Genomic DNA, 133,581 nt, shown 5'->3' on the forward strand with positions numbered 1-133,581 from the left:
GTGATTGCATGCTGCGTGAAAGCTAAGAGAGAGAAACGCTCTGAATTTAAATTGGATTTTTGCGCACATTAAAAATGCATTTAAATGGTGTTAGTTATGAATGCATATGAGAAAATACACACCCCTAGATATCAGCGCCTTAAAGAGCCAACAAAACTAGCCAGACCCGTTGCCGAACTACACTAAATGTTTATGTTTCCCGAGCGTTCAGCAAACATTTAGCAAATATTTATACAATACGGAAATAATTGCCTGGCATACCAGCAGTGAATGGAGCCATAAAAACAGGCACTGCCTAGGTCAGCTGACGTGACGACTGGCAACACAACGTACCATACAAAATACCCAAAAAACAATAACAAAAAAATATATGTAACGAAACACTCGTTATGTGGCCATAACATAGAACATGGCTAATTCTTGCATGACAATTTCACATTCATAACCCTTTTGTTTGGGATGTCCGTTTTGCCGGCTGCCAGTGTTCCGACTCATAATTATGCATTCTTCAAGAGTGGGCATAACGAACGTATTAAAAGTTTCTTAACTGGACAATACCCTTTAATACTCCATTACCATGCTCACACATCAATCACGTTTAGAGTTAGCAAAGCTGCTTTAAAGAGGAAAGTCACTAATCACAAAACTTAAACTATTCCACATTTGCTAAATATTTATTGAGATTTAATTGGGGTTAGAGAGTAGATCTGTGTACAAGGTATTTAAAAGTCGAGCACTTACCTCTAAGTTATTCCTACATTTTTTTATATATTTGTTTCACGGCATTTTTGTAAGCCGCGATTTGCGATTGTACATTTCAAGCGCTCTGTTAATTGTTAATTTTTATGGTCTGGCAATTGTTGAAACAACAACAGCAACAATGAAAGCAGCGACAACAATCAGATAAAACCGGCAGCGAGACAGTGTAAACGAAAATGAAGAAATTAAAGTGCCAAGTGCCTGCGCCTATAAAAACAATTTAGCCAGCAATAAAATTCCGAAAATAGCTTCAAATTGAATTTCCAAGATGCGTGCAACGTTTTTATTGATACTAGCTGAATAGACCGGGAGATGGGGCAAGTCATTCTATCTCCACTTGAGCACATGCATATATAGTGGGAACTGGGTCCTTTAGCAATTGGCTGCCAACACCCACAGCTCGGCAAAACATCAAAGCCCAGAGCCAAGTCAGTGAGACCATTAAAGGCGATTCGTTTTTTTTTTTTATATTTTATTATTTCAACCCTTTCACGCACTTACGCAGCTTGAGCAAATATTGAGAGAGAGGGAGAAAGAGAGAAAGAGTGAGGGTTGTGGTACAGAGTGTTTCAATTTTAAAGTAAATATTTGCCTCCAGGGTGCTTTTGATATTTATTACCTTTTTTCAGATAGTGTGTGGAGAGGAGCTCGCATCGATAACACTGGTCAGCAATGGGCATTAGCGTTAAGTGTGTGGCCGAAAGCAATTTCAGGTCAGTCACTAATGGGCTGGTCTATAAATTTTGGGATTTTCAAGTGGTGTTGGTGGTGGTTTCAAGCGACTGTCAATTGGCGACTTTGCAGCTAAATTCAAACAAATTACAATTATGCTGGGAATGCCACAAAAGCCCAAACTGCAAAAATAGACAGCTGACAAATGATGGCAGAAGCTGGGGCGACATTAAGCGATTAACTCGTTGACGATGCGATGGGGGATTGGGAGGGAGAACTTGGGACAAACTTAACATATTGTTAACGTGGGCAAACGGCATGTTAGGCACCGATGTCTTAAGGGGATTTCAATGTCCTTGCCTGATGATGCGTTGACTGTTAACTGTTGACTGTTTGGTTGCTTGCTTGTTTGGCTGGCCAATGACATGCAAATGTATGCAGATCTGCGCTTTTGTCATGTCAACGCAGGCAAATCGAGAGGTAACCGAACATTTTTCTAACCAACTCAACTTGTCGCTGGGATTTTTTTGGGTTTTCGTCGGTATTTTGGTATGCCAGGTTCGATTTTTTTTTTTTATTTTGTATAAATTGTACTCCTTTTTGGATATTTGCTTAAATCTGCGCGCATGTTTTGTGTGGCATATATAAAAAATGCAAAATAAATGCGTAAATCTCGGTAACTGAATGAAAGGGGCCAAAAAGCAGCAGCAGCAGCAGCTGCGGAACTGCTTTTCGGAATGCGGTGCGGGGAGGGGGACTGTGAAGGCAAATGGTAAATGTGTCTGCAAAGTTTTTTTGCAGGTGCCATGTCTTTGTGTGTCTGGCCGATTTCAGTTTCAATGCAGACGAGCAACAACAACAACACCAACAAGCAGGACAACAACGAGCAGAGACAGTTCATCAACTTGACTTGTGATTTCCGGTTTTCTTTCTTCGGGTTTTTTTTTCTTTTTTGTTCCTCGTTACTTACTTTAAAAGCGGATTAGGCAGAGAGACAACGCCCACGGTGGCATGAGACAGGAAAAGGCTTAACGTGCATGTCTGATAGTTGAGTTGGGTATGCAAAATACAGAAAGCTAAGAACTAACTGCAAATGCCAAGGCAGACTAGAGCAAATGAAGTGAGAAGCGCAGAGAGAGGCTTAAGGTAAGTAGCTGAATATCTTAAGAAGCAAAATGGAAAAGCTGTGTTAGTAAAAATCATAAGAAAAATCGTAAGAAGCAACTTATTTTCTCAATAATTACCGTTAAGACTCTTCAATATTTACAGAAAGTCTACTTAGGAATCTAAGCAGACTATATAAAATGAAGTGATATTGGAAGAAATAAGCTTAAGTTAAAATGGAAAAGCTGAGGCAGTAAATAGTTTGCTACAACATTTTATATAAATAGGGAAACTTAACTTTTATTCTATGATCTACCATTTATTATATTAATCTGTTCGCTTATTTAATTTTCAAATAAAAAATCTACTTTAAAAAAGTAGAAGCACTCTTATGCATAGCTCAACAGCTGCCACAACGTGTTTGCAATTCTCACATCGGGAAACATGTTTAGAAACCATCAAAACTCCCACCATTCTCACTCGGAAAGGTGTGTGCCACAAATCCCACCACTCTAGACCACATACATTTATATACATATATATATATATATACATATAGCTGCTATAGCTGCTATATTCGCGGCACACAGCCAGGCAGCAAAAACAAAATTTCGAGCGTAGAAAAAATAAAGCGAAAATGTTTTAACGCATCGCCGCATAATGACAACAAACAAATCGCTTCATTTAACAAATAAAAGCTGCCGGCAGCAATGCCAAAGAACAAACAACAACAATAACAACAGCAACAAAATCGAGTACGACGCCAATAAAAACAATTTACGGCACAAAGAATTTTCAACTGAAAAAATAATCGCTTATTGAACACGTCGCCAACGCTGAGGTAAACAAAGACACACGGTAAATGTGCCACGCCCATTCCACACTCTCAGGCCAAGTGGAACGGAACGAAAGCCAAGTGCGGCACTTGTCTTCGATGCAAGATTGGACCACGGATTGTGCCACAGATCACACAAGCGTGCATATTTGGCAATTAGAAATGGATGCCATAGCTCAAACCGGGGCCGGGCCCAACAGGTGTGTGTGTGTTGATATATGTGTGTGCGTGTGCCCATTAATTATGCCATGTCGTAATTGCCACAGCAGTGGGCGTGAATCGGGTGCAGGCAACGCATGAGCATTTTGCTGCAACTACTATCTTAGCTAGACGTTAATTAACAACAAGCCGGCCTACAATAGCCAAACTGTAATTATCAAGATAATAACCACAATACATTTATGAGCAATGGCCTCCGAGCACGCAGCAACCATTTAGCGAGTATGTGGATAAATATATATTCTCTATAAATATATATATATAACAGTTGGCACAGCTGAAGTCGAGTTGGCTGAACCCAATTATCCATTTGTTTTGAGAGAGATAACAGACGCATAACATATATATACATCTGCATAGTAATAACTACTCATAAATTTATTTACGAGTGCTTTAATGACGTCTGAAATAAACTACAAGTAGTCATTTCATTCACAATGGTTTGCTATTGAGCCTTCGGCAAAGTTCTTCGACTATATGCAGTCATTCTAAAGGCATTCTAGGGCAGAAATTTGTTTTGTGGTTGCTCATATAATATTATTGTATATACGGCAACTTAATTATGCAGCGACCCAGAATTTCAGGGGGTTTGACTCGAAAACTTGAATTGCGAGCAGAGAGTTCCAACTGTGACTACAAACCAATGCAATTGCCTTAGTTATTCAATGAGCCATATACTATTGGAATAGTAAACCCCAGCGATAACGTCTACTAATCAGCAAACATGAGCGATCGCTCATCCAAAGGCAGTCAGCAAATAGTCGTCCGATCGAGAGGTATGCATTTAAAAATTGTGCTGCTTTTAGCCTGTCTTGGCCTGGCCAAAGGAGTGGAACAGGTGCGATATGACAACTACAGGCTATACAAAGTGCGCATCGATGATGAGCAGCATTATGAGTTGCTCAATGCAAATGAGAAAACTCTAAAGGTAAACTAAATTCTGTTATAGAATCCTTTTGAAAACCGCATCCTCCCTTTAGTTTAACAACTGGCAAGAGGCGCGTCATCCTGGCGAATCCTCGGACATAATGCTGCCACCTGAAAGTCAGAAGGCTTTCGAAAATCTGCTGAAGAGCAACAATTTCAACTATAGCATCAAGATTAACAACGTTCAACGCCTGATCGATGGACAGCGTCCAAAACTGCGGACAGGACACATGGAATGGACGCAGTACCACACGCTGGCAGAGATCTATGCCTGGCTGGATGAGCTTGAAGCGCGTTATCCACATATTATCACACCTTTCACCATTGGCAAGTCGTATGAAGGTCGCATCATACGTGGCATCAAGATATCCCATAAGCCGGGCAACGGTGCCGTCTTTATCGAGTCCAATATTCATGCTCGAGAATGGATTACCTCGGCCAGCATCACTTACTTCATAGATGAGCTGCTCGTGCCTCGCAATCCGGCTGTAAGAGATATTGCCCAGAACGTGGACTGGTACATAATTCCGGTGCTGAATGTGGACGGTTTTTCCTATTCACATGAAGTGGTTAGTGATCATAAATTACTAGGTGGCATGATATTTGTGTACTACTTGGTTGTAAAAAGATAAGATATTGTATCCAAACAATATAGGTGGCGACACGATAACGGAGCCTAATCAACTTCTATGTAATTTAAAAAGCCATAAATTGCTATAATTAATTTAACAATTGGTTTATTAGGAACGTCTCTGGCGCAAATCGCGTTTACCCTCGGATCCCACTGGCGAATGCATTGGAACAGATTTGAATAGAAACTTTGACTATCGCTGGATGGGTGAGTAGCCAAAGATATACAACTTTTCAAATGAATGTCATTCATTATCTTTATCAAAATTCTCTAGTGATTGGCGCTTCAGATGATCCATGCTCACAGACCTATGCAGGCCCCTTTGCTGAGTCCGATCCGGAGATAAGCCAATTGACCAGTTACATTAATAACCACATACCAGATGGTACTATTAAAATCTATATATCCCTACATTCCTATGGCCAATATTTGCTATCGCCTTGGGGTCACACCGCTGAAGAGTTTCCCGCGCACTATCCCCAAATGATGGGCGTTGCCAAGGGATTTGCCGATGCTCTGATCAGACGTTATGGAACCGTATTTACCTATGGATCAAGTGCCACAACTCTCTGTAAGTGCCACCTAAAACTTCTATAAACTCAAGAATCATTTATGTTGAACTATTTTAGATCCGGTTTCGGGTTCGGGCAAGGAATGGGCCTATGGTGTCATGAACATAACCATACCGTATACAATCGAGCTGCGTGATAAGGGCGATTTTGGCTTCCTACTGCCGCCAGAGGACATTATACCTGTGGGTCGTGAGGTCACCGAGGGATTTGTGGGCATGATAGCTGCTGCCCGGGGAATTGGTGTCTTTGATAGCCTCGATTTAAAATAAAAGAAAATATGAACAAACATGAAGAAAAAACGACTAGAAATTCTTGGTCATAATTCATACTTATAGCCCAAAACCTTGACATCCTCCCAACATAACTTTGGTTCACTGCATATGTGAAGGCTGTCCGGAATGTTCCAACAAGCAAATTGAACTTGAGGTAAACATGCAACTTCCTTCCTAGCTGGGCTTTCCTTGGCTTATCCTTGCGGACACATTTTGTGGCATGGCATGCAAAGTTGCCATTTCATACAGTTGTGTGGTGCACCTTAGACATTTTAAGGCTAATTAAATCCACAACATGTGACTATGGAAAAAAAAAGAAAAACTGTGAAACAGGGCAAATGCTAAACACTTTCCGGCATTGACATTTTTTCCCAGTTGCGCATACGCCACGTCCGTCAGACAGGTTAGCCAAGTTAAGTTTAGATTTATGTAATGTCAATGGTTTTTTTCTTCTTTCGTTTGTTTTCCACAATTAACGAAAGCACTGCGAAAAATGCACTCCAGGAAACGGCTGTCCGTGATATTTATGACATTTTAAAGGCTGCCATCCGGCTGGTAGCTAACAAGCCGAAGGAGTCGCTGTCTTAAAGGCACTTCTGGAGAGTATCCTTGCCACCGCAGGACCAATTAAAAATGCGGTGCTTGCTTATCGCACGCGCACCCACGACTTTTCTTTGCCTTCAAAGTTTTACTGAATTCGCACGCATCTCCCCTCAGGCCCCCTAAACCGCAAAAGGTGTTGAAAGTTTTTGGCTCAACTTTACGCCAGAGGTGCGGCGTGGAACGGGCCGGAACGGGCTTTAATCCGGCTTGCTAGCTTTATTGCGCTGATAAGAAATTAATGTCCATGAATTTATTGGTGCGAGTCGCTGCCTGCCGGCAATTAGCGCTCTAATCAAATAAGCCCCAACTAATTGTTGTTAGCTGTTGCGACTTCAGCCTGAGTTCGAGCTAAGTTAAGTATTTTTTGTCTAAGAGCACCAGACTCCATTTAATCAACAGCATTAAAAAGAACTACATTGTAATGATTTGAGTTATTCATCTAAACAAAGTGTTGAAGCCATCTTATCGTAACAGACTATCTATATATGATTTTCAGAAGAAAATCACAAAATGCTGCAAGTAATCAAAAAACAACTTATCTAAAAATTTGATTTCATTTGGCAGTACCAAAATCATTACCAACATTTAAGTTAAGATTTAGTTGCATTGTTAACAGCTAAGATATAAAAATAGCTTTTTGAATTTATCGTAGGAAAAGAAATGAAAACCAAGTACTTAGTTTCTACCCCTACGCACTTCACTTCGCTTGAGTGCCACACATTTCATTTTGATGCGACTTTTCTGGTTTCAAGTTGCCACATCTAAAATGAAAACCTCACACCCCGCAAAAGTGTTAATAAAAAGCACACGTTGACGCACCTCATGCGGTGACAACGACAGAAGACAGGACAAACTACAACGCCAGGAAGGAGCTCTCACTAATACCCGCGCAAAAAATATGACCAAGGAGCAAGCAAAAGTCCTTTAAGCACTCGCCACAGGACAGGACAACGCCAAGCATTCAACCAAAAAGAAAAGAAGAAAAAGGCCTAAACAAAATTTCGCACTAATGCCGGGCGACAAGTCAAACAAGGCTGAAGGCTCTGAAATCTTCGCCAGCGGGCGCTGAATTTATGTGCTCCGGGGCGGTAACTTCATTATGCAGTGACCTACAATGAAATGGGCTGCCGTTGCACAAAATTTATGTGCAAAGTTGAGAGACAGCCTAAGTACCAAGGGGCTTGCCCAGACAACTTGAAGTTGCCTTTGCTCCACGCGGACAACCAGCACAGCAAAACAACCAGTTGGAAAAAGTGCCCAACTGTGTTAAAAAACAAAATCAAATTGCTTTCAATACTCAATGAGCCATACAGATGATATAGACGATTAATGATAACGTCTGATAATCAGCAAACACCAACACAATGACTGACCCCAAAAAGCAGTTCTTAATCTAGTGGTTTGCAGTTGTGCAAAATTGTGTTGCTTTTGGCCTGTGTGGGACATGCTAAAGGATTGGAGCAAGTGCACTTCGATGATAAGCAGCATTATGAGCTGCTCCATGCAAATGAGAAAAGCTTAAGGGAAAGCTATGTTCTGTCAGAGAAACCTTTTGAAAACCGCCTGCCTTTTTCAGTTTAACAGCTGGCAGGAGGCACGACATTCTGGCTACCACCTGAAAGTCAGAAGGCTTTTGAAGATCAGCTACACAGCTTCACACATTGTCACATCCATAAAGATATTCCATAGGCCATCTTCAGTGAGTCAAAAATTCACGGAAACGAATGGATCACATCAGCTACGATCACAGCCCAGAATAAGGACAGGTGCTAAACGTCGACGGTTTTGTCTACTTGCATGAAATGGTAAGTTCTGGTGAATTATTTGCTTGCGACATATAATAAACTGCTTGGACTAATGCTTATAATAGTAATCAAATCGATATACTAATATAGATTAGATTATATCAAGCCAATGATTTTATAAAACTCTATTTAGCTTTCTCAACTTAAATAACTACTGATTATGGTCAGTAATATGATGATGAACCTTTAAGGTACGTCTAGATTGGTGAGTAACTCCTATGATGATTTGAATTGCATTTCCCCAATGTTCACTAACAAATACAATGCATAATTTTACTAAGTATTATGTTATTGAATTTTCAACATTATTTATATTTTAATTGATTCTTTCAGATATAAGGTCACCCATGCTGATATTATTCTCAATCCAATCTGACGATAAAACAATTCGCGACCAGAAAGTAGCATTAAAATCATGTATAATTTCTATATATATATTCTTATAGATCCAGTGCCACTACACTCTGAAAACCCATATATTTTTATAGCTGCCGTATTGGCATACAATCGAGGTGCGTGACAGAGGTGAAAATGGTTTTGTTTTGCTTCCAGACTATAACTTACCTGTGGGACGAGGGGTCATCGAGGGATTTGTGGGTCTTTTAGCAGCTGTCCGGGGAATTGGTGTCTTGTGAGCAACTTAGCACTCAATAAAAAAGCAAAAAAGCCCCCGTTTAAAAGTTATACACAAAGCAGCCCCCACTGACAGTTGCCCAGTTGACAGACGGCGCCACTGTGTTCGCTGAGCTTTTGCTCCGCCCCAAAAACGAGCAGCGCGCCGAGGCTTCCAATCAGCGACGAGGAAAACGAATTGTGCCGAGCTCTGCCCGTTGATAAGGAAGAGCAGCTAACAGCTAACGGTTGCATTTCTTTTAGCTGGTTTTTTTCCCCCCCTTTTGCTCACTGACAGCTTTTGTTCTGCTTTTGGTTTGTGTGTGTGTGTTTTTTTTTTATGCTTTGGCTTGAAGTGTGAAAGGCGCCGTTGGTTGGCAAGTCTCCGCCTATTTTCAACGCGCGCGCAGCATCCTTGTTGGATGGCAGAACTCATCATGCATGCGAGGCGAGGGCACACACACACACACACACTACTGTGTGTAACTGAAGTGTGTAACTCAGTGTGTGTGTGTGTGTGTGTGTGGCGTTTGGGGCTCCTACTCGTATGCGCGTCAGCAAACAAAAATAAACGCAACGAATGGGAAACGACCAACGAAAATCTTCAGTTGGCGACAATATGGCGTCTATCTCGCCTTATATACCAATATGTACAAGTATATAGATATATATGTATATAGACTGGTCACATAACGGGCATCGTCATGTCTATTATTATTGTTGTTGCTTGCACTTATTTTTTTTCAATTTGTCTAATGAAATTGCTTTTCCACTTGCACTGCAAAAGAGCCACGCCAAAAAAAAAAAAAATAAAGGTATAAAAAGAAAATCTTGGAAAAATTCGAGAAAATATCACGTTGACACTTTGCGGTGCTCCTTGGATGCATATACGTATTTATAAGATATACATATGTATATGGATGTGTGTGTGTGTGTGTGTGAGTGCCTGTGTGTGTGTGTGCCTTTTTTACTCACTGCTCATTCTGCATATAAATTGAAATTTACGAGAGTCGCTTTTCTCGTTGCTGCTGCTGTCAGTTGCACCTTTATGACAATTTTCCTTGCTGCCACTTTTCTATTTTACTTTATTTTCCCTGCTTTTTTTCAACATTTCTCTTGTAAAGGTGTTGCGCATATTGCACTGATGAATTTTTCTCTTTGAGTTATTCAAGGATCTGGCTGCAGGAAAAGCGGAAGAGGTGTCGCCTGCTGGGACAGCGACAATAAAAACTTACTTAGCCAAATTGCAGCAAAGCAAATGAAGATTATATGAAATTTGCCTAATAAAATTGTCCAAAGCAAATCAGTTATGGCCAAAAGGGAATTAACTAGTCCAAATGGATCTTAAGTTAGGAATGTCGAAAGCATTACAATTTTTAGCCAACTTAGTTAACTACCATGTGGAAGGAATAAGTCAAAATTATATCGAACTATAAAGATATGCCACGAAAGATAGATATATTTATATATCGTTGAAATCAATCAACTGCCATATATCCAGCTTAGGCATTGCTTACTTTTCCAAAAGTTGTTCTTATCGATATTTTATGTTTTTAACAAATGTTTAAGCACATTCTTCAATAAATAGCCCTGAAAGGTTGATACTATCTGCTCCTTCTGTGGTTAAACAACCTATATACCTTTTTGTTATACAGTTAATGGATGCAGGTTATGGTCAGGCAATATGACATTGTTTGACAGGCTGATTCTCATTCATTAGAAGTTCGTTCCGGCTGCGAACCAATTATGAAACGCAGTCACAAAGTCGACCACTCTAATTTGATAATTCAATTCTGCAATCAATGTGGCTGCTGAATGCTGACAGCCAATCAAAAATCAAATCAAATGTTCAAATCGTTGGCTTTACACATGGCCAAGCCCAAAGCCCCCAAAGAGACAGCCCCAAGACCGAAAACGCTTTAATTGCTGCCAAGGCAATAAACTTCAACGGCAATTGACGCTTGACACTTGAGCGCTGAGAACTGAGAATTGAGAATTGCGTATTGCGTATGGAGCTGGAGACAGCTGGTTAACGCTGGATATGGCTCAGACTCGGTTGTCTCCAGCGAAAGTATGACGATGACAATAAAGAAACTCTGCCTGATATATTCCCAGCGCGCGTCATGAAGCTGCGGCGTCTGTGCCTTTTTTGGCAATGAGAATGACCAAGAGAAAGAAGAGTCTTAGGCGGGCGCATAGTGCACCATGGACTAACCGAGACTGAGACTGAGACACAGACTGAGACACAGACTGAGACTGAGACTAAGACTCAGACTGAGACTGAGACACAGACTGAGACTGAGACGAGATTGTGGTACGCCTACCAAAGAGTTATGACAGGCCACAGAGCCGGTGTCCTTAAATGGCAAAAAGGTGCGTCCGTTTATGGACTGACGGCGACGATGGCGTGTTGACAATGATGTGCATGATTGGTGTTTTCTGCCTGCTTTCGTAAGAAGCAAGGCTAACAGTTGTCCGCCACCCCCCTCCCCCCATCCCACACCCCGCACCAACCATTCCCCACAACAACCCGTTTCCTGTGAATCGCAGATCGCAGTCGCATATAGAAGTGCGTCGTCGCCTCGTTGCCATATATGTGAGCCGAGGAGACATTCGTCTAGACAGGCTGCAAAAAATCACAGCAGAATCATTCAGCAATGCCAAGTTTGGAGGCAGCTACTCAATGATTGCCATGAATGAAAACCCAAGACGAACCAAAGCTAGCCAGCAAGCAATTAGTATGCGCAGATTGTGATCAGTCGGAAGTGATGCTAATTTCTGTTACGAGCCCTAAACTTGCCCTTAGCCTTTCACTTGGTCAGCTGCTGAGCGAACTACTTTATTTATTTATTTTTTTGTTTGTTTCTAAGGTTTTGCCCTAAAATGGTCGGATGCTGCGACGGGGTCCCAGAGAGATGTCATTAACATTAGCGAACAGGTGAATGAATGCAGCTGACAGCTGAGAGCTGAGAGCTCAGTCAGAGACAGAGGCAACTCCATTATGCAGTCTTGTCTAAGCATTAGTATCCTGGTCGCAACACCTGACGTACTACAAAAACAGCAACAACAACAAGAACAACAGGAGGTCAACTTTCATACAAAGGCATGCAAATGCGATTTGTGTGGAAGTTGGAGGTTGGAGGTTGTAAGATGGAGGAGTTCTTGTCTTGTAAGAAAACAACTTTTACGCTAAGCAGATGAACAACATTTGCATAGAAAGCCCCGGCTGTGTCCGTGTCCTGTGCCGAGAACTTGCTACACTTTTTGACGGAAGCGAAATCAAAAGCTTTTTAAAGGATATTTCATATAATTTCACGCTAAAGAGACAGCGTACGTCCGGACAAGTTGCGAGTTGTTTGCTTAGTGACCAAGGAAATTGGAAAAAACGCCGGAAAAGCTGGTGAAAAGAAGAGGGAGCAACTCAAGAGCAGCCGTTACTTTACCCACGTGCCACGGGCGCCAAGCTGCTTAAGTAAAAAATACGACAGGACTTCTGCTCGTCCTTCATCCTTACTTAACTTTCTGTTGTTGTTGTTGTTGCTGTTGTTGCGTGGAAAATTTGCATGCGCCTTTTAAATCAATTATTGTTAAATATTTATTTCTTGACAGAGTCCGTTTTAGAGGGGGTTCGTCTGTTTGACTGTTTGGCCGGGCATATTATCCTAACATAAATTACATGATTGATTTCATTCGAGCGCAACAATAGCATTGGGCTGGCTACCATATAGGAGAGGAGGAGCACAAGGAGCAGAGGCACAGAGCACACAGCGCGTAAGCACAAGAGAAAACAATGGGAAAAAGTAAACAAAATGCAAATGCGTTTCTTTCTTTTGGCTTTGGCTTAGGGCCTTGATTAAAAAGCTTCCAAATTAGCATATCATTTAGTGCAATGCGTGTATTCATATTGCTAGTCATGGTCGTATCTATAAATACACAGGACTATATGTGATTGGTAGGGCAGTGGCGTGGGTTTTGAGAATGTGGCATGCACAAGAGGGAGCAGTTTTGATGGGTTTCTTAAATGTTAGACTAGTCCCTTATCACATTTGTATACTCTTTCTTAAGCTGCTTAAATATTTCTTTAAATATTTAACTAACTTAATTTTGGCTTGAGCATTTATTTTTTCACATGGACAACTATATCTTTTTATATTGATATATCTTGCCAACAAGTAAGGAAGGGTCATTTTTAATAAATTTATTAAATGATAATATTATATTTATATATATTTTAATCTCAAAACCTATAAGCTTTAAACTTGCTTTATATATGTTTAAGCATTCAATTTTCTCCATTTACAATAATATTTCTTAAGTTGATATATCTTCTTTACTAACTTGTTGTTTCTTAGGCATTATTTTATTATGTATGGCTTGTCTGCTGGCTCTCTATTAGAAGAGAGACAGAGAGAGAGAAAGAGGGAGAGAGAGAGAGAGCAATTCGGTAGAGTCATGTGTTTTGTGCAGTGGCGCGTTGACATCGCCATCAAAATGCTTTGACGTGGTTTTTGATTGACAGGAAACTCATAAATAATTCATGTCATTAAATCATGTTACATTTTTTTTATGCCAGCTTTCTGCTTCATCTTCTTCTGCAGCAGCAGCCTCAACATCTTTAGCTCCCTACTGGAGGCTGGATGCCTGCTACGGGTTTGAGTTGAGGGGACTGAGGCGGAGCAGTTGAGCAGTGTCCGGGAAACGAGTTTCTTCAAGTGGAGCGTAGAATGACTGCAAGTGCTGGACATTTCAGTCAGCAACTCTTGCAGCTCTATGAACGAAAGACCTAGCAATTAAATGCCAAAATCATTTTTCTTCCCCTCTCCCCCTCCGCCCCTAGCTCCACCCGCTCTTTGCCTATGCATGTGTAACTGTAACTCAATTCACTGGCCGAGAGTTGAATCTTTTTTTTATTAATATTTCTTCGCTGCAAACTTGAAGGAAATAAGTTTTCAATGAATATAATTATGCAAAGCAGGCCGGGCAGGAAGGAAGGAAGGACGCACAGAGTCCTTGGACTCACGCAGTGGGTGGGCCCTCAACCCAGCTCGGACCCTTTGTGGAGGCGCTAAAAAACGCATTAAAATTACCAGAGAAATGACAAAAAAACAAAAAAGAATATGCCAAAAAAAAAAAAAAATAGAAAGAAAATGATGATATGAAAGCAGCTTGGGCATATTTAAATAATTCAGCACAGCCCCCGTCATAATATTTTCATATTATTGCTTGTTTTAATTCCTTGTTTCACGATTTCATATTTTTTTTTAGCCTGCCATTTTCTTGGCATTTGCTGTCAATTGTCCTTCAGCGTGTCTGACGTCAAAAGTTTTTAATTTTTATCAAAGATTTTCGGCGCAGTTTTTAATGAAATTTCTGTCGGTGCTGGTCTGCACTGCCAAAGGATTCTTCTGCTTGCCGCGCATAATTTGCATAAATTCCAATTTTTTCTTCTTTTATATTCTCTGCTCGGCAGCAGCAACAGCGGCAGCCATTTTTAATTTGTGATTTTGTAGTGAGTGTCCTTAAGGAAGTTTTTCCGATTTTTTTCTTCTTTTTTTTTTGCCAACTTTTGCGTGCGGTTTTAATTAAAGTAATTTATGAGCTTGTACAGATCGTTGATGCTGCCGATTTTGCTGCTGTTTACTTTAAGGCTGGCCAAATCATTTTAATTGCTTTGCAATTTTTGTGCAGCATCAGTGCCACGCCCCCAACACGACACCATTTGGGCGCCTTGTTTCGATGGTGTGCGGCGATAATAATTACACGTCACGCTGCCACGCAATCAAAACATTATTTGTGCAAAATCACGGAACTGAACTGAAGCGGAAGTGATGAAGGACCTCAGGACTTCAGGACTTATTGGCCGCACGCGTCCTCGTTGACGACAACGCCATAAACCAAAAAAAAAAAAAAAGTTTAAACAATTTTTGTTGTGCCTCAATCGCACCCCATTTGCATTGCACTCCACTCCCGCTCCCTTCACTCTCTCTCAGAGCACCGAAACCAGGGCCAGATCCTGCCGCCGCCTGAGTCCCTGGGGCCGCCACTTCGCGCGTGTAAAATTCAACGCAACGCGTGCGGTCACGTGGCGGGCGGGCGGGCATACGTACACCCGACCACGCCCACATTCATGATAGTCGCAATCGTTTTTCGCTGAGATTTTTAACAAAACAGCACATCGAAAATCAGAGATTTGGCTGGCCAGCGCCAATCAACAACAACAACCAACGGAAAGCGGTTGGGGAAGGGGTAGAGAAAGAGTAAGAGGACAACGACTAACAACGGAAAATCGCTGGAAATTATGTAAATTGTTTTCAGCCAGCAAAAGGAGTGCGAAAATTTGCCTAAATGCTTCATTGCCAAACTGGGAGACATGACATGGCAGGCAGCAGTCGTGTCTTTTGCTCGGGGACATCGCCAAACTCCAAACTGTTGCACGCCACAAACAATGTGACAGAAACATATGTTGCCGCAATCAACATCAACATCGGCAACATCCCGTTCTCTCCGTGACATGTAAATGGATGCAACCCTTTCAACAGGCCTACAATATTCACAACGGATTGATAATGTCAAATCAGAGATTTTTTGATTTGATTTGCTTTGCATTGACGGATTTCGCTACTCAGATATCTGATTGAACTAAAATACTAGAAATAAATGCAACTTATGCGAATTATTAGTAAGAATTATCCTGTAGGAAATTGTAATCCGAAGCTCCAAGTATGATTAATTGGTCAAAACTCAACCGATTTTCAAAAGTAAGAGTTCTTTGATCATGGTTTGGCTTTAGATCAATTTTTCATTTAAATTTGAAAGCTTTGACTTTGTCTAATTTTGATACAAGGTAGCTGTAATATATTAGCCTTAAGCACATATATAGAATTGATGCTTTTTTCTTGTTATCGATTGAATAAGAGGGTAAATGCTTTTCTAATGCTAGTTCCAGATCAATATTATGATATTGTTTCGCATTTGTTGTTTATTGCTTCCTGGTCGCAGCTATCCATATCATATTTTTTTCCCACCAGCCAGGACACATCCAGGACACAAAATGTCCACCCCGGCTGGCAGGATGGGCGGCACACGTCCGCGGCAATAAAAGAGCAAACGTTTCAATTCCGTTGCGCCTGACAAATGCACATGAATTGCCAACGATTCAGCCCCAAAAATATTATAATGATAAAAAAAAGAAGGAAAACTCCGCAGATAAACTTTATCTCGATGCGGAGTCGAGTGTTTTGATTTGTAACGTTTCTCACTTCATTATTATGCAATAAATTCACATGGCAAAACACGCATAATGCCATCCACTAACGTCGTATCTCATCCTTTGGGGGGGGCAAGGGCGAATAGTTTTAGGGGTTGCTCTTGTGGTTGGTGTTGTTGGTGTTGCTGCCATTGAGCGGAAACAGAGCGTCGCGCTGGACGCTGCAATTGTGGAAACTAATGAGGCTGAACATGACAGAGCATAAATATCTTAAACACACAAAAAACTACAAAGATTTATTTGCCTGGACTCTGCTAAAAGCTTAAAATGTTGGGTTGGAAAATAAACTTTGAACTTTGGCGTGTTGCCAACCACCTAAATAAAGTTGCAGCGGCAAGCTTTCAAAATTAAGCTCACGCAAGCTTTAAGTTTGCAAACAACAGAATTCATACCCCCATTTAAATACAATATATGTATCTGTCTGCAGCTTTCCAGCCAAAAGCATGCCCTACAGCGTTAAGAAAGCTTGCGCAAAAACCAACACCCCCAGCCAAAAACACTCCACTCCAGAAAAAACCCACCCTTTGAGCACGGCGAGAGAGAGACAGAGAGCGAGAGTGCAAGCAGTCTTGAGCATAAAAGCTCTGGCGAATGCTTTCGCATGTGTTGGCATGTAAGCTGCGCTCCGCTCCGCTCTGCTCTCAGTTGTCGGTGCTCGACGCTCTTGCGTTCGCGTCGCGAGAAAAGCACAAAAGTGTGCTGTGTGTGACACAAAGAGGAGTGTCAAGCAGCATAAATTTCAGCATACAAAATTCCACACACAAGCGACGCGTCGCAGCCAAAAAAAAAATAAGAAAACGAAAACTTTTTCGGCGAGTTTTCCGCAGAAAATCCATAAAAAATACAATACAACAAAATGAAACAAGTGTAAATAATGTTAAGTGAAAAACTCAATGCGCAAATAGTTCCTTTAGTCTTAAAATCAGAAATGGTGTAAATAAAAGTAAGCGGTAAATATTGCTGCACGGGGTGGCCAAATGTGCCGCACAACAAATGTTGCCCCCCATAGCAAAAATATTCGATTCGGATTCTGTGTGTCTGTGTGTGTTTTTTGGGGGTAGAGGTGGAAACGCCGCGCGGAGTCGCCGAGACCCCCAATTGTGTGTGTGCCCAAAGTGGCGCTGCGTAAAAATCAAACAAGTTTCTTTCTACGAAAAAATGTGCACAGGAGGAAAACGTTAAGATTAAATAAAAAATGCCAATTGGGAAACGCGAATCGTAAATAAAACATAAATTATGCTTTTGGCAGAAGCAGCTAAAAAAATAATATTCAATATAAAAAATCAACAAAAAAAAAACGCCGCGCAACTAACGAAAATACAGATATATTTTGATTTTTTTTTTATAAATAGAAAAATCAATTTCGCACGCAGCGCGCACTCAAATACACAAACACACACACACACACAGAAACATACAGGAGCAAGCAGCAGCAGAAAAGAGAGCGGCGGCGCTGGAGCTTACTCTCAGACATACTTACTCTCTCTCTCTCTCTCTCAGTACCTTTCTCTGTTTGGCGCCTCGCTGCCTGCCCCATTCGCCTGCTTGCACATGTATGTTAGTGTGCGTGTGTGTGTATGTGTGCGTGTGTTTGTGTGTCTATTATAAGCAATGCTGTGAGCGAGAGCAAGAGGCTGACGCTCTGCTTTGGTCAGCGCTGCTCTGCTCTGCTCTGCTGTGCTCTGCTCTGCTGTGCTATATGTGAGAATAATTGAATATAATTCAAGTGTTTTTGTTGCATTATTTGTTGTGCTTATTATTGTTATTTGTTTAAATTAGCAACAACAACAACAACGCACGCGACGACGTGTTGAAAGCTGTAAAACGGCGCGCTTCTCAATATCCAAAAACAAAAGAAACTTAAACAGCAGCAGCAGCAGCAACGCAGCAATAACAGCAACAACAGCATTTTTATATTGCAGCCCTGGGCCAAACCCTTTTATCTGTTTTCTGTTTTCTGTCCTGTGCATGTTTACAAATTGACGGTTACAAATTGAATTTATGTGTAGCTGTGCAAAACAAGTGGTTGTGGGTCAGACTGCTAACTGGGTGGCTCAGAGTCGGACCATTCGTGTTGTTCCCGTTGTGGCTGCCTCCGTCCAAAGGCAAAAAGTTAATTTCCGCCACATTTCAAAAGTTGCTTTATTTTCTTCTTTTTTTTTTTGTTTGGTTTAAACTGGAAGTGGGGTGGGTCGTTGGGTGGGCGTTTTACGCACAAGCGCCGACAGCGGCGTCGACGACGGCGACAACGACGACGACGACGACGTCGACGTTGTCCACAAATGAAATTCTTGAACAAGTGTCTAACGTGGAATGTTCCATTCTCTCTGCTATGTTTTATTGTTGTTTTTGTTGATGTTGTCGCATTAAAAACAACAACAAAAAACTCATTTCGAAACGTTAAACAACAAGAAATTAAATAAATTAAATTCACACACATAGTTAAATTAGTGAAAATTGAATAAAAACACAGGCACACAAACAAAAAGAGACGTGTGACAAAAACATAAATAAAATAGAGGCAAAAAGAAAGAGAGAGAGCGAAAAGGTGCGATAGAGAGAGAAAGTGTATCTTGGATACACAGGTCGTCAGCAGCAGACGCACGCAGAACGCGTCGAGCAACAAATTAATAAATAACAACAACAAAAAAACGGCAGAAATAAAAGAAAATCAAAAACAACTCACCGCAACGTCAACGTTAAAGTAAACGCCAACGTCAGCCGCAGCAGCAGCCGCAGCAGCAGCAGCAGCAGCAACGCAAGCAGCAGAAGCAGCACAGTCAGAAAATGGGCTGTGGACAGAGCAAAATACATTTATATCCCAGGAAATCGAAGAGTAAAGCAAATGGCAAGAAAGGAGGACATGGTAAGCAACAGCAACAGCAACAACAGCAGCAGCAAAGTTCAAAGGAGTCGCGAGAGTGTCTGTGTGTGTGTGTGTTTGTATGTGTGCCTTGCACCATGGTTGACTAAAGTTTATTTTTAAAGTTGTTAGCGTTAGCAAACTTTAATCACTCACTTTGTATACGCTCGTGGATAACAAAGGCCACGCCTACATCTCTAAATCTTTATTGTTGACCTACAATTGAAAATATGCTTAATTAGAACGCGTAAGCCGTGAGTTATTCATTTATTGCAGAAAGGGGGTCGTGTGGCCCACAGTGCCTTAGGCTACAAATATATGTATATATTTATATATATATATATATATATACGTGTATGTACACATTTAACAAAAGCTTACACGCATGACGACATCAATTTGCCTGCAGCGTTGTATGCGTAAATATAGTAACTGTGTATGGCTGTGTGTGTGTGTGCGTGTGTGTCTGTGTGTGTGTGTGTGCGTGTGTGTGTGTGCGTGTGTCTGTGTGTGTATAAGCCACCTGTTTTCACAATGAGGACATCATTGATTAATATGTCAGCAGCATGAGTTCAGGCTGTGCATTCAGCCTAGGCTTCAAATCTGCAGCACACAGGCAAGGGCATAAATATATAAACACACACAAACACACACACACACACACACATTGTGTATAATAGAGCACTAAATAATATGCATATGTATATATATATATATGTGTATACATGTGTATATACACACTGTGTTGCCCTAGCCCACATTCTATAAAAGTTTCGGCGCTGCTGCTGCTTCTTCTTCTTCTGGCTGCCTTTCTCTCACATGCGTGTGTGTGTGTGCGTGTTTGTGTGTCTAATTAACTACTAAAAGACAACTTGTTGTTGCAGTGGGCGCACGAGTTCAGTGGGCGTGGCCCCTTTGGGTGCTCTTGTCTTAATATATTCGGTATGTGCATGTGTGTGTGTGTGTGTGTGTGTGTGTGTGTGTGTGTGTGTGGGTGTGCTGATAACGGGTTAACAAAAGTGTAGCATACACAAAGGCGCCATTGTGCCATAAAATACCCAAATCCTGATGGCCTTAGCTGTTTCTGCTTCTTCTTCTTTAGTGAGCCTCTCTGTCTTTCGACTTATTTGAACTGGTTAGATTAATTATAAAGTTTTCCATTCATATCCCATTTTTTTCCTCTTCTTGCTGCTACCGAAGATTTGCATTAAAATGCATAACTCGTCTTGTAATTAAATTTCCAAGGGACGAAACGGTTTAGAGAACTTCAAAAGGAAGAGAAAATGTAGTAAAAACCTTACAAAAGAAACCCGGCAATTGAACGAAGTCCTTCGAGCGATGAGCCAAACGAGTTTTTAGTGTGTATGTGTGCGAAAAACAGCTTAAAAATTTATAGATAATCTCTTCGACGAAGGACAACTAATGTTAATGTATATTATTTAAAATTGAAGACTTTGTGTCTCGCAATTGACCACAGTAAAGGTTTCTAACAATAAATAAATAATAAACTAAAATAAGGAATAAACTTCAAGATTTAATAGTCCCAACTTTTCACAAATTCATAAATTTGCTTGTGCCACTTTTCGACAAACTTTGCAAAATGCGCTGCGCGCACTTTCAATGACATTCTCCTGCAACACTTGCAAAAATTTGATTACATTAGTTTTCCACTTGCCACAGCCAAGTTTCTGTATATGGATTTTATGTTACAGCCGATTCAGATGCGGAGACGGACGAGGATGAAGGCCACATTGAGGATGCGGAGAAGACACAGCAACGTGAGCGCGAGAAGCATGACGAGACCGAGGAGCTAAGCAATAAGGACATACAGGACACCGAGGAGGATGTGGCTGTGTCGCTGCTACGTGCCAAAAATCTATCGCTGCTGCAAAGCCAGTAAGTACCAAAATAACTGTGAATATGCCCGTCCCCACACCCCCTCTAAACTCTAACCAACTAAAACTGCCTGCACCTTGCAGAGAAATATCATCAAGCCAACAGAACTTCTTTCGCATGCTGGACAAGAAGATCGACGAGGTAAACAGAAGAAACTATAATCCAAAGCTTGGGAAACTTGCTAAGCAATTACAAATATTCCATAGGGTCCCGACTACGACTCAGCGAGCGAGACGGAAATTGCCTTGGAGGAGGCGCGACTGAATGCACTGGTGCAGCATTGGGAATCCGCCAGCCTGACCGCATCCATTTGCTCCTCGGCAAGTCGATCGCTGCAGACGACGCCCATACGTCAGCTGGTGCAGCAGCAGCAGCAACAGCAACAGCAGCAGCAGCAGCAGGTGCAGATGCCACTCAAGACGAGAACATCCACGAGTCATCTGTTGCAGACCACAACAACGGCTTGCAGCAGCCCGCTCTCCACGACCGAGTATCTACCTCAACACGTCCTGGCGGGCAGACAACAACAACAACAACAACAGCAGCAGCAACAACAGCAGCAACATCAAGTGGCAAGCCTCTATCAGCAGCAGCAGCTAATGCTGCAGCAACAGTTGCTGCCACAGCTCGATTCCAATCTTGTCAATACGTCCAATGCCAATGCAGCTGCCGCTGCGCAACTTAGTCAGTTGCAACAGCAGCAGCAACAACAGCTGATACTCTACCAGCAACACCAGCAACATCAGCAACAGCAGCAACAACAACAACAACAATTGGCTGCCTATGGCGGTCATATGCTGTCGCTGCCGGCAGGCACCAAACCTCAAAGTGTCAGCCCCCGGCATCTGTTGTACACTGGCCCTGGAGCAGGAGCAGGAGCAGGAGGAGCCGCAGGCAGCTCACCACCAGTTGGCTCTGTTCCTGTTTCTGTTCCTATGCCAGTCAATGTTCCAGTTCAGTATATTGCGGCGAATTCGCCGCTGATGCAGGCCGGCGTGACGGGCTTCCTAAATGGCGCTGGCGCAACAGCCGGACGCGCTCCGTTGCAGCTCTCCTACTACGGCGTACTGCCGAGCACTGCCCCACAGAGTGCCGCTCAAGCGGCCTCCACCTCAGTTCCCATCGCCTCCGAATCGTATGAACCACAAACCGCTCCACACAGCCAAAGTCAGCAGCAGCAGCAGCAACAGCAGCCGCAGCAGCAACCGTTGCAGCCACAAACCTCACAGTTGCAACATGCCGCACCTGCAGCCGGCGCCTACTACGGCGAGGTCATGCACAACGTGCAGGTGAGAAGATACTTTTTAAAACTAGTCCTTCCGTTTTAAAGCTATATTGATAAAACTCAGCCGGATCGAATGCCTATATAAGTATCATATTTGGGACACCATATTCTGCCTCCGAATCGAGAAACTATCTTTATTCTACTGTTGATATCAGACGATGAGTGTGTCTATAGATATGCCCATTTGTCTGTTGTTTTGTAAATAAGAATATTTCGAAATATAAATGCATTCAAAAGACCACTGACTACTTCGAATTGGATTATCCTTGCAACCAAAAGCAAATCGTGCTATAAGCTTAGGTTTTCTGGCTTATATTGGCTATAATCACTAAGCAGTCAATACTACAATACAATAATGTATTGGCTGTTTAGTGCTATAATTCTGCAACTGTCAAAAGCTTTTACTAATAGCTCAATCCGTTTAGGGTTCTCTGATCTATTGTTCCCCTCATTTGTATAAGCTATGATTTCTGATAAGATCATAAGCAAGCCTTATATATTTAAGGAACTCTCGTACCTTTACATAACACTGCAAAATGCTTTACAATTGTGTTTAACCTGTTCCACAGCCCGCGCCACCCACGGAATATAAATTTCCGCCGGCCATAAGCGTGCAGAGATTGGCGCCGCAGGTGCAGCGGCAGTTGCGCGAGACGCAGGAACTTATAAAAGACTCGTGCCCGCAGCTGTATGCGGCGGGCTATGGCAGCCCCGGACCACCGATACGCAATCCCAACCGGAATCCAACTAGAACTAGACCCACCCTGGAGACGCAGTTCTCGCAGGAACTCTCGTGATATCTATATATGTAAAGCAGCAAGCAGCAAACCGTAGCAAACCAAAACAAATATAACAAAAAATAAAAATAAAAAGAAATAACAAAAACAACACACTGAATTAGTCAACTGCGCCAAAGAAGAAAATTAAGCAAAATTAACAAACAAATTATATTAAATTAAATTAAACATTATAAAAAAGACAAAAAAAAAAAACGAAAAAAAAATCGACAAAAAATTGTAAAAGTGCACTCAATGTTTCAGTCCTCCCCCTAGGGGCAGATACGCCCCAACCACATATGACAACAACAACAACAACTAATGAAAGCTATGCGGCTCAAGAATGAATTGCATTATAACTAAAAAAATATATATAAAGTCAAGTCAAGTCAACAAGTCAAGTAATCAACAGGTAGCCAAAGAGCGAAGATTAAAGATGATTAGTTTGCGCCAGACAAATAGTTTAAGGATCGAGTGGAACATAATTATGCTATGTATGTAAACAAAACAAACTAAACAACAACAACAACAGCAAGAAACCCCGTTAGCAATGTTACAAACACAAAACACAAAAATAAACTAAAATGACTTCTACATTCTCACAATTTTGTTAGTCATAATCATATTCATCGTGTAATTTTTAAAATAAATTCTGTAAAATGTGTGAGCTAAACAAATTTTGAAAACAAAACCAAAATACAAAAGAAATGGTCATACGAGGTAACATTGAAGCTAGAAAGTTATATGTATTGATCGATGGTTGGATTGATGGATAGACGGATGGATGATAGCCACTAATGATCATTTAAATTGATGATGACGATGGTCTGTCTAGTAATATTTGTATACTTTAGTTCTATTTATTATTATGAATAATTTTGGATGTATAATAGTTTTTTCTTATATAAAATATATATATATATTTAAAAATGAAAATAAAAGCAAATCAATTAAGTTTAGCAAATCGATAATTAATACTAAAAACAGTTGGGGGAAATATTTACTTGTCGGTTCCCTAAAATCCCTTTGAACATTTTGAATGCATTAACACGGCAAGTATTTGATTAGATGTTTATGTGAATGTGTGTGAATGTGAAATGAATCGAAAATCAGAACACAAAAATAGGCACTCACCGGCAGAACCAAGAACATAATATTCATCTTTATAGACGGTCTAAAACAATAGACAAATTTCGTTCAGTTCACACTAGACTTCTCTTAACAAAACGGCAAAACAGGCATTCTCATTCGCTATTTTGAATTTATTTATTTGCCTTTATCTACTTTACACAACACAACAATAAAAGAACAGCAAATCTTATAAAGAGTATATTTTATTTTATATGCACACCTTGCGCTTTCATTTGCGCAGAAAACACTTTTAAAGCAATTAATCGACGATTTTATGATATTGCACTCAAATGCGAGTATTTCCCGTGAATTACATTAACACAAATTAAGTTTTATTATTGCCCTGCGGATTATAAGCTTTTATCGAGACAAAGGCGCAATGTTTTATAACTATTTGGCATCTCTACAATAATCTCGCCAACGCTCTCCTCAATGATCTCTTATGAATGGTTGCCGACAATGAAATTTATAACTTGTATCGGCAGCAGTAACACCAAAGTTTTAATTTTTTTTGCCATTTTTCAGTTTGCAATTTTCCAGTCGAGTCTGCAATTAAAGCTGATCAAGAATTTATATAGTTCATGGTTATTTTTTAATAGTAAATACAAAAAAAAAGAGCTGTTGTCTAATTAACTCCTTTATTCATAATTTGTAAATCAATTCAGTAGTTTACATTAAATGGAATTATACATTTATTTAATTCAATGTTTTTAGTGTTTTTTTTTTTTCTTATATTGTTTTTAGTGAAAATTGTCGTGTGGGTTCCAGCTAAACCATTTAGACTAGTCACATAATATGGTTTAAGTTTATAATACGCATTTGATTCTAAGAAATTAAAATAATTAGGCTTTGTTTCAGTGTCGATTGTTGCTTGGAGCATTGCAAATTATTGCAAAATATTTTGCATTGATATTTAAGATAGAATACTCTATATTCGAGAATAGTTATAGAAATCAAATACGCTAGATTAGGCGCTGGAAAGATAAATCCAATGCCTAATATAGTACATTTCGAATTTTTATTATTATTATTATTATTATTAAAGAAGCGAAGGAAATAATATTAATTAAATTAGCTAGCGTATTTGATTCCGGTTTAAACCATATTATATTGCTAACATGTGGGCGGAGGAGATCTACACAAGTCTCTGACGTTAGAGATTGTCTCTCTAATAATGTTAACATACTCAATTTTCTGATATCTGAGTGAATATGTGTGTTTTGTCGTATTGTTTTGTGTTTTTGTTTGTTATGAGTAGGAAAGGAAATTACATTAGAGCTAAAAATAGCTAGACCAACTAACTCATAAGGGTCCAGTTCTAGATTAAGCTCGTACAATTTGGCTGTATACTGTTTAGTTTTGTACGGGTAATGGTGGTGGCGGCATCACATATGGCATCGCATACGGCGACCGGTAGGCGTTGGCCGGTAAACTGGGTGCGCCTCCATTTAGGGACACCGTCGCCATGCTGCTGGACATGCTGTTATACTGTCCGTATGCCTGTTGTGGCAGAGAAGCGGCACCACCAGCCGCCAACTGCTGTGGCTGCGATGGCTGTGGCTGTGGATGCTGTTGTTGCGGCTGCTGTTGCTGCTGGTGCTGCTGATGCTGTTGTTGCTGTTGCAGTGGAATCGGTGGCGGCGGCATATTAAAGTTCAAGGCAAAGCGAGAGCGTTTCTGATCAATGCCATAACCATAGCCAGCGGCAGCTGCTGCGGCTGCTGCTGCCTGAGCCGCAGCCAAATGCTGAGGCTGATGTTGCTGCTGCGATGGCATTCCCGGTGCCGGGGTCTTTGGCTCAAAGCAAGCGGCATTAGGATTAAAGCGCGAGAATTGCACGCCATTCTGCTGCTGATGTTGCGATTGCTGCTGCTGCTGCTGCTGTTGCTGCTGCTGCTGTTGATATGGCGGACGATAGCCTGTGCCTGAGACTGGTGGCGATGAGCGCTGCTGCGGCTTCTGATCGTAACGTGGCTGACCGCCGCCTGGATTGTAGCCGCCAGTGTTGGGGTTACTATTTCGATGCATATTGTTGTTCTGATTTTGGTTGCGATAGTTGTTGTTGCCACCCATTTGCTGGTTGCGTCCCTGATAGCCACCACTATTGCCACGATAGCCACCCATGCCGCCGCGCTTCTGATAGCCACCGCTGGCGGCCATGTTCAGCAACTTGGGATTAATGGTCTGCAGGTTGAAAGAATCAGAAGAATAATTATAATCATCATTTACATTCTATATTGCAAATTGGCATTTGAATGTCTCTCACCTGATTAGCCTCGCGCAGCACCTGGATCAAATCATTTGCCTTGTTGGCATTGGAGTGCGTAAACAAGGTGTAGGCCGTGCCCGTATTATTGGAGCGTCCGGTACGTCCGATTCGGTGAACGTAATCCTCCGAGTTCGAAGGATAATCATAATTGATAACAAACTTGACATCGTCAACGTCTGTTTCGTATTATCGTGATTTGAAAATTGAAGAAGTGATCAATATGTTAAACACATTTTACAAATTATATATTTTCTCAAAATATACATACTCAAAGAACTATAAACAAAAACAGAAACTTATGTGTGTGGTTTTTTGTGGATATTTTTGATTTTTTTTTCTTTTGCTAAACTTAAATAAGCAATTGAACAATTTTGATTATTTTGTAAGTTTTTTTTTATCTATATTATTAATATATAATTCTTTTCTTTTTTTTTTTTGATTTGGTTTGTACTTTGAACAAAAATTTCGCCATCAATACTATTTAGCGTATATTAATAACTATACATCTTTGGCAAACAGATATATGTTTTTTTCTATACTGCAGAAATGTGGACCTCGACCTTTGTGTTCTCATTCTTCTTTCTTTTTTTTTGAAATACACAAATCTTTATTTAATATAATTATATATATATATATAAGTATATACTTCGTTTTTTTTTAAGCTTAATGCATACAAGAGACGGCTTGATTAAACTTAAGATGTAGGTTATATAATAATAATAATGTAATGAGAGGGTGCTTAGATTCAGTTAGTATCTGGCTGGGGATAAAGCTGGGATCGGTGTAGACTTGGTCGGGGTGGCGACGTATAACAGTAAGTTTTGATTGATAGATACGAAGAAAGAGTGGTAGGTAAGTGAGAGAGACAGAGAGAGAGCGAGAGAGAGAGAGAGAGAGAGAGAGCGAGGTTCATAATTAGCCTAGTACTTACCCCGTGTGCGTTCTATGATTATATTAGATAGGGCTTACGTAAAAAATGTTGTTACGGCTCTGTTGTTGTTTCGGTAGTTGTTGTTGTAGATGTAGCCTGGGCACGGAGCTTAAGTGATGAGAGTTCCGCGTTGCTAAAAACTTAAGAATTCAACCCTCAACTTGTATATAAAGCTTAACTTTTTTTCTTTTTTTTTTTTGATCTGTTTTGTGTATACAACTTTTAAACATTTAACTTTATCTATTGTTTGTTTTTTTTTCTTTTTTTGTTTTTTTTTTTTTTGTTTACTTTTGCCATTAAAAAAATCGAAGTCCATTTCAAAAAGTGCTGATGATATTTTTGTTCACACACAAATTTAGGTTTTATACATATAGGAGCGACGTAATATACAATATACATAATACTTTTATGGTAAAATACAAATAATCTACGAAAATAAGCATCAGTCAAAAATTTCTTGGCCGCAAAATGGATTTAAGTGTTTTTTTTTTTTTTGTTGTTAATCTTAAACCGAATTATAATTATATACAACAAAAAAAAATGTAAAAAAAAAGATTACATTAAGTTAAGAACCCTTCAAAGGCGCAAGCCCTTCCAGAAAGTTCCAGCAGCTGGCAAAATCCTTTTAAAGAGCGTTTTTTTGAACACAACTATCAAACGAGCGTCAAATATTAGTTTTTACTTTTTTCTTTTATTGTTTTGCTTTTTACTCGTATTTTGCTAGGCCATTGAGTCCTTGACTGACAACAAATTGCATTTATGGTACGTTAGGTTACTCAAATGTAACTTGACGAAGCACAACTAAAAGACTATATCGAAACGAGGGCAACAAAAACTAAAAATACAATAGTAGATACGATACATAGTGTGTATGCATATATACAACCAAAAACGAAAGAACTTCATATAACCAGCAAAATGCATGGAGAACACATTCCCCTCATTATTTTCGACCACACCATTTCTCGATTGTTTTGTTTTATTTTTCTTTTCAAATAGCGAACGAAATAAATGAAAACAATACTGAAATCCGGAAAACCAAAAAGAATTGGGATACTCCGAATGCTTCCACGAACGGAAGCTGCAGGAGAATGGGGATGTGGTTGGGGATATGGATGTGGATGTAAGGGTAGGTTGGTGGGAGAGTAATAGATAAGTTCGACATGCAATGCACAATTGAACCTGTAGTAAAAAATGAATGCACAAATCGGTGGACTTTTTGATCTCACGCGAACGTTGCGAGAGAAGCGATTAAGTCAACGATAAATACAAAGATAGAGAATGTGAGAGAGATTTAGAGAGTGAAAGCGAAGGAAATAGTTGGAGTAAGAGGCTGGTCGGTGTTGGCCATCGGATTCATCGCAGACGCGATCGCTGCCAGGCGACGACGACGACGACGAATCTCAAATAATGAAACAAAAACCAATTTGTATTTTTGCATATTGGTTTTTTTCGTTTTTTCTTTTCATTTTTTTTTTTTTTTGATTTTTTTTTTTGGGCATGTTGTTAATCCACAGCAACAGTTGCTCGGTTATTGGTTATGGAGCGCATCGAAAAAAGGACAACAGAGGCGCGACAAAACAGCTGGCTAAACACAACACAGCAGCTGTTCTTAGCCAGCTGGCGGCGCAAAAGCTACGAAAAACTCACCCAATCCGCGTGCGGCCACATCGGTGGCCACCAATATCGAATGGCGTCCATTGCGGAAACTGGACAGCACAAAGTCGCGCTCCTGCTGCGACTTATCGCCATGGATGGCGCATGCGCGCCAACCCTGACGTGATATATTGCGCGTTATTTCATCCACACGCTTCTTGGTCTCCACAAAGATGATGGTCTTGGTCTCGTTCTCGCCAGAGATCTGTGTCAGTAGCTGTACCAGTTTGGCAATCTTCTCCGACTCATCGCACACATCGACAATCTGGAGTATATTGTGATTGGCACTCAGCGACAGAGAACCAATATTGACCTGTATGTAATTGTTCAGGAATTCCTCGGCTAGTTGGCGTACCTCCTTGGGCCAGGTGGCGGACCACATCAATACCTGGCGATCCGGGCGTATCTGTTGCATAATCTTGCGGATCTGCGGCTCGAAGCCCATGTCTAGCATTCGATCGGCCTCATCGAGCACCAGGTAGGTGCAGCGTTTCAGTGAGGTGGTGCCGCGTTCTAGGAAATCAATAAGTCGTCCCGGTGTCGCTATCACAATCTCCACACCACGCTCCAAATCACGCGCCTGCTGTCCCTTGGGGGCGCCACCGAAAATGCAAGTATTCCGCACCTGCGTATTCGAGCCAAACTCACTGGCCACCGCCTGAATTTGTTGGGCCAATTCGCGTGTGGGCGCCAACACGAGAGCGATGGGTCCGTCTCCGCGCTCCAAACGCGGCTGATTATTAATATGCACAACGGCGGGCAGCACATAGGCCAGTGTTTTGCCGGAACCGGTCTGGGCCACAGCAACCAGATCGCGTCCACTCAACGCGATGGGCATGCCCTGTGCCTGAATGGCTGTCGGCTTCGTGAAGCCCTGTTTGCGTATCTCATTCATTACGTAGTCGGGAAAGCCGCCCTCCTCAAACTCAATGCTGGGCGTCGGCACTTCTTGGCCTTTGATCGTAATCTCATTGGTGCTCAAGAAACTGTCCGTTTCGCCCTTGGTGCGTGCCAGAACGGAATCGCACGGTTTGTAAAAGTTCTTACGGAACGGAGTCAGCGAGACCTCGGCCCAAACGATGGCCGGCAAGTGGGCGCCATGAGTGGATGTGCGATTGCTGTTCTGCCCACCGTAATCATTGCGTATACTGCCTTGTCCGCCCATATTCATGCGACCACTATTGAATCCACCAACGCCGCCTGCGCCAGCGCCGGCGCCGGGTCCGCCACGAATGTATGGGGCGGAACGATTGCGCTGGAACATTCCAGCACCGCCGCCGCCAGCGCCCATGCGATTGTTTGGCATGCCACCGGCTGATGCGCCACCCATATAACCACTATTTACCTGTCCGTTATACCTGGAACGAGCGTAATGTGCCATTAGTTATAATTTTGAATCACTCAATCAAAAGCAGTTCCAAACTTCACATTAACTTTTCGATTTAATTTTCATAAGCTACTTTCTACCAGCCATTTTGAATTATCGATTTTTAACCAAAATGTTTTAAGACAATTTTCTCTAGGTCGTTCGTACCCTCCACCACCACCAGCAATCCCTCTCTCTAAACATCAGCACATGTCGCTAAAACTCATTGTTACGTGCCCCAATTGAGCTCGATTATTTACTTACATGTTCATATTTATCAGCACTTAAATTGTCAAATTAATTGCCAAATGGTTTATCTTTTTTTTGTGTTTTTTTTTTGCAATTTTCACTTCACCTTAAAATTTTCCAGGTTTTGCACCTACGTCAGTATTTAGTGATGAAAGAAACCGAAGATTGACTCAACAGCAACACTGCTATTTATCAATAATTTTTCGATACATTTAAGACAAAGCAACTCTGTTGAGGCAACTCTGTAAATAGTGGAATGACACTATATTTGTTTTAAAATGCAATCAAATATTAATGATGTACTTTGAAATGTATTAAAAATTTAACACATATGACAAACAAATAATAATTGAACACAAATTTAATAAAAACAATAGTTCCACTTTGACATATTCAGTGTTATTGAAAATGCTTAGTGTCATGCCGGCATAGATGCGAAGTAATTTCTTGCGAATATCGTATTAAATATGCGCACCAGTTATAAAAAGAATCGTCCGTTTGATTTTAAGCTAATTGACCATGTCGAACCAAATACCGTGCTGTATAAACGCCAGACGGGACTTTCGAATTACGACGTTATGAAGGTCAAAACGGAAATCTGGTCCAAAATAGCAGAAATTATGGAGTGCGATGGTAATGAAAAAGTTCCGCCTCTGACAAATGTAAACACTAACAATTCCCAACTTTGCAGTGAAATTCTGCCTGATGCGTTGGAACAATCTGCACTACCAGTTTCGCAAAGAATCTCGTCGACCTGGTGGTTCCACATGGCCATATTTTGAGCGACTCCGTTTTCTGAAGGAAGTGCAAACTCGACAGAAAACCAGGCTGAAGGCAGAAAACCAGACAGCTGACGAGGTGCCGAAGGAATCGTTTGTGGATCAGGATGAGTTGCAGTCTTTCAATGATTGTGTCGTGATGCACGTCACCGATGAAATGGAACAGCATGCGGACAGCACACTCATAATTGAGGAAATCATTGAACAGACAAATGATCAAATTTTACACGAAGAAATCATTTACGAGGAAGATGCTGAAGTGGATGAAGTGGAGCATGATGAAGAGGAACATCTGCCAGTTACCATAGAACCCACTGCGAAAGAAAGGGTGGCGCCTCCTCACTCTGAATTGAGTAAACTGCTCGCGTCGCCTGCCAGTGATTATCAGAAAATGGGCAAAATCCTCGGTCAACTGAAGGGACAACAAAAAGAATTAGCGGAGCGTCGCATCCTGGCCTTTGTGCTCAAGTGTCAGCTGCGAGCGTTGGTCGATGAACCCATCGATGATCTAGTTATTTAAAACTGATTAGACATAGGAATTGTATATAGATTGACTTTAATAACACCAACTAAACAAGAAACATTCTCTATGCATCCACTTTGCACTTGTCCAGATCGAGCCAGGCCACATTTGGTTTCGTTATAAACTGATCGCGTGTTAAATTATCCAGCATGATGGTCTGCTGGCGCACATATTTGACAAGTCTTTCGATGTGGACATAATCCTCGCAGTCCATCTCAAAGAATCGACGCCACAGGGCACAAGCTAGCACACGATCATCCGACATGATGCCCTCGTCGTACGCAATCAACGCCGCCTGAAACTGTTCGGAGAGCGTCTCAATTTGTTGTCTGGTTCGCGATGGGTTATTGGCCTGCAAAATGGGATTGGCTTAGGCAATACACTCAGATGGGAGACGATTACTTACACCCAGTTTTTTGGCTCGTGTGTTAACATCTCCCCACATGGCCTCCACAATGCAGTTGCGCAGAAAGCGTCCATCCTCGCCGGTCTCGGCGCCTTCGGCCATGGAGCGCATCAGCAATAGCCACACATGCAGCTCGGTGACCAGAAACCAGGAGTTGAACGTATTGGGCAGATTAAAATCGCGAAAGAAGGCCACATAGTTGATCTTGTCCGCCACACTCTCGTACAGCAGGTGACTGGTTACCTTAAGGCGCTGTAATCGAGTTTCAGATAAATTTTCGAATTATCAGTAATAGTATGCATTTCTTACGGCTTTTGTGTTGGGCGCAAAGCCCACTTTGGTCAGAACACGTTTTAATATGCTGCCATCCTCTGTGGTTTGTTTTGTTGCCTTGTTGGGACTGTCCACGACGCCAGTTGAGCAGAAACTGCATTGCTCTGTGAATCTGGCGGTCAGAGCCGCCACTCCATGTTGTTTATATGTTTGTTGCGCTCGCTGTGGCATGAAAACAAGAGTCGTTGTGGTTTATATAAGAGTGATGCAGGTGCAGTACTAAATGTATCAGAACAGCCATTTCATTTATTGTCACAATGTATTCCCTTACCAGCGTTGTTGTTAAGCCACTGACCAGCCTTGCAGCTGAGCGTGTGCACCACATGCTTCTTTTTAAACCGTATTCTAATTGTTTAAAACAAAAACCTAATGTTACAATATCAGACGGCGCTGCCAACTTGTGCGAAAACAAAACCGGTGCTGCAAGTGCACAGCTGATTTAACAGAGCTGCTCAGTGTTAACAGAATTACCGAACGGTGAACATAATTGTATATTTGTTTTTCTTGTTACCGGAAAAATAAAAAAAAACCGTTAATTATGCTGCGTTTAAGTGCCCAAATGTGCAAACAATCCTTTGCACTGCTACGCCTGCCCCACAGCACCAACAAGATGCCCCGGCTGCAACTCGTGACTAGAAAGATGACACAACAGCATCAAAAAGTAGACTGGACAACAAGCATTCCAACTGGGGCTAAGGATAAGGAGAAGATCACAGCGCTGGGTTGGTTTCTGCTTGTGAGTTGCATAACATATAAAATCACATAGAACAATTACTGAATGTCTCCCAACTTGTAGCTCATACCCGCCACAACATTTGGTCTGGGTGTTTGGCAGGTGAAGCGTAAGATCTGGAAGGAGCAGCTAATTAAGGACTTAGCTGAGCAACTGCACATGGCGCCAACGGAACTGCCCGATGAGTATGCCAACTCCAAGTTGTTCTGCTCTATGCATTTGTCAATAATTTGATCTCATGCAGCTTAAGTCATTTGTCGCACATGGAATACCGTTTGGTCAAGTTGCGAGGACGTTTTCTGCACGACAAGGAAATGTTGATGGGACCACGCTCCCTCATCCGACCAGATGGCGTCGAGACGCAAGGTGGTCTCTTCTCGCAGCGCGATACCGGCAATGGCTTTCTCGTCGTCACACCATTCCAGCTGTCGGACAGGGAGTGAGTTGTGATGCATTCCAGACACGTTCTCTTAATTGCCAACTCTTGTTCCAACTTTGAACTAGTGACATTGTGCTCGTAAATCGAGGCTGGATATCGCGCAAGCACATGGACAAGGAGACACGCGCAATGGGTCAATCTCCAAAGGAAGTGGAGCTGACAGCAGTTGTACGGAAAGGCGAGAGTCGTCCCCAGTTTACGCCCGATCACAAAGAGGGCAAAGTTTATCTTTATCGGGATTTGCCCAAGATGTGTGCGAGCAGTGGAGCAGCTGCCGTCTTCCTAGATGCCGTCTACGATCCCAAAGCAGTCGCCGACAATAGTCCTGTAGGCGGACAGACGCGTGTCACACTGCGCAACGATCACATGTCGTATTTGGTTACCTGGTTTAGCTTATCGGCAGCCACCTCATTTCTTTGGTATCGACAGATTGTTAAACGAATACCATTTTGATAGAAATACATTGTTCATATTATGAGTTATAAATGTTTATTTTATAAAATTTACATGCTTGAGTAAATGCATTTTTTGTTTTGTTTTCGTTAATGATCAAATGGTACAGAATTGAATATCCTGTAAGTAGTTGTGGTACCACTTGGGTTTTGTCCGTTTGCAACGGTAAAGTTAATATTTATATTGCATCTGGAATCGACATTTGGTTGTAGGAATTGTAGAAATAGGAATACTTAGCAGTATCTAGGTGAATACTTGAACTATTTATATAAAAAATAATCAAACATAAAAGCATTATTTACACAGTTAGTCTTTGTAAATACTGCAAAATGTTTCGACAGCTTTAAGTCTTAAATGCCACGCCCCACTTGGCCCTACAGCTGCGGCACAATGCCCCACGAGCGCAACAATCCAGCCCTCTGATACTTTTTACCAATCGTCTGCACATGGAAGCCAATCTGCAGCAATCGTTCGTGATCGAGTATCTTACGTCCGTCAAAGATGTATGCCGGCTTCATCATCGACTGATAGATGCGCTGATAGTCCAGGTCCACAAACTCATCCCATTCCGTGCAGAGGACCAAAGCGTGCGTGGCACGCACAGCGCTGTACGGATCGCTGTGTATTTGCACGGCCTTCTTCACATTTTCGGGAGATTCCGTCACGCTGGGATGCGTTAGGTCGTCGATAATCTGCTCCGGCTCCACTTTCGGATCATAAATGTCCAACTTGGCGCCCTCCTCCAACAGCGTCTGGCAGACGGTAATCGCCGCCGTTTCGCGTGTATCGCCCGTATTCTTCTTGAAGGCGAATCCTAGGATGGCAATGCGCTTGTCCGACACCGTATTGAAGAGACTCTCGATGATCTTCTGGGAGAAGCGACGCTTCTGGTAGTCGTTCATGTCGATGACCTGCTGCCAATACGCAGCCACTTCAGGCAAATTGAGGTTTTCGCATATGTAGATCAAATTCAGTATGTCCTTCTGGAAGCAGCTACCGCCAAAGCCCACCGACGCCTGCAGAAACTTGGAGCCAATGCGCGAGTCCAGGCCGACAGCACGTGCCACCTCGGAGACATCGGCGCCGGTTGCTTCGCACACCGCCGACAAGGAGTTGATGCTTGAGATGCGCTGCGCTAAGAATGCATTGGCTGCCAGCTTGGAGAGCTCGCTGCTCCACGTGTTGGTTGTGAGTATGTGCTTCTTTGGTATCCAGTGCTCGTAGATCCACGATAGCTTCTCCACGGCCTGATGGCCCTCGGGCGTCTCCTCGCCCCCAATTAAAACACGATCTGCATTCAGCAAATCGTTGATGGCGGTGCCCTCGGCCAAGAATTCGGGATTCGACAGGATATCGTAGTGGATGCCAGGCTTCTGATTTGCACGCAATATGTGCATTATGCTCTCTGCAGCCCGAACCGGCACCGTGCTCTTCTCGACCACAATTTTATTGGACTGCGCGATCTCAGCAATCATCCGCGCCGCACTCTCCACATACTTCAGATCCGCAGCTCGACCTTGAATACAATGTTGTTTAATATGTTGATCATTTTGGTGGCATATTCAGGACTTACCCTTGCCACTGCCACAGGTTTTCGTTGGCGTATTCACCGATATAAAGATCAGATCAGCCTCCTTAATGGCAGTTGTTATGTCCGTGGAGAAGAACAGGTTCACATTGCGACACTTCTTCACCACCTCATCCAGACCGGGCTGCAAAGCATTAAGAGACACGTTTCTTAACAAAATTATGCAGATAATTATATATTGAGATACTTATATATTAAGCTTGAATCACGTTGTTGAAAGATAAGATTGCTGACGCTCCATTGTATTGAGGAAGCGTGTAGAAACCGTATCTAGCCGCCAGCTGTCACCTACTTTATCTTGCTTTCTTAGCTAAACTTTTTATGGTAAAAACAAAGCGCAGATTTTAAAAATAATATAAAAATGTATTTATAACTGTTTACTTGTTAATGTATTCAATTCTTAAAATAAACAGCAGATAACAATGAAATAAATGCATGAAATTCATATGATACTTTATACTTTATTTGAAGAATAATGCACCAAAATAAGGTTGATTTATATTGCTGCAAAATTCCAATTCGATGCAATTTCATCGTTTTTGTTTTTTTTTAATTATTTCAATGATTGTAATGTATAATATAAAATACAAATAATTTCCCTAGAGCAATATGATAAGTCGAATTGAAATTAAATAAAGCCGAGTGACAATTATATCCGGATAACTGCCTTCTATGCGAGCGATTACTGTACTAGCATAAACGCCGACATCACAGAGGAAGTCAACTCATAGTAATTTATGCAGAAACAGCATTTTGCAGTCAGTTAGACCGAGTAGGAATGCAATTGGTAAATACAATTATATTCAAGCGAAGACTCGTCTCTGCTGATAAACAAAACACGAAAAGCAATTACAAAATTTACAACTTAGATGAACACAAAAAAAAAAACAGCAACAAAAGTGGCACCTGGGTAAAGAAACTGCAGTCGATGTCAATGTCAGCATTATATCTATTCTCCTTGTTGTTGTTGTTCAGTTTTAAAATTATTGCATTATGATGAAGTCTCAACGAAGCGGCAATACAAGATAATCATGTATGGCTCCTTGGCCTAATGACCAGATAATAATTCTCGGAATGTTGTATATATATATATAATAAGTGATTACTTGTGATATTTAACGTGTACGCAACCCGTTCTAATAGTTGAAAAAAATTCCACTATATATGTATAAATATATAAATTTGACATTATCCAGCGTTGGACTGACTGATAGCAGGCCTAGCATATTGCTGCTGCTGCTAGCTGCTTATCTGCCTCACAAGACATTATGTGGCCAGCGCTGATAAGGATTTTATTAGTTAAGTGAAATGCGAGCGGAAACCAAAGTGGAGAATATCATAAAAAGAAGGAAATGCGACAACTAATAAAGAATAGAGAATGGAGAATGGAGAAATAATGTGTAAAGTGTAAGTTTTAGCGGCCAATTAGGTCAAAAGCGAATTGCCAAGTTAATCTTGTTAGCTAGTGTAAATGCAAACAATTGTTTTTTATTATGAATGAGTAATGAGTTTTTTTGTGTTTGTTTTATTGGGTTTCACCTCTGCGCTGACAAACCACTGACCAATCACCTTGTTAAATCCCAAAAATTGCGACGAGCACCTACAATTTGTGACTGCATTCACCATTTGTGAAGATCATGTGCTCTCTCGCTCTCTCTCTTCTCGCCCATTCTCTTCTCTCCATTCATGCCTCCTTCCCTGTTAGCTACGATTACGCTTAACACGCACTCTGCTGTTTGTTTGGGCGCAACAACAACAATAACAACACCAAAAAAGGGTGCGCTTTGTATACAAATCAGTTTGAATCAGTCAGCAGCAGTCGATGGGGAACTGGTTTCAAGATATTCGTGTATTTAACGATTGAGAGACGGGCTACTTGAAACATGGGCAATAAGAGGAGTTCATCGACGTATTTTTTTGGTATTCGTATCTGTACTTCTGATTGCTTAGGATTATTCGCGTCTTTTCTATTTCTATTTAGCACACAGCGCGTGAAATCTCAAGCCCAACATACGCAGGCAGAGTCGCACACGCATAGGCATTATTTAAATGCATACACACACGCATCACACACACACATGCACGGGTCGTGCAATATATTTTGCTCAACACACTCTCTGTTGAAACACGATCCGACCATCCGCCCAGCAACTATTTGACTACAACAAACCTCATAAATGGGCAATTTCTCCGAATTCCATTGGGCGATTCTTTCGGCACTTTTATCGACCAGTGTTATGGTAATATCTGGACACTTGAGCGCCATTACGGCACACGTTGGGCCGCCAACATAACCAGCGCCAATGCAACAGACCTTCATTGTTGTTTTCGATCGATCGATTTACACACGGACACACACACACAATTTATTATTATTAAATAACGTCCGAGTTTGCACACAGCTACCTCCGTCGAATAGCGCTCAACTACTTTTTCAAACAACAAACATATGCACTTAAATGTTTAATGCTTCCACCACGGCGTCCGAATAACATCTGTTAACAAAACTGTCCAATCAGACTGTTAAACACAATTGTGAACGGACGTGATGATAGCTTTCAATATACCCTTTACTCATTTAATTTTAACTGACTGTGACATTTGATACATATATGTTCATGCTTCCTTTTTATTTATATTAAGTATGTTCAAACAGTTTAATTAGAAAGATATGACTTATTCAAGAGCTAATAAGCTGTAGAATTTTCTTGAATGAGGCTATGTAAATACTAACTTAAATAAAATACCTAAGCGTTGCCTTTGCCTACCAAAAATTTCACAATTGATTTGATATACCTTATTTCGCTATCGGGTCTAGGGTATTGAATTAATATTTTTATAGTAAAATGTGCTGTTAAAATTCGTACATGTTATTCCTACATAAATATGTTAACAAGCTACTTACTGAAATATGTAAACAACAGCAGCTATGTCTGTTAACTAGCAGCCGTCGCTTACAGTTTATCAAGAATAAGAATAATGTTAGCGGCCTGAGGCACAGTACGCAGATCGATTCTGTTAGCTGTGTTCTGTTCAGAAAAGATTTGGCGGGAAATTTGAAAAATAAATGGAAAAAAAACTCAAATGCAGAATATATAATGAATTGAAATGAATTGAGTACAACCTCTACATGGACATACGAATTAAAATAAAATTATAATAAATGTTAGAGCACAAGCTACCTATACCTACTTTCGAAACAACCTTTGTGAAAACCGTCTGGGGTTCTTTAGTTTTTATTTCAATTCTGTAAGCTTTGGTTACCAGGACTTATTTTCAAAATTTGGTCTGCTCAAAATTATCGTCGCTAAAGCCATGCTTCAATTATTAAATTACTCAAAATGCACACAGCTGCCGTATCAATTATTTCCATCAATATTCAGTGGGAGCTTTCGGTTTATGTGTGATAAAACCAAGAATCCGTGCAGTTCAAGTACAATATATTTACAACCATTTAAAAGAAAAATTAAATCTATTTACGCCTACAGCTGAAAACACAAAACCCGCTTGCAAAAACCAGCCTAAAACTGATGCAAAAAATGAGAATCAATGCAAAAAGCAGGAAACACCTGAAGTAAATAAGGCTGCATCTGAATGCAAGAAGAACCTCGAAGTAAAGGCTGCACCAGAATGCAAAAAGAAGGAGGCGCCTGAAGAAAAGACTCCTGACTGTAAAAAGAAGGAGGCACCTGAAGAAAAGAAGGCGCCACCTCAATGCAAGATGGCACTCGAAGTAAAGGCTGCACCTGACTGCAAAAAGAAGGAGGCAGCTGAAGGAACGAAGGCAAAACCTGACTGTAAGAAGAAGGAGGCACCTGAAAGCAAGCAGAACGATGAAATGGTGATCAGAGGTGGCTCCCAATGTAAGAAACCAACCCCACCCAAACCTCCGCTGCAAGACGCGCAAAAGGCGCTCTGCGAAAAACTGATTCTCAAGCGCGAAGAATTGAACAAATCAAAAGGTTGCCAAAAAGGAAACAAGGAATCCGGTGGCGGTTCAAAGGATCCGTGTACCCCTTGTCCTCGACCAGGTAAGGCAATAATTTAAATTGTGTAAAAATGATATCAATAATAATACATTATTAACCACACAGCACCCTCGTTCAAGGATTCAAAGAAGTGGAAGAATATCACGTTGATGGGTGTGCTGCCAATTGTGGCCATTCTAACGATTCTCGTCTTTACCACACGTGGCGAGGGAGAGAGGCCCGAGTTTAAGGCCTATCCGCACATGTACCAGCGTACGAAACCATTTTTCTGGGGCGATGGCAACCATAGTAGATTCCATAATAGTTATTGGAATGCCCTTCCCCCAGATGGCTATGAGGATGAAATCGACGTGGAAGCCGCTGGCAAGACACCCGAAACGGCCAAGGAACAGGAGCAGCGTCTAAAGGAATTCAGCACTGTACACAAGGAATGGAAAAAAATGAATGATAAACGAGTGGCTGAAGCCAAGAAAGCGGCGGCAGCAGCTGAGAAAGAGGCCAAGAAGCAGCAGGCACAGGCCGAGAAGGAACAGAAAAGGCAGCAGGCCGAAGCTGAGAAAGAGGCTAAGAAGCAACAGGCCGAGGCTGAAAAGGAGATTAAAAAGCAACAGGCCGAGGTTGACAAAGAGGCAAAGAGGCTGGCGGCCGAGGCTAAGAAGCAACAGGCTGAGGCCGAGAAAGAGGAAAAAAGGATACGCGCCGAGTCCGAAAAGGAGCTCAAGCGTCAAGAGGAAGAGGCTAAAAAGGCTGCGCGAGCAAAAGGCTAAAAATGTAGACAAATTATTGAAAACGGCAACGTCTCGTATTAAAATTGTGTGAAAGATAATTTGAAAATAAATCTCGAAATTAGCTGGCAATTTTTGTACTTTTTTTGAGAAAAACACCTTTTATTTGTAGAACAAATTCTTTATTGCTTGAATCAAGTTTCTTAACGTAAATTGAGAAAATGGATATCTAACACTTGGTTATATCCGGGACAATCTTACACTCAGCGAAAATATCGCCGCCCTTGGTTTCCTTCTTGCCGCACGGCGGACACTCGACACAGCAGATGTCGTCCTTTGGCGTTGCCTTCAGCAGATCGTTGACATTTTCACCCGGACTGGGCTTGAGACGTGTGCCGGAGTCGACACGCGACTGAACAACCTTGCCCTTGGGCTGAGCCTTGGGCAAGGTGTAGGTTGGTCTATCACCAGTATTCTGCGAGCCCCAATAATCCTCGGGCACATCCCAAATAATCAGTGAGCCATCCGTGCTGCCAGTGACAAACATCTTACCACATGGACTATACGCAGCACTAATCACGGACGATGCATGCTCGGATCCAATACCAACTACATCGCCGCTGTTGTAATCCCACAGCTTCACGTGCAGATCGCTGCCAACGCTAACAAAATAGTCACCGGTGGCATTCATGGACAAACAATTTACTGAGGACTTCTTCGAGGCGATCAGTTCGCGTAATAATGCACCATTGTACACCATCCAGTAGATGATTCTGCCATCGGAGCCACAGGTTAAGATCTGGACTCCTGTTGGGAAATACAGGACAGACATGAACTGTGTATTGGCAGTGACGACCTGCTTGCGGGTCATCCGATTGATATCCCAAATGACACAGGAGCCATCTGTGCAAGCGGATATCACTTCGGTGTCCAGATTATTGATGCACAGCGATGTTATGGGCCCCGAATGATCCTTGAGCACACCGACCAGATCCTGGCGATACGGTTCTATTTTCCAAACACGCACTTGACCCTCAATGCCGCCAGTGACGATGAAGCGTCCAGTTGATGCCACTGCCAAGGCACTGCAGCCTGAAATTGAGATTCAAGATGGATTAACAACAACAAAGAAGATTCGTCGAAGGTATAAAATCCTTTGCAGTACATATTAAAGAGTATCCTTAAAGGTTGCAAGTCTTACCCTTATTATGAGCATTGGGAATGGCGTAGATGAGACGCCCGGTGATGGGCGTAAAGGCGCGTATGATGCCATCGTTCCACACCGAGACAATGCTGGTGCCATCCTGTGAGAAGCGAACCGCAGCACAGTTAAAATTGTAGACCATGATGCGCAACAGCTCCTGCTTGCGTGACGAGGACCAGATGCGAATGCTCTCGTGTCCAGCAGTGGCAAAGACAGCCGCATAATTCCTGAAAACCAATGACAGAGTGCAAGTGAAAGGATGGGGGAATGAGACAAGATCACAATCTTGACCTACTTGGGGAATGTAATAAAGTAGACTGCTTTGGCGTGACAAGTGCGCAACAGCTTCAGCACCCAGCTATGTATATTAAGCGTATAAATCTCATTGGTGTCCGTGCAGATGTAAAACTTCTCCGGCGTGGAGCGCACAAAGGACGAAATGCGACCCGAAACTCGAGTGCTCTTTACCTGAACAAGGTAGGGGAAGGGACTGTAAGGAGTCTGTATGAGAAGTACAATTGAGAAATACAAATTACCGTGCGCAAGTAGGGCCAGGTGGGTCCCGGGTAATCTCGAAAGCTAATCAGTGGCACATCGGTGCGTTCCTCCACAAGCTGCACCTCGCCATCGCCGGCGCCAATTAAGAGACGACCCTCCTCCAGCACATACAAAGCACGCACTCCATTCACATAGCGGTTGCAGTCGCGACCCATTGGCTTCCTCGGATTGTGGGTGCCAAATGCGCCCAGGATGCCACTCGACGAGCCCGGATGTGTAACATTATCCTTGTCACAGCAGTTAAGCGTGATCTTAATAATGTCGCCGGTGCCGGTGCCAAGGTAGGCGAACTCATCCTTCTTGTCGATGCGGGCGCAGTAGAACAGCCTCGATTTGCTGGCCAGCTGAACGTCCTGGACATACAGTTTCTTCTGCTCGCGCAGGATGCTCCACAACCGCAGATGACGATCCCCAGCTGTGACAAAGAAGAATGGATTATTGTGCAGTGGACGCACAGTGAGTGCATTTCCCGAGATGGCACGCGAGGCGGGCTGGCGACAAATGGGCGAGCTGCAAACAGGAGATTAGCAATTGATTCGGATTGGATTTCGGTTCATATTTACAATGTTTGCATATCGAGCACAATCACGGAGCCGTCGTCCTTGCCACCAATGCTGATGACAAAGCGGTCCTCGGCCGTAAAGCAAATGGCCTGCACCTTCACCTTGTGCAGATCATGACGACCGATCTCCTTGCGTGTCTCATAGTCCCAGACAATGACATAGCCACGGAATCCCATATGATTGATCTGACCGGAGGCGATATATTTGCCGCTCTTGCTCACGTCCAGGCAGGAGATACTGTTTGTGTGCCCGGCCACAAATTCTTGTGTGTTCTTCTTCAAATCGGCAATGGCAATCTTATTGCCCAGTGGAAAGATTGCTGCTCCGGTAATGGGATGTTGGCGTACTCCGTTCTCCACCTTGCCATTGATGCCGAAAATTGCGCGTGGTTGCAGCTGTTTGCATTCCTTGATCGGATTCTCCATTGTAAAATATATATATAATAAATGTTTTAATGTGTTTTTTTTGTACGATTCACCGGCCAAGCTGACAATGCGAAAAGCAACTGCCTATTTGATTGTTTGAAAATTAAGCAACCGTTGCCTGGAAGCCGTTTCCAAACAAGTTGGCAGTGCCGCATCGCTCATATTTTGGAAAGAGAGTGCAACTCTCTCAATATTTGTAACTGGGTGGCAACGCTACTGGACAGCCGGCATGTGTAAGAGCAAAAAGCAATAACAAAAGCTGAAAGAATAATATGCGAAGTACGAACCCGCATACATAGGCATTAGCACATAAATAGAACATATATAAGTTGCATTCTTGTGCCATTTTTACAGTTATTCGAACAAACGGCTCTCGAGCTAATCAAATAACAGCTCACTTGACCCCAGCAATAACAGCAAAACAACCGACACAACAAGAAGAAGACAGATTCTTATTATAACTGGAAAATGCGGCAAATTCCAATGAACCCAAAGGAAACATTTTATGTGCTTTTGCTGCTCGCAATTATTGCGCAGTGTAGCAGTTTGAACTTTCGACGTGGACGCCATGTGAATGGATTCCTTGGAGAGCCGAGTAAGGTTTTGAGTCTGCAGCGTTCTCTGGATGTGGAGGAATTGTGGTTCGAGCAGCGTTTGGATCACTTTAAGGCAGACAATAGGCAAACTTGGCAGCAGCGTTACTTTATCAACGATCAACACTATGTCAACGACAGTAATGCGCCTGTCTTCATCATGATTGGCGGCGAGGGGGAGGCGACCAAGAAATGGATGAACGAAGGCGCCTGGATCCACTATGCTGAGCACTTTGGTGCACTCTGCATTCAGCTGGAGCATCGTTTCTATGGCAAGAGTCATCCGACTGGTGATCTCTCCACTAGCAACCTAGCCTATCTCAGCTCGGAGCAGGCACTGGCCGATTTGGCCAACTTTGTGAGTGCGATGAAGTCCAAATACAATATGAAGGCGACTCAGAAATGGATCGCTTTTGGTGGCTCCTATCCGGGTTCGTTGGCTGCCTGGGCGCGCGAGAAGTATCCCGATTTAATCGATGGCGCCATCAGCTCAAGTGGCCCACTGCTGGCCGAGGTCGATTTCCGGCAGTACTTTGAGGTGGTCAAGGCATCGCTGGCCAGCTACAAGCCGGATTGCGTGGAGGCTGTGACGCGCAGCTTTGCCCAGGTCGAGATACTGCTCAAGCACATGATTGGTCAGCGTAATCTCGATGAAAAATTCAAGTATGTCGCCAAATAATAATAATAATAACAACACTGCAATAATATTATCAGTTCATATTTTACATTAGATTAGCCTTTTTATATATTACATATTTTTAATCACAACTTATAGAAAATAGAATATGAGTTTGTAGCTTAGTTGAAACTAATTGCTGACTCTTATCGCTTAGAACCTGCACGCCCCTAAAAGACTCGATTGAGACTCCATTGGACATTGCGAATCTGTTCGAGAACCTCGCTGGCAACTTTGCTGGCGTTGTGCAATACAACAAGGACAATAGTCCGCATGCCAACATCACCATCGATGAGGTATTCAGCATCCACCTAGTAAACTAAGCTACTCGCAAATACTCCTCCTAATCCTTCTCCTTTGCAGGTATGTGATGTGATGCTGAACACACAGCTTGGTCCGCCTGTGACACGCTTGGCGGCCGTTAATGATATGCTGTTGAAGCAGTCCAAGTCTAAGTGTCTGGATTACAAGTATGACAAGATGATTGCTGATATGAAGAACGTATCGTGGGACTCGGAGGTTGCCAAAGGCATGCGTCAATGGACCTATCAAACGTGCAACGAATTTGGCTTCTATCAGACGTCGGATAACAAGTCGGACACGTTTGGGGATCGCTTTGGCGTTGACTTTTTTGTACGTCAATGCGCCGATATCTTCTCCGAGCGCATGGACGCCAATTTCGTTGAGCAGGCTGTGCTGGCGACGAACAAGTTCTACGGTGCTCTGAAGCCGGACACAACCCAAGTGCTTTACGTGCATGGCTCCATTGATCCGTGGCATGCGCTGGGTCTCTACGTCTCGCCAAATGCAAAGACGCCCACCATTTACATTGAAGGTTGGAGTTAAAATAAAAAAAAACAACAATACTTATGAAACTTAATGCATGTTTTGTCAACTTTTCCAGGCACCGCACACTGCGCCAACATGTACGAGCCGGTGGACAGCGATCCGGAGCAGCTAAAGGCGGCGCGCAACAAGATACTCAAATTTCTTGCCAAATTGTTGGACGGCTATGCCAGCTTTGCAAGCTTCACATGAAACCAAATACAATCGCAACACAAATGCAATTGTGCAAACTAAGCGAAATAATCAACAACAATATAAATATATAAATGTGTATCTTGAAATTTAAGATTTATTTGCTTTGTTTGTTATATCTGGAAATGCTACGCATTCGTGCATTAATATTACTCATGAGTTGCTTGTGCCTAGTCCTTCTTGGCCTTTTCCATTTTGTCGTGGAACACCTTCCAGTAGTGCTTGACGGTGGCGTTCTGGAGTATATTCTCGTTGACAAAGCGTATTGTCCAATTGCCGGTCAAGTAGACGATGTCATAGATGAAGGCCACAATGCGAAATACGAACTTCTCCACCTGATCTTTGCTGGGCAGACTGGCAGCCACCGCCTGCAGCTGCTTCATGGTGTCGTCTAAATGTTTATCCGACTCAGTTTTGCTATCGGGTCCTGATTTTTTGCCCGACTCTCTCTTCATCGAGTTTAGTTTTGGCCTATCAACTGAATCATCGGCTGTATCCAACTTGGCGGAATTTTTCTTAGCCAGCTTGTCGACGTCAGAATCACTGCCTAAAACTGTAGTCTGCGACTGCGCACAAGATGAAGGATCACTGCCAATGCTCTTCGATGAGGCGATGTTGCCAATGATGCCGCTCGAACCCTGGATTTTATTATCGTTGCTGGCAAAGCGCACCACAACAGGTCGCGAGTACGAATACGAATGGAGTAACTTGCTCTGCGCTATAATGGAGTAAGCTTTACCGATTCAATTATTTCAATTGCTTCCACTTACCAACGCCCTTGGAGGACATCAGAAATGCCGGCAGCTGGCCACGAGAGCTGATCGAAATGGCGGAACGCAGCATTGTGTTTTCAGCAGATCCTCTTCACAGTGTTTCTGAAAGAACAGCTTCAAATACCTGAATGTTGTCCGTAAATATATTATAATTTTTGGAAGGAACGAAGGAATAAAAAAGAAAATCACAACCTACTTCCACAAAAGTTGACAGCAAGAAAAGTCACTTGTCAATTATTTTCAAACTCACCACACTAGTGCTGAGCAGTGTTGCATAACGTAACTAAAGTACAGTCAACACAAAAAATGCACATGTTTAGGTCGTTGTATTTTATCTTTATTTAAGCTATTACTAAAAAATTAGTAAAATTTCTAGTTAAATGTAAAGGGCTTACAAAAATGAGGCCCGCGCTCACTCTCTTGGCAAATTCAACGTGGCGGCGTCGTCTGACAGTTTTACAGCAAAAATCAAAACGTGGCCAAAATGCATTGCGGAAAAAGGATAAAAATCGGTTAAAAGTCCACTGATTTTGCGCCATGCAATTTAGTCACATCAATTGTTATTATTATTAAGCTTAAATAAGCGCAAAGTTAGCTGGCCAAATTTCGGATGTATTTTACGGCGTTCAGAAATCTGGACAGCTATCTTTACCAAGCTCCTGGCGTCTACTTTACACTTGTTAAATTAGCATAAATACAAACGTATTTTAATTAGTTCACTTATAGCAAAGCAGTTTTAACTGTTAACTTAATTAATTGCAGTTAGTTATTTGTTCCTCGACTATTGGCAACAAAATCGGTTTATAATAAGTAGGTTTATCTCAAGAGCTTGTAAAGCATTTTAAATTTCGTCTTTTTTTCCAGCATATACATGTGTATATACATAAAATACAGATTACAAATATATATATATATAGATATATGCGTATATATATAGATATATGTGTATATGTATTTATAGTAAATTAATTATATTGTAATGGAAATGTTTGCGGGTGTTTTTCCTTTTAATACTAAGACGCACTCTTAATCGTATTTAGAAGAGGCCAATTTGTTTCAGATTGTTCTTGATGATGACATCGGTAACCGCATCGAATACAAATTTCACATTGTTTGTATCTGTGGCGCAGGTTAGATGCGTATAGATTTCTTTTTGGTCTTTTCGTTTGTTGAGATTTTCGAATTTCATGCGTATATAATTGGCGGCCTCCTCGAACGTATTCGAACCTACAAAATTAACAATGCATAAATAACGTTAGTATTTATTATATTATATTATGATTTATTTCAGTTACCTGTGTATTCCGGAAAGCATATCGTTAGGGGAGATCGCTTGATTTTCTCCTCGAACAAATCCTTTTTGTTCAAGAAGAGTATTATGGACGTTTCCACAAACCATTTCGAATTGCATATGGAATCGAAGAGTTTGAGTGATTCAATCATACGATTCATTTCCTCATCTTCAGCCAAAACCAAGTCGTAACCTGTGTATAAATGGGAGACAGATTAATAAATTAAACTTTTAATGGATGTTAATCGAGTCTTACCTGAGAGCGCCACACAGAAAATGATGGCTGTGACGCCTTCAAAGCAGTGAATCCACTTTTTACGCTCCGAGCGCTGACCGCCCACATCAAAAAGTCTGTGGATTAGAAAATTCGATTAATCACTTTAAAATTAATGCAATTTATACGCATCACTCACTTGAAATGCAACTGTTTGCAGCTGAAATGCGTCTCAATGATGCCTGTGGTCTTGACACGTGTGCGAAGCACATCCTGCTGTGTGGGTATATAATTGGGTTGCGCAATGCGATCCAGTGAGTTCAGATAGTAACCGGCCGAGTCGTTTAGCTGATATTCGCGAGAGCGCGAAAATGATTGCTGCACACCGGCATCCGACCAGAGTTTCTTCATCAGCAGCACAATCTCCGGCAGCAGGATGTCCTCGTCTGCCGCCGAGGCGTGTGTGAAAAACTGGCGTGCGATCTCTGTTTTGCCCGGATCCGCAAACTCAATCTTTAGCCTGCCCATGGCACGGATGATGACCATCAGGCTCTGTACGGTGTTGCTGTAGACGACACGGCGATATTCCTCGCACTCCTCCTGCGAGTAGCCCGTCTCGTGTATGATCTTCATCTGTTTGACTATTGTCGATTTGCCGGATTCGCCGGCACCTAGAAGCAAAAATCAACAATTAGAAATGCTGGAAATTGGCAACAGCTGATGCTGTTGTTGGGGGAACAAAAGCGGAAATGAGCTCATCTCGTTGAGGTGACCCCTTCCTCCTCAATCAGCAAACAATTGAATTTGTTATCGGGAAAAGAGAATGTGACTTTTGCTGTTCCGTTTGCGTAAAATGCGCCAATGAATGAATCAATGAATGGAACAGGGAAAAAGAGGGGCAAGGCAAGCAAGTTGTGCGCTTTTTTTTTTTAATTTACTGTTTTTTCATGAATGAATGGATGCCACAAATTGTTCAATTGTCTTTGGGTTCAAGAGGCCACAAAGCTCGCGCTCAATTGCGTTGGTCATGTTGGTCATCATGTAATGTCGTGAGTAATTGAACTTCTACTATAAAGCGATATATATATATCCAGTGAGTTTACAACCATGCCAAGATGATTGCTTCCTATCTATTGAATAACTATAAAATTCCCATTTCTGCATTTGTAAGTTATCTCTATCTAAGTTTAAAGCATGTGATTTTATGACACAAGAAGTGAATTCATTTTTGATGAACCCTTCAATGGAAATATATATGTTAATAAACTGTGCCCATAAAATAAACATAAAATGTATTTACAAAAATATGTGACAGGAATTGGAATGCACATTCAAGCATTAAATGTCGACATTTATTATAATGGTTTCTCTTTATCTCTCTATCGTTCACCGCTGCTGTACTTATTATTTGCCCTTATGCCAAACCCCTGAGGATCATTGAACTCTCTCGAACATTGAACATACAAAGGCAATAATCTGAAACCGCATACTATTTTGGACATAACTTGTGAGTTAATAAAATGCCGAGCGTTTTATTCAACTACATGTCTATATATATAAATTTACAGACATAAAACTTTTAAAATGCCGAAGTAAACAAAAGAATCAGCTGACAACAAGGCACACAACACACAAACGCTCGTCACAATCAGTTCAATAGATAAAAACTGATGTTACGTGCTCTTTTTTTTGCTAAGCTGCTTCCCCAAACGACTGAAATTAATGTTTTTTATTTCTTTTTATCGTAGACTTTGTGTTTTTCAGCTGCGGTTTAAGTTTAAGTTATAAAACTCCGAAGTCGGCGAGATTGCAACAGTGGCACATTAAGCAAACTTTATTTTTTCTTTTCTTTTTGAAAATCTTTGCAACATTCGATGCTGTTTGTTGTTGCATGTGTTTTTGTGTGTGGTTGCTTGGGTCGTTTCCCAGACAGAGAGAGAAAGATACAATTTGGATGTGGAGACGCTGTGTTTTTTTCCTTTCTTTTTTGATTAGGTAATTTCAAGAGCTAAGAGTACTTTCACTTTTGCAGTGCTTAGTACTAGCTCCGATTTTAAACTGCAATATTTCTTACCTTTCTTTGCATATTTTGCTCTTTTTGTAAAGCTAACAATGCGTACTAATTTTGGCATTAAAAAAAATAATAAGTCGATATAAAAACAACCGTTTACGTATAATGATGGGCACATTTGGCCAATCTGAATATGAATTGGTAGGTAAATATTCGAAGCTTGCCACCGAATAATACGCCAAAATGAAACATGAAAGAAAACTAACAGAGGCGCAAAAAAAGGTCAATTTAATAATAATAATAACAACAGCAACAACGGCAAGAGCAAGAAATAAGCATACAAATCAATGCACCGTTACCTCTGCCATAATATGTGTGAATAAAGAAGAAGACACGGCGAGAAAGAGAGAGCGCCGAGAACGTTTGCGCAGCGGCGAGTACAAAGCGCGAGCTTCATTCCAACAACAACAACAAAAGCTCATCATCACCATCATCGTGATAATCAGCGGTATTCAAATTAACTTCATCAGCACACACGCACACATACACACAGCCCTCATCAATACTTTGGGGCGTGTCAAACATTTCAGCAGATGTGTTTTTTTCCTATGATTGCAGTTACACACACACACACACACATGCATATGCAGATTCATTGACGGTGACTAAAGGCAAAAAGAGAGACAGGAAAAATCAGTTGCTAATCATTCATTGCTTGGCATTTTGTTCATTTTGCACTCTAGTGCATGACTAATCGACTTATCGAGCTTTATTGGCGCCGCCTTTCTTTGCGATAAGCAAAGTAAGAACAGAAACGAAACGAAAAGAAATGTGGCAATCACAAGTTTGTTTGTATATGCCTTGGAATTTCCCATCTGCAGCGTGTGCTCGCATTATTCGATGGGTTTGTAAAATAAATAAATAAACGGAAATATTATCGCCGCTTGGCTTCTGTTCGTTGAAATCAAGTCAGCTGCGTTCGCTCATCAGTTTAGTTGAAAATATCTGTTTAAAACTGACGCAAAGGTCACTTATTGATAATTTTGATAAGGCGCGACGAATGAATTATAGCCGACAGCCAAATAAAGTACATTATATATGTACATTTATATAAACATACAAATATAAATTCTTAAAAATTATTGATTAAGTTCTATTTGTGCTGACAGTTTGTGCTCTGGGTTTCTCTCTCACTCACACTATGAGTGTCAAATTTTGTTTACGAGTGTATTATTTACATACATATGTATGTGGCTATGTATTTATATATTTGTTTCTTTCTTATACACGCGTATTTACTGGTGGCTTACTAATGCCCCCAAATAAGTCTAAAATATGAGCAACACATTCAATTCACAATTCGTTTGCAAATCTTGTTAGCAGTTAATACACAAAATTAAAGACATTTGTCTGTTTTCTGAAATATTAGGAATTGGAAATGTGAAAGAAAGCTGAAAAGAAACTGCGATCCCAATGAAAATTGCACTTTCAATTGAATGGCGTGTCAAAGGGTGCCAGAGGGAGAGATACAGAGAGTGAGAGAGAGACAGAGGGAGAGTGAGTAAAATTGATGTTGAATTAAGTGCCGTAATTTAACTGAAGAGGCTGCTGCACACAGCAAAAGGGGGCAATGGTCAGAGTCAGACACACAGCAAGTTGCAACAATAGCAAATTTTTTATTAAATCTACACAATAAAACGAGGAGCATAATCCAAACACTCAGCTCTGCTCGCCCAGCTGCATTTGATGTGGGGGCCATTTATTTATTGCGCTAATATCATTCACCCCACTTTAAATGTCAGTGTACAAAGCAACAACAACAACAAAAGACACTCAATTAGGCCTGCAAGAGAGAGCGAGAGGGAGATAGCAAGCAATGCGGTTTGAATAATGAGCGTGCGCAGCCACCAACAACTTCCAACACCCAGCAACAACAACAGGCAGACAGGCAATACAACAATAACAACTACTACGTGCCTGTATGTGTAACTAAATAAATACGAGCGCAAATGTTAGCAACTGGTGCAAGGTGTTTTTTTTTGTATCCCCCATTACACTGCCCAGCATAGTTGTTCTTCTTCTGTTTGATTTAATAAACTGCAGCTGCAAGGCAAATTTTATTCCAGGTAAACGCTGGAATTTGGGAAGCTGGAATGAGCTGCTCAAGTGACAGCAGAAGCTTTTCAGTAAGAGTAATGTAATGAATTGGAAAAACAAAAGATTAAATTTATTGTAAATTTAAAATGCATTTTTGAAAAGATAAGTCGTCAAGCAAACAGAAGTGAACAATATGCTTCAATACATACATGTATGTCCGTATGCATGTGTTGCTAAAGATCGAACTGAATTGCGAGAGTTTTCTAGCAGTGCTGATGAGTGTTTCCAGCTGTGAGTGAGTTCATCTCCAGCAGATATCACTTCAACTGTTCACGTCGATGAATGTCGCACCCCGCAGCTCTCCTCTCATTCAACACTCGACAGCCCTCGCTTTGAGTCATATAGCAGTGAGTTTAACGGGGCGCCGTTTCATTAGCAAACTGCAACTACATCTGTATTTGTGTGTATGTGAATTGTTGTTGGTTTTTGCTGGAAAATCCATTGCATTGTTTGCAACATTGAATGGCATGAAAAGTGCACTCAAATATACAGTTTCTTAGCGTGCTCTTCGTTTGTATAGAAATTTAATTGCAGCAGGCCAAAAAAAACCAAATGAGACGCGTCCAATTTCACTGTAGAGGTCAAAGTTGAAAATGATGGCGTCGCAATGCCTCAATGCACATTTCTCACCCGCTGACAACAACAAGTGCCACTCACTCACACACATATATATATATACATTTCTAGATCTGTACTTAAAAAAAAAAAGAACCGCAAGCAGCACAAAACATGTATTCATTTCCAGGCCGATTGATGGCGCTCCACTTTTGGTTGTTGGACTCGCCACCGCCGCCATTTGGTTTCAATTTACTTTCGATTTCTTATCGCATATCGAATTATTATGGACATGTGCATTGCATAATGGCCAAGATGAATAGAAAACCGAGTTTGATTCAATTGGAAAAAAAAAAAAATTCCGGCATGGTTAGTTATTTTTCATTGCACTGGAATTGCTAGCTAAATCCACTGGAAAGTCGTGCACAAATTATTATTAAAAAAGGAGCAAGAGGAAGAGGAAAAGAGAGAGAGAATTTTGGAACGCACCCAGCAGCAGTAATTTAACCTCAGATGCGGCGCGTTCTCCTTCAGCTCTGAGCACCCGGTCGATGTTTTTCGAACGTTCGATGGCTTCTTTATCTCGTGCTGTACTCACGGCACAACCCATTTTAAAGTCGTTTTCTGTTCTGCTTGTTGACCAACTTGTGTTTTTTTGTTGTTTTTGGCGATATTTGCGCCTGTAGTTAATTAATTTTCACTCGCTTTTTCGTTGCTTTTAATTATGCCAGTGCAGATTTTTTTTGTATTGCGTCTGCGCGTCGTCTGTACACTTTTTTCACTTTTTTCTTTCGTGTGTTGCTTCTCCTCCTCCTTTCTCACACACACATGCACACGCTCACACACACGCGCACTCTGAGTTTTGAGCCGACGCAAACGTAGCGGCCCGTTTTTTTTTCTTTTTGCACTTTCCAAAATCACTCGCGGCGACCTATTAAAATATATATTTTGTTAATTTTCTAACGCGCGGCGGCAAATGCGAAAATAATTTCTATTCGTTAAAATTACTGTTGCCGTTGGAGAGCGTGAATCACTTTTTGGCTGCTGCTGCCGTTCTCACTCTGATACTAAAAAAAACACACCAATAACTCGCATGCATGGTCACACTGCATATGCGATCAGCGCTTGTCGGTGTTGGTAAATGACTAAACCTGCACGTTATGCAGCACTGTTTAGCTGGGCAACTCTGACGTCATCGAGATCTGTCGGAACGATGCCATATTATTGTGTGAGCCTTACAGTTTGCTGACTGATATGAAAGCCGCACTTGAAATATTTTCAAAAGCAGCAAAAAATAAATATGAACTTAGTTATTACTGACTTAATTCAATGAAGTTTCTATATATTTTTGAAAAGGCTGATATATTTTGTACAAAAATTACAGATCAAAACAGGCTGTATCATTTTCAAAGAATGTATCAACATTTCAATATCAAAAATTTGCCCTTTGCCATGGATATGTTTATTGAAATAACGTTTTAAGTATAAACAAACAAAAGACAAACACACAAAATTCTGTGCGGTTCGGAAGTGCACGGCATTTGCTCAATATGTGCACAAGCCGACAAAATAAAGTTCTCAGAGGCAGACACACATACAAACATACATTTATGTAAAATTCACAAACACATGCATAAATAATATTTGCTTTTGCCCTTTGGGACAATGCCGTTCCAGTCGACTTTGGCAGACTTCCAAGTCTGTGAGGTGCAGCAGCTTTCCTCAACTGGAAAAAGCACTGCAACTGAGTTTGGGGTCGCAGTGCAAAAGTTGCTAAGCGTCGACGTTGCTGAGGACGTCACATGTTAAACTGTTGGCGTGGAAGGCCATCAACGGGTCATGATTTACACATGTTTACACGAAGATGGAGAAGGGCGACAACTGGGAAAGGGGGGTGGAATGACTTTGGATGACTGAATGATTGCAGCATTTGCTGCAATGTTGGTGTTGTAATTTATCGTAAAAATTTAAAACGGCAGCAGCTAGAGATATATGGATTTATGCGGTTGCGGGGAGGCGAGTGCGGAGAGGCAAGGCAAGGAGAGCGCTTTGGGTGGTCCAATTGGCTGGTGCAATGTCGGCGCATGCAAAGCAGCGCATGCCGTCTTCCTCTTTCTCCTGTCTGCTGCTGCTGTTGCTGTTGCTTCCATCATTCTCATTGCTGTCCGTTCGCTCATTCGTTCGTTCGTTGTTGTTGTTCTTCGTTGAATTTTAAACCGTTTGCTGATGCCAACAAATTTGACGAACGTCGACGTTGGCGTCGGCCAAACTTCAATCGGCGTTGCGCACAAAAACAAAAACCAAAGCAAACAAAAGCAGCAAGCAACAACAACAACAACAATAAAAGGACGCCAAGGCCTTGAAATAGATATGTGTGTATTTGTACTAGTTGAATCCCACACACCTACACACACACACACACTCGGCTGCAGTTTAGCACATGTGTTGCCAGATTGCCTTGGGCCAACTCAAGATTAAGATTAATTTCGTCGATAATTCGAAACAAAAATGGGAAGAAAAAACAAAAATACAGCATCATTTTAGAAAACTTTGCGCCTTGGCTTTTTATATGCGTTGAAAGGTTGAGAGGAACACAAGTCGGCTGTTAATCGGGCATATGCATATGTATATATATATGCATATGCATATGCATATATATATATATATATATGTAGAGCAGCAGCAGCAGCTCCACACTCAACTCAAGTCGGGAGACTTTAGACACTCCATTGATGGATGCTCGATCGGCTGTCGATCGTCGACTGCGTCAATTGCTCGATTTTCGATCCGATTTTCGGCACTCTTCAAAGCTGTCAATGAGCAAGTCAATGGGCTGACAACCAGCCAAAATAGCTATACAACCAAAATCTGTGCAGCTCTAAAGGGTTGAAGGTTCAAATCTGAAGAAAGAGAAATATAAGAAATACTTATACGAAAAGAATTGAGTTTTTGAGGTGTTTCTCTATTTTTCAAGTGCCTTACAAGTATTTCTGATAAGAAAATACCCATAATAATTATATATAATATAATTATAAACTAATTCAAAACAAACTGCATTTTGCAAATCTGTTTTAGTATTGATAAAACTAGGCAATTACAGAGGCTTAATCAAGACCAAAAAGTTGTTGCAGTGGCACATTTAGAGTCATCACCTTTATTTATAAACATTAGTCTTAGCATAGTCAAGGCAATTATTGTAAACATCGATCTTGTTAATTTGCAATTGAAATACTTGCATCTCTATATAGGTTCCAGCCGAAGGCAAAATGAGGGCGCAGCATCGTAAAAACTAGAAATAACGTACAAGTATTTAACTAAAATTAGCAGCATTCAATTTGTTTACATGGAAAAAGTAATAATTACCCAAAATACGGGGAGCAAAAGACAAAAATGTGCTGTGCACACAAATACACACATACACACATATATATATATATATATACATATATAAGATCGATCTGTGTGGAAGAGGAAAAGACTGGAAAATGAGGGGGGGAGAGAAACGAGTACGAGTATTTCGACTATTGAGTCTTGGGAAGCAGCAGCAGTAAGCACAAGTGCGACCCGTGTCTAGAGATCTTTGTTTTTTGTTTACATGTAGGAATGGGGAAAAGCAAATCGTATATATGACCGGCCATACGGCTGCAACCTGCCCGGGAACGGGTGCGGATCGAATCCGAACGGATCAGCAGGAAACAAATATCGGTGCCAGTGCAATTGAATTGCCATAAAAACTGATTCTGTCGGGGGGATCGGGCCGGGTGTGAAATTTATGAATTCCCGTTTGCTGCTGTTGCTTTTGGTGGAATATTATTTTTGTCATGGATTTCAGAGATCAGAGTTTCGAGATTATCTCGAGGTTATATCGTTAAGCACCTGCCAGCTGATGCAATGCAGTTTTTTTGTTTGTTCCAAAGAAAAATGCATTCATAATTCAAAAATGGTTCTCTTTTCGTTTACCGATAGTTTTCTAATTCAAATTCGATTTACAAATATAAATATATATTTGAGAATCATTGCAGCATCGGAGCAGAGGCAACTACTGCGCCGTCATCATAAAATGTCCATGGAAATTTACAGTTAGTCCATACGTTGTCGGTTTAAACTTTTATCACTCTTTATGGATTTTTTTTTCTTATATTTTTGTATTTTTTTTTTTTTGTTACCTCCCTGCTGGCCAGCTATTTTTGCGCCGATTTTACTTGTTGCTTTATGGCTTTATAATGTCTGCTGAGCGTTTCGCTTTTATGATCTCAGTGTGTGCTCAGCCGAGCAGTAAACCCAAACTGATTCATCTTGCTTCTTCCCACTATTGGATTTTTTGTGATCCATTATGGGAACTACTTTTAGTAAAAGATGGCGCCAGTCGTCGATAGCAATGCAGATACTGATTTGCCTCACCCAATCAGTATTACATTGGTGATTTCACTATTTAGCTTTGGCACCTTTGCCATCTTTGCCATCCTTGCCACCCTGACCGTCCTTGCAACGTGGACCCGTTTTTTCTTTTTCTAAAAAAGACTTCCGTTATTAAAGTTTATAAAATAATGTGGAAATCATACTGTTAGCGCACTGGTGCTTCTTAGAGTCCTGTCCGCCTTGGTTTCCGCCTTGATTGTTATTTCCGCACTGATTGTTCTGTGCACATGGATCTTGATTGGCACATTGGTTTTGCTTTCCACATGGATCCCTTTTTGGGCATTTGTTTTGCTTGCCACGTGAATCTTTCTTTGGGCATTTGTTTTGCTGTCCGCATAGATCTTTGATGGCACAAGGATCTACAACAGGACAAGGATCTTGATTGCCGCAAGGATCTTGATTGCCACAACCATCTTGATTAGCACAACCATCTTGATTAGCGCAAGGATCTTTATTAGGACATTGATTCTTCTTATCGCCACATCCACTCGCTGGTCGACGAGCGTGTAACAAATGCTCTGTAAATTTAAAAACCGAAATATTCATGAAACGATGCATTATTAATTAAAAATCTTAAAGAAAAACTAAAAATTTGGCGTGTTTTTTATTTGAACCGAATGTAGTTTGACTATCAGCTGACTGCTGACTTCCGAGATTTGAGGGACAGTTTTGAAATCATTGTTTGCTGAGTTACAAAAAATAAATAAAAATAATAATATTTAATTAATGATAACCAACCCGTGTCTTTGGGGATCTCAATTTATATCTTAAATCATGCGATTAATTTCCCAACTGACACATTTCAAGCTAATTGTTTTGTGGCCGGCATTTGGTTATATGAAATGTTGGTGTTGAGTTTCACTTGCATGTTGCAAGTTACCCCGACGCCGAGCCCGCTACCGGATCTCAAGTGTCCCGACCACACATTAGCCTCGATTTTCGTTCTGTTGTGGCAAACGGATACCCAAAGATCGAGTCCGAGCATCAAGTGGACTCGAGAAGCACACAACTCGACAATGTCTCTCGGCGACGCCATGTCAAAATATTTGTCAGCGCCTCGATTTACGGCGGGGTAATTAGACAAATGCTGCTGCGTCAGGATGTCGCCGGCGATTAACCCAAATTTACATCTTCTGCCCGGACTGGGACTCCCTGCAAGCCACTTGAACAGATTGCCACAGATTGTAAGCGAAAACGATGCATTGGCATTTGTGATTTAGAGCTGGGCAACGATTGATGATCGCCTGACGATCGATTTTCAGTTTGCTCTTGACACATTTCTCTAAATAAATTGAACTCTTTTCTTGGTTTTTTTTTCTGTTCTTTCTTTTCCAGCATTGAACTGTCCAAAAATGTAGCTCGTGATTCCAATTTCGTCAGTTATTTGCGATTCGCAGGTGCGCAATGGCCACAAGGCCAAAAAGCACAGTTTGAGTCAAATCTACAAAAGACAAGAAAAAAGCGACAAAAACAACAACAACAGCAACATCAACAGCCAGAACAACAGCAACATTTTACCAAGAAGCAATGACGACAATACGCGTCGATTGAAATGAAACAGATGCCACAAGTCCGAAGAAGATCGAAGAAGATCGGCTGCACACAGGAGAAGGAATCGCAGCTATGGCCGTGCCACATGGCACATTGGTGGAGTGTACACTGTGCAACGCAATGGAATTTCGGCATTTATCACATAATCAGAATCAGCACAATGTGTGTGTGTTTTTGTGTTCTTCCCATTTTCCAAAAGATTAATTACTGCCTGCGTTGCAAAATTCGTAACTTGAATCGATGAAAAGCAAATTGTTGTTTCTTTGTTTTTCTTCTTCTTTTCTGTTTCCTGTTCCTCGTTGCGACTGCCATGCCTGCCCTGCCTGCCTCCATTCACCTGAGTGAGTCAACGGTTTTTTAAGTACCGGCAATTAAACTAAAAGCTAAACAATCGCCCAGCCAAGTGCCAAGTAAAAATGGCTTTCGACCCATCGACAAACCGTTTGTCGGTTCGTCGTTCGTTCACTTTGCTGTTGGCTGGCCAACGTTAAAAGTATTTTGGCTTCATTTCTTTTTTCTTTTTTTTTTTCCTTAATTTCTGTTAAATTTTTGGCGCAATTATTGCGCACCAAATGGATCGCAAGTCTATAAATTGTTCAATTTTATTGCGCCAGCTTCGACAGCTGAATGGCGCACAGCAAACCAGTCCGTTCGGTGTGGGCTCCCCGTTGTGTCTTTGTGTGTGTGTCTGTGTGTGTGCTGGAGCTTTTATTATATGCCACAGTTTGCATAGTAGTTTGGCAATGGCATCCAGATCGCAACTGGCAACTGGCAACTGGCAGCTGGCAGCCCAAACAAACACGTCGTTCTTGGCCATCTTGCGCAAAACTCAGCCAGCGGCCATTTTGGAAAAACTTGTAATCATGAGGCAAAAGGTGTTTATGGCCAAGTGTGGCAACATTCACAGCAGCAAATACTAGTTTGTTGCCGCCTCACTGACGACTGCCAACTGCACTCTTTGTAACTTTTACGACGATTTTGTAATAATTCTGTAATTGGACACATTCTTTGCTTTAGCCAACAGCTATGAATTTTAAATACCTAAAAGATAGAGATTTAGGCAGCATTATAAGCTTTAACACTTCTCCGTTAACAATTTGATAATTTCTTGAACATATTTTGAATTGAAAAATATTTTTATGTCAATAGAGAAATTACTTTGAAGTTTTTGGATTAAGGCAACAAACAAATCTTTATTGATTTTCATTTATATATCAAATATCTTTTATATATCATTCATTTATATATAAAATATCTTTTATATATCATTCATCATTTTACTGGCTACTTTTATATATCTTCATTAGTTTACCATTAGGTCTTAATGGACTTTTAATGTCTATTAAATCGTGACAAATACTTTTTTGTTTTTGTTTATACAAAATATACTCTTGTCACTTTTTAGTTGGCTGCCAACCAAATGTATCCAAACAGAATCAAATAAACGTTTATTCCACTTAACAGCTAAATAATTTATAAACACAATTGAAGACGTGGGAAAAAGCATAAGCAAAGCTGCAGAGAATTCTTAGATTTAAAAAAGTATATGCAGATTGTTTGTATTATTAATAAGGCTTTTTGTTTGCGTTTTCTCAAAATGTGTTCCATAAGACTTTTACCACAACACGTGATTCAATCTCTTCAAGCGGGGCCATAAACAAAACCGATGAGTTGGCTGATTAAGATATAGAAGCCATACCAATACCGGACTAATAGGTTAGATCTGATAATCAAGAAATTGCACATCAAAAATCTAAATATTTAAACAAAAATCTAAATCAATAGAGAGAAAGAGAGAGGGAGAGAGAGAGAGAGAGAGAGAGTGAGAGAAAATGTTAACTGAAGACGGCCTCATTTTCGCCGTAGAAGCTCGTTTGTAAATATTTTGAAATTTTTGGACTATTTGATTATTTATTGTCCGGCAGATCAACAGTATATTAAACGTCTGTGTTGCCTGGCAAAGGGGCTTTCGCCTGGGGCATGGACAGGGGGCAGGTGTTAGGGCATTTCCCAAAGAAGCTGCAATTGTTTGCTTGTTGCCTGTTGCTGTAGGTCAGTGTGCAAAAACAAATGCGGCACAACAGCTCCAACTTGTATACAACTTGGTAAGGAGGGAAATCTTGTGTTTAGAAGAGTGTGTTTAATTGTTAAATGTTTATTAAACTACTACAGCACGAGGCAACTTTAAACAATGCTGGCCATGGCCGGCATTTGGTATTGTTTGGTATTCTTTTGCATTTACTTGGACAGAGAAAGAGCATCAGAGCGAGACAGCGAGTGACACAGAGGGAGCGAGAGAGATAGACAGTGAGTAGGAAGGAATCAATGGAATCGCCTGCTTTGTGTACTACAACTCAACTTGTTTGCTGCGGCGGACGCGTCGTATACATAATTTTGTTTACAAACGTCCATAATAGTAAACAATTTGGCCATTTAATAACATTAACATTAAATTAAAAGCAAAACAAACGCCGTACAAGAAGCCCATACCAACAACAACACCCAGATAGAGAGAGAGAGGGAGAGAGAGAAAGGAATAGAGAGAGAGAGATGGAGAGAGATGTATTGTATATGCTTATCTTTATTATGATTATTTGAACTTGAAAAACTGAATGATGATGACGAGTTTTGTTTGGGAATTCCCTCGACGTGTTTTGTTTTACATTTTTTTGTTTTTATTTTGTATGTTAAGGAATAGAGAAAGAGAGAGAGAGAGAAGGAATGCAGTTGCAATCAGATTACGACCACACAACGTCTTGTTGGAAATGTTGGCGGAACTGTTGACCCAGTTTCTATGACGCACATGGATGTGGCAGGAGGCACTGTTTGGACTTTAGAGGCTATAAATACAAGGTGCGATGTCATGTCAAAGAAATTTTGGCTCAGATGTGAGCTGAGGCAATTGGGGTGGGGGCCATCGATTTTGCTTCTATAATTGATTCTGCGAAATAAACGTTTCGAAAAGCAAAAAAAAAAAAAAACCAAAATGTTTTTCCATGAAAGGCGACAGAAAAATATTCAAATAGTTGCGTAGTCAATAATTGATGTATATTCGTATTTAATTTGCTTCTCAAACAAATGCAATATACAATATATATTCACAAATAACATTGATCAATAATACTATTATGGATTGAGAATATACATGTGTATTTGCAATGAGTAAGCATGAATAATTTTCAGCTATTTCTCTTCGATCTTTACACTTCAGATCTTGGCCCAATGTCATTTATTACCCATAAGAATTTTTCTTAGAATTCACCCACACCTGGTCAATTAATTAAGCGCCTGTTTTAAACTGTGGCCAGCCAAAGGTGAATCGCATTGTGTGTTTTCTGTATGGGAAGCCTGTTTAATTTATTCCTCACTCGCAACAATAAATTCTGGATATGCACAAAAACGAAAACACAGCACGCAACAGAAGTAATAATAATCAAAAGTAAAAATAATTTATTGCCAGTCCGCAGAAAAATAGCTAAAGACTTTAACATATATAAATATATATATACATAAATATATATAAGTATGTACATAGGAATATCTATGTATATGTATTCTTTTTGGTACAGCCACAGATTACCCCCAAAATGCTGTGCTGAAAAATGTTCCACAATTGCCCAATTTGTTGTCGCTGTTGTTGTTGCTGTTGTTGCTGTTGTTGTGTGGTTATTGTCTGTGGATTCCACGAAATTCTCAGAAAATGGCGAGTGTTTCGTTAAAATTGTCTGCTTGTGATATATTTGCAAAACGAAATTAAAATATCTTTCAGGCCGCACAAAAGTCAAATAAAAAAAAAGAAGGTATCTAAGAAAATGTTGTTGCTGTTGCTGTTTGGTGTTGCTGGCCACTGGCAGCAGCATCAGCAGCAGCAGCGCCAATCGTGCCTGACGCGTTCGACAAATAGAATTCGTTTAATGTAAACAAAACTCCGCCTCCGTGTGTCTCTCATGCGTGTGTGTTATGTGTGTTAGTGTGTGTGTGTGTCGGTTTGGGGATTGAAACGTTGCCCGATCTCTTGCCACCAAAAAAGATCCAAAAAAGATGCGTTTTGGAGAGAGAAGAGACGAGCGAGCGAGCGAGAGAGAGAGAGAGAGAGAGCGGCCTCGTCGCGCCATCGTCGTCACGGTCGCGAGTCGGCGTAGTGCTGACAGCAATGGCGGCACTCAGGGAGCCGTTGCAGCCTACAGCGACAGCGACAGAGACAGCGACAGAGACCCGGAGCCCGAGCCAAAGAACGACTAAATCAATTAACAGCTCGTTTCGAATGCCGCCGCCAACAAGCAGCAGCATTGGGAACCGAAACAGCAGCAGCAGCAGCAGCAACAACAAAAGCAGCACAATTGCCTTTCCATGAATGCTAAATCTTAATTCATTCGCAGTAATATGGGTTTTGGGATCTGGGTGCTTCGACTATTTATTAACTGTTGATGTTGACTGCGCAAGGAGACAGCAGACCAACTTGCTCCGCGGGGGTTGACCGCTAATGATGCATCTAATTGTGTTGACTGCTGCTGCATTTTGTTTTCTCAATGTTATTTGTGGGCATATTTTAGAATTAATTGTAATAAATAAATAATAAAACTTTTTCTAATCTTCAAGTTTCTTGTTAAGTGCGCTTCCAGGTAAATGCAGATAATTATGTATTTAAATAAAATAAATAACTTCTCAATTGAATCCTGAATTTCTCCGATTTCTGCAGTTCTGAAAACTCCTCCCTCTGCTTGTCTCCAGATATTTTGCATGCCAATGCCTAGTTTAGTTTAGATTCCAATTGCAAATTCCGATGATTCGCATTGTGAAAGAGCCAGAGAGGAAGCGACATCGAAAGAGAGAGACAGAGAGGGAGATTGAGAGAGCGAGCAGCGAGATGAGCGAGCCATGCAAAGCCAAGCCAATTAGCTGCGAGTCAAATTGGAAATAAGAGAACGAGAGAGAGCATAAATGAGCATAAGAATGAGAGCGAAAATGAGAGCGCGAGTGAGTCGCATTTGCGTAAGGCGTAGGCGAGTCGAACCTAAAAAAAGAACGCGCAGAGTTGAAGTGGATCGCCTTCTTCACAGCACAGCCACAGAGGATCGGAGCGTTTCGTCGGCTGAGATCGTTGCTGAGATCGCAGACAGTTTACAGTTCAGCGAGAATAGCCAAGCCGCACGGTTCTAACAAATATCGCAACGGAAAAAACAAACAAAAAATAAATCATTGAAAAGGTTCTTCGTACGCGTCAAATAGGAAAATATAACAAAACCTGTGCGAATAATAATGATTAAAAGTGAAGAAATTGTAACCGATTTGAATAGCCGCACAATGGGCGTCGATCAGTTGGGTGGCTTTTCTTTGAGTGCTGCCTCCGGGCAGTATCATCCAACGCACCATCATCCCCATCATCATCTGACGACACAGCTCACACATCCACATCCACACACACACACACACACCACACATCCACATCCACACACGTTTACACACCACAGCACCTCGCATTTGTATCGCACTGGAAATTCACTGCCCGCTGGCAATTTTCAATTGATGGGCGGTGATTCCCCCACTGAGTTGGCGGATGAGAAGCCCAACATTGGCTACATGGAACGCAAATATTATGCGTCGGGCAATGTGACGCCCACCAGCACCACAGCCACGACGAGCAACACCACACATCAATATGGCTTGAGTGCCCTGCCCAGCATGGGAACACCGCCGGCATCCTCGAGTCCCATACCACCATATGGTGTACTCATGTCCTCTCATTCTGTTGGATCGGTGTCGCCCAATTCCAGCTCCAAGACGCCAACCGATCAGGAGATGTATGTCAGCTCGCCGGTGGTGAAGCCACTGCAACTACAGCCCATGAATCATCAATATGCGTCCACAATCAAATACTGCTCCAACAATACCATTCTCAGTGCCAATGATTACCATCAGCTGGCCATCCACGGTGCTGAGCTACAACAACAACAGCAACAACAACAGCAGCAGCAGCAACAACAACAAGCACAGCAGCAGCAGCAGCAGAATTCTCCCGGCTACCTTCCTCGGATGTCAGCCTCTCCCACGCAGGTTATATCAAATGCCCATGGACATCTGAACTACTCGAGTGCCAGCTCCTCGCCAGCCAAATCAGAGCCGATGCCAACAAATGAGAGTCCCAAGGCGGTGAGTGTTGCCAGTGCACAGGATAATAGCACGCAGGATACGACCAAAAAGTCGGGCACTCGTCGTCCCGAGAAGCCAGCGTTGAGCTACATCAACATGATCGGACATGCCATCAAGGAGTCACCCAGTGGCAAACTGACGCTCAGCGAGATCTATGCTTATCTCCAAAAGAGGTGGGTACCAAATGAAATAGATCTCAACCGATTCTGATTGAATTCCTCTGTTGTAAAATACAATCGGAACAATTGCATAAGGCACTTGAGCTGCGGGCTTTGAATGTTGGATATCAAGTTTCAAGTTTTAGTGACCATATGTTGAGACCAAGAACTTGAAATGCCTCTCAAATTGGTTAAATCAGTAGACGACTGCATAACGATAAAAGCTACACAGAAAGTATTCATTTTGAGGGAACTTAATTGATTGATTGATACCCAAAGGAATAATTATTTATGCATATTCCTTATATTTATAGAAAATGGATAATTTGCCTAATTTTATAGGATAGTTTTAAGAAAAATTTCAAGTTTTCTCAATGCTGCAGTCCTTGGAAATATATCAGATTTATGCTTTATTTGAGATTGATAATTTATCTAATTTTGTAGCATAGTTGTTTGTGACAATATTTGGCAAAATTCGCTTAACTACAATCTTTTTTTATGAGTAAATTTAGACTCAGTTCGTCTAAAGTCTAGACACTGAGGTTGTCAGCCCCTAAAGGTGGACCAGTCGTAGCCTCCTATCGGCAATTGCATTCCCAAGCGCCGAAACAAGCGTCTCCAGCTCAAGTGTCGGGCTGGGAACGATTACCGACATCGACACCACCCCCAGCCAACAAACACCGGACAAAAGCAACAACAGATACATGTGAGAGGCAGGCGGCCACTCATGTGTCGCCCAAAGGTTTCATTTACTTGCCTCCGATTTTATTTAGTCAACAAAATATGATTCGAATCGAGGCAGGCACATCCTTTTGATTGCTCATATTTCTCAGCGCTTGGCACTTTATGTGTTTGGATATTGGCGACACTCGCGACGGCCAATATCAGACAATGGTAGAGGGGAGGGGTAGCAGAGGGGCGGCAGGAGAAATTGGGGAGCAAATGCGTGAGAGAATTTCGAGCTGATTTCGATTTGTTTGTTTGTTTGTTGCCAAGTCTGCGGTGTCCAAAAAATTTTTAATTGATTTTCTGTGTCCGACACTCAAAGCTCATTAGAATGAATGAGTGAATGAATGAATGAGTGTGGATTTTGGTTATTGGGTACTCAGCTGAAAATCAAATAAATAAACTTGCATTATTTCTGCCGGCTTGCAGCTATGAATTCTTTCGCGGACCCTATGTGGGCTGGAAGAACTCGGTGCGACACAATCTCAGCCTGAACGAGTGCTTCAAGAAGCTGCCCAAGGGCATGGGCGTCGGCAAGCCGGGCAAGGGCAATTTCTGGACCATTGACGAGAACTCGGCACATCTCTTCGAGGATGAGGGCAGTCTGCGACGTCGTCCACGCGGCTATCGCTCCAAGATCAAAGTCAAAACATATGCCGTCAGTGCGAATGGTTTCTACAGCGGCAGCTATGGCGATGCGGGCATGGTAAGCACGCATCCTTTTCACCAGCCAGATGTCTTTTCTTATGTTTGACTCCTTGCAGGACAATGCCAATTTCTATGCGGCGCCTACATATGCCAGTTATGATTATGGCGCCGCTGCTGGGGCGGGTTCTTCGGCGGCTCAGGGCTTCAGTGATCCGTGGAATGTGCATGCGGCGCACAGTGGCTCGACGGCAGTGGGGGTTGCCACCCTGCCGCAGTACTCCAACATAACCTGCCTGACGACGGTGGGCAACAATCATCTGAACGGCTCTGCCACACCCCCGTTGGCCCACTCCGCCCTGGGCTCCTCCAGTTCGCCGGTGGCGGCGCTTCAAAGTGATTATGCACCAGCCGCCAGTCTCGTGGCCGCTGGCTATTCCTATGCAACAAGTGGCAACGGCTTGGATAATGGTAAGTGCCCCAGTACCAGTCACAGTCCGCCTGGGTGTCCGTGTCAATCACACACATCTAATTGCCCCAACCAGTGTTGTCAATTTAGCTTCATTTTTTACACTCATTTCTGGCTTGTTTTAAAGTGCAATGGTGGGAAGTGTTGTAGAGTAGGAATTGTATCATTTTCTACACTGAAAAGGAAAAGGATACATTGAAATTGAGCAAATGTATTTAACAGCATTTCTAATTCCTGTTTAGTTTCTATCTTTTCGCTTTATATTTGCTTAATTGGTAAAGGAATTGATATTTCTCATTTTACAAAAAATAATACAATTAAAGAAATATATTGCAGCTTGAAAAGAATACTCAAATTAGCTATTTTTCAGTAGGCCAAAAACTAGCTTGTTTTGTTGTCAACACTGAGGCTGACAGAGTTCATTCCGTGTGTATGTGTGTATGTGTGTGTGTGTGTGTGGGTTATGCGAGAATCATGTTGATCTTGGGTTACCGCCGCATAGCAACACATGCTGTTGCTGGCTGTCTCTTTGTCTGTCTGTCGTCTATTTTATTACTGCCGCTGTGAATTTTAACGCCGTATCATAAAACAGCAGAATACGCATTTTAATCGAGTGCTGTTTTGTGCTCCTGTTTTCCTTTTGTCGTTTCAGGTCTGCGCTCCATGTCGCTGCAGCAACTGCCCGCTTTGTCATCCATACAGACGGGGCAGTCGCAGTCGCAGCATCTTCACCATCATCATCACCATCATCTGCAGCAGCAGCATCCGCAGCATCAGCATCAACAGCAGCATCAGCAGCATCAGCAGCATCATGGAAGCATGACACCGCCGCCATCGCAGACGGGCAATCTTGCCGTGGATCGTTCGCCCATCGATTTGAAACCGGTTTACCTGCGGCCGATGACTCCGCCCCCGACATCGGTGAACGGCGAATACTATGAGACAATCAAATACTAAATAGTTAGTTAGTAGCAGTAATTAGCTAGAGTTACTCCTTCATTTTCCTTCATTATTACCTCAAAGGATAATCAATTTTAATGTTAGCTCCTAAGTAGTTGCAGACAAAAATTAGTTGCTTAGTGCGTAAAAAGAAAGGAATTATTATCGAATAAATACCATATATAAATATATTTAATTAGCAAGTATTTCTAAAGCAAATAGTCAAGCATTATTTGTGATCAACTGCTTAAATTTAAATAAACATTGCTCAGTTTGCAAACGCATAACAAACAGCTTATACCAAATATTTATATCCTGATCTTTATTAATTATACAGGATATATACGAAATAATTTAAAAAATTAAAGGCAGCTTCATTTAAATCTTGATTTCGTATTCATTGCATATCCGAGCTGTGTATTTTTATGACTTGATATATTTGAAAAATGCGCGCAGCGAATTTGAGTATGAGTCGCAAATTTGCGCACAGCCAACTTCATGTGATCATAACACATGCGTTATGTGAAGTTAGCAGCGCTGCGCGAAATTATGACTCGCAAGAGGTAAGCAGCGCGCACAAAGCAGTGCACTGCTTACAACAACACTGCTTTAACACAAGACGTTATTTTCATTTGAATTTGAAATGTATTTTCAGTAGTCTGGCAACACTGAATTTTGTAGCTGAGAATAAATAAAATTGCGAAAATGATGTAAAATCTTTTATAGCAGATGTATTTAAAATACTGGTATTTTTGCCTATAAATATGTATATGTATATACATATGTATATGCGTATCCTGTGAAGAAATTAGTGCTTTGTAAATTCTTTGTGAATCGTTTTCTTAAGCGACTTACAAACAACATTTATTGAGCGATTTAATAGGGAATTTGAATTCAGAATTGTGAATTTAAGATGTAAATTTATGAGATAAACTAACCGTAGTTGAAAATAGTCTATTATCATTCAAATGAATGCAAATTATGCATTTATCCTCCCCTTCACAAAGCAAACTCAAAAAGATCAAGGGATAACAATTTTGGGCATTGCTGTAAATACAAATCTAATTTAGAGGCAACAGCCCCGCACATTGTTGAAGAGATTAGCAATCCAATTATTCAGTTAATTGTCTCACCTTTATGGGCAAATTAAAATCTCGTCCAGAGTCAAATGGAACACACCATCCAAAGCTGCTGGCCATTGTGCGAGAGCCGAGCGAGAAGCGCGCAGAAATCGCATCAAGAAGTCGTCGCCATTGATAATTATCAGTCAGTCAGCCAAGAAGGGAAGACGGCAGACGGGGATGAGAAGAGGTCACACAAGCCAGGATTCTCGGACAACGAAGACAACTCAATCCTTGGACAAAAACCGTAAAATAAACACAGAACGAGAGAGAGAGAGGGAGAGAGACGAGGTAACTTTTGAGTTAAGAAAAATTGTACAGTCAAAGGATAATCGGGATTAAATCTTCTTGAAAAGTTAATGTTTACACACGCACCTACCGTTGACGATGCGCCGATGACAACAGCAAAAGGCAAAAGCAGCAGCAGCAACAACAAAAAAAAAAGATGCAAAAATTATGAAAATATTGTCACAAGTGCACAGGCTGCAGCAGCAGCAGCAGCAACAGGACGATAGAGGCAGAGGCAACGGCAGTGGCAGGACAATTGCAGTCGGCAATCAAAACATGCAATTGTCCTTTTCATTCCGTTGCGAATCGAACCGAGAGCTGACGGGCCGAGTCCGGCGTAAGAGGATTTGTGCGTCAAATAAACAGACGAACACAGGACCACAAACGAATCCTGGCCAGCACAAAATCCATCAAAATCGAAGATGCAGCAGCAACAGCCACAGCCACAGCCACCAGCCTGCATAAATAAATAAATAAAATGATTTGAACATTTTTATTTTTGGCAAAAAAAAAAAAAACAACAAAAAAACAATCCATATAAAGGAGAAAATGTTCATTTTTCTTTGCGTTAAAATAAACATTTTTTTAAACTATACGCTCGACCAGAGAGTTTTTATTTATTTTAAATTTATGCGAAATTAAAAATACTTTTTCGCAAGGATTTTCAACTGACGAATGATGAATGTTTTCACAGGCTGCGCACAGCAAATCGCCAGAAATCGCAGAGACCTGTTTACGATGAGAAATAGTCCTTTGCGGCAAATGATTTCGACATTTTATAAGGAATATTCAAATACAATATTCTATTGGCAATTTTAAATAGCATTTCGAAGCATTCAGAGACAAAGTCTCGAGTATGTCGCGAGTATATCCACCATATAAATAAACAAAAGTCTCGTTGGAATAACATGGCAGGGAATATTTATAAAATAAACATTAGACCAGCAGCAGCAGCAGCCGCAGCAGCAGAAACAGCAACTACAACAACAATAATAATAAGGCCAAGACAAGTTACAGTTGAATGGAATACTTGGAGACGTCTCGAGACGGCATTGAATACGTTGTTTTTTATGAATGAATTAAGCGTTGTAATGCAAAGTGTTTTTGAGTTATTCTCTAGCCAGGTATCAATGAGTTGTGAATGAATTATTGGAGCGCTGAGATATGATGAATGAATATGAATCTCCCAAGCAGAGCTCTTATTCGAGCTATGAAAATGTGGTATACTTTAATTTAAAAGCAAATTCAAATGCAACATAATGTAATGTAATTAAAAAATTCAATTACAACAGTTAGTCTTAATTTCAACTTGACTAGATTGAGGGCACTTCTGGCAACGAAAAATTCGTGGAAAAGCAATTGCAATTGTGAAAACTCAAGCATCACAGCTCATCACTTAAGCAAAAAGTCCACACCTCAATGCCGCTCCCCGAGCAGGACGAGCAGCGGGCCCGAAGAAGTCTGGAACACCCACTTACATTGCCTGGGCAGTAAAAATTGTAAAACCGCAAATAAGCCACAAAAACCGCAGGACACGCGCAGCATAAGTAAAACCAGCAGCAGCCGAGACTTTTCATCATCATCATAATCATCATCATCATTATCAGCAGGGGGAGGGAAAAACCGAACACATGAAGTAGCACGAGTCCCTTAAAACAGGAGTCAGAGTCCAGGTAACTTGGCCGGGCTAAGTCCGGGGAAATTCCTCATCGAACGCTGTTCGTTTTTCATTAAGAATTCCCGCGGCGCGCATTAAAGTCTAAACATGCCAACCCAAAAAGCAGCCAACATAAAGTTTTCCCCTTTGCGCGCATTTGAGCATTATGATGATTAGCATCCGGTGCTGGACGGGCATTAGGTGGTAGTCCTCAGGTAATGCGGCGATTTAGCGCCGCCGTCTTGCCACTGAATTTCCGAATGATTATGGCCGTAAGACCGGAAGATTTTCGCCATGATTATGATTGCGATTATGATTACGATTATGATTAAACTAATGGCGAAAATTTCCCAGCTAGCAAAACCCCTTTTTCTTTAACCAAATTTCCTGGAACAACCAAACCAAAAATCTTGTATCGACAACTAATCTGCTAAATTTGCCAAAAAAAAAAAACGAGAAAAAATGAAACGAACAAACTACGTATGCATAATGAGCGCTCGATCCATATATATACAAATCATAAATTTTAATGAGTGACCAATATTGTGTGAAGCCCCATTCCAACCCCTGCCACAAACCATACCACAACCCCAACGCCACCCACTCAACCCTGGGAAAACTGTCCAACGGCAAAAAGCCACCACAAAAGCAGCCAGTGCAGTGTGCAAGCAGTGCAATGCATGCGCCATTGCTATGCTCTTGCCCTCTCTCTCTCTCTTTGTATAACTCTGCGCTGCTGTGTTTGCAGTTTGCAGGCCACGCCTACCATTGGCTGCGCATTCGTTTGCGTGTGTGTGTGTGTGTTTGTCAGAGTCTACGCTTTATTGGCCCGAGCAGAGCGAGCAGCGACGCTGCGTCGACGTCGCATGCATATTCATGAGAGAGCAGCGAAGCAGAGTTGTATTTGTGCTGGTAGGCGAGTGTGTGTTTGTGTGTGTGTGTGGATGTGTGTGCGTGCGCATATTTCGCCTTATCAGCATTTTTAGGAGTGCGCGTTTTTCAAGCGAAAGATATTTTTCAATTTCTTCTTTTTCTTTTTTTGCTAGAAAATTTATTATTGTTGCAGCTTAAATCCTGTTTCTCTGTCTATGAGCGTGTGTGTGTATGTGTGTGTGTGCCTTGCTCAAGTGCCGTTAACTGTCTGATTAGGGCACTTCGTGCACTCAGCGCTTTAAAATAAATATTGTTTTTAGATTACTCCAAGTAAAAATACTAAAATCTGCCCAAAAAAAAGAAGAAAGGACTGAAATTGCTGAATTTAATAGGCAATGAATTGCCATATGTTCTCCTCCCTTTGTCCGTCTCATTGTCCGCTTGCACGCCCCTCACTTCGACATGTCGACATGTGTTGCAAATTGTCCTCTACACTTTTAACTATCTATCTATCTATATATGTATCTATTTAGCCGCACTCCCCTCTGCCTCGCTTTTTGCAGTAAGTGGATACTTCAATGGCGGTGTCAACGTTCTGTTGACTGCCTCAAATTGAGCGTGCAAAATAGCTAGACAAGCCAGCTATTTTTTTTCTTTTTTTGCGGCATGCGCCCCCAACTTGGATGCGATTGTGCCACGAGTTTCGTTCCAGAACGAATATGTTTGTCAAATTAATGTGTTTCATATGCAAAAAGCGTGACTGGAACGCCAATCCACATTTTTTGCAAATTATTAAGTTCATTAAACTTTGATATTAAAAAAAATTATATACCATAAGGGTCATGTATATACATGTTATATACATACATCGTATACATTATGCTTGAACCGATCTAGCTTGCTTTGATAATCGATTCATTTTTGACAAAGTTTTTGGTAAATTTATTTACATGGAAAAATTATTTACACGGAATTTTGACATAGGATCGACTAAAAAACTAGTTTCTCAATTTTAATGTTGAATTATTCTTGAGGCCTAAACATGATCAAAACAGAATTGGATCTTAAAATTGCTCCAGTCTCTTTTGCATATATTGTAAAATGAGTACAATACAAGTATTATTATTTTTAATTACACAGATCCTGTGACAGATCAAGCGTTTTATCAACCACGCCAGCGAAGAGCTATCATATTTATCGTTATCGGTTTCTAACGAATTTGATTTATTTCTTCAATTAACAACAATTTGTTGAACAAGTTCTGTATTTGAATTTTTTTTTTTGTGTCCCCATAAAACTCTTTTTAATCTGGCTACATATCAACAAATTAAATACAAATAAATCGATCCCTTTTTTGGGCGTGGGTGACAAAAATCATTGAGTCAATACACAGTCAATTAACAATTAGCATAGTAAAGCAAGTAACTAGTCGAAGATTTGTTCGATTAAATAATGAAAAATCTTACTTATAATAAAATCTATATGGAATTGTATTAAAAGTTTTTTTTTTCTGTGAAAGTGAAAAGTGAGAAGTGAAAAACACACACGCAACTTGATGTTGTATTTGCTTTAGCGACGCGGATGAGGAAATTCAATGATTTATTGTTGCTGCATCGAATGGAAAGATGAAAGAAGAGAAATTTAAGATGGAAGAAGAAAAACTAAAGAGAGCAGAATATGTCAATTTTGTGGTTGCTACTTTACTGATCCTTATCGAAAAACATCTATACAGAAATTTAGTAGTTGTGAACATTTGAATATAATTACTAAGCTTGCTTGAAAAGTTCACCTTTGCCACGAGTTAAAGTCTGATTAAACTTTCACTGGAATTGGAGAAAATGTTGTGAGGACTGCGAGAGATTAAAATAATATTTTCATAGGTAAAATGACAGACAAAATGGAGCGGGATTTACGAATGCGAGAGCTTCAGATTCAACTGCCACATGAGACTGTCACTGTGACTGTGGCAGTGACTGCAACACCGATTGGGACAGCCGGGCGAGGCAACTATGCAAAAAATAACATGAACCGTGCAAAGTGCTGAGAGGCAGACAAAGTTACACACACCCAACACACACACACACACACATTCTAGGCTCCAATGCCAAGAGAAAAAAATGTAAAAGATCAGCAGCGACGTCGATGACGCCAAAAAAAAAACAAACCAACAAAAAACAAGAAAATGAAATTCGCAAATGGCGAAATGAGAAATGAGAAATTGCGGAGCTGAGCTGGGTGAAAAGAAAAGCAGGCAAGGCATTTGTTGCAGCCTCATTCGAATTTCAAATGCAGCCAAGGACTCTTGAGCAGGACATGACCGGGCTCGGACTCACTTCAATCACATGTGGTGCTCAAAAGGCTCAAAAGGCAACGGTCCACTTCACGTCCTTTTGTTTCATCGCTCTTCGTCCTGCCTTCGTTCGGCTCGCATTCGAAAAATTATGTTAAAACAATAAAAATATTTGTCAAAATAATGCGATTGCGCTAATAGAGCCAAATATTATTCTTGCATCAATTATCCAGGTTATCGAAATGCGCCCAGCAAGAGACGGGGGAGACGGGGGAGAGAACAATAACAGACAAAGATAGCCAAAAAGAGGATGAGAATATACCGTTTCGATATGCACAAGCGTTGTTTTTTATGAGCTGCCAATTTATTGAATGCATATGAAATTAATTATACTTTTAAATTATCAAAATATATCTATATGCACACGAAGACACACACACATGTTTATAAACACACACACACACACACACACACACACTCACATTTGCCCAAATAAACATTTAAAATTTACTTTAAAGCTGACAAAGTCAATAAATATTGTTTTACGAAAAAATATTGTTTCAATAAGCAAAAAACAAATAACAAAAAAACAAAAAAAAAATTTTAAATGTAGTCTGCAAAAAAATTGCTTGGGCTCATAACAAAAACAAACAACAAAAGAACAAACGACATGATGAGAAAAAAACGTGAGAACATATAAGAAAAAGAGGGGAAAAGGGGGCTTCCCATAAAAAAAGGCTCACGCCTTTTATCCTTTAGCGAGAGCGTGCAAATATAAACAACAACATCGATTAACTTACAGTTTTCAATTAAGAGTTGTATACAAAAATTAAAACAATATCTACAATTTTATTAACTATCTGGTTTAACTCAAGAGAAATGTAATAAATTCAAGTCAAAATTGTATCTGATGTCATGATACTATATTTGCCGATAAGCTTATGCCAAAGAAAAGCAGCCAATTGCAAATTTACAAAAGCTATAAAAAAAGATCTAAAATTGAAAAGGAATGCTTGCTTCGAAAACCAAACTAAGAACAGCAGCAGTCAGCGCAGTTACCAAAAAAGCCACCCAAAATGTCTTCTTTTTTCTTTTTCTTAGGCCTGTAACTTGTCTGCACTGTCCAGGTGGCAATGGGCAATAGTATTGCTCTTCCTTTCACTCCTGCCTGGCCGGGCAGTTTGTGTGAGCGAGAGTGCTGCTGCTGTTCTGGCTAGGCCGCATTTTAAGCATTAGTTTGAACAACATAAACAAGAGCAACCGAGAGGCAGCAGGGCCAGGAGCAGGAGCAGGAGCAGCAGCACTAACTGATAGAACAACTATTTCTACCTCCCCCCCAAAAAAGAAAAAAAAAACCCGTAGAGAAAGAGTGCCACTTTACACAGGGCGAAAGGCGGTCGGATGTTTAAAATCATGAATGGCGGCCACCTTGTGTGGAGTGTATCTGTGTGAGTGAGTATCTGTGTGTGTGTGTGTGTGTGTGTTGTTGCGCACACATAGCTGTAGGTCTTCACTTACTGACTGGAACGTGCTGCTGCCGTCGGTGGTTGGTCACAAATACATTCACGCATACATGCCACACACACAGATACAGATACAGAAAGAGCGCTGCTGCTGACGCTGGCTGCGCTGCTGCAGTCGCAGTCGCTGCCGAGATTCGTTTGCTGCCGAGCTGTATGTTATTTCAGTTACACAGATTCAGTATCAGACGTGTTACTATCCCGAACGGTTCTTCGCCGCAGCACGTCCGCAGCGCTTGTTGCCTCTTGTTGTTGCACACAGCCACAGCTACAGAGACAGAACCAGATACAGATACAGATACAGATACATAGATACACAGCTACAACTTGTTTAAGATAATATTATTTGAACAAATAATAAACGCGCAGCAGCAAAAAACCAAAATAAAAAATAAAAAGTAAAACCCAAAAGAAAAACCCCCTGTGAAGTGTGCGCAAAAAGGAAAAAGAAAGTTGAAAAGTTCTTGTGCCTGACTTTTTGTGTGGCGGCTCCGTCCGCAATTAAATATATATATTTATACATATATATATATATCTATATATATAAGCACAAGTTGCACGGATTGATAATGCATACGCTGTTCAGTGATCAGAACTCATTCTCGCGCCACTATGCGCAAACGGCCGCCGGCTACACATCTGCCTCGGCTGTGGCAGCTGCGAGCAGCGCTTCGGCGGCGGCAGCAGCGCATTATGCCTACGATCAGTATTCGCGTTATCCGTACTCGGCCAGTGCATATGGCCTGGGTGCACCGCATCAGAACAAGGAGATTGTGAAGCCGCCGTATTCGTATATTGCACTCATTGCGATGGCCATACAGAATGCCTCCGACAAGAAGGTCACCTTGAATGGGATCTATCAGTATATTATGGAGAGATTCCCATACTACAGGGATAACAAGCAGGGCTGGCAGAATTCCATACGACACAATCTCAGCCTGAACGAATGTTTCGTCAAAGTGGCGCGAGATGATAAGAAACCGGGTAAAGGCTCCTATTGGACACTGGATCCGGACTCGTACAACATGTTCGACAATGGTTCGTTTCTGCGGCGACGTCGTCGCTTCAAGAAGAAGGACGTGATGCGGGAGAAGGAGGAGGCGATCAAACGGCAGGCGATGATGAACGAGAAGCTCGCCGAGATGAAGCCACTCAAGCTGATGACCAATGGCATACTGGAGGCTAAGCATATGGCGGCACATGCGGCACACTTCAAGAAGGAGCCACTCATGGATCTGGGCTGCTTAAGCGGCAAGGATGTCTCCCATGCGGCCATGCTCAATTCCTGCCACGACAGTCTGGCGCAAATGAATCATTTAACTGGCGGCGTGGAGCATGCTGGCTTCACTGTCGACTCCCTGATGAATGTCTACAATCCGCGCATCCATCACAGCGCCTATCCGTATCATCTGAACGATGACAATCTGACCGTGGCCAGCAGTCAGATGCATCATGTCCATCATGCGGCGGCGGCCCATCATGCCCAGCAGCTGCGACATGTCGCACACGTCTCACATCCCTTGACGCCCGGCAATGGCAGCGGCGGCGGTGGTCCTGGTGTGCAATCCTCGGGCGCCTCACCCACAACGATCTCAACGCCACATGGACCGGCGCACGGGGGCTGGTATACGCCAGAGACGCCGCCGTCGGAGCCCATCACAAATGGTCCGGGTGGAGTTGGTGGTGCTACCAATCAGAACAACACGCCCACACATCCCAGCAACAACAACAACAACAACAATAGCAGCATGCACAACAACAACAACCACAACAACAATAATGCGGTGCTCACCAGCAGTCCCAGTTCGGCGTTGGGTTTCCGCGACATGATCTTCGAGCAGAACCAATCCTGCCAACTGGACACGGGCAGTCCGACGGGCTCAATACAATCGGCGAGTCCGCCGGCATCGGCGAGCGTTGCGGCTGCCTCCGCTGCTGCGGCAGCTGCTGTCATCAATAGTCATCATCATCATCATCATCATGTGTCGCACCTGAGCGGGAATCTGGGCAATCTGGGGCAGCTGAGCAATCTCAGCCATTATCGGCCCCATCATGTGGGTCACTATCAGGAGTATGGCATCAAGTATGGCGTCTAAATCTGCGCCAGCCCCCCACCTAACCTCACCAATACGAAGGCGTGGCCGCTGTGCTCTCTTGTATATTCCTGTAAATATATTTCCAAGCATGACTCACAGCAGCAGCAGCAGCAGCAGCAGCAGTAGAAAGTATCTCAATGTCAAGTTTTAAGAAATTTTAATTCTATTTTTATTATTATTGTTTTTTACAAAATTTTTTGTTTTTGTTTCTCATTCTGGCAAATTGCGTATACGAAGTGTTGGCCAAGCGAGCGTATTTAGTTGTTAATTTTATATACATCTAATCGTAGTATTAACAACAACAAAAGAAAAACAACCATAATTATTAACTACAATTAACTAACTATTAATAATTGTTATCACTTTAGGGCGTAGTTATGTCTGGTATGCAATTTTGTGATGAGTTTTTGCTACACTTTCCCGACTAAAAAATAATAAAACCGAAAATATGAAAGATGAAAACTAATTAACAACATATTATGATAGTGAATCGCTTAGTAATATTATTATAATTAACTAGCCTAGCCTACGTAAGCAATAATAAATTATAAATAATTATAAAAACCATTATCAAATTAGCATATAATAATAATATATGAGCAAAAAAGTGTATTTAAAAAAAAATTATGTTAAAATATCAACAAAAAAACAAAAAAAAAAACAACAAAACAAAAATTGACGGCGAGTTTTATTTCCATTGTAAGCCAGAATCAAAGTTGCACTTACACATGGCATTAATTCATAAAAACAGACTTTTCAGATGAAATCGATAGCATACGCAAATTCCTTCGTCTAGCTGCTGATAAAAAATATCAAACGATATTAAATAACAATCAGAAATACTGGAAGTACGAAGAAGAAGCGATTCATGAGCTCAATGAATGAGTCAGGAGCTGAAATGAGACAATTGGATATCAGATAAACTGCACTCGATCAAATTGCACGTGATCTCACCTATATAGTATACTAATGATGTACAAAAGTCCAACTGGATCGGATTGTCTTGCAACACTCGACAACAATGGAGGAAAGCTCTGAATCAGCAGACACAACTCATATTAATTTTAAATATTTGATTCACTTTATTTAATAAAAAGACTGATTTTGTTGAGATGTGCCATCAAAAAATGATTATTTCTTAGATATTTATACATTTTTAGCTCAGAAACTATTTGCTACATTTGTATCTTATTGCTGCCAATACAGTATTTTAAACTATTTCTATTTCTATCATGAAAATGAGCTTGGATAGAAAAAGCGATTGGAAATTGACTTACAGCTATTTTTAACAACGTTTAAACAAAATCAATTAGCCTTGTTCTCTTTCCAATCCAAAAATAGTTTGTCTTGGAAACTATTTCAATTTTTTTCCGAACCTGATCGAATAGAATCAAGCGCTGTAAAATTCCACGCTGTAACTCAAACAAAGCTGAAAAAAGTTAAAAGCCATTTACTAAAAAATACTTAGCTTTCACTGGCGACTTTTAGTAGCCAAACAATACACAGTAAATTATAAATCTTTAGTTAAAATAACTGAACGAAAACCCCAGCAAGCTAAGGCCACGCCCCTAATTGCCAAACAATTGCAGTTAATTGGTAGAAAGTAAAACACAAAAGTGCCATTCGAAGTGCGTAACGCTAATGATGGGTGCAAAATATATAAAAAATGGTCAGCTTATTAGCCGAATCGACGAACCAGTTACCCAACCAAGTCGACTGACTGATTAACTGCCAAATAGTATTTTGTGGCTGCTGCCTGCCTGTCAATAAAATCGCTGCTGCTGCTGCTGCTGATGATGATGATGATGATGATGATGTTGCTGTTGTCGTTGTCGTTGAGCAAAATGCGTAAATTGTTGTCACGGTCTTTTTCTATCTCTGTGTCTCTGTGTATATAGTGTATAGTGTCTGCGCCTCCATTATGCGGCTGTCATGTTTGGATCCATTGTCACTTGAGAAACCCGCGTGGCGCCATAGCGGCATTGAGATGCCCGCTGGACAGACTGCGACGATGCCTATTAAGCCAGGCATTGATATCGATGTGGGCTAAACTATGCTCAGGTGTCGCTTCAGTTTCAGCTTCAGCTGAAGCACGAGCTCTCGTCTAAGGGCCATTGGGCCATTGTTTTCAATGGTCTCGAGCCAAGCCAAGCCAAGCCAAGCCAAGCCAAGCCAAGCCATATGCTCAATGCCTTTCTGGGTGGGCACAGTCATCATCATATCACACAAATGAGCGCTGAAGTGCGAGCGGAAAGTGTGCCAAAGCTAGTCGGGCTGGATTTAGGCCTGAAAGTGAGCTCAATGCGAACTACACTGTGCAACACAACAACTTACTTTTGAATTGTGAATTACACTTCTTGTATATTGTCATCGATTTCTTAGGACATGATTTTCAAGCTAAAATTGCTTTTAAAATTTAAATGTAGCATTGATCTTGAGATCAAACCATAATTAAAAAAATCTGTTGAGTTTTGACGATGATTGTGGAAAGTTTGGATCAGTCCCAAGTGAGTTTTTTCAAGACCACTTTTTACTTGATTTTTGAGCCGTAATCACGTTTTCAAATTTTAATGTAGCCTTGATCTAGAGGTCAAACCTTGATCAAAAAACCCTTGCTTTTGAAAATCGGATGAGTTTTGGCAAAGTTATGAGAGTCAATAGATTTTTGGATTGATTACTGCGAGGATCTTTTGAAAAACACTGATATTAGCCCAAGATGTTGCTCAATTGCAGCAAAATTCGAACAGAGATATGGCTTATGTTTATACTATATACTATATAGTTATATAGTGATCATAAATCTACGTTGATAATTTGTCAAAGTAAGAGGAGTCGGTGACTATCACCCATGGCTCTATGGCCTCTATCAAGCCTCCGATGATGTAGTCGATGTACTATTGCTGTCTTTTTTTGCCTTCCCTTCTCTCTCCCTCTGTTCCCATCTCTGTTCCAATGTGCCACATTGAACTTGGGCTTGGTTTGCTAATTCAGCGGATTCATTACAATTCTCAACAATTTTTCGGCTGCTGCGTTGACAAAGTCGCGCCAGGCCTGGGTCCATTCGGTGTCAAAAGCAACAAAATTAAATGCGAAAACAAAAAAAAAAAAAAAACCAAAACCGAAAAGAGATGGAAAAAGAAATCGCTTGAAAATGAAAAATATGCCCAACAGCAGCCGTCGTGTGTCGCGTCGCGAGCAGTGGACACAGATTTTGCGGGTGGTCCCCGCGGTGGACGGAGGACAAGAAAAACAAAACGAGATGGCGACAACAGCACTGAATGCGGCACTGTTTGCTTAGCGATAAGGACGCACAAACAGACACATATATGTATATATATAAGCAGATGCAGATGCAGGACACTGCGAGCCAGGACAACAATGCTACACACACACATATATACAACGTATGTGGTTGTAATCAAATCATTTACAGAGCTGCCCAAAAACGCCAAGCAAAAATATTGACAGCTGCTGTTGCTATGCTCGTCATCCTGGAGCCAGGCCCGATTTACATAAATATTATTGCAAGCCTAATTAAATGCGAGTATTAGCTGGCGTTGCAGCCACACCTACGTGCCACACCCCACACCCCACTCCCCAACACACCTGCCACTTGCGGCGCCAACAACTGTGAAAGGATACCTATGAATTTGTGTGCTTCGCTCGCTGAGCAACTCCTTTCGTAATTAACGCTGCTTATTTTTCGCGGCTGCCCCTCAACGTGCTCGGGCTCCTCCTCGATTCGGGCTGTATATGCTCGCACATACAATATATTTATTTACCTGTCCAGTTGTGTTGACGACCTGTTATCATTGCACCGTTATAACAATAAATTCTACTGCCATTGCCTGACGACGACGCTGACACTGGCAACAGAAGCGAATAATGTTGTCCTTGTTGCTCGTGTTGCTGTTGCTGTTGTTGCTGCTGTTGCTGCTATTGTTGCTGTTGTTGCTGTTGTTGCTGCTGTTGCTGTTGCTGCTGTTGCTGCTATTGTTGCTGTTGTTGCTGTTGCTGCTCTTGCTGCTGCTGTTGTCTTTGTTGTTGTTATTGTTCTTGCGCGGTTTTGCTGTTGTTTTGGCAGCTGTCGTTGCAATTAACCTGGCCATAATAGAGACACACCGGGCTCTAAAGTAAATTTGTATTGCATTAAATCGAAATATGGTTAAGAACTATTTAGTTGAACTATTTAATACAGTTGGAGACGTATTATTTGATGAATATATTGATGCATATTGATAGAGTCGTATTCCAGCTATTCGTGCATTCAACTTTCAAGATCAAAGCCCCCAAAAAATGGTACACTAAAAATGTTGCTTCCACTTTGTAGCCGATCATGAAAGCAAATAAACTTGATATCCCATATAAATGGGATACAGTAAACTTCCGCTTCCCTTATAGAGTCCCAGTTATAGAGTCCATAAATGGCCAAGTTTTAGTGTCTACGCTGATCAACAACAGCAACAGCAACAGCAGCAACAACAACAACGATAGCTAGACAGGCAGCAGGAGCAACAGCAACAGCAACAACAACAGCAACAACAACAAGAACAACAACTGCATTTTTATGGCATTAAACAAACTTTGAGAGCGAATGTTTTCGAACACTTTTGAAGTTTTATTGAGTTATAAATACGCATAATGGCTTTGGAGTTGTTGCCTCGCCCCAGCAAGCAAAAACTAAACTCAGCGGCAATTTTCAAATTAAATTTATGATCGATTTATGCCAAAAAGAAAGCAAATATGCAAATGAACAGAAGAAATGTGAACAAAAATCAGCGCCAGGCGTCGACATTTAAGTAAATTAGCCCCCAGGCTGGGGCAGTCAGAAGCGAGGGCGGCTTCAGGCCAGAAGAGATCCGGGCACAGGCAATTTATTGGCCTAGGCTGACTGACGTCGGACGGCAACAACAAAAACAATTTATAGCAAAATGTGCAGCAACAAAAATGTTGATTGACTGTTGCGCTTGAAATGCTTTGATCTGTGACTTGGCATTAATGGATGGGCGAGGCGAGAGGATGCAGTGCAGCATCAGTTTTACCAACTGACGCCAGCAGATGGCGCTCAATGGGCGATTAAACTACGTCGTCGTCGTCATCGTCATCGTTGTCGTTGTCGTTGTCGTCCCCTTGGAAAGTCAATGAAGCTATCGCCTGCATATTATTTGATTATTGCAATCTGATGTGCAGTTTATTTTGCTTATCAGCTTTTCGTGGGGCTTTGATGTCACATTCACATTTGGTCTTCGTATTCGTATAACTAGCTCGTCACCGGGCGCAAATGTTTATGCGTCAGTTTTTGGGCCATTTGATGCTGCCGACTCCGACTCCGACGTCGACTCCGAAGGCGAAGTTGCCAACCAGTTGGCGCGACATAAGCAAATAAATACTAATCCGAATGGCAATACAAAATCAAATTGTATTCTGAGCCCAGGATCACAAATAGAATTCAGCAAATTCAGCACTATCAAAGTGCCAGGCCGCCAACGACTGGTCCAAGTCAAATAATCAAAATTCACAGCACACATCTCTTCAGCCCAGCCCAGCATCCATCCATCCACTGAAGCAACTGAAGATATGGTAATACAGAACAGAGGGAAGTAGAGGAAGACAAACACAATATATACACGCACCCTGCAAATACTTACTAAAACCCATTGTTTATTTTGAATTTTGTTGGGCGTAAATCACGGAAACGACTTCTTTCCAACTCGTTTGCCGGTTTCTTCTGCACGGCCAGACAAATTGTCGACAATTTCCATGGAAGTGCCATAAATCAAATGAAAGCTTTTTCACTGCCTTTGTTTTTTTGTGGAATTTCGCTTAATTATGTTTTCAATTTACATATTTGCTGGCATTTTAGTAAATAAATTACATTTATGAGAATTATGAAATTAGACATTGATCAACAAATGTTTCCATATAAAATAAATTTGCTTTTGCCCACCAAAAAAAAAGATAATTAAAAATATTATTCATCCAATAGTTTCAGCAACTGAAATTTAAATATTATTTGCCCCAAATTGCGTATACGTTATTTTCTATGAATTGAATAAGATCACTCACTCAATCACCCACAGGGCTCATACTCATACACTTGTTATTCAATGTATGAATGAAAATAAGCCATTCAACGAAACGAAAGCATTTCGAAAGATTGAACAGTTTAGCGGGCTGGGGGTGAGGTGGGGCGGCGAGTAGCAAGTATCTCATGCAGAGCACCCACGTGCAACAAATCGAACGAAAGTCGATTGTTTAAACAATTAACAATAACATAAATGCATGCATAATTGCGGCAATATCGTGTGTAATTTCAAGCGTTTTCAACGGAAGCCCGCTCCCCACGACGCCCGCCAGCGAGTCGTCAAAGATCATCGACAGCGTCTGGCTGGGATTACAGCGAATGTTTGCTAGGATCGACTAGATCGACGGCATTAACAGGTGCATGCTTGTGGCGTCCAATGAGCTGCACTCAAGTGCCTTTTTGTCCATTGTCAAACTGTGCAATGCATCGCCAAATAACTTGCCACTTGACTTTCAATTCTCCACCCCAGCGACCAACTGCCATTGCAACTGCAACACTGGCGCCAAGGTGTTTATCGTCGCCAGCAAACTAAACAAACCGCAACAGCGTGGATCTGGACAGAGGATGCAGGCTGGAGGGCGGTAGCGGGTGGGTGGGTGGGTGAGTGAGTGGGTGGATGGATGGAGACTGTTTGTAAGTTCATTGCGCCACAGGCGCACTGCAGATTTATCGCCCACGGAGGTGGTAACGCATCTTGCACGTGGCTATAAAACAGACAACCCAAAACTGGACTAGTCTGCCATATAGCGCCAGCTCATGCTGCGCAGTCTCCACGCCACGGCTACAGTTGCTCTTTGCTAATCCCCAACAGATGTCGGAGGTCATACGTCCAAGTCTGGGTCATTGGTTAGGCTTGAATAAAACGCCGTTCGCCATATTTTCAAATAATATTTTTCTATCGATTTTGTATGGCAAAATAAGTGCATGAAAAGTAAACCCAGTTGGTGGTCAGCTGAAAAGCCACAATTAGCTCGAATCCAAAAGTGTGCAGTGGTGCATGTGGTGCAAGTGGTGCATGTGGTAAGTGTTTAGTGGCCATCAGAACTGCTCCACTCGCTGCAAGCAGTCATCAATCTTCTACTCAAGGCCCTGTTTACGGAAACAATATCGAAAATAGTTTTCATTGTAAATATAATAATTGGAATTGCAACAAAAACAAAATAGAAGTACAATAAACTAACCCAGACTCATTTGTAAATGGATTGGCAAATAAATCTTTCGGCTGCATTCTGCATTTTACTTACATATATATGTGTGTGTGTGTGTGTATAAGCCATATGGCAGCTATATCTAAGGAGGTGTTAATTTATGGTTACGACAGCTTCCAGTGCAAACAAACACACACACACACACATATATATGTATTTATATATAAGTATATATGTTGGCATTAGAATATGTGGCCGGGAAAGCGCAGCGATCAGCCCTCGAAACCAACAATAAAAACCACCTAATTGGCATTGGGATTGGTGGCAGTTGAAGCCGTTTAGCACATTCATCCAGCTCGGTAAATATTTATTGCTTTGTTTATGTAACCCAAATTATAAAAATTATAACGCAGCGAATCTTCTTCGATTGCGTTTCTAAAACTAAAACTGATCTGATCTGATCTGATCATAGATCATAGCTAACTGGCAACGCTGTCTGGCAGTTTTCAGATCGATGGATATTAATTTGTTTGCAAACACATTTCATGAGCTTTGCCCAATTTGTAGTCGAAAGTATCTGGCAGATACAAAACATGCAGCGATTGTATCTAGTTGTATCTCTAGTTGTTGCTGTATCTCTGCCACTGGCCTCCTCAATGTCTGCTGCACTCATGCTGAGCGTCGAAAAGTCTACGATTTCCGTTCGTCGTATAAATCAACTGAAAAACCTAAAGCAACAGCATTTCTACATTTTTATCGGTGTTGAGGCATTTTTTCTCTCTATCTCTCCCTCTCTCTCTCTCTCCCTCTCTCTTTATTTTCCGCCGTGCTATTTATTTGTGCATAATAAGTTTTTGAGTTTGGAAGCATGGAAGCGGCGGGTGTGGAAGCTGGAAGGTGGAAGGTCGGTGGCATAGACGCCAGCCTGGGGCGTGGGTGGAGCCGATGGGTGAAAATTTGTTGTCGATATCAAAATACCAAACAAATCGTCAGCTCGTCATTTTTCAGTCAGTTTTTTCCATCAATTTGTAATGGGGCGAGAGTGTGAGCAGCCAACACGCATACAGTGAGTTAGAAAAAAAGAATGCCAACACTCTGATTAAGTTGATCAAAACTCCAGAGAAATAGATATCAAAAATATAACTAAAGGTAAATATAAATGTAGCTTCTGCTACATGAAATAAACTGACTGATTCAAAGATTATTATTATTATTATTATTTTGGGGGGGGGATTGCACTGCGACCTACTCGATCTAGCGTCCCCCTTCTGAGCCTATAACTCTTCCTTCAGCCCCGCAGTTACCGCACGAATGTGAGGAGCTTTGTTGGGTTGAGGACTTCTATGTCTCTGAAATTCATAACACGCCTCCCGAGGATGCTGCGTCTTCTTCTAGTTAAGGCTTCATAGATAAGTCTATTTGATTTATATATATTTTTAGCTCTCGTTCTAAAAGTTAATATGTAAATGTAGAAAAGTGGCTTCAAAATTCTGAATATCCTTTTCAGAAGTTTATATATCCTTATGAAGCTATTCCCTTATCAATTAATATATGATTACTAAGCTAAACAAAATAGACTTCACTCAAGCTTTGACTTACCTTCCTTTTTTACTCTAGCTGAGCTGGGGTGCATTAACTTTTGCTAGGCACTGTTTTCATGCCAACCTGCTTCTCCATATAGACATTGGGGCGCGTATGTAGCTGCTTATTTATGTACATATGTAGTCATGTTGTTGTTGTAGTTGTTGTTGTTGTTGTTGTTGCTGCTGTTGTTGCTGCCTGCCTGCCTGTTGGAGAAACAATTCATTAATGAATTTTAAAATGCTTCTAATCGATCGTTTGCGCTATAATTAATGTCAGCCGGCAACGGCAATTGGAATGTGTTGCGTGAATTTGTTGTTGGTCCGCTGCTTGGATATATCACTTGATTCATGGATAATGCCGAGGAGCTGGAATTTGAGCGAAACTGTGATTTGAAGATCACCTGCTGTGCCACTTTGACCTCTTGATGAGCGTGGCAAAGACGAGCGTCTGACCGACATTTGACCAACAAATCCACAGGGCAAAACAGAGCAGGCAAAGTAATCCAATATTTAAATAGGAAGTGGACTAACTCTTGCTATTATTTTTGCCCTTGCTTGGAATGTGCCCCCAACTCAGTTGTATTTGTGTTTCTATTCCCATTCTCAATTGTGTTTTCGTTTTTTTCTCTTTTTCTTTTTTTTTTTTTTTTTGCTCATGGGATGTGAAACACTTGGTGCCGCGCTGTCTGCACGAGCCGCACCAATAATAATAAATGCAACAACAACAACAGCAACAACAATAATAACTACAACATCAGCGGCGGCAATAATTGTAACAACAACAAACACACGCGTCTACTGCATATTTATGCAAGAGGCAACAACATCCACCAGATGCAAATGGATATAACTCAAAAATCCAGCCTGACCCGTCGGGGAGGCTGTGCGTTGTTTTTCCACGCCTTGCGTGAAAAGTGAAAAGTGAAAAGTGTTGAGAAAAATGAATAAAACAAATGCCAAAGTCAAGCCAAAGACGGCCAGACCAAATAACCAAAAGTGATATGTTGCGCCAGAGAGAATTGTTGTAATTTTTAACCAGTTTACTGAGCAAATATTTTATCAACATATTTTCAGAGACAACAATCAAATGTTTGTCTTCAAAATATTTAAATATTTACATTGTGAAAACAACTGCAACGAACGATGACGATGATGACGACGACGCTGAGAACGTTGATGACAACAAGACGCTGCTGCCTCTTTAAGAAACTGCGAATAGCTGAGTTTTCTGCATATTTATATATGAGAATATACAAGTGTTTGTAGGTGCCCAGATAGGGTGCAACTGTGCTGACAGGTTGATAAAGTCAGTTGCCTTGAGATCAAAAGCAGCCGAATTTATTTAGAATTCTCATTTCGAATTACTTTAAAAAGTTAAATGTGGATTTAGCTTATGCAAAATGTGAGCATATAAATATTTGTAACTAAAGTTTATTACTTAAATAATCATTAGGCATGTAGGTGGTAATTTAGATGCTCAGAGGCACAACAATCTCAATAGTCAATTCATCAATATCCATGAGATACATGACCGTTTGACGACGTGACATGCACAAATATCTGTCGGACTTGAACCACAATTAGCTAAAAAACACGTATCTGTCAGATACCTGGCGAAACCAATTAATTATACCACAAATTGAGCTGATAAGCCGTGAAAACATTCAAAAAACCCAACAACAACAATGATAACAATCAAGAAAAGATACACGGTGTATCCCAATAACCAACAAAAAATTATTTGAGCGTTGCAAACGCGGTTGCAGCTGGGAAAATGTGTCGTCAATGGCGCGCGGTTAAGCAAACAACAAGGGAAACACACAAAAAGCGGATCAGTAAAAAAAAAGATGCAGCCAAGGCCTTGAGTGACTATACGCGGGGGAGAAGGGCACACAATTTAACTAACGCCCATGAAATTATAGCCAAGGCGCGTGGTGTGCGAGGACACAGACAGCAATAGTGCTATCTCTCTCTCTCTCTGTCTGTATCTATGTCTCTGTCTCTCTCTCTCCCTGCACCCCGAAATGGAGCATATTAATTGGTAAACGTATATTTGAACAAGGTAGCTGAGCTGCCATAACTGAACCCTGGCTAAGTACAATGAGTAATTTCCTGATGCTGCTGCTGCTGTTGCTTGCTGAGCCTCAGTCTACACTCGAAAAAAAATATATAAATTGCATTTGGAAGATATTATATCTTTGCTGCTGCAATTAGATTTGGGCATCGTTTTTTTTTCGCCGAGTGTACACATGCAGACACACAGACACACACTGACAATTTGTCCTAAATAAACATTTCAACAGCAACAGCAACAACGACAACAACGATGAGTTTGACTATGTGGCAGCCTCCACATCTCGGCGTTAAAGCGTTTCGAAAGTGGCGCGCGACTTGGCTGTGGTCGCAGTCTGCGAGTGTCTCTGTTAAATTGTCTGCCCAAAACATACCACCGTTTAACCGCAGCATGTCTCTGCAGTCGCTTCCCCTGCGTTCGCACTTCCGCTGTCCCCTGCCGACCGGCTACCCCTGTCACCGTTTCGAGCACTTCCCAGCCAGCCAAGCGTCGCTCATTCGCCGTCGCAATATGCTAAATAAACATTGGGCCACGTCATGGCTTATTGAATTGTCACTTATGCCCGAATTTGAGTTTTTGTTGCCATCACTCCTGCTGCTGTTTCTCCCTCTCTCCTTCTCTCCCTCTACCATCTCTCTCTCTCTCTCTTTCTTTCTCTCTACACTCTCTCTCTCTCTCTCTGTGTTGTTTGTCACATTCATAATGGCGACTATCTGACGTTTCCTTCTGGCTTCGGGCTGCCAGTTGCCAGCCAAAGTGCTTCCATTTAATTAGTTTTACGCCCTGGAAATTCAATTTCAACAGTTTGCAACTTTAAAGGCTCACATCGCATACTTATATGAGATATGCCCTGCTACTTTAATCAATAATCGATTTATGCTGTTTACTCTAAGCAAGAAGACCGAGAAATAAGGGGGATTCCAGTTTGGGATATGGATGTATGATTTCAGTAGATAATTGCTTATGTGGCAAAATGGAGTTTTGCTATTAGTAAAATACTTTTAACTATACTAGTAATATGGTATATAAGTAATGCCAGCATATTTCAAGCATACTTGTGTATTTTAATTCCCAATTTTATGGCTCATATTTTGCCATCAAAATATAAAGCTGCCACAAATCATACTCCAATATAGCCAACAAATCAATCAATTCTCACGTTTTGCTTTCTTTAACATTAATTAACCCATACAGACACACACACACAAATACAGAGGCAAACTGATTTCAATTATGCACTGACAATTTAATTGAAATATTACAAATCTATGCGCCATAAAATGTTAGAACAAATCTTCCACAACAACCAAGGCAATAACAATAGAAATAACAAACAATAAATGGCAATCAAAATGGAAATGTTTCAAGCTTCATTTAAAATGTAAAAAAAGCATACTATTTCACTCGCCAGCGACTGCAGATACATTTGTATCGAGAGAGACAGAGAGAGTGGGAGAGAGAGAGAGAGAGAGAGAGAGTGAGAGAGAGAGAGAGACATGTGGGCTACAAATTGATCCGGCGGATACATTTCAAATAAATAACAATAATAAAATGCAAAATAACATTGGTAAATTACAATTACAATTTCAATTTGAATTTGAATTTTCATTTTCATGACTTCCGTTTAATAACAAATAAATCGCATAATCCAAAGCATAATATTTTCACAATTAAAATTTCAAATAAATTTTAGCAAAGCAGCTGAAATCAAAGCAATTACAACAACAACAGCAACAGCGAGAACAACGAAAACAACAACAACTCACACACATTCAAATACAATAAAATAAATTAGCACAATCGTCAAAATTAAAAGAAAAAATAGATATACACAGATACACACAGATAAAAACGTGGAAACAAACGATTATTGACACAAACACAAAGCCAATAAATGATTGGGTCCACAAAGGGGTGAGCAGGTGGTCGGGGCGAGAGACCAGAGGGGCGGGATCGGGGCGCTATATAGATCGATTGTGCGTTGCGTGCAAATAAACAGCAAAATTAGCGAAATTATGCAAAACGATAATAAACAAACAAAATAATCAATAGGAGGGGCGATCGGTTTTTATTTTAGCTTTTTTTCTTTTGACGGCGGCATGTAAAAAATCAAAAATCGCAAGAAAAATAAATAAATATGCGCAAGCATAAAATAAAATTTAATCAACAACAAAATAATGATATTACATATCCGAAAAAGCAACCAAATGGGTCTGTGAGCGGAGCGAGGCGACGGCTAGCAAACTCGGGCAGCCATTTTCGATTTGCATTTTTGTGGGTCGTTTAGCAAACTTTTTCATAATCTTCAACAAGCCACAAACGGCAAAACAAAAACGTAAAACCAAAGAAAAAAAAAACACTTTTGCACCTTTTGCGGCATTACAGCTTGCTGTCTCACTCGCACACAGTGCTAATAGGGGCACGCCCTCTCGCTCTCGCCAGTGGTGCAGACGCTCTCTCACTCAGGCGCAGTTCACACCTTGGCTAAACCTTAGCAAAAGTATCTATCGTGCATAAATATTTATGTATCTAACTGGGGCGTGCCGCTACAACAGCAGCAACAGCAACAGCAACTACAACAACAACAACAACAACGACGACGACGAAACAAGTTTTCGCATTTAAATGAGCTCCAAAGTTCGCCAAAAATTGTATTGTTGGCTCCGCCCAGTTGCGGCCAAAAAAAGAGCAGAGCACAGCTCGGTCGACGTCAACGTCAAAGTCAACGTCAGCGCAGACTGCGACTGTGACCACCACAGCTGTACAATTGTATCTCACACATACAGACGCACTGCTGCTGCTGCCGCTGCTGTTGCTGCTTAGAGCATTTATGAAAATAACCACCTCGACAGCGCGGTCGTCGTCGCAGTCAACGTCAGCAGCGAACAGCGAGCGGCGAGCAGCAACTCGTTTTGGGCCGCGCAGTCTACAGAGACAGCAGAAGCCACAGTCACCATAGCCAGTGGTTACTTCTGTTGTTGTTGTTGCTGCTGCTGCTGCTGTTGTTGTTGTTGCTGTTATTATTGTTGTTGTCTTTGTTTTGACCAGTCGATCGGCTGTGCTGCCATTGCCATTGCCTAGTTCGCTCCCGCTCGTTTATGGCCGCCAGCACAGGCCGCACATAAATTACTTGCTGCTCTTCCATCTCTCTGTCCGTCTCTCTGTCGCTCTGCGTATCTGTCCATCCATCCATCCATCTGGCTGACTGGCTGACTGGCTGCCTTACCTGTCGTCACACAGATACATTACATCAATGTATTAGTGTCTTGTGGAGCTGTGCGTCCTTCTGTTTTGCCGTCGCTTTTTCATTCCGTGAGGTGAGTTTTGGCTTAGGCTAAAATGCAAGCACATTTTAACTTTAAACTATTTGCTAATGTAATAATATTTATAGTGCAATTAATTTAATAACAAATAGGGTCAATAAATATACCGACTTCAATTAGTTTTATAAATACATCAGCAGTAAGTTAAGGAATCGATAAATTCAATTTAAATTAAAGGCGCTCTTGATTTACCATCCAGACATCAGATTCAGATTAAGAGTCATAATTGCAATTTGATGCGCTGCAAAAGCAATCCGAGCATAGATCACAGCTGGGGCACATTAAACCTCAGACCACTGCAGGCAACAAATTGCAGTCGACAATTGGAAACCGCATCAACGGAAATTTTAAACCAATTAAAACAGCTGCTGCAGTTGCTGCTGCTGGTCATCTGCGACTCCTTCTGCATGCAACACAGCGTATGCGTAATGAAAAGCAAATATTAATAAATCATACGTGACCAATCAATTTCATACAGTCGGAAAAATGCCCCAACCATGCAACCATGCAACCATGCAATATGCAACCAAGCCGCATACAGACAAATTGGCCTGGTCAGGAGGGCGTGGAATATTTGATGAGAGCCGCCAACTGGCAGCAAATGCTGAGAGTCGCACTGAGAACATAGCCCGAGCACACGCCACAGAATCAATATTTAATTTATAATTAACTTTACAACATGAAAAACAACTCAACAGATCTATGGTGAACAGGCGCCGTCGCCACTTTATCTTTTTAGCACACAAACCAAAGCGATTTGTGGCATGCACATAGGTAAAAAGCAGCAGACGACGCTGCTCTTGACATTTCAGTTGGGGCGGGGATTTGTGGCGGCTTTAAACGTTTGCCACTATGGGCAATTAACGCGTCCATACGCAAACAGAGCCCTGATCCTTTAGACAAACAGATGCCGGGCGGACGGAACAACGAACAAAAAAAAAAAAATGTAAAAAAAAAATGAAGCGCTACGCAGCCGACACAAAAGTCTGAGCAAAATGCAGTCGAGGGTAAGTTTTACCCAATGGGAGAGCAAAAGAGAGAGAGCAGATGGGAGAGCGAGAAGGTGCAACTTTTTGGGGGTGCTAATTGAAAAACCCAATATTTATCTATGCGGGCAACTTACAGTAGCGACAAATGGCTCGCTCTCAGAGGGTGTTTTCGTGGTAGTTACAATTGTCAGCCATTTTGTACAGCTCTGAGAAACTTCAACGATAATGATGATGGTGATGATGATGATGATAATGAAGTTAGCTTACCATGATCGTTGACAAAATAGTGGCACTAACTTTGTGATGGCGGAAATGTTGTGACCTCTTGTTGTTAGTGGAAGTGGTACACAGAAATCAGTTAAATAAACAGGAAGAGCTCGGGTTGTAATTGAACCTAGGTGCATGCAGCAGGCATAGGCACAGTCACAGGTAGAAGCCAGGTGTCAAGTGTCAAGGGCGCTTTTGTAGCTTCAAGAGTGGAATCCAAATCAGCGAAAGAAAGAAATGAAAAGTGTTGTTAAATAAATAATGTCATTAGAGTCTTTAACTTCTAAAGGAATGACCAGTTGTGAAAAGTACAATCTAACTGAAAACTAACCTCGCTTACAGCTTAACTATGTTTTTGAGTCTTAACAAAATTAAGCAAGAAATTAAACAAGTTTATAATGAGTAGCAATTATAGATTATTTCAGAACAAGTACTTCAAAATGTTGAAGAATTTTTAAGAAGAATTAAACGCACTTGAAGTTAACCTATATACAACAACTAATTATTATTAGAATAGCTCAAGTATATATGCAATAACTAACTATAAACACCTCTATTATATTTAATATAAATGTTAATATATTTCCCTTTTTTTCATCACACAATCTCTCAATTAGCAACTCCTCCAGATGACGCCACCAACTGTCAATTGCTCTGATTACCATTTAGGCCTATAACATATCCACATCGTATATAGATGTGTATATACATTTTGTGGCCATAAACTGCATCGTTCTGCAGCCTTTTTAATGATTGCAGTTATGCGCTCGCCTGAGTTTTATGGACCTTGCTGCACAGACGTTGTAGACGTTGCGTCGACAGTTTTTTCCCAGAAAAAAAAACATATGCAATCAGCCCCCTGGTCAAATGCAGATACAGATACAGATACAGATACAAATACACAGACAAAAGGCCACAATTCAAATTTACTCAGCACTTATTAGACTTTTGATATATGTGATGCTCGGATGTGGAAAACGGGAGACAAAGACGCTGAAGTTGTTGTGGGCATGGTTAGGGCATCTGATGTTTGTATTATTGTTGGAAATAAACTCTGATTTTATATTGTTGGAATTAATGATTTTGTTCCCCTAAATTTGTTAATTACCAGCAAACAAATTTGTGTATACAAACCACGCTTGAGTTTTAATGCATTTTCTATAGAATTTTAAAGTGATTACGGCGCTGCTAAATGTGCATAGAAACTGTAGCATCGTATTGTAAGAATCCTACACACATATACAAAATATAATACCATATAAATTCAAGTGGGTACTGTAATGCTTATAGGTCAAAATTCACGTTTTTATGTCAACTTTCAACTGATCTGAAGCTCAATAAAATATGCATTTATTTTGAATAGTTTTACAAATGAGCGAACTAATCTAATTAAACACTTGATCTGCTAATTGCACTCCAAATGGGAAAACTGCTGCGATCAGCATTAGTTTTAAAACAATACAAAGTAAACAAACAAGAACAACAACAACAACACAACATCTGCTTAGACAGGAGGGGGGAGCCAATATATCAATTACATGTCGATGTCGAACATAATGCAAGATATAATGCAATGCAGCATGCCAATGACTACCGGAAAACCCCAACAACAACAACAAATATGGAAAGTGCTTGCACTAAAAAAAAAATGTACGCAAAAGAAACGCCAAATTGAATATCTTGGCTTATGTGGTATATTTCTCAAAAGCAGAAAAATATTGCCTTTCATTGACAATCTTACAAATACATTATAATTTAAGAACTTTTCAGATATTCTTTATATTTAAAAAAATAACGGTTCGAAAGTCTACATAAAACACTTTTGAAATACTTATTGATTATAAAAAAGTTTACGTTTTATTGAAAATCTAGACTAGAATTTTTGACCCTTGCCGAAAAGTGCCTTTGGCAATTTTCTATAATACTAAGGCATATATTTTTTCAAGTGTAGGCATCAGCAGGAACTAAAACAGATTGCGGTGCGAGGGCTGTCAGCTTCAAGTCAATCAAATCGTCAGCTAGCTGCGCTGAAAAGCTACAAATGCCTTATTGTCAAAACAAACGGCAACAATTAGTTTACCAAATTACATGAAAATATTTTTTAAATGCTCCACAAACACTGGGCACCACAACAATTTGACACATGTCTTTAGACTGGTTTAGCCGCGTCTTGAGAGCGATCTGTGGGGAGATGCTGTCACAAATGCTCTGGATGCAGTGTGGCAGTCAGTCCATTTGTGGCATGTCGCTATGGCATCTGTGCGTGTGTGTGTGTGTGTGTGCTGTGTACTGGGGATTTACATGATTTCGGAAAATATATCGCCCAGCACTTTGCATTTGCAGCCCTAACCCCAAATGCAGTGTGTTTTATTTCAAATTCACACGAATGGAGCACGCGATTTGGATTTTTTGGTTTTCTTGTTCTTTCCTCGATTGTTTTTTTTTTTTTTTGTATACAATAACGAGTATAGCAACAGAGCAAAACCATGGGGAGTATATCTCGTAAATTAACGGCGTTCCCTGCGCCATTGTTTGCCACAGCCATAAAATAAAGTTTCGAGAAGCGTATAAAATTTATAGCGCCCGGCTATCTAAAGAATAGAAAATCTGACAGCGAACACCTTACGTCTTGTGATTGACAGGACCGCAGGGGCGTCTCTCCCTTTCTCTCTCTCTCTCCGTTCCCATTGCTACTGCTGCTACTGTTTGTGTTGTTCTTGTTGTTAGCGTTGTTGTTGTTGTTGTTGGCCTAATGCAATTCGCATTTCAATGCAATTTCACAGGCAATTGGCAGCGAACGGCACAATGGTCCTAAGCAGCTCACAGCTTACAGCTCAACTGGATTCCCCGGCGGAGCAGCCTCCCCTCATGCGCACGATTAGGCCCATGTGAGAATAAAACTGAACAGTTACATTTACAGGCTGTTCAGTTATTTAAGGTGCTTACATGGGTTGCTCTTTTTTTTCTTTCGATTTTTCAATTCTCTTTTTGTTGTTTGTGTGTGTGTTTTTGGTTTTTGTGCAACAATTTGTCTTGGTGGTGGGCTTAGCCTGGCCGCTGGCTAACAGCTAAAATTGCTGTTGTGAGCGTAATTCTCATTCCGCTCTCGAGCACTTCACTCCCAACCTGGTGGTCCTTCAGCAACCCCTTTTTCTCTCTCAATATGTATGTGTGTGTGTCTTCCCACCCTTCACTCCCCTCACTTAGCATAACAATGGCGTTGCGACTTCTTCCATTCGGGGGTTTATGGAAATTAGCCCTATACACAGCCTCCAGCTGACTGCTGCCGATATCTTTGGTTGCGACTCTATGTGTGTGTGTGTGTGTGTGGAGAGAACATTGTCTGCAAATTAATTCATTTATATGCAGAAAATTCAACCGTTTTGTTGTTGCGGACAATGTTACAATGTTATCAATTTGGGCCCAGCGGCCAATTGTGGCTCAAGCCGGAGCTTAAAGGTGTGTGGCCCGAAGATATTCGAACAAAACGCTCCTTTTAAGTAGTGGGTGGTTTGGGTGCCATGTAGCGATAGAGTTAATTGATTGTGGGCGCCTGTGAAGCCAAGGATTGACGGCCACGGCTTTGATTGTTAGCATTTGACAAAGGCAAGAGCTGATTATGGCCCTCCTAAAATGTGTCGAATAATTCGTATTCTTTTGAGGGATTATGCGTAAGCAAACTCTAGAAAATATACGATTAAACCTTTGAGTTGGTTTTAGTAGATGATGGTAAATGTTTCTAGACTGCCAGCATTGAAGGAATGAACTTAATAATTATGCTTTGGCTCTTAGATAAGAACAACATTTTAAGAAGCAAGAATCATTTTCCTCAAAGGCCAATTCAAATAAAAAATCGCATGTGAAAATATCTACATATTTAACAGGCAGTAGAAGATTCCACACCTCTCATGCATATTTGCCTACAAAAAGAAAACCATCACGAAAGTAACCCAAAACAAATACTCATTCAACTTGAGCTGGGGTCTTTGGTCACCGTCTTAAGTATTTCCGCATTTGCGTTGAGCCGTTGAGCGAAGACCGGAATAAGTGTAAGAAAGGCGCGACAAATAATTTCCATGCAATTTGAAGTGCATATTCAAATTACACGCATACAAATGCATAAGCACATGATACACTTAACTGCCCAAAATATTTGAATGGGCAGCAGCGGACCCCGTTAATGAAATATGACGCGTATTTCCCCTGCGCTGCTCTGACCCAAAGCCCAAATCAAAAACCCAATTCCAAGTCCAAGTTGACGGCAAGAAAGGCCCATGCCTATCCCAATTGCCAGAGCGTGCCCGTCGTCCGTCCAATGTCAGTGGTAATAAATATGAGACTCATTAAGACAACCCATAAATAAATGCAGAGTCAGTGGCATGACCAACAATTAAGTGCAAGGAGCGAGGAGCTGTCCCAAGATCGTTCCAAGGCAAACAATGTAAAAGACGGGGGCAGGCAGATCGTGCTAGATATTGATGCAGCTCAAGATCATGTAACATAAGCAAATACACACAGAAAAAACTATGACCTACATTTTCAAAATCATAGTTCAATTCTTGACAGCTTGCAGAATGAATATATTGTGCTTACTTCAACCAGTTTTGGTTCTCGAAAATATTCTGAATTAAAGAAAAAATAAAACTGTTCGTAGTTTAATGGCTATTTTCCAAATTTAAGGGAATCTATATATCAATTTTTCTGAGTGCATTAGGGCATAGCTCAATGATGTCTGGAAAAACTGTCGCCCGGCAGTCTGGCATGAATTCGGAGGCTATTGAATCCACTTGAGGCCAACAGGCGACAAATTTTTTGGTGCAGCCCAAAAATAGCATGACACTTGGAATTGGATTGGTTTTACAGTCTGGGACAGGTTTTATGGTTACGCATTCATTGTATAATTTACTGTATGCAGATGGTGCTCATATTACGGAGGAAGCCGGGGAATGCCGCTTGCCCCCGAAATTCTATTGAATTTCAACAGAATTTAAAGAGTCCAAGTCCAAGTCGCTGACTGCACCATCTCCTATCAGTCTATGTGAACTTTTGCACCTGTGCAACAGTTACAAATACATACATACACACACACACACACTGAGTCTATTATAAATGTGACCCGGGGCTTGTTATGGATAAAAAACAATCAGGCACAAAAAAACACATATACATTCCAGCTCTCTCTCTCCACATTGAATATATATATATGTACTTATAAATATATGTGCACCGAATGGATCCGATGCGAACCTTTCTGATTTGCTATCAGCCACTCTTTGATTTAACTTTAACCCAGTCAGGAATATTCCCATACACGGAATCCTGGCGCTTTGCTCCTCCGTCAATCGATTGAACAATTTTTCGCATTGTCGCGCACTCTTCCAAAGCAACCGGAGGCTACTTGGCCGCGCCCTCTTTGTGTCCGAGTGGTGCCCCCAGCGTGCATATGAAATGATGTGCCACACACACATGCACACAATCATAGATTGTATAAGTATGCACACGTCCCCTGGCCGGTTGTTCAATATTTACAATCATAATATTATTCGCGCATATGGACTTGAGGTCGTAATCCATAATTGGTTTGCCTCTTATGCAATAAGCGAAAATCGTTCTGGGATTTCTTTTGCGCTTCCTGTTATAATTGCCATTTGTACAACTAGAATTAATTCAGTTATTGGAATTTGGTTGTCTTTTGAAGTTGGAATATCACAAAATTGAATTCAAGTCAACATTTTCCAGCAGCCAATTTATAGTGCTACATTTACTTATATTAATCGAATACAATTCAGAACATATAAATCAAGATGTGATTGCTTTACGCATAAGTAACTCTAATCATAATAAACTCGTACATCATTTGATTGATCAACAGCCAAAACCACATCGCTAAATCATTTGCCCTAATGCTCTTCAAATGAGCCCATTTATGAGATCAGTGGCAGACCAATCCAATAGACCATGGAGAGAGTCCCACTGCATCCGGAGGGTGGCATATGAATCATTCCGCCTAATGAATGTGTCTGTCACTCGCTGTCAACACGTTGCTTAGCATCATGGAGCCCCCTTGGATGTGATCGTGGGGCACATGGTATATATGACGCCTACCGACTCCCAAATATGAAATGGAGCTGCCGAAGGGGGGAATTCGTGTCTGTGGCGGGATCACGAAATGTGCGCTATATTTAATACATAGTGACATTAATGTCAGCCACAATTAGCCGTTAGTAGCGCCAATGGATAAACGGAAAATGTTACCAGAAAATAAAAAGAAAAGAAAAGAAAATAAAAACAATTAAAAAACGATAAACGAGGCGCGCAGAACGCGCCACCAGAAATAATTTGACGTGCCCCGAGAAGAAGATACATTGCCCGAAGATGATTTTGTTATTGCAGCTTTGGATTTTGATTCACTATTCTATGCTCTCTTCTGCTGTATTTTTTTGTGTTTTTTTTTTTTTTGGAACGTGTGTGAACCGCTGAACTGTGAAATCTTTTGGCCATGGCCTTTTGTCTGGCTTTGTTGCAAACTGGTAAACAAACAATTACACAACAAAGCGGCAGCAAATGGGCCACAGATACAGCTAGAGACACCTACCAAAATAATCCACGAGAGAGCGCACAATAGAGATACCCAAAATACTCAAGCACGGTGGCATCCCCCTTATGCGATTCCACTGCATCAATTGTTCACCCCTAATCCCGGCCAGCGGCAGACAACTCAATATACACTTTCATTTTACTTCTGTTACAGTTTCCATTGCGTTTGCGAATTTGCCGCCGCTGCGCTTGGATTGATCTTCCTTTAAACTATATATCGTTTCTTCTTTTTTTTTTGCCTTTTTGTTTGCCTAGGGGACTCTGTTCTCCTCGGGTTGTGGATATATGCATTGCCTGGTGGTGTTAATTTATAAAAAACAGTGCCCCAAGTTCGCGAAGGGGCCGTTTGGCATTTTTTGCACCGTTGACGCTTTTTTTTTCAGCCGGCGCGTGGTACAATAACCAAATCAGATAAAAGATATACTACGTGTTTATATTGAGAGTAGCACAGGCGATAGCCACAATATGCCACAGTGGGTAATGATTGAAATTTAATTGAGTGAAAATATATATAATTGGTCTCTTTATAAATAGAATTTAATTGATATAATAGTTTAATATGTGAGAGATTTTCGATTTTAATTTAATTGTAATATGAAAACACTTCTGTAAAGGCTTTTCTCCGTTTCCTGCTGTTGCAGCTCTGAGCCCACTGTGCACCGATTTGCCTAGCTCCAAGTAGCAGCAGGCTCCAGCAGTAGCAGCAGCCACATAAACTGCTCGGCGGCGTCTGCGTCGGCGGCATAGATCAAAGCGTGCTGCAAAACGGTTAAATCTTTTGAAATGTGCGCACTTTTTGACACCCAATTTGTTTAGAAGTGTACCAGCCCCCAATATATATAGTATATATATATATATATATATATATATATAGACGTATCTATCGCCGTCGGCGAGGAGGAAATGAAGCTGAAGTGATCAGACTCATGCTCAGTAGTAGTTCATAAAAATGAGAGGTGGCAAGGTGAGAGCAGTTTATTCGGTTCGTCAGTGGGCCACTATTTCTGCGAATTTCATTAATAAAAATGTTGAAAGTGTTGTTTGTGTAAAGTGTTGAAGCAGTTGCAGCAGCAGTTCCGACACGCCACCACCCGTCTACAGCCCAATCGCTAAGGTAGCACAATCAAACGAATTTCCCATTTGGCATTTGTGTTTTTCATAAAAATTCAAAAGATTTACAGGCCACAAGTAATTCCACTTAAATTGCTGTAATATTTAAGACGGGGGCGGAACTAAGAATGTTGGCTAAATGGCAGGGGAGGGGCAGTGGACGGTGTGGGCAACTCATCAGTTCATTCATAAAAACGTAGCAAATGCTTAATTAAGATTTTTCCGAATAAAAGGCAAGATGGAACTGAGGGATATACGTACATAAGTATATATATGGGTATATGATGTGTAAGTACTCGTAATAATAAGTTTATTGATTTGGGAAATGCCACAGCCGGATGTTTACGTCTTGGCTGCTTGGATGTTACAGGCAAGCCATGGTAAGCAACGTGTGAAATGTGTGCAGAGGATTAAGCGATTGGGTTGCGGACTCGTTACCAATCCCCAATCCTGGCCAGCAAGTTGCTAAGTTGGTAAGTCAATCCGTGCTGCGGAAATTCCATTGCTCCTTTCCTGCCAAAAACCAAAGTCAAAACATACGGTTTACGGTTGGGAAAAAGACTCGTCTGAACAGAGGCTGGATTTATTTGTACAAAATGACTTTGCAAATGAGATTCCGAGCTGACCACCGAATGTGTCAATATTATCATGGGCCCAGCCTATGCAAACACTACCCCGCACCCACAGTTAGGTACATTAACATGCACATCTCACACAGCGTGCTACTCGGTATTGCTGCTACCTGCTGCGTGCGAGGTGTGCATAGTTCTGTTAATGTCCAACACCTTCGCACTTGAATCAACGCCCCGCAACGTGACCTGTGGCCCCTAGACTGGATTTTGTCGTAGCAGCCAAGAGTTATGAATGGAAGCGTCCAACCTGCCAAGTGCCAAGTGCCATCCGATGTACATGCACCGATAATCGATGTGATTAGGCCGTGTCGTTAACTGTAACCCCCAGTCGACCAGCAATCAATAATTTAATTCCAAAAAATACTCGGTGACGTATTTAGACAGCCACTGACAGTCCAAGCAGGCTCAACACAAATAACAAATGAAAACTGTGTGCAAGACATCGAATCATAGATACTCTTACAAACATATAAATTTATATGAGAACTTAATTGCCTGGCAATTTGTAATGTATCACGTACATTTTTATCTCGATCCCATCAGTTATTTCGGACCTACAAACATTTAAAGAATATAATATAAAAAAAAATGCAATTTAAAGCATCAGAAAAAAAGTGTTCCATACTTATAGAAAAAAATGTGTAAGCAAACTATAATTTCTATAAGTCCTTGATAAAACAGGATCAATTTATATATTTAATTGTCCTATTAATACGTTCTACGTTATCTGCATTATATTAAAGTTAATGTACTTCCGCTTCAGTAAAGAGTAAAAATCGACTTAGTATTAAAAATAGCTACATGACACAGCACAAAAATGGTTGGCTCTGGGCCCCTTCCAGGGCGATAGAGAAGAAGGAAATGAGCTGCACTTAAATGCATGCGAGAAAACCACTCGATGCCAACAAGTGGATAAGAAGCCACCACCACGACACAAACGATGCCCAAACGAACTATCAATGTCAGTGAATTGGCAAAAATAAAATTTAAACTCAATTTGTATGCAGGCCAGAGTCCGAGACCCCGAGGAAACCCTTTACTTGACACACCTCAACAACGGCTGCGGCTCAAGTGGCAGCATCCACACATCCACACACACACATCGCATCGATATACCGTCTGCCGTTGCATTAATGTCTGATGAACACCCAGTTGGCCAAGCGGTGCTCCAGCCAGGGGCTAAGCCGCTGAAGCATGCGTATCATCAGTGTGCACAACAAATCTTAATGATCGTTAAGGCTGTGCGAGGCGTTGATGACGCGACCATGGCGATGATCTGGCATATTTTGTATACCCAAACGAAATGGTGCTGAACTCCAATCCATTCATTGATTCCATTTATTTCATGCAGTGCCCCGAAATGAAGTACTCGAAATGCTTTGTGTAATGATTTTCGACTGCATTGATCTTACAGATTTTTCGTTAATTTTATTTTTAATGTGTATTATCATATACCATCGCATATATGTATATATATATATATATGTATACTATACTTTTTTGATGCCTTCCTCTTAAAATTAAATACATTACAAAGCGCTGGCAAATCAGTTTGGAAACGGAATTAGGAATTGCAGCTAACAAATTTTGAGAATGCGCGAATACAAAGTGCATTATTTAAAAACATAATACATATATTCATATATATAATAAAAATATAAGAATAAGTATTTATAACATATGGATGCTTATATATATATGTGTGTGTATATATGTGTGTATAAGCGCCGCTTTACTGTGATTTTTGTAACTACTTTTCGATACATGCAACATAAGTAGACAATTTTTTACGACTTTGCCGTTCTTCGCCAATTATTTTGTGAAAGTTAAATTGTAGTATTAAAGCCACAAATGCATCTAAATTATGATTAGGGGGCCTGCATGCGGCAACTCTTGTCTTTTTCACAACAATTAACTAGTTTTTCTTTTTATATTAGATTTGCAGATGCTTGCTAGTTGCTGGGTCCGAATGTTTAGTTCTTGAATTGAAACACGAGTATCAATATGACGGCCAATAGTACAGCGCTTAGGATGGCAACCAGTATAAGTTTCTTCTTTCGCACTTTGTTCTGCAATGGAATACACATTTAATATAATTATAGCAGATTGCACTATATTATCAACTACTTACCCTATAAGAACTAGCCTTGCGCAAATTCTCTGTGCCCTGTGAGACGAAAATGCTTGTTTGCTCCACCTGCGACTCAATGGAGTCGACAGTTACGCCTTGCTCGTAGACCATAGCGCCTAGATTCTTGTATATCTCGTTGACACCCACAATATTGTTTTCTAGCTCGCGGATGGCACGCTCCTGTTCCTCAAGTGCTTGTAGGTCCACTTCCTCTTGCATTTGCGTTTGCAATTGCTGCTGTTGCTGCTGCTGATTTGATTTGCGATTAAAAAAGTTATCCTCAAAAAAGGAACCATTTTCAGCGCTGCTGCCATTGGTGGTGCTGCTGCTCCGCGTCGAGCCGGGCGGATGTGCAATGCTGAAATTATTGGCGCGCGCCTGATGCAAAGCACTACGCTCAATATCAGCCGTTTTGCGTTGTATGGCCTGGCAACAAAAAAAGCATAGATAATGAATGACATATTGGTTTGTTGTGCATAACGATAAGCAAAGATTAAGATACCTGAAAAGCGGTCAGAGCAGCAGTGAACTCATCCACCAAACGATCGCGTTGTATTTTCAAATGTCGCTCCTTGCACTTGTCCACCTCCTTCAGCTGATTGTTTGTATCGGTCACCAGTTGCTTGGTGTAGGTCATTAACTGATGACTTTGTAAAGAGTACATGGTATTTTCAGAAGATTTCACACAATATATATATATATATATATATGTATATATAAATATAGTTTTTTGATAGCAAAGGCATACTTACAGTTTCTTTTTCAATTCGGGCGAATCCTGTGGCGTGTTCAACTGATTAACCATACGTTGCATAGTGGACACTGTGGAATGATGGTTGAGGGGGCATAGCGATTAGTCATAGTTAAAAAAAACACGCCCCAAAACAAATGCTTACCATTTTGTTGGACTTTTTGTATGCTTGACGCGATTATTTGGGCCAATCGCTGAAAGTCAATCTCACTGAGGCCCCCTCCACTACTGCTACCGCCACCTCCTCCTCCGCCTCCACCACTGCCGCTGAGGCCATTCTCCATATGCTGTAAATCCATGCTTTCGTATGCAGACACCTTGACGATCTACTTTTCAAAGTCACAAGAACCAGTTGTTGTTTCTACGCTGCAAATTTCCAATAGATTTTTGTTGTTCGCAATTAAAATAAACACTACACTTATATCATTATATGCGTTTCAGCCACATACACCTGTAATTTGGGCTTTTCTTTGTGTGTGTGTTTGTTTCTGTTTTTACCCTTCGCGGGGGACTTGAGTAGTCTTTGTTTTATTATTTGCCTATTTGTCATTGCTCACCTTGTTTGCCCTTGTCTCCCTGAACAGCGAAGTTTTGTGATCAAAGCTTTATCTAGCGCATGTCAATTAAATATATAATAATTTGCACACATAAACGATTTTCTTAAAAAAAAAAAGCGAATAAATTTTGCAAGAAATTCGTGAATCTATAGTGATGGTAAATGCGAATCGATAACTCAAACAATCGTATTGTTAGCGGTAAGTGTGACCGTGGTTACAAAAGCATTGCTGCTAAGATTGTATCGATATATCTCAATAGGACCAAGATGTCTTTCAGTGTTGGATAGCGTAAGCGATTAAGTAACCAAATTTAAATAATATATATGAATTTGTGCTAAAAACTGCTTTTTGAATAAGCTTGAATGCAATATTTAATAAGTGTTAATATGCTGACTACGTAACGTTTTTTGCCAATGCCTTGTAAGGCAAAGATCGCTTGTAGCGGCTCTCCAAAGTAATTGTGCTCAAAAAAACAGTAAAATCACAACAAAACCCGAAAGAATGCCATATGTAAGAATATATATATATTTATAAATTTTATAATATATATATATTTATATATTTTATAATATATATATATTTATATATTTTATAATATATATAAAAAATCGAAGGCAAGAAGGAAAGGAGTAAGCAAAAGCGGATTCTGACATTACTGCTTATGCATTTCATACTTTGAGAAAATTCACACTTTTCGATCATGTCCATAATAAAAAATTTGTGTTTTATTTTCGAACATTATTCCGTGTCATTTAAACAACAAATAAACTGAAAATAATTGAAAACTGGATTCTAAATTCTCTAAACCATTATATTAATAATAATTATAAAAATAATACAATATGTCACGCAAATAAATTATAGTAATAATGAATATATATATTATTAATTAAAATTAATATATTTAATCAGCTTATATTAATTATAGCCAATCTGTTTTCAATTTATTCACATAATTCTACAGTGAGAATCAAGAGAAAGATAGAAAAACAGGGAATACTCATTATCATACCTCATTCAACATTCTTTTAAACGTAGTTTAAATCATTTGCTTGCTTGAAACCGGTGCAGCTGCAGTTAACGATGTACAAAAGCGGTTTTAATTATCTAAATTCTTCACACATCTGTATTATACCTATACATATTTGATTAGATAAATAGAATGTGAATGTAGGTTACACATTTTATATTTTAATAAAACCTGTATCTCAAACCAGAAAACGTTTGCGTCTACCGTTCGTTTTATACAATAATATTATGTAGCTTTCAATCTTCTAAACTTTTTAATAAATAAGCACGTATTCCCTACGACGAGGCTTAATCAGTTCTCGAGCGCCGCAGACGTCAAAACTCTTTCGGATATTTTTGCTGTCGGCCGCAGTCGAAAGTTTTATTACTATAATCATCAAAATTCAACTATCGCTGTGACGATGCGTATCTTTTGCTTAGCGTTCTCAATTCAATTTACTTTCTGCTACTGCCAATACTTTTCTGGGCCAGGTGCGTGACATTTAACCGTGTGCCACATATACGTGCATATATATCAAAAGAGACTGTGAAAAATTGACTCAAGAATTCGAAGAGCAAAACAAAACACGTTAAGATATGCTTAATTAATTGATAACTAGAACAGATGTGTGAAATACAAATATTGTTATTTTTTATTCAGCGTAATTTAAACTTTCGCCCTAATTTTTTTCGCTTTCTTGTGTGCTTTTCTTATGCAGATCCCACATGGAATATTCGTTCCAAAAATGAGATGAAGAGCAAGGACTTTTGGTTTTCTGATGCCCAGAGTACGCTTTACGAAAAGCTATCCATGCAGCCCAATCAATATCAGGCCAAGAATATAATCTTCTTCCTGGGCGATGGCATGTCCGTGCCGACAGTGACAGCAGGCCGAATATACGACGGTCAACAAAGGGGGATCATAGGCGAACGCAATCGTCTGGAGTTTGAAAAGTTTCCCTATGTGGGGTTGTCAAAGGTAACAATTAATGTGTTTCTTAATTTAAATGTAATATTATCTAATGGACAAACCATATTCATTTTTATTTACAGACCTACTGCGTCGATAAACAAGTGTCAGACTCTGCCTGCACCGCTTCCGCCTACTTAACCGGTGTAAAGGCCAATTATGAGACAATCGGTGTATCCGCTGACGTTAAGCGTAATGATTGCAGCGGAGCTAAGCTACCCCAAAATCAACTATCCTCCATTGCAGCCTGGGCAATGAGAGGCCACAAGTCGACCGGTCTGGTGACTACAACCCGTGTAACCCATGCGAGTCCAGCTGGAGTCTATGCACACACCTCGAATCGTGACTTTGAAAGCGATTTCGATGTACATGATCTGGGCCATGATCCGAACAATTGTCCGGACATCGCCCAGCAACTATTGGACGAGGTAGGTCAAGGCTTGAGGGTAGTGCTTGGTGGAGGTACCAAGAAATTCTTGCCCAACACAATGAGGGATGTGTATGGCAACCTTGGCCAACGTTTGGATGGACGTAATCTAATTGAGGAGTGGCAACGTAGCAAATTTGGCAATGCACGTGTTGTCTTCAATCGCACGGATCTGCTGAGAAATGACGCCCGCTATACGGACTACTTGTTGGGTTTGTTCAATACCTCGCATCTGGCATATAATTTGGATGATAGCATTGATACGCCATCGCTTGAGGAGATGACTGAAGCGGCAATTGAAGTGTTGTCGCAAGATCCAGCTGGGTACTTTCTGTTTGTCGAAGGCGGTCGTATCGATCATGCCCATCATGAGACCAAAGCCAAGAAGGCTTTAGACGAAACGGTCCAGTTCTCAAATGCTGTTCGAAAAGCGCGACAGTTAACCAATCGTTGGGACACTCTGATTGTTGTCACTGCCGATCACGGACATACTATGACTATTAACGGATACGCGGATATAAACAACAATATAACCGGGTTTAACTCAGAACTAAGCGATGTTGATAACTTACCCTATGCAACATTATCATACGCCAACGGACCGAATTATAAAAAATTCTATAAGGTATCGGGGAATGAGGTTGATCGCGTTGATCTCCGCACTTTGAATATCGGTCATAAGAAAGCAAGGTATCCACATGGTGTGCCCATGTCTGAGGAAACTCACGGCGGTGGAGACGTTGCCGTATACGCTAATGGTAAGCTGCAGTATAGTCCAGTAAAAAATATATATTTAAATGTTAATTTATAAATACAGGACCTTGGGCACATTTGTTCAGCGGTGTTTACGAGCAAAACACAATCCCGCATCTAATGGGATTTGCAGCATGCATAGGCCCTGGAATTACTTATTGCAATCTCAGACCCAATAAAACTACCAGTCCTATCGTAGATTAATACCAAATATTAAAAACTAGAAAAATAAATTATGATTCTCACATGAAAAAGTCGAATACCATAAGCAAAATACTTATTTCACAGTGGTATATACAATTAAAACATATTAAAAGTTATTTGCAACAGAGCTATATCCGATTATGTAGGCCACCACTTTATATTTCGAGTTTCAAATAGCCGCTAAATTTTGTGCAAAACAAAAAAAATGCTAGAACTAAAAAGCAGTGCTGAAAATTGTTATACAGAAACTTGTGCTAAATATGGCGTTCTATGCATAGTTTCAAACTAACAGTACGGTCACTCTGAACATCTCCGCCATTTTAGCTGTAGCTGCAGAAAATTTTTCGCAACATAGTCGAAAAGAAGCTGTGTTGTTTATAATGTATATACAATATATGTGAATAACGCATATTTATAGCAGCAAAATACAAAGTGTTACTTGACAACTACGGCCATTACTTACATTTATACGTACGCCGCACGCCGGTGGCAGCTTGTTCGACTGTACGAGCGGCTTGTGATTGTGTGCGTGTGTTTTTGAAAAGGGGAGAAAAGTGTGCACGGCACCGCTAAATAAGTTGGTCGCGTGCGTTTAAAATCAATTTTTTTTCTTCGTCCACTTAACGTTCACGCAACCATGGCCGACGGCGTGGTGCTGGACTTATATGCCGAAGATCTGGACAAAGATTTTGTCGGGCAAGTAAAGGTAAGAAACAACCACGCTTTGTATATACATATTTATGTATGTATGAAGATGGATTAAATAACATTGTTGATATTTGCAATAATATCGATAAACACATATAATATGTATATATATATTCATATATATCGACATTTTAAAGGATGAATTTTGCATAAAGGATGAATTTGGTGGCGACGGTGTCGATTTATATGATGATATCGGCGGCCCCACTGAGCCAGCTACTGCGGGCGGCGGCTGCGGTGGTGGCACCCCAACGGGCGAAAACTCTTCTGGACCCGGATCCGTTGACGGCTCCTCGAACATCGGACCGAATGGAGTTTACCATCAGGGCAGTGGTAGCCAAACTCCAACGATGAACCGACGCTATCAACTATATGTGGGCAATCTGACCTGGTGGACAACCGATCAGGACATCTCGAATGCATTGCGCGAAATTGGTGTCAACGATCTGCAGGAGGTCAAATTCTTTGAGAATCGTGCGAATGGTCAATCCAAGGGCTTCAGCGTCATTTCGCTCGGCTCGGAACCGAGCCTCCGCACCGTACTCGATCAGCTGCCCAAAAAGGAGATGCACGGCCAGACCGTGGTAGTCACGTATCCGAGCAAGCAGGCTCTCACGCAATTTGAGAGCCTGCAAAAGACACGTCCAGTGCCGCCGCCGCAGCAGAATGGACCACCACGTGGTCCTGCACCACCCAATATGGGTGGGCCGATGCCGCCGCATCCGGGCGTGCCTCAAGGTGGACCGCCCGGTCATGCACCACGCATGAATCCCAGCATGCAGCCTGGCCAATACCGGCCACATATGTCCCAGGTGCCGCAGGTTGGACCCAATTCTGGACCTCCACGCATGCAGGTGAGCTTTTTGCAATATGCATTGGTTATTTCCCACCCATTTCGCATTTTGCCCTTAAGTCGTAGCTTTGTTATTTGATTTTTACCAACAAAAAAGGTCTTGGGATTGTTTGGGTCGTCAGCCCGTATTAACAAAACGCCATTTACATTTGTTTTTATTTAACTTTTAATCATTGAAATTGTTCTGAATGCAAAATTTTGTTTTATCACACAAGTCGAATAATTGGTCGCGTTTTTACTTCATTATATATTGTATGTGGATTATTAAAAATATATAATTTATTTAAGTGAACTGATTGGTATGTATATCTTCCGTTTTTTTTCTTACAAGTTCCAGGCAGAATCTATACATATGTTTTTATATTTATAAGACCGTCATTAAAATTCAACAGTGGTTTAATGTATCTAGAAAAATGAAGATTTACTAAATGTACTTACTATATTTTTATTTAATGATTTCAATAGAAAGAATTTACAAATTCCAAAAAAGTTCAAAAGCAAATACAATAATATTGATCAATAATTTGACTGTGTATTTTGTTGTTGTTTATGTTTTAAGTACACTACATATTTTGGTAATTTCAGAGCAATTTTTTATATATTTGTATCATTCCCTTATGCATAAGTTATATACATTACAATTAGTTTTATTTGTAATATAGTGCAAGCCATAGTTGAAACAGTTAGTTTGAAGTATTTTTGGAGCAAATATGTAATTTAATGGCAATATTTATGATTTTGTAAATGTGTTGCATTTGTTTGTGATCTATATATGTGTGTACCTCTAATAGTCTGTATTGTACTCTCTTTACAAAAAAAAAATAAATAATATAAAAATGTTTATGTATTACGCTTTATATTTATATTCCATTCCATGTGTTTTTTGACAACGCTTACGCACACTGCTACCCACCACAACAACAACTACATAAAATACGTTATAATATTAGCCGCCAATGCATCAACAAGGCGGCCCAATGGGCAACCAACAGCCGCCTCCCAGGTATCCGCCAGCGCAAGGTCAATGGCCAGGTCAACGTCCCGGTGGACCCCGACCGGGTCCACCAAATGGACCACTGCAACGACCACCAATGGTAACAAATTCCTAACAAATAAACAAATACACATGTATATATATATAAATTCAAAAAATGCCAAAGAAAAATCCTATCTATATATTTAAAACATATCTAATTATAATATAGTAGACAAAAAACGAAACCGAAACTAACCCAATTTAAGTTAACTTAGAAAACGACATTAGATGGTCTCATTAATTGTATTCAGAACATTTAAATAACTGCACATGTTTGTAACTTGAACACCCACCAAACACACACGTACACACAATATATATATATATATATATATATATATATATATATATATATATATATATATATATATATATATATATATTTATATGGATACATACAAACCCGTTTGGCATATATCCACGACGAGGCTGCCATCGCTACCCACACACCTTCCCACCTAATCTGCCACTTGGCCAAGTTGCATATTTAACCCTTCGGTACTATTGGAGCCCAGTTTCTAAACTCTGCGTTCTGTGCTTTGCTTTTTGCAGTTCCAAGGTCCAATGGGAATGCCAGTGCGTGGTCCGGGGCCGGGTCCGGACTGGCGTCGTCCGCCAATGCATGGGGGCTTTCCACCCCAAGGGCCCCCGCAGGGTCCACCCCATATGCAGGGTCCTCCACGTCCGCAAATGGGTCCTGGTCCACCGCCCGGTTCGGGTGGACCACATGGCGCACCAGCACCGCACGTGAATCCAGCATTCTTTAATCAACCCGGCGGTCCGCCGCCGCATCCAGGCATGGGTGGGCCACCACACGGTCAGCCGGGACCACAGCCGGGCATGAATATGCCGCCACAGCACGGACCTCCACCTCATTTTGCACAGCAGGGTGGTCCACGCAATCCATGGCCAGGACCACCACAAGGCAAACCGCCAGGATCGTTCCCTGATCCGCAAATGGGACCGCAGCTCACGGAGGTTGAGTTCGAGGAAGTCATGAGCAGAAATCGCACGGTCAGCAGCTCGGCAATTGCCAGGTGAGCCGAAACATACAAAATATATTGAAGTAGCTTCATTTCTGTAATTATGTGAATGTGTTGTTGTTTTCCGACGATCACAGAGCTGTTTCGGATGCTGCGGCTGGCGAGTATTCGAGCGCCATTGAGACGCTAGTTACGGCCATTTCCCTGATCAAGCAATCCAAAGTGGCGCACGATGAGCGCTGTAAGATATTGATCAGCTCACTGCAGGACACGCTGCACGGCATCGAGGCCAAGAGCTACAATCGTCGCGAGCGTTCGCGTTCACGGGATCGCTCCCATCGCAGTCGGCAGCGTCGCGAGCGATCGACTTCACGCTATCGAGAGCGCTCCCGCGAAAGAGAGCGTGATCGCGATCGTGAACGTGAACGGGAGCGTGATGGAGGGTAAGTTGAGATGTAAAATAATAATAAAAGTACCCCATATTATTCATTAAAAATTAACACCACTTACCTTATGTACAACAGCAGCTATCGGGAGCGTTCACGCAGTCGTGAACGCGAGCGTCAGGCGCCGGATCACTACAGAGATGACAGGTAGTTGGAGTTGCTTAATTTGCTCAATCATTTGTAGCTAATAAAAAAAAATGTCCAATCTATGATGTAGCAGCAGCCGCTCCGCACGTCCACGTAAATCGCCGGAGCCAGTGGTGGCCGAAGCTGCCGAAGCGCCGTCATCTAAACGTTATTATGAGGAACGCGAACGTTATCGCTCATCGGATCGGGAGCGGCGTGACCGGGATCGAGATCGTGAGCGTGAGCGCGAACGTGATCGGGATCGGCGTGAAGAGCATCGTTCCAGGCATTGACTGCTACACAAGCGAAAGCAAAACTATTAACAACATCGTACACACCCACACACACACACACCTCGTAGACACTCTTATTAACACATAACAATGCAGAAAGCTGAAGGCCAGCCAGAAGATTAAAAAAAATTTTGATTTGTTTCTAACATTACCAATACGTAGGATATAAATATGGCATAACATAGTTCTCCTAGACGTACTAAAGTAAGCCGAAATGTTGACAAGTCTCGACAACAATACAACAGACACACACACACACAATCAATCAACAGATGGACTGCCACGCCCACACACAAATCAACACCATCGTCATGATCCTGCATCTCCTGCACACATCCCAACTTAAGAGTTGTCAGCGCGGGACAGGACGCTAGTGGACGGACAGCAGCAGCAGCAACAGACAGAATGAACTTCAATCTACATTGTCGTCTTCACCGCAGAATTTCAATATTATTGTACTTTAATATTTCGGTTTATTTAATAAAAACATATATATATGAAAACCAACAAAAAAAAAAAAACAAAAAAAATTGTTCCAAAAAAAAAAAATAATACTCAAACTGTCTTGCGTTGCGTGTCTTCTTGTACCTTATAATAACAAAAAGAAAATAGTTTACGAATTGATATATATATTTAAATTGTACAACTACAACGCATTTATTCTTAATAATATTGTTATATTAACACTTGCATCTTTTGCAATTTTGCAAAGCTTTTGCCAAATGAGGCCAAGAATCGTAATAAGCGCAATTGTATTGAAAGACATTATTTTTTTGTAAACCATTTGTTTCAACCATTTATTTAAAGTTGACTTTATTTATATATATTTAAGCGAGCTTTTTGTGCGCGTGTGTTGAGAGTGAATCATAGTTTTAAATGTTGACTGATCTTATCAAATGGATAAGTAGTATAGAGCTAGAGTGACAATATTTATTAAAATTATGTAAATAAGTTGTATGAATGAGTTTTTTGTATGCCTGTGGCGATAATTAGACTTAATATCTCTAATTATTATAAACTAAATGAAGGTCATAACAAACTTTTATCGTAGATTTTTTAAAAACGCGATCAAGCTTTTATGTAGTTGCTATGTAACATCTTTTTATTTTTATTCTTTTAACTATATTTTTATTTGTACAGTCTACACAAAACATTTGTAAATGATATTCAAATTAATGATTGCTACACTAATCCAAATGACATTTATGTAAATTATAGTTTTCGACATCTAGTACCTGTAACTTTCTTAGGTCTGATCTAACAAGAAGTATTACGAGCTTAACGGCCGGCTACTACTACTACTACTTATAAACAATCAATCAAAAATCTGTCCTGTACAATTTAAACTGTGATTTCGAGAGTAACTGAACATACATACTTTTTACTGTAAATCATGCACAATACAGGTAATGTTTTACATAAGTATATGACAATCTAGTCAATAAGTGTGCATCTTGTTTATTTAAAAAATAATAAGATGAGGTATTCGTATTTATGTCATTCATATTTAAGACAAAGCGTCATTTTTTAAATTTATATTTTCGATTATTGTTTACAAATATACGCACGTTCGTATTCGATTGATCCTAATATACTATTTAGAACCAAAACTTTTGACCCAAATGACCCAAAATAAAAAATACATATCAATTATTTAGTAAGAGGGTTTCGTTATTAGCTTACATTTTTCACAATGGCTTTTATGCTCTAACGCTTATTTCGTTTCAAACATTTATGATCCTTCACAAAACGGTCGCAATTTGCCTCCCTCCCTTTCTAGACATTTAAAAAGTTTTTGCGCGCCGATAAATTAGCTTGCATTTCAATTAAAAAGGCGACCAAATATTTTTCTGTACACCAAAAAACGGTCACCCTATCATCTGGAAGCTTCGCCTAATTCAGCCGCAAGCCAACACTAAATTGCAATATACATAGAGATAAATGAAATACAGAAGTGAAAATATCAACGTAGTAGTAAACGTCGGGAAAGCAGTCAATCTAATAAAGCAGCTCAGACAATTTCAGAGCACATCCAAAACTCCTCCGTTTGATAAAAAATAAATTTAATAAAAAAAGTGGAAAACTAGGATACAGTATGGCAGATACAGCACAATATCTAAACGACCGTTTCCAACGTTTCAGGAATGGAATCAGCCAGCGCTAGTAAGTATAAATAAATATACATAAACATACATATGTATGTATATAAATATATATATTTATTATGCATATCTATAATTTATATTTAAGAGGTCAATAAAGGTGCAGACTCACAGTCCAAAAGTTCGCAGTATGCTATAGAAATGAGTGCTGCTTGTGCACACCTTGCAAGAACCCTGCCCCTCGATACGGTGAGACTGACGTGTTGTTTTGGTGTTAAACCACATCAACAGTTGGTCGCACTAAATCAATAATCCTTGAAATCAATTTGTACACGTACACAGACAGTTCTAACTGATACCCGTTCTTGTATTATTTTTTTCAGTGAGCCGTATGTGCGTCAGCACCTGGCAAAGGTATACATGGTGCTGGCTAGCACCACCGCTGCTACGGCAGTGGGATCACTTGTCCAGATGCGAGGAATTCTTGATTTGGGCATGTTAGCAGCGATTGCATCACTCGTGCTGGTGCTGGGTCTACATTTCTATAAGGACGATGGAAAGAACTATTACACACGCTTGGGAATGCTCTATGGTTTTGGCTTTTGCTCGGGACAAACTCTGGGTCCCCTATTGGGCTACATTTGCAGCATCAACCCGGCCATTATACTGACTGCATTGACTGGCACCTTTGTGACTTTTGGTTCGTTATCATTGGCCGCTTTGCTTGCCGAACAGGGCAAATACCTGTACTTGGGTGGTATTTTGGTTAGCGTCATTAACTGCATGGCCCTTCTCAGTCTCTTCAACATGATCTTTAGATCGTACTTCGTTCAAATGGTATGTAATCGATCAATAAGTAGTAATGATGCTCGATCTAACCCCATCCAACTCTCTTACAGACTCAATTGTATGTTGGCGTCTTTGTCATGGCCGCTTTCATTGTCTATGACACACAAAACATTGTGGAGAAATGTCGCATGGGCAATCGCGATGTGGTCCAGCATGCATTGGATCTATTCTTTGACGTTTTGAGCATGTTCCGTCGGTTGTTGATTATTTTAACACAAAAGGTATGTTTCTGAATCTTAATTTAATTACTTCTGGCGGCTCAAGTTGTTTGCTGGTTTGTGCTGAAATGTGTGCCCTATCTTACAGCTCAAAAGTTTTATGGCTTGATAACTCGCAAATTAGTTTAATAATCAAGCAAACATTGAATAACCTTGATCTATCCACATATAGCAAACAATTTCATAGATAAGAAATTAATCTATTCAACGGTATGACGTTTTATGCGTATACCCCATTTTTCGTAGATCCAAGGCAATAAGTATACTCTCACAATATAAATCTCTTGTATAATATCCGTAGATATAACTCTTTTGATACTAGCTTTTTTCATACTCTTCCCTATTCGTTGGTGGAAGTATATTTATTCCCAGGCTTGCGAAAATTTTTATGAAATCTACGATTCAGTTCGCTCTTTGTGAAATTATATTTATAACCTTGGAAGTAGTTGTTTTCAATAATGCTAATACTCTTTCTCACTTTCAGGAGGAACAAAAACAGGCCGATCGTCGCAAGAGGAAGTAATAAGGAACTTGCTCTTGTCACACACTACAAATTAATTAATAATGTTGGAACCTATTTCAAATTTCAAAAACAACGAGCCGTGTTAATTTTTTTGGCTCTATATTATATATCTCAAAAAATATTTGATACACACAAATCCCAAAAACTTCAAAAGACGTTTAATAAAATTCTCATCACATCCAACAATATATATAAATTACCTTTCGTATTCTATTGTATATCATATACATAATCTATCAATGTTCCGCAAAAGGTATATTCAAATGAATATATATTTGTAATACGTAAGGATTCATGTTGTAATATTTATTTCGGGTCTATATTAAATTATTTATTGTGTAGAGTATATAAACAGAATAGAAGATCATTCAATAAACGAAATTCACCCATCACATAAACTCTCGGGCATTGTGGAAAAGTACTACAAACACCTTCAGATTGCATGTGTTGATTATATCGATTAGCGGAACGATTATATCAACTAACAAACCAATTTAATTAAGCAAAGTGGTAACGAGAAACTCATAATGCTCTATTCATTTTTAACCATTTGAGTTTGTCTCGTCCAAAGCGAAACATGTCCCAGTCGATGCCGTCGGTTAAGCCGTTGCTGCTCCAATTCCAGCAGCTGTTTGCCTTATCAAAATTTGTGGGTGTCCTGCCCCAGGATTTGACACAGTTTCGAACTAAGAATGTTCTCGAAAAGTCGCGCAATGGAATGTTCTATATGATTGGTCTTTTGATAATTTATGTGGTGCTTTACATATGGTTAATAATAGCGTTTGGTGAAGATGATCCCGCCGTAAAGGCATCGCAGAGTGAGTGAAATGGAGAATAGATAATGTATCTATCTGTCATTCAAAATGTTAATTCCTATTTCGGAAAATTGTCTTTTCCGAGTCACTTCGTCACTATGCATTTTCTACATTTTAGGCACTTTGACGTTTGTTATTGGCTTGTTTTTGACCCATATTGGTCTTATTATGATGGCCACCGATCAGATAACTGCGCTTTTCAATCAAGGACAATTGGGTGACCTCTACGAACGCCTACGCGTAGTGGATGAACGCCTCTATAGGGAGCAGTGTCTGGTTGATAATAGCTACATAGCAAAACGCATTCGTGTAATGATCATTATGACCGTCATTTTTGAGCTTTTCATACTGGTGTCCACATACATAAAGCTGGTGGATTATACGCAATGGTTATCGCTGCTCTGGATAGTCTCGGTAGTGCCGACTTTTGTCAATACTCTGGACAAGATTTGGTTTGCAGTATCGCTATACGCACTGAAGGAACGTTTCGAAGCGATAAATTCCTCGCTAGAGGATCTGGTTACCGAACACGAAAAACACAAAGCTTTTTTGGCTAGAGATGACGATGGCAATGATACAGCTGGGAATCAAACTGCAGATAGTTCCGAATCGCAGCCGCCGCAGTATGACGCAAATCTGGAGTACTTGTACAAGGAACTGGGCGGCATTGATATTGGATCGCTGAGAGGCTCGGGCAGCAAAAGCAGGAATAGGGTGGCACCAAGTAAGTAATGCGTCGAATATTTACTAGTTCTCTTGCTGATATTAATTGAATATTAGTTGCCCATTCGCTGAACTCCTTTGGCGAGCGCATTCCTCGCAAGCCGCATCAAATTAATCCAAATCAAATGATGAACATGGCACACGAGAGTGAATTGAGCAATGCGACCAAGGTGGAGGAGAAACTGAACAATCTGTGTCAAGTGCACGACGAGATCTGCGAAATAGGCAAGGCAATGAACGGCCTCTGGAGTTATCCGATTCTTTCGCTTATGGCCTATGGATTCTTAATATTTACGGCACAGCTGTATTTTCTATATTGCGCTACTCGTTCCCAATCGATACCTCCATTGTTCCGGTCCGCTAAGGATCCGCTTATTACGGTTATCATTCTTGTATACACTTCGGGCAAGTGCATTTATTTGATTTACTTGAGCTGGAAAACATCGCTGGCCTCGAAACGCACTGGGATTAGTTTGCACAAGTGCGGCGTGGTGGCTGATGATAATTTGATATACGAGATTGTGAACCACTTGTCGCTAAAGCTGCTAAATCATTCGGTGGACTTCTCGGCCTGCGGCTTCTTCACACTGGACATGGAAACATTGTATGGCGTTAGTGGTGGCATCACAAGCTACCTTATTATCCTCATACAATTTAATTTGGCGGCCCAGCAGGCTAAGGAAGCCTTACAGTCGTTTAACAGCTTTAATGAGACCGCTGGCTTGGTGGGTTCTGCCACCGAATTTTTCAATACCAGCTCCACACTGTATAATCTGGAGACCACCACAATGATGACGCCATCGAATTACTAAAACTTATATCTTTATATTATTCTTAGAACTAATTTACATTTGGAGAACAATTACGAGCACTTTTGCGCACCTTTGATGCTTAAATATTTGAATCGAGCACACATTCAATAAAGATCACGTTGCAGTCAAAGACTTGTATTGAATGCGCGCCTCATCCAGCTCCTTCAGGAGTTGCTTGAAAGTTTCATTGCTGCCATCGTAGTCCAAAATGGCTACACAGGAAATCTGTGCGCGCTTATGTAGTGAATAGGACAATTCACGACGCATCAGCGAGAAGCAGTAGGGCACATTTTGCTCCTGGCAAACGGTTTTTAATTCATCTATCGTCTCATCAAGGCCACCTTCAAGGTTGAATGGTTAAAAACTCACAAGATTTGTCAGTATTATATTTCATACCTGGACCTGGACACTGCTCACAGTCTGGTGCTAGCAGCAGCAATTTTACTTTGTGTATCCGCAGCCTGGACAATGATTCTCGAAATCCCACAACCAGTCGAAGATGTGCACGCGCTTTGATTTCGTTGTTGGCATAGGCACGCTTCTGGAAACGTTCCAGGTCATTGAGCAGCAGACCCGACAGCTCTTTGAGTTTTGCCGTCGTGCAGTTGTCACAATAGCTAAATAAATAAGTTTATAAATACATATTGAATGCATTTAAAGAAAAACAACAGCTGTAGACGCTCACCTTCGAAACCGTCGGGAATGTATTTTATGGGCTTGCGGCTTTGACTTCGTCTTCAACTCTGTTTCATTTATCGACAGGTTCTTTAAGTCGGTGATTAGTTCCAATGTGTTTGGCTCCACATTAAGCAAGGGAGAGCTCTGAACTGCAACTGAAACATTATTTTCCACACTTGTTTCACTAATCGAGTTAAGGCCAACGGACATTGAACTGAATGCCTTCTGGAGTGCCTCCACCCATTGTGGATCCTCATCAGTACTCTGCTTCCAAATGCGATAGTTTTTTATGATGCGCTTAAGGCGAGCCACACGATTTTTGGGATGCAGACGCGTTTTTCCCTTGCGCTTGGTTTGCAGAGTGACGCAGTTTCTCGCAATGATTGTGTGTGGGCGTTTCAGTTTGTTTACCTTTTTGTGTTGTTCGCGGGGCACAATTAGAAAGTCGAGGAGTGAACATTGTTGCTTGTTTTTATGCTTATTCTTGTATTTGGCACTATGTAGAATCTTTGGCGTTGTGTTCTCATTTCCCTTTTTTAAATTTTTAAATGTATTCTGATCTATTATATTAAGTTTATCCGAACTTCGTGCCATTTTAAGTGTCTGTTTTGCTGCACTTGCACTATTTTTTGGAATAAACACAAATTCGATATCGATAAGTGTTGATAAATTTAATTCATTTTTCCAACTGAATCTGGTCACACTAATTACTGATTTATATTTTTAAAAAACCAATTCGGTTGTCCAATTAATTTATCATTATAAATAATTATATATTGCTTTCAATTAACAGAGTTTGAGGATTCTTTTAAATATTTACTAATTGACTTATTGGCTAATAACATTTAGTAAAACTAGTTTTGCCTTAAAAATATCAGATAAAATAAATCCATCTTGCTTACATCTTACCCAATACTTATATGCTAAATAGTTTTACGGTCATGTTTTTAGTAAGATTCTAGCACAGTGAGCACAGATCTTTAAAAATCATAACTTTATACTACTCTCGATGGCAATGTGCATTTCATTGAACTGCCTGAGATGGGACAAGATTAGATCGCGTTCCTTCACAAATATCTCCCAGTATTTTAAGTATTGACTAACGTGTTGCAACACCAATTTTCCAGCAAAGTCCAGACAACTGCGCGCATGCCGCATACGCCGCCGACAGCTGGCCAGCACTAAGCGTAACTGCTGCTCCGGTTCCAACTGTGCAAGAATAAAGGACATTATGTTTGCCGTATCCGCGCGTGCATCAATTGGAAACAGCGCAGATTCGATGGGTCGAGATTGGGGAAACACAAACAATGCTGGCGTCTCCGGCATGGTAAGCTCCCACGGCAAATCATTTGCTTGGCTATCGAACCGTATAAAATTCAGTTCGGGACTGCGCAACAGAGCTGCCACCTGCATCAGCTCCAGTGACATGACGGCAGACAAGGCGCAATCCGGTCGATGGATTAGCACCACATTAGTCGCATTAGGTCGCTGCAGTGCCTCCAACAGCAACTGGCGATTGTATGTATGTACGTACGATGTCTGCCGGCTGGGAACGACAGGGACCAAAACAGAGTTCCTCTGCAGTCGTGGCAGCTGCCTGGCATAGAACTGCTTAATGAACTCCTTGAGTGCTAGATAGGAAAACGGCTGATGCTGCGGCATGACATGCAACGATTCTGCGGCGGCGTCCACAATAAAAACCTGCACAGCAGACGTATCTCTTTTGCGTTGCTGTTGGTATTGTTGATCGATGCCCAGCTGCTGCAGAAAGTCACGATATTTCGTCGCATCGAAGAGCACCACGGCGAGGGATCGATTCTGCGACAAATGCTCTGTCGAATGCTGCCACAACAACTGACCATATTTGCTGACCAGCTTAGCGATGCCAATCTTTAAGGCAGGTGTTCCTTGCTGAGCGTGCGTGTGCGCTAAGCAGCGATTGCGTGTGTGCAGCGCCAGCAGCTGTCGTGCCTCCGTCTCCAAGTGGTTGACGTGGGTGTGCTGGGACCATAGATAATTTAGATAGGCATTTATGTTGTAGTAGTTGGCCAGCGTGGTTGCATTGAGTTGTAATCCTCGATAGCTATGCTTGCCTAGCTGCTCACCTCCATAAAGTTCTCTAGGCATTTGCAATAGCGACCATTTACGCAACTTACTCGACTCCTGCAGCTCCCGCAGCCAATACTGCTCACAGTCTACGTTCTCCTTGCGTGCCAGCTCATCGCCCACGACTAGCGACTGCTGATGCAGCCGTATGCCCAGCGCCAGCACGGGCATGTGACGTGCTTTGATTGCAATCTTCACTGGCGTGCCATAACCAGCTGCCTGAAGCGGATTAACTTTGGGGCGCACCCAATGCAGTATCTCCATGGGCTGCCACCCATTTGCATTTGTTATGTTGTAACTATGCAGGCCGTGACGATTATCGATGACCACCAGTTGTGGCAGCGTTAATTGCTTTACTTTAAGCATTTGCTTTGCGCTTTTTCCAAATGTAACCGCATAGCGTACATTACGCTCCGGATCATATTCCAGCCAATGCAAAGCGGTCGCCACAAAACGCCTGTAGGCCAGGCTATCTGCCGAGTCCAGCAGGGCCAAGACAACGGCATCAGAGATCTTCCAAAGAGCGCCCAGCTCAACTGTGCTGTGAACACGATCGATGGGTTGTATCAGGTTGTTCAGAAATCTCGTCAGATCCTCGAAATGCCAGGCGCCCTGATACTGCAGCCTCACATGTCGTCCATAATTTACCATCAACGTGGGCCATTTATCCGGATATCCGCCATTAGCTGCCATGCCGGGGAGCTGTCGATGTGTGCGACTGCAGTTGCACTGCATGTGCCAGCAATCGATGGCACCGAAGGAGGCGTAATCCTTGTAGTAATGCGCCACTCCATCGTACACCAAACGGGCCTGTCTGGCATCGCTCGACCACGACACGTAGTAAAACATGAGAGACATCTCACCTGATGACCCCACTTCGGCTCGAACCTGTGGCACGCTGCGTGTGGGGCACTCGCTTATTGCTGCTTGGGTGAACGGCAGTAGGCCTATACCGATCCAAATGTAATATAGTAAAGTCATTCTGATAATATAGCAGGTGGGTGCCTAATTTAGTATTGAATTCAACAACGGCAACAGACACAGAAAACAGCTGATGTGACAAAGTGACCGTTTTTGCTTGGATATTCGCAACCGTGTGCTTGAACGCTTTGCAGCACTGTTTGCATCCTTTCGCATTGATGCCGCTACTTTCGTCTGCGCAAGCCGTTTGTTGTTTAACTCAATAATTACAGAATGCAGGGCTCGGACGCTATCTGGCAGGATCTTGGGTGAGCGATTTCTAAGTAAATAAAATTAATTATCCAAGTTTATTATGAAAATATCTTGCTGCTCAGGATATAATTTGTTTTAGCATTAGCAGCGGAATCACCATCGCTCAGATCTTAACAGTTTCGATCTCGAATACTCTAATATCTAGACCTTAAATTGTTTAATATTGGTTCGCATATACCCTATATTATAATCCTATAATCCTTATAGTAATAATTTTGTTTCATTTTTAAAAATTTTAGACGCCGACAGCGCATGGAACATTTACTTAAGACAGGCCACTTGTCGGATTGTAGTTTCGTAGTTTATGACGACGATGGCAACAAGACCCTGCTTAAGTGTCACAAATTTGTGCTGATGAGGTGCGTATATTGCTATTATATATATTCACATTAAATAGCTAATACAAATAAATCTGTAGTGTTTCGCCTGTTTTTGAGCGTATGTTTGCGGGCGACTTCGAGGAAGCAAACATTCCGGAAAATATTGTTCTTGATGATGTCTTGGGACACGATTTTAAAAAATTTTTGGATTATCTATACTTAAATGACAACGAGCGACTGGAGTCCTATGATTTGCGGACACTCCAAACGTTAATATATCTGAGCAAAAAGTTTATGGTTTCATCTCTCACTACCAATTGTTTTTATGTGATCAAACGGCGCTTGGCCACTGGCTTGGATGTGAATTTGACAATTGATTTGTTTGAATATAGTCACCAAATCGAAAACGAAGATTTAATTAATAGCATTAAAAAGGTAAATACTGCTATAAATTATGCCAAATCCAGTCAAAAATTGTAAACTACTATTTCAGAAATTTCGATCGAATCCGTTATCGTACATTGATACTGCTGCCGTCTATGATCTTACCTCAGATGTCTTTTTAAAGTTTATGGAGAACTTGATTACTTGTGTGGCGGACAAGCTGCGCCTCAGTGTAATCGATCGTTATTGCAAAATGCACGGATTACTCGATAGTACACTTGCCGAAGATCAAAGTGAAGATTGTTTGAAGCCAAATGACAGAGCGCTAGAAACAAATGAGAATAAAAAAAAGGAGGACATGTGCAAGAATTATGAAAATGGAAGCAATGTGTATGAAGAGAAAGATACGTCTGTTAAGCAAATGGATAATAATCAATACATATATAGACTATTAAAAACCATAAAATTTACATCGATGTCTTCATATGATTTTTGCGCTGGACCAGGTGAATCCAACTTACTAACAGTTGAAAAGAAGTACGAATTGCTGTCTTCCATTTGCATTGCTGAATATAAAATGAAATTGTTTGCAAATGCAAAATATTAATCCGATTATATCAAAAGGTTCCATTTTTGTTTTATGTTTAAAATTAAAAGTTCTGAGCACCTGTAACTATGGAGTTCAGATGCACATTATTTATTGAAAAGTACACTTTATTTATTTGTCAAAATGGTATAAGGGTATAAATACAAATGTATAGGTTTGCATAGTTTTAAAATATGTTCGTTTAAATTGTGCATACAAAATTGACATGTTTTAAATCTGAATCGATTCAGTTTGGAATATAATTGATTATATACTGATTACATCGGTTACCAAAAGGGTACATACTTATTAAGGAGCAATCTTACAATACTAGAAGACACTTGGACGGCAAACATTTCTTAATGAGATTTTTCAATGTAGAAGGCACGAATTTCTTTTCTTTGTTTGTTATGAATGATTGAAAGGCTGTTTGAAATTAATTTTAATTAAATGTAGTAGGCACTTTGTACTGCGTATTTAAATAAATTGTGTACTTTAGCAGACACAATTACATTTTTGTTTGGTGCCAGTGAAAAGTTAGTAGTAGTAAAAAACGAATCTTATGATAAGTATGGTTAGTTGTTGTGGATGTGTTTAAAAAGCTTCTCGCGAATAATGTATTTGAAATGGCGATATGTATCAGGCATAACTAATTTCATGCTCATAGGTCTTCTCCCGCATATCATAATTATCGGGCAGAGCATGATGACGCAGCCCGCAGAGGCGCGGACCCCAACGTAGCATGACAATAATGACGCCTACAACGAAGAGGGCCACGGCAGCAACGGCGGGATATAGAAAGTATAAAGCCATTTCTGCTTAGATGTCGCTCTCGCGCTTCTGTAGCTCAACGTATTCTTCGCGCTGGCGCTGTTGATGTAATGTACGACCCTGTGGACGTGGTGGACGCTGATGATGCGGCTGATGTACAGGCTCTAAATCGTCAACGGATACGACGACGTCGTCGGAGAACACTTGCTGGTGTGTCGTGGGCTGCAAATGGGGAAAATGTAACATTCTCTTGAGGCACAGCAATGTATTTCACATCTTACATGTAAACGATCGAAATAGGATGCGTCTTTGAGCTCAGTAAAGTCTAGCGGTGGTTGCTTGTGTGGCGTCGAAGACCAAATGGAAACTAGCCAACGATTGCCTGTATGCCTGTCTTGCCAGTACTTGCGATGCTTGGAGCAGCAGCCCAAAATAATATTTAATATGATTATCGAGCCGAGGACAACAGTGCAAATGGCAATGGTCACATAAAACGGCTTATAGCTGCCGTAGATGGGACCAGTAAAATATGGATTATTTATGTACGCTGTACGCTCCTCTTCGATTGTGGACATAGTCTGGACAGGGTCTGTGCTTTATTTACTTTTGAGTGTGTTTTCAAAGCTGCCAATGACTAATGCAGTCGCTGGCCCTTTTTCTCTATTAGCCACAATATATTCCTTCCACAAAACCGAATTGTCTGCAAATGGAAGGAAACAATAAGACAATAAGAAACGTTGACTACACCACGTTATATTCAACCCCAATAAATTCGGTTCAATTCCGTTTACTTTTAATCCGTCATATTGGGCGTGGCATCGAGTGCCGCGTTGCCTTTTCTCTTGTTTTCTTTAATTTCTTCCACTTACCATTTGCGCTTAATAAAAGTCAACTGCAAAAGGAATTGGACACACTTTAATTCACCTTTAAGCGATGTATATGTGTTTATAATTAACAGTTCAATTGTTTTCTGATAGCTGCAATAAAAACAACGCCCAAGCCTGGCTCACAATTTAGCTAAATTATCGATTCTCAAGATACACTGCTGTCAGCCATCGATGCTTGAGTTTAACTATCGATAAGTATTTATCGTGTTATTTACACTTTGGGTGCGCATTTGAACCAAGTTTTTATTTTAGCAATTATAAATGGCATTCAGAAACTTCGAAATTCTATAACTTTGTCAGAATCGAACCTATAATTAAGCTCAAGATCAATTTGCTTAGTGCTTTTACTCTATGTTGAACATAATTTTTATATTTGCAAGGAAAATGTAAATGTACTCTTGTAATTAAAAATCATGTTTTATTTGATTTGAAACAGTATAAATAAAGAAATCTTGTTACACCTTGTCTATCGTAAGCACCAAAATCACCCTGCCGGCTAGCCATCGGCTCAGGTTGGGATCGAGCTGACGAACGCCTCCCGGTGGGACGCAGGAAGTGCGAGGATTTCGTCAGTGTAGAGGAAACGGAATTGCAGGCAAGACGATATATTGGTACTTACGATATGTCTGGTAGCAAACAATAACCAACGAGACCCATTTTCAAACTATTCAATAGCCAAAATGGAGCAATTTTTACTGGTCGTAAGTCAGAAAATTGTCATTCTGCGTAAAATGACGCGCGAAAGCACGTCCATCATCTGTCGGCGTACTAAATGCAATGCGATCACGGGATATTTCAATGCCCAACACCGTGTGAGATTGCACAGCGCGGAGCAATTTACTGGCGATCCCCTTCCGACGTTGAAATGGTGAGACCCAAATGCGCGACAGTCCACAACTAAAAGAACGAACAACATTAAAGTTTTTAACCGATACGGAAGACATCTATGCAGCACTTACCTGGCCTCAAAAGTCTCCTCACTAAAGTAGTCGGTGCCATCGACTTGAATAAAGCGATGAGCCCGCTCCAGTGGCTGGACAAGGCACACACCAACGATTTGCTGCTTGCGCACGGCAAAGTAGGCAACAAATGTCTTTGGCACAATATACGAGGAGTAGCCCAGTTCCTTATCAACCACACCAATAAGATCTCTGAGACGCTGCAAGCGGGCAGCTGGCGCTAGTTCATTTAGCCTCACAATGCGTCCATCGGCCGCCCAGTCCGGATAGACGGCCACAATGTCCTCATCTATCCAGCCCTTGAAACGTAACACATTCACAGAATCGTGATATTCACGATGCAATTGCTCCTCCTCGGGCTCGTGGACGGTATATACTAATCCACACTGCTGACACTGGCGGGCACCAAAGGCCTTTTGCCCGGCATCGATTTGGAACTGATTGGCACCACTGGCAACAGCCATCAAACGTGCTCTGGCATCCAATTTGCGACGAGTTGCCTTTTGTTGCAACGGTTGCAGACGCTGTGTGAATATGGGAAACAATGTGACCGCCGTTTGGTCAGTGGCCGGAGGTTGTTCAGTGGCCGATGTTGGCTCAGTTGCTGGAGCTAGCTCAGTGGCCGAAGGTGACTCAGTGGCCGGTGTAGGCTCAGTAGCCGCAGGCGGCTTTTCGGAAGGCGTCTCCTTATTAACTATTACATTGTCGCACTCAGGTACTTGCAGCTCTTGCTGCTCCGCATTGACCACCTTATAGAGATGATCGACAATGCGCGCGGCCTCCTCCTGATGATTTTCTGGATCAGCTATGAATATTTCAAAGTTGTCATCTGTGCAAATGTTGTTAGTGATTAAAAACTCGAGCAGCAACGTTTGCTGTTCGATAATTGCGGGATCGTTCGTCTGATAGGGTAATTGCTGACGATACTTTGCATAAGGATCTGGCGGCAACGTCACCTGCTCCATTTTCACACTGGGCATTGGCGTCGATTGTGGCGCTGATTCAACTGATGGTGCTGATTCAACAATCTCATCTACAACGGTATCATCCATATTACGTATTATCGCATCCACGGTGGCCTGCTCCGCTGAGAATATCGTTGCCGATTTGACGCGCACTTGTCGCTGCCTCTTCACCGGGGCCTCCACCAATGAAATCTTGCCCTGGCTGACAGTGGCACGTATATTCCCCGTTATCCGTACCTCCATGCAGGTGCTACTGCGCCGTCCGGACTTAAAAAATTTGCGCTTGCTCAAGTCCTCGGCGTCCGCCTTTGGAGAAGTATCTGCTTCATGACGGATTAATGGAATAACCGGTTCCAGCTCCATGGCCGTAGAAATCGAATTCGTTTCACACAACTCGTCATCGCTGAGATCGGAAAAGTCGTTTGTTGTCGACGAGGCTGAAAGTGATAAGGCTTCCTTGCTGTTATTATTATTATTATTATCGTTGTTGTTGTCGTCGTCTAAGGCCATAGTGCTTAGGGGCTTGGCCATTTTAATGGGATCCTTGGCGCGGCGCATCGTTTCGTGCACCTCCTCCACCTTGGCACGTTCTTCCCGCTTGTTAGTAATCAACAGGCGAAGCTTCTCATTGCGCAATGAGCTCAAAATGTCGTCAAAATTTGTAACTCCACCGTAGGGACGTTGTGGCTTGCGAATCTTGTGAGCCACGCCCCTATTAATGCCCAGCCTTGGACGAGATGTGGGCGAAATAACCCTTGATCTAGCGGCACGTTGCTGCTGGCTTTTGCGTGCTGATTGGGATTGTGATGCGGCTGATTGGCGCTGAGCAGCGCGAGAGGTGGCAGCGTGCGAATAAAACGCCACTGTTGGAATACATTCACTTTGCATCTTGCGCTGCTTGCACTGAGGTGACTCCGGTGAGGACTCAACTGTTCTGATATCCGTTAACTTGTGGGAACGCTTAGTTGCTTGACAAGGAGTGGGAGATTTATCAGTGTCCGAGTCTACGTTGGATTTTCGTGTTTTAGGCGTCCGTGGACTAGAATTATGGCTTGTGGAGGTGCTACTTGTGCTGTTGATGCGCATTGTGGTGTTAAACAAATGAGGCAATTGCTCATCCGAACCCACGGATACACCAGAGCCACGTGTCGTGGATGCGATCTTGTTTTCCTTATTTGTCTCGGGTGAACTGCTGGTGCTACTGCGCAGCATACGCATTCCATGTCCCTCTCTCTTGGCACCTTTATCAAACAGATTCCGCACATTAGTTGGCATCTCAGCGTCTCTGGTATATTTATGTTGGTGTCTAGGTTTCAGAGGAGTTAAGCCCAGCAGTGGATCCTCAACATCAGCATCGTCATCTACCTGATCTAGTATACAGCTGCGACTACGAAACAATTGTTTCTTGCGCTCCGAAAGACGAGGCGTGGCGATGCGAGTGGATCGTGCTGCATGTCCCGTTGGGGTTTCCATAACTCTTAGTTTAATAACAATTAACAATTATATTTCCCGCTTTTTTAATAAGAGCGCTAATTCAGAATGCCAGTGCTGTCAAAGACACGAATGATGAGTCCCTGAAATTAAACATATCGATAAATGATAAAATTTATATCGTAAATTATTTCCATCACTTTTTAGGGGAGTTCCACCAAAACATTTTAGTAATATTATACAAATGTGTAAGTAAAAAGCGTAGCTGTTTTTATTCCAAATATGTTTTATGATACTTTGGAAAAGTAACTTCAATTCAAGTTTTATGCCACTCTTAGCAATTAGTTGAGGCTCTTACTTCTATCGACAACTGCAGTGAAATCGATAACAGCTCTGGCATATACACACAAAAATCGTTTTTCTGCTGAGCAGTTGAGAACGTAGCAGTTTGCTTGAGTTAATGGGGAAAAGAACAAAAACTACAATTTAAGCCTTATTTTTGTGTCGCACAAGCAGTTCACAGGTAAGAAGTTATTAAATTTTTGAAGATATTTACAATTGAAGTCGCCGTCCTGCCGCAACTAAACTACGGTTTCGCCTAGTCGCCGTCGCTGTCGCCGCCATCTTGTCTTTGTATATATTGTGTGGAAATGGAAATAATTTTTCACGCGCTTGTGCATGTGTATAGATACTACTAGAGTTTAAATGGATCGCGTTCACACATTTGTTCTTGGTTTTTTTTTGTTTGATATAATTTGCTTCGACTTAATTGCTCTGCTGAACTACTCAAAATCAAAATGAAAAATTGCCATGCTTCTTCTTCTTCCACTTTGAGGTCGCGGTCGCCGTCGTCGTCGCTGTCTCCGTCGCTCCTCGAAGCTGCCGCTGAGTCAAATAACGCGTTAAAATACAAAAGCAAAACAAACCAAAACACGGACACGAGAATCGCTCGCGTACGTACGTAACGCAGACAAGCTTCCCGAAGATATTCATATAACGCAAGAACCGTGGACGACGCCGTAGCCGAACCCGCCGCCGTGATGCCCGGAGCCGGCACGTTCAAGTTGTTCATCGGTAATCTCGATGAGAAGACGCAGGCAACCGAATTGCGTGCGCTATTCGAAAAATACGGTACTGTCGTCGAATGCGATGTGGTGAAGAACTATGGGTTCGTTCATATGGAAACCGAACAACAGGGTCGCGATGCCATACAGAACTTGAACGGTTACGTTTTGAACGATAATGCCATCAAGGTGGAGGCCGCCAAAAGCCGACGCGCCCCAAATACGCCGACAACAAAAATCTTCGTTGGGAATTTAACCGACAAAACGCGAGCGCCGGAGGTGCGCGAACTGTTTCAGAAATACGGCACCGTCGTCGAGTGCGACATTGTGCGAAACTATGGTTTCGTCCATTTGGATTGTGTCGGTGATGTGCAGGATGCTATCAAGGAATTGAACGGTCGCGTTGTCGATGGCCAGCCGCTCAAGGTGCAGGTCTCCACCAGTCGTGTGCGCCCCAAGCCGGGCATGGGCGATCCGGAGCAGTGTTATCGTTGCGGCCGTTCCGGTCATTGGTCGAAAGAATGTCCGCGCTGGACAGGCACCGGTGGACGCGAGCCACCACCACCTCTAAGCGCCGGTGGCTACAGAGATCGCATGTACAGTCGTGATCCGTATCCGCCACCACCGCCGCCATTCCTGCGTGATCGCATTATGGACGGCTTTAGGGTAAATGCGAACAACAAACACACAATTTTGCTAATCTCGACAGGTCGCTTAAGAGAGTTAACTGCTTGAAGATTACAAATCAAAGATCAATTTTACCAACATTAAATATTCACATTTTTCGAAAGTTTTAAAAATCCAAATTAGACTTAAATACTTATTGAGTTCTTTTGGCGATTCCAAAGCACAGTTCTTAATTTTAAACGCTTAAGCGCAATTCATGTAATCCGGAAACTTATTCTTATTCTTCAGATCTTTAAACAGTTAAGCTTCAAAACGACTCGCCGCAAATACCCTAAAAACGTATCTAAACTGAAACCATTGAAGGTGCGATAATCTGTTACCTATTAATATGCGAACTGCCTTTCTTTGTACAACTATAGGATTACGATTACTATGATCGACGTTTCGAGGATTCACGCGATCTGTACGAGCGTCGCTATCAATCATCACGAATGCGTGATTTCCCACCGCCGCCAATTTCGCGTCGTGAGCCGATGCCGTTGCCCCCACAGCTGAGCGGCAGTCTGCGCTCCTGCAGCGTTTCACGTGGCTATGATACCATGTTCAGTCGGCGTTCACCACCGCCGCCACGCAGCAGCAATGGCATGAGTCGTTACGGGTAATTGTTTATTGCTTATCTTTGACAATGAACTTGTAATTCTGATACTTATCTGTATGGCTTAGCTCACCGACACCGCATGGCTATGAGGACTTCAGTCGTGACTCTTTCGATGAGCGCATGATTTCGTCGCGCGGCATGCGCGGCCCATCGCCTCCAGGACGTCGTTATGCGCCCTACTGAGATGAGTTTTATTATAACGGCAGCAGCTGAGTGACAGCGGCTGCTTTGGGTGGTGCATTTGCGGCAACTGCACCACAGTTTCTACCCATTTACAACTATAACGCTTCCCGCGGTCAACCATGTTGGCTTCTTTATTGGCCGCCAGCGCACCATCCTCAACATCAGCAACTGCAGCAGTTGCCGTTTTTACGTATGTGGCTGCCACCGCTTTGGTAGACAGTAAAAAGGAGATCAACAAAAAAAAAAAACATAATCATAGAGTCCATTCTAGGCATCCCTATCATACTATTCATAAATAATCTAGTATTTCTGACTGATAGTGATTGTAACAATGTAACGAGTGTGTGGCATTGTGACAAAGATTGCGTCGCATATTATCGTTCGTTGCATATCACTATTTCATCAAAGAAGTTAATTTTTAAACGAAGAAAATGTAATAGACATTTTTATTGGATTTGAGCGTTTATATTCCAATAAAATTTAATAAGCATCAATATTTGTTTGTGCTTTTGTGGAGAAATCAATAACTGTTTGATTGATAAAAGTCTGTATCAAAAATATACATATTTGTATGTAACTGTAATTGTTAAATTACTATCTAAAAATTCATATAGAATGTGTAGCGTACGGGGGGCAGTCATTCAGCTATTGCTGGAACACACGAAGACACTATGCCTGGGATTGTGTGGGTTGTATTTGTATCGCCTTCGACGCCGTTAGAAGTTTGTCCACTTCTTCGATCTTGGACGCAATTGGCTCATTGCCATTGCTCTTATTCAGCTCCTTCATCTCCACCGATGGCTTCTCGAAGTTTGGTGGTATAAGTACACGGCTGAAAGGATTACAATGGAGATGATTTAACGATTAACGTTGAGAGTTGAACAATAACTGAGAGCTACTTACTTGCTGCAGAGCAACCAAATCATAGAAATTAACATCATAATCGATGTAAAACCGAATGTCCAATAGGTGCCTAGCCGTGTGTAGATCAAGCCAACGAAAACGGGACCCATGACACGGGACAAGCAGCCCGCGCCGGTCAGCATGCCCATCCAGACGCCTTGTGGTCTCGGGCCAAGCACCTTGGAGAATATCGTCTGTATTAGCGTAACGCCGATGGGATAACCCACCGATGTTAGTGCAAATCCAATAATGAACTGAGTTAATGTCAGGGCTGGCAAATCGGGGCACCAGTCCTGCGATGGCGGACAACCCAAATAGATGGGATCCTGGTTGGTTAAATTGGCGCTGGCATTATAAGCTACGGCCAGCTTAGGCGGATCTGGTCCCCAGGGTATATATAGTAGACGACCCACGACCATCAGCGAGAAGCCACCCCAGATGAGCACATAACGCTCCGCAAACATTCTGCACAGCGGTCCAATAAGCACAAAGGTGACCAACGAAATGATGGCTGCAATTGCCATAAACATTCCCATGTAGTAGAGGGCCTCATTATTTGTCCAGGCAAACATATCCATGGTGAGTGACGTGCCCAAGCTGCAAGGAGATAATAGATGCCGCTTGTGGGCAAATTTGAGATTCGAGTGTTTTGAGAACTTACGTCTCCAACAGCACAAAGTTAAAGACGAGCACAAAGAATGCCACAATCAGCGTCCAGGCGGAATAATAATTTGGTTTTATGGCCTTCCACGTGTCGCGCTCCGAGGTGCCGCCCTGCATCACCATAATCTCTCGAGCCGCAATTTTATGTTCCTGTAATGAGACTTGTTAAAGTGAGAACAAAGGTGATGGACTCTGAATCTTAAGTTACCTCGAATATGCCCGGCAAAAACATCACAAAGTTGGACATGCTCATCAACACATTGATCCATCCGGAGGCGGTATACATGTTAATGTGCATGTTGTCGCCAAACAACGCTAAACCACCGCGGCCCAGAGGCGTCACCAGTGCTTGCAGACCAGGACCAATGATGAAGCCCAGCACCTGGGCTAGTGAGACCATGGAGACGGCGTGGGTGCGTTCGCTGAGACGCGTCGCTGC

At 41.3% G+C, this 133,581-nt stretch overlaps 28 protein-coding genes across 34 annotated transcripts in view; 14 read left to right on the forward strand and 14 right to left on the reverse strand.

Annotated features, from left to right (window-relative positions):
* Nucleotides 1-4,342: 4,342 nt before the first annotated feature.
* On the forward strand, nucleotides 4,343-6,005 carry LOC6557531 (zinc carboxypeptidase). The gene is made up of 5 exons (XM_001983780.2): nucleotides 4,343-4,517; nucleotides 4,570-5,085; nucleotides 5,261-5,354; nucleotides 5,422-5,718; nucleotides 5,777-6,005. Exons 1-5 carry the CDS (start codon nucleotides 4,368-4,370, stop codon nucleotides 5,986-5,988), a joined length of 1,269 nt encoding a protein of 422 aa, XP_001983816.2. The 5' UTR covers nucleotides 4,343-4,367; the 3' UTR covers nucleotides 5,989-6,005.
* A 12,794-nt stretch (nucleotides 6,006-18,799) lies between these two features.
* On the forward strand, nucleotides 18,800-23,165 carry LOC6557519 (mediator of RNA polymerase II transcription subunit 15). Of its 2 annotated transcripts, none has more exons than XM_001983779.3 (5): nucleotides 18,800-19,144; nucleotides 20,854-21,037; nucleotides 21,121-21,178; nucleotides 21,244-22,326; nucleotides 22,892-23,165. In XM_001983779.3, the coding sequence occupies exons 1-5, from the start codon at nucleotides 19,066-19,068 to the stop codon at nucleotides 23,117-23,119; spliced, it is 1,632 nt and encodes a 543-aa protein (XP_001983815.1). In that variant the 5' UTR covers nucleotides 18,800-19,065; the 3' UTR covers nucleotides 23,120-23,165. The 2 variants fall into 2 exon arrangements, with proteins under 2 accessions (XP_001983815.1, XP_032594466.1); XM_032738575.2 differs by having other exon boundaries at nucleotides 21,136-21,178.
* A 1,683-nt stretch (nucleotides 23,166-24,848) lies between these two features.
* LOC6570841 (DEAD-box ATP-dependent RNA helicase 20) lies at nucleotides 24,849-30,856 on the reverse strand. The gene is made up of 4 exons (XM_001997016.3): nucleotides 30,716-30,856; nucleotides 29,080-30,443; nucleotides 26,496-26,674; nucleotides 24,849-26,413 (listed from the first exon to the last, which is right to left on the reverse strand). Exons 1-4 carry the CDS (start codon nucleotides 30,721-30,723, stop codon nucleotides 25,583-25,585), a joined length of 2,382 nt encoding a protein of 793 aa, XP_001997052.1. The 5' UTR covers nucleotides 30,724-30,856; the 3' UTR covers nucleotides 24,849-25,582.
* A 276-nt stretch (nucleotides 30,857-31,132) lies between these two features.
* LOC6570839 (transcription factor Adf-1) lies at nucleotides 31,133-32,060 on the forward strand. The gene is made up of 2 exons (XM_001997017.3): nucleotides 31,133-31,333; nucleotides 31,392-32,060. The coding sequence occupies exons 1-2, from the start codon at nucleotides 31,168-31,170 to the stop codon at nucleotides 31,997-31,999; spliced, it is 774 nt and encodes a 257-aa protein (XP_001997053.1). The 5' UTR covers nucleotides 31,133-31,167; the 3' UTR covers nucleotides 32,000-32,060.
* On the reverse strand, nucleotides 32,019-33,160 carry LOC6557446 (ubiquinol-cytochrome-c reductase complex assembly factor 1). The gene is made up of 4 exons (XM_001983776.3): nucleotides 33,013-33,160; nucleotides 32,718-32,903; nucleotides 32,409-32,660; nucleotides 32,019-32,354 (listed from the first exon to the last, which is right to left on the reverse strand). Exons 1-4 carry the CDS (start codon nucleotides 33,064-33,066, stop codon nucleotides 32,067-32,069), a joined length of 780 nt encoding a protein of 259 aa, XP_001983812.1. The 5' UTR covers nucleotides 33,067-33,160; the 3' UTR covers nucleotides 32,019-32,066.
* Nucleotides 33,161-33,200: 40 nt separating this feature from the next.
* LOC6557488 (SURF1-like protein) lies at nucleotides 33,201-34,437 on the forward strand. The gene is made up of 4 exons (XM_001983775.2): nucleotides 33,201-33,477; nucleotides 33,538-33,659; nucleotides 33,719-33,913; nucleotides 33,979-34,437. Exons 1-4 carry the CDS (start codon nucleotides 33,280-33,282, stop codon nucleotides 34,364-34,366), a joined length of 903 nt encoding a protein of 300 aa, XP_001983811.1. The 5' UTR covers nucleotides 33,201-33,279; the 3' UTR covers nucleotides 34,367-34,437.
* On the reverse strand, nucleotides 34,384-38,451 carry LOC6557464 (UDP-glucose 6-dehydrogenase). Its single transcript, XM_001983774.3, has 3 exons — nucleotides 38,125-38,451; nucleotides 35,940-36,078; nucleotides 34,384-35,882 (listed from the first exon to the last, which is right to left on the reverse strand). The coding sequence occupies exons 1-3, from the start codon at nucleotides 38,272-38,274 to the stop codon at nucleotides 34,741-34,743; spliced, it is 1,431 nt and encodes a 476-aa protein (XP_001983810.1). The 5' UTR covers nucleotides 38,275-38,451; the 3' UTR covers nucleotides 34,384-34,740.
* A 740-nt stretch (nucleotides 38,452-39,191) lies between these two features.
* LOC6557473 (stress response protein nst1) lies at nucleotides 39,192-40,800 on the forward strand. The gene is made up of 3 exons (XM_001983773.2): nucleotides 39,192-39,387; nucleotides 39,443-39,985; nucleotides 40,049-40,800. The coding sequence occupies exons 1-3, from the start codon at nucleotides 39,270-39,272 to the stop codon at nucleotides 40,708-40,710; spliced, it is 1,323 nt and encodes a 440-aa protein (XP_001983809.2). The 5' UTR covers nucleotides 39,192-39,269; the 3' UTR covers nucleotides 40,711-40,800.
* A 34-nt stretch (nucleotides 40,801-40,834) lies between these two features.
* On the reverse strand, nucleotides 40,835-43,446 carry LOC6557471 (cilia- and flagella-associated protein 52). The gene is made up of 5 exons (XM_001983772.2): nucleotides 42,994-43,446; nucleotides 42,409-42,940; nucleotides 42,168-42,340; nucleotides 41,870-42,099; nucleotides 40,835-41,760 (listed from the first exon to the last, which is right to left on the reverse strand). The coding sequence occupies exons 1-5, from the start codon at nucleotides 43,416-43,418 to the stop codon at nucleotides 40,898-40,900; spliced, it is 2,223 nt and encodes a 740-aa protein (XP_001983808.1). The 5' UTR covers nucleotides 43,419-43,446; the 3' UTR covers nucleotides 40,835-40,897.
* A 206-nt stretch (nucleotides 43,447-43,652) lies between these two features.
* On the forward strand, nucleotides 43,653-45,898 carry LOC6557525 (putative serine protease K12H4.7). The gene is made up of 4 exons (XM_001983771.3): nucleotides 43,653-44,674; nucleotides 44,845-44,983; nucleotides 45,051-45,522; nucleotides 45,592-45,898. The coding sequence occupies exons 1-4, from the start codon at nucleotides 43,887-43,889 to the stop codon at nucleotides 45,723-45,725; spliced, it is 1,533 nt and encodes a 510-aa protein (XP_001983807.2). The 5' UTR covers nucleotides 43,653-43,886; the 3' UTR covers nucleotides 45,726-45,898.
* Nucleotides 45,797-46,658, reverse strand: LOC6557466. The gene is made up of 2 exons (XM_001983770.2): nucleotides 46,496-46,658; nucleotides 45,797-46,443 (listed from the first exon to the last, which is right to left on the reverse strand). Exons 1-2 carry the CDS (start codon nucleotides 46,566-46,568, stop codon nucleotides 45,896-45,898), a joined length of 621 nt encoding a protein of 206 aa, XP_001983806.1. The 5' UTR covers nucleotides 46,569-46,658; the 3' UTR covers nucleotides 45,797-45,895.
* Nucleotides 46,659-46,813: 155 nt separating this feature from the next.
* On the reverse strand, nucleotides 46,814-53,786 carry LOC6557478 (G protein alpha i subunit). Its single transcript, XM_001983769.2, has 5 exons — nucleotides 53,216-53,786; nucleotides 48,203-48,674; nucleotides 48,046-48,140; nucleotides 47,794-47,982; nucleotides 46,814-47,725 (listed from the first exon to the last, which is right to left on the reverse strand). Exons 1-5 carry the CDS (start codon nucleotides 53,334-53,336, stop codon nucleotides 47,535-47,537), a joined length of 1,068 nt encoding a protein of 355 aa, XP_001983805.1. The 5' UTR covers nucleotides 53,337-53,786; the 3' UTR covers nucleotides 46,814-47,534.
* A 3,106-nt stretch (nucleotides 53,787-56,892) lies between these two features.
* Nucleotides 56,893-57,788, reverse strand: LOC116805697 (sperm-specific protein Don juan-like). The gene is made up of 2 exons (XM_032739357.1): nucleotides 57,289-57,788; nucleotides 56,893-57,237 (listed from the first exon to the last, which is right to left on the reverse strand). The coding sequence occupies exons 1-2, from the start codon at nucleotides 57,701-57,703 to the stop codon at nucleotides 57,155-57,157; spliced, it is 498 nt and encodes a 165-aa protein (XP_032595248.1). The 5' UTR covers nucleotides 57,704-57,788; the 3' UTR covers nucleotides 56,893-57,154.
* A 6,031-nt stretch (nucleotides 57,789-63,819) lies between these two features.
* On the forward strand, nucleotides 63,820-68,066 carry LOC6557477 (forkhead box protein biniou). Its single transcript, XM_001983767.2, has 4 exons — nucleotides 63,820-65,019; nucleotides 66,160-66,436; nucleotides 66,495-66,846; nucleotides 67,497-68,066. Exons 1-4 carry the CDS (start codon nucleotides 63,956-63,958, stop codon nucleotides 67,799-67,801), a joined length of 1,998 nt encoding a protein of 665 aa, XP_001983803.1. The 5' UTR covers nucleotides 63,820-63,955; the 3' UTR covers nucleotides 67,802-68,066.
* Nucleotides 68,067-76,089: 8,023 nt separating this feature from the next.
* LOC6557463 (fork head domain-containing protein crocodile) lies at nucleotides 76,090-77,745 on the forward strand. The gene has a single exon (XM_001983766.3). The coding sequence runs from the start codon at nucleotides 76,102-76,104 to the stop codon at nucleotides 77,626-77,628; it is 1,527 nt and encodes a 508-aa protein (XP_001983802.1). The 5' UTR covers nucleotides 76,090-76,101; the 3' UTR covers nucleotides 77,629-77,745.
* Nucleotides 77,746-102,814: 25,069 nt separating this feature from the next.
* Nucleotides 102,815-105,052, reverse strand: LOC6557526 (syntaxin-7). The gene is made up of 6 exons (XM_032734218.1): nucleotides 104,876-105,052; nucleotides 104,464-104,684; nucleotides 104,320-104,389; nucleotides 104,070-104,214; nucleotides 103,568-103,993; nucleotides 102,815-103,505 (listed from the first exon to the last, which is right to left on the reverse strand). Exons 2-6 carry the CDS (start codon nucleotides 104,615-104,617, stop codon nucleotides 103,410-103,412), a joined length of 891 nt encoding a protein of 296 aa, XP_032590109.1. The 5' UTR covers nucleotides 104,618-104,684; nucleotides 104,876-105,052; the 3' UTR covers nucleotides 102,815-103,409.
* A 1,147-nt stretch (nucleotides 105,053-106,199) lies between these two features.
* Nucleotides 106,200-108,287, forward strand: LOC6556771 (alkaline phosphatase). Its single transcript, XM_001983764.2, has 4 exons — nucleotides 106,200-106,375; nucleotides 106,603-106,862; nucleotides 106,937-108,038; nucleotides 108,098-108,287. The coding sequence occupies exons 1-4, from the start codon at nucleotides 106,306-106,308 to the stop codon at nucleotides 108,235-108,237; spliced, it is 1,572 nt and encodes a 523-aa protein (XP_001983800.1). The 5' UTR covers nucleotides 106,200-106,305; the 3' UTR covers nucleotides 108,238-108,287.
* A 242-nt stretch (nucleotides 108,288-108,529) lies between these two features.
* Nucleotides 108,530-113,474, forward strand: LOC6556982 (cleavage and polyadenylation specificity factor subunit 6). 4 transcript variants are annotated; one of them, XM_032743325.2, is made up of 7 exons: nucleotides 108,530-108,943; nucleotides 109,083-109,799; nucleotides 110,749-110,892; nucleotides 111,387-111,871; nucleotides 111,955-112,260; nucleotides 112,342-112,410; nucleotides 112,484-113,474. In XM_032743325.2, exons 1-7 carry the CDS (start codon nucleotides 108,875-108,877, stop codon nucleotides 112,680-112,682), a joined length of 1,989 nt encoding a protein of 662 aa, XP_032599216.1. In that variant the 5' UTR covers nucleotides 108,530-108,874; the 3' UTR covers nucleotides 112,683-113,474. The 4 variants fall into 4 exon arrangements, with proteins under 4 accessions (XP_032599216.1, XP_032599206.1, XP_032599213.1 ...); XM_032743315.2 differs by having other exon boundaries at nucleotides 108,542-108,943; nucleotides 112,481-113,226; XM_032743322.2 differs by having other exon boundaries at nucleotides 108,595-108,943; nucleotides 112,345-112,410; nucleotides 112,481-113,167.
* Nucleotides 113,475-114,571: 1,097 nt separating this feature from the next.
* LOC6557376 (bax inhibitor 1) lies at nucleotides 114,572-116,562 on the forward strand. Of its 2 annotated transcripts, XR_004365636.2 has the most exons (5): nucleotides 114,655-114,845; nucleotides 115,168-115,621; nucleotides 115,684-115,854; nucleotides 115,940-116,061; nucleotides 116,336-116,562. XR_004365636.2 is itself a non-coding variant. In XM_001983762.3 (4 exons), exons 1-4 carry the CDS (start codon nucleotides 114,778-114,780, stop codon nucleotides 116,372-116,374), a joined length of 732 nt encoding a protein of 243 aa, XP_001983798.1. In that variant the 5' UTR covers nucleotides 114,572-114,777; the 3' UTR covers nucleotides 116,375-116,562. The 2 variants fall into 2 exon arrangements, 1 of the variants encoding a protein (XP_001983798.1); XM_001983762.3 differs by lacking the exon at nucleotides 115,940-116,061 and having other exon boundaries at nucleotides 114,572-114,845.
* A 389-nt stretch (nucleotides 116,563-116,951) lies between these two features.
* Nucleotides 116,952-118,751, forward strand: LOC6557532 (gustatory receptor for bitter taste 66a). The gene is made up of 3 exons (XM_001983761.2): nucleotides 116,952-117,192; nucleotides 117,308-117,913; nucleotides 117,970-118,751. Exons 1-3 carry the CDS (start codon nucleotides 116,952-116,954, stop codon nucleotides 118,722-118,724), a joined length of 1,602 nt encoding a protein of 533 aa, XP_001983797.1. The 3' UTR covers nucleotides 118,725-118,751.
* Nucleotides 118,752-118,833: 82 nt separating this feature from the next.
* LOC6557384 (selenocysteine insertion sequence-binding protein 2) lies at nucleotides 118,834-120,013 on the reverse strand. The gene is made up of 3 exons (XM_032737201.2): nucleotides 119,410-120,013; nucleotides 119,121-119,341; nucleotides 118,834-119,065 (listed from the first exon to the last, which is right to left on the reverse strand). Exons 1-3 carry the CDS (start codon nucleotides 119,994-119,996, stop codon nucleotides 118,839-118,841), a joined length of 1,035 nt encoding a protein of 344 aa, XP_032593092.1. The 5' UTR covers nucleotides 119,997-120,013; the 3' UTR covers nucleotides 118,834-118,838.
* A 155-nt stretch (nucleotides 120,014-120,168) lies between these two features.
* Nucleotides 120,169-122,519, reverse strand: LOC6557485. The gene has a single exon (XM_001983759.3). It carries the CDS (start codon nucleotides 122,487-122,489, stop codon nucleotides 120,390-120,392), a length of 2,100 nt encoding a protein of 699 aa, XP_001983795.1. The 5' UTR covers nucleotides 122,490-122,519; the 3' UTR covers nucleotides 120,169-120,389.
* On the forward strand, nucleotides 122,513-124,152 carry LOC116805693. Of its 2 annotated transcripts, XM_032739319.2 has the most exons (5): nucleotides 122,513-122,737; nucleotides 122,804-122,907; nucleotides 122,981-123,100; nucleotides 123,160-123,496; nucleotides 123,555-124,132. In XM_032739319.2, the coding sequence occupies exons 3-5, from the start codon at nucleotides 122,994-122,996 to the stop codon at nucleotides 124,050-124,052; spliced, it is 942 nt and encodes a 313-aa protein (XP_032595210.1). In that variant the 5' UTR covers nucleotides 122,513-122,737; nucleotides 122,804-122,907; nucleotides 122,981-122,993; the 3' UTR covers nucleotides 124,053-124,132. The 2 variants fall into 2 exon arrangements, with proteins under 2 accessions (XP_032595210.1, XP_032595206.1); XM_032739315.2 differs by lacking the exon at nucleotides 122,804-122,907 and having other exon boundaries at nucleotides 122,547-122,737; nucleotides 123,555-124,152.
* Nucleotides 124,153-124,670: 518 nt separating this feature from the next.
* LOC116805696 lies at nucleotides 124,671-124,844 on the reverse strand. Its single transcript, XM_043215471.1, has one exon. It carries the CDS (start codon nucleotides 124,842-124,844, stop codon nucleotides 124,671-124,673), a length of 174 nt encoding a protein of 57 aa, XP_043071406.1.
* Nucleotides 124,845-124,850: 6 nt separating this feature from the next.
* LOC6557508 lies at nucleotides 124,851-125,876 on the reverse strand. The gene is made up of 3 exons (XM_001983758.3): nucleotides 125,672-125,876; nucleotides 125,084-125,502; nucleotides 124,851-125,024 (listed from the first exon to the last, which is right to left on the reverse strand). The coding sequence occupies exons 2-3, from the start codon at nucleotides 125,375-125,377 to the stop codon at nucleotides 124,851-124,853; spliced, it is 468 nt and encodes a 155-aa protein (XP_001983794.1). The 5' UTR covers nucleotides 125,378-125,502; nucleotides 125,672-125,876.
* A 417-nt stretch (nucleotides 125,877-126,293) lies between these two features.
* LOC6557428 (N-acetyltransferase eco) lies at nucleotides 126,294-129,149 on the reverse strand. The gene is made up of 2 exons (XM_001983757.3): nucleotides 126,649-129,149; nucleotides 126,294-126,586 (listed from the first exon to the last, which is right to left on the reverse strand). Exons 1-2 carry the CDS (start codon nucleotides 129,084-129,086, stop codon nucleotides 126,382-126,384), a joined length of 2,643 nt encoding a protein of 880 aa, XP_001983793.1. The 5' UTR covers nucleotides 129,087-129,149; the 3' UTR covers nucleotides 126,294-126,381.
* A 272-nt stretch (nucleotides 129,150-129,421) lies between these two features.
* Nucleotides 129,422-132,072, forward strand: LOC116804997 (RNA-binding protein lark). Its single transcript, XM_032734491.1, has 4 exons — nucleotides 129,422-129,567; nucleotides 129,880-130,774; nucleotides 131,155-131,393; nucleotides 131,459-132,072. Exons 2-4 carry the CDS (start codon nucleotides 130,085-130,087, stop codon nucleotides 131,574-131,576), a joined length of 1,047 nt encoding a protein of 348 aa, XP_032590382.1. The 5' UTR covers nucleotides 129,422-129,567; nucleotides 129,880-130,084; the 3' UTR covers nucleotides 131,577-132,072.
* The window catches only part of LOC6557432 (major facilitator superfamily domain-containing protein 8), a 5,129-nt gene continuing 3,556 nt past the window's right edge, over nucleotides 132,009-133,581 (reverse strand). Inside the window, exons 3-6 of the mRNA XM_001983756.2 lie at nucleotides 133,351-133,581; nucleotides 133,141-133,292; nucleotides 132,480-133,076; nucleotides 132,009-132,408 (exon numbers count right to left, since the gene is read on the reverse strand). The exon at nucleotides 133,351-133,581 is cut by the window's right edge and continues 273 nt beyond it. Coding sequence (XP_001983792.1) covers nucleotides 132,246-132,408; nucleotides 132,480-133,076; nucleotides 133,141-133,292; nucleotides 133,351-133,581 — 1,143 coding nt within the window. The 3' untranslated portion in view covers nucleotides 132,009-132,245. The remainder of the gene's footprint in view (nucleotides 132,409-132,479; nucleotides 133,077-133,140; nucleotides 133,293-133,350) is intronic.

This window comes from Drosophila grimshawi, unplaced genomic scaffold (genome assembly GCF_018153295.1).
Source record: "Drosophila grimshawi isolate 15287-2541.00 unplaced genomic scaffold, ASM1815329v1 contig_44, whole genome shotgun sequence".
Lineage (NCBI taxonomy): Eukaryota > Metazoa > Arthropoda > Insecta > Diptera > Drosophilidae > Drosophila > Drosophila grimshawi.

Bases quoted from the DNA above. Each gene is read 5' to 3' on its own strand.
- LOC6557526 (XM_032734218.1), bottom strand. From the start codon at position 104,617: ATGGATTTACAGCATATGGAGAATGGCCTCAGCGGCAGTGGTGGAGGC. The intron at 104,390-104,463 runs GTAAGCATTTGT...ATCATTCCACAG, and splicing joins ACAAAAAGTCCAACAAAATG to TGTCCACTATGCAACGTATG. The intron at 104,215-104,319 runs GTAAGTATGCCT...CTCTTTACAAAG, and splicing joins CCCGAATTGAAAAAGAAACT to TCATCAGTTAATGACCTACA.
- LOC6556982 (XM_032743315.2), top strand. From the start codon at position 108,875: ATGGCCGACGGCGTGGTGCTGGACTTATATGCCGAAGATCTGGACAAA. The intron at 112,261-112,341 runs GTAAGTTGAGAT...TATGTACAACAG, and splicing joins GAACGGGAGCGTGATGGAGG to CAGCTATCGGGAGCGTTCAC. The intron at 112,411-112,480 runs GTAGTTGGAGTT...TCTATGATGTAG, and splicing joins GATCACTACAGAGATGACAG to CAGCAGCCGCTCCGCACGTC.
- LOC6557477 (XM_001983767.2), top strand. From the start codon at position 63,956: ATGATTAAAAGTGAAGAAATTGTAACCGATTTGAATAGCCGCACAATG. The intron at 65,020-66,159 runs GTGGGTACCAAA...GCCGGCTTGCAG, and splicing joins TATGCTTATCTCCAAAAGAG to CTATGAATTCTTTCGCGGAC. The intron at 66,437-66,494 runs GTAAGCACGCAT...GACTCCTTGCAG, and splicing joins GCTATGGCGATGCGGGCATG to GACAATGCCAATTTCTATGC.
- LOC6557466 (XM_001983770.2), bottom strand. From the start codon at position 46,568: ATGCTGCGTTCCGCCATTTCGATCAGCTCTCGTGGCCAGCTGCCGGCA. The intron at 46,444-46,495 runs GTAAGTGGAAGC...ACTCCATTATAG, and splicing joins GATGTCCTCCAAGGGCGTTG to CGCAGAGCAAGTTACTCCAT.
- LOC116804997 (XM_032734491.1), top strand. From the start codon at position 130,085: ATGCCCGGAGCCGGCACGTTCAAGTTGTTCATCGGTAATCTCGATGAG. The intron at 130,775-131,154 runs GTAAATGCGAAC...GTACAACTATAG, and splicing joins GCATTATGGACGGCTTTAGG to GATTACGATTACTATGATCG. The intron at 131,394-131,458 runs GTAATTGTTTAT...TGTATGGCTTAG, and splicing joins AATGGCATGAGTCGTTACGG to CTCACCGACACCGCATGGCT.
- LOC6557446 (XM_001983776.3), bottom strand. From the start codon at position 33,066: ATGTGGTGCACACGCTCAGCTGCAAGGCTGGTCAGTGGCTTAACAACA. The intron at 32,661-32,717 runs GTAAGAAATGCA...ACTCGATTACAG, and splicing joins TTGCGCCCAACACAAAAGCC to CGCCTTAAGGTAACCAGTCA. The intron at 32,355-32,408 runs GTAAGTAATCGT...CCCATTTTGCAG, and splicing joins CACGAGCCAAAAAACTGGGT to GCCAATAACCCATCGCGAAC.
- LOC6557531 (XM_001983780.2), top strand. From the start codon at position 4,368: ATGCATTTAAAAATTGTGCTGCTTTTAGCCTGTCTTGGCCTGGCCAAA. The intron at 5,086-5,260 runs GTTAGTGATCAT...TTGGTTTATTAG, and splicing joins TTTCCTATTCACATGAAGTG to GAACGTCTCTGGCGCAAATC. The intron at 5,355-5,421 runs GTGAGTAGCCAA...AAAATTCTCTAG, and splicing joins CTTTGACTATCGCTGGATGG to TGATTGGCGCTTCAGATGAT.
- LOC116805693 (XM_032739315.2), top strand. From the start codon at position 122,703: ATGCAGGGCTCGGACGCTATCTGGCAGGATCTTGG. The intron at 122,738-122,980 runs GTGAGCGATTTC...TAAAAATTTTAG, and splicing joins GCTATCTGGCAGGATCTTGG to ACGCCGACAGCGCATGGAAC. The intron at 123,101-123,159 runs GTGCGTATATTG...ATAAATCTGTAG, and splicing joins CACAAATTTGTGCTGATGAG to TGTTTCGCCTGTTTTTGAGC.
- LOC116805697 (XM_032739357.1), bottom strand. From the start codon at position 57,703: ATGCATCGTTTCATGAATATTTCGGTTTTTAAATTTACAGAGCATTTG. The intron at 57,238-57,288 runs GTATGATTTCCA...AGTCTTTTTTAG, and splicing joins GAAGCACCAGTGCGCTAACA to AAAAAGAAAAAACGGGTCCA.
- LOC6557508 (XM_001983758.3), bottom strand. From the start codon at position 125,377: ATGTCCACAATCGAAGAGGAGCGTACAGCGTACATAAATAATCCATAT. The intron at 125,025-125,083 runs GTAAGATGTGAA...CCCCATTTGCAG, and splicing joins CCTATTTCGATCGTTTACAT to CCCACGACACACCAGCAAGT.
- LOC6557428 (XM_001983757.3), bottom strand. From the start codon at position 129,086: ATGGAAACCCCAACGGGACATGCAGCACGATCCACTCGCATCGCCACG. The intron at 126,587-126,648 runs GTAAGTGCTGCA...TCGTTCTTTTAG, and splicing joins GAGGAGACTTTTGAGGCCAG to TTGTGGACTGTCGCGCATTT.
- LOC6557485 (XM_001983759.3), bottom strand. From the start codon at position 122,489: ATGACTTTACTATATTACATTTGGATCGGTATAGGCCTACTGCCGTTC.
- LOC6557478 (XM_001983769.2), bottom strand. From the start codon at position 53,336: ATGGGTTGTGCCGTGAGTACAGCACGAGATAAAGAAGCCATCGAACGT. The intron at 47,983-48,045 runs GTAAGACTCGAT...ATTTATACACAG, and splicing joins TTTCTGTGTGGCGCTCTCAG to GTTACGACTTGGTTTTGGCT. The intron at 47,726-47,793 runs GTAACTGAAATA...TTAATTTTGTAG, and splicing joins ATGCTTTCCGGAATACACAG to GTTCGAATACGTTCGAGGAG.
- LOC6557471 (XM_001983772.2), bottom strand. From the start codon at position 43,418: ATGGAGAATCCGATCAAGGAATGCAAACAGCTGCAACCACGCGCAATT. The intron at 42,100-42,167 runs GTAGGTCAAGAT...ATTGGTTTTCAG, and splicing joins TACTTTATTACATTCCCCAA to GAATTATGCGGCTGTCTTTG. The intron at 41,761-41,869 runs GTAAGACTTGCA...TCTCAATTTCAG, and splicing joins TCCCAATGCTCATAATAAGG to GCTGCAGTGCCTTGGCAGTG.
- LOC6557532 (XM_001983761.2), top strand. From the start codon at position 116,952: ATGTCCCAGTCGATGCCGTCGGTTAAGCCGTTGCTGCTCCAATTCCAG. The intron at 117,193-117,307 runs GTGAGTGAAATG...TCTACATTTTAG, and splicing joins CGCCGTAAAGGCATCGCAGA to GCACTTTGACGTTTGTTATT. The intron at 117,914-117,969 runs GTAAGTAATGCG...ATTGAATATTAG, and splicing joins CAGGAATAGGGTGGCACCAA to TTGCCCATTCGCTGAACTCC.
- LOC6570841 (XM_001997016.3), bottom strand. The intron at 26,675-29,079 runs GTGAGTTTTTCG...AATACGAAACAG, and splicing joins TGTGGCCGCACGCGGATTGG to ACGTTGACGATGTCAAGTTT. The intron at 26,414-26,495 runs GTGAGAGACATT...TTCAACCTGCAG, and splicing joins TGCTGCGCGAGGCTAATCAG to ACCATTAATCCCAAGTTGCT.
- LOC6557376 (XM_001983762.3), top strand. From the start codon at position 114,778: ATGGCAGATACAGCACAATATCTAAACGACCGTTTCCAACGTTTCAGG. The intron at 114,846-115,167 runs GTAAGTATAAAT...TATTTTTTTCAG, and splicing joins AATGGAATCAGCCAGCGCTA to TGAGCCGTATGTGCGTCAGC. The intron at 115,622-115,683 runs GTATGTAATCGA...ACTCTCTTACAG, and splicing joins GATCGTACTTCGTTCAAATG to ACTCAATTGTATGTTGGCGT.
- LOC6557384 (XM_032737201.2), bottom strand. From the start codon at position 119,996: ATGGCACGAAGTTCGGATAAACTTAATATAATAGATCAGAATACATTT. The intron at 119,342-119,409 runs GTGAGCGTCTAC...TTATTTATTTAG, and splicing joins CATTCCCGACGGTTTCGAAG to CTATTGTGACAACTGCACGA. The intron at 119,066-119,120 runs GTATGAAATATA...TCAACCTTGAAG, and splicing joins TGAGCAGTGTCCAGGTCCAG to GTGGCCTTGATGAGACGATA.
- LOC6557464 (XM_001983774.3), bottom strand. From the start codon at position 38,274: ATGAAGGTCTGTTGCATTGGCGCTGGTTATGTTGGCGGCCCAACGTGT. The intron at 36,079-38,124 runs GTTTGTTGTAGT...AATGCTTTGCAG, and splicing joins AGAAATTGCCCATTTATGAG to CCCGGTCTGGATGAGGTGGT. The intron at 35,883-35,939 runs GTAAGTCCTGAA...ATTGTATTCAAG, and splicing joins AACCTGTGGCAGTGGCAAGG to GTCGAGCTGCGGATCTGAAG.
- LOC6557488 (XM_001983775.2), top strand. From the start codon at position 33,280: ATGCTGCGTTTAAGTGCCCAAATGTGCAAACAATCCTTTGCACTGCTA. The intron at 33,660-33,718 runs GTATGCCAACTC...GATCTCATGCAG, and splicing joins CCAACGGAACTGCCCGATGA to CTTAAGTCATTTGTCGCACA. The intron at 33,914-33,978 runs GTGAGTTGTGAT...ACTTTGAACTAG, and splicing joins TTCCAGCTGTCGGACAGGGA to TGACATTGTGCTCGTAAATC.
- LOC6557463 (XM_001983766.3), top strand. From the start codon at position 76,102: ATGCATACGCTGTTCAGTGATCAGAACTCATTCTCGCGCCACTATGCG.
- LOC6556771 (XM_001983764.2), top strand. From the start codon at position 106,306: ATGCGTATCTTTTGCTTAGCGTTCTCAATTCAATTTACTTTCTGCTAC. The intron at 106,376-106,602 runs GTGCGTGACATT...TTTCTTATGCAG, and splicing joins CCAATACTTTTCTGGGCCAG to ATCCCACATGGAATATTCGT. The intron at 106,863-106,936 runs GTAACAATTAAT...TTTTATTTACAG, and splicing joins CCTATGTGGGGTTGTCAAAG to ACCTACTGCGTCGATAAACA.
- LOC6557473 (XM_001983773.2), top strand. From the start codon at position 39,270: ATGCTTCAATTATTAAATTACTCAAAATGCACACAGCTGCCGTATCAA. The intron at 39,388-39,442 runs GTACAATATATT...TTACGCCTACAG, and splicing joins CAAGAATCCGTGCAGTTCAA to CTGAAAACACAAAACCCGCT. The intron at 39,986-40,048 runs GTAAGGCAATAA...TTAACCACACAG, and splicing joins TACCCCTTGTCCTCGACCAG to CACCCTCGTTCAAGGATTCA.
- LOC6570839 (XM_001997017.3), top strand. From the start codon at position 31,168: ATGCGCACCAGTTATAAAAAGAATCGTCCGTTTGATTTTAAGCTAATT. The intron at 31,334-31,391 runs GTAATGAAAAAG...CCAACTTTGCAG, and splicing joins AGAAATTATGGAGTGCGATG to TGAAATTCTGCCTGATGCGT.
- LOC6557525 (XM_001983771.3), top strand. From the start codon at position 43,887: ATGCGGCAAATTCCAATGAACCCAAAGGAAACATTTTATGTGCTTTTG. The intron at 44,675-44,844 runs GTATGTCGCCAA...CTTATCGCTTAG, and splicing joins AATCTCGATGAAAAATTCAA to AACCTGCACGCCCCTAAAAG. The intron at 45,523-45,591 runs GTTGGAGTTAAA...CAACTTTTCCAG, and splicing joins GCCCACCATTTACATTGAAG to GCACCGCACACTGCGCCAAC.
- LOC6557519 (XM_001983779.3), top strand. From the start codon at position 19,066: ATGGGCTGTGGACAGAGCAAAATACATTTATATCCCAGGAAATCGAAG. The intron at 21,038-21,120 runs GTAAGTACCAAA...TGCACCTTGCAG, and splicing joins CTATCGCTGCTGCAAAGCCA to AGAAATATCATCAAGCCAAC. The intron at 21,179-21,243 runs GTAAACAGAAGA...AATATTCCATAG, and splicing joins TGGACAAGAAGATCGACGAG to GGTCCCGACTACGACTCAGC.
- LOC116805696 (XM_043215471.1), bottom strand. From the start codon at position 124,844: ATGGCTTTATACTTTCTATATCCCGCCGTTGCTGCCGTGGCCCTCTTC.